The 144179-nt window shown below is 38.0% G+C and overlaps 6 protein-coding genes, 1 long non-coding RNA gene and 1 pseudogene across 19 annotated transcripts; 5 read left to right on the top strand and 3 right to left on the bottom strand.

Moving 5' to 3' along the window:
- Positions 1 to 1988: 1988 nt before the first annotated feature.
- Positions 1989 to 10547, top strand: LOC147549795 (PPR containing-like protein). 4 transcript variants are annotated; one of them, XM_086669960.1, is made up of 10 exons: positions 1989 to 2390; positions 2654 to 2833; positions 3247 to 3268; positions 4204 to 4302; positions 4944 to 5063; positions 8242 to 8385; positions 8924 to 9136; positions 9461 to 9662; positions 9999 to 10090; positions 10175 to 10547. In XM_086669960.1, the coding sequence occupies exons 2-9, from the start codon at positions 2727 to 2729 to the stop codon at positions 10067 to 10069; spliced, it is 978 nt and encodes a 325-aa protein (XP_086526086.1). In that variant the 5' UTR covers positions 1989 to 2390; positions 2654 to 2726; the 3' UTR covers positions 10070 to 10090; positions 10175 to 10547. The 4 variants fall into 4 exon arrangements, with proteins under 4 accessions (XP_086526086.1, XP_086526087.1, XP_086526085.1 ...); XM_086669961.1 differs by having other exon boundaries at positions 2052 to 2249; positions 2639 to 2833; XM_086669959.1 differs by having other exon boundaries at positions 2113 to 2249.
- An 8542-nt stretch (positions 10548 to 19089) lies between these two features.
- LOC147549794 (putative galacturonosyltransferase 7) lies at positions 19090 to 25236 on the top strand. Of its 4 annotated transcripts, none has more exons than XM_086666641.1 (10): positions 19150 to 19832; positions 19984 to 20015; positions 20102 to 20155; positions 20239 to 20298; positions 20625 to 20709; positions 20802 to 20857; positions 20969 to 21264; positions 22703 to 23057; positions 23150 to 23689; positions 24402 to 25236. In XM_086666641.1, exons 1-10 carry the CDS (start codon positions 19688 to 19690, stop codon positions 24684 to 24686), a joined length of 1908 nt encoding a protein of 635 aa, XP_086522767.1. In that variant the 5' UTR covers positions 19150 to 19687; the 3' UTR covers positions 24687 to 25236. The 4 variants fall into 4 exon arrangements, with proteins under 4 accessions (XP_086522769.1, XP_086522768.1, XP_086522767.1 ...); XM_086666640.1 differs by having other exon boundaries at positions 19199 to 19832; positions 20096 to 20155; XM_086666643.1 differs by lacking the exon at positions 20239 to 20298 and having other exon boundaries at positions 19090 to 19832.
- Positions 25237 to 26234: 998 nt separating this feature from the next.
- LOC147549793 (L-ascorbate oxidase homolog) lies at positions 26235 to 28102 on the bottom strand. The gene has a single exon (XM_086666645.1). It carries the CDS (start codon positions 28051 to 28053, stop codon positions 26392 to 26394), a length of 1662 nt encoding a protein of 553 aa, XP_086522771.1. The 5' UTR covers positions 28054 to 28102; the 3' UTR covers positions 26235 to 26391.
- A 7443-nt stretch (positions 28103 to 35545) lies between these two features.
- LOC147549792 (L-ascorbate oxidase homolog) lies at positions 35546 to 37467 on the top strand. The gene has a single exon (XM_086666644.1). The coding sequence runs from the start codon at positions 35630 to 35632 to the stop codon at positions 37289 to 37291; it is 1662 nt and encodes a 553-aa protein (XP_086522770.1). The 5' UTR covers positions 35546 to 35629; the 3' UTR covers positions 37292 to 37467.
- An 18544-nt stretch (positions 37468 to 56011) lies between these two features.
- Positions 56012 to 58173, bottom strand: LOC147549791 (L-ascorbate oxidase homolog pseudogene; annotated as a pseudogene). The gene has a single exon (XR_015237050.1). The product of XR_015237050.1 is annotated as an L-ascorbate oxidase homolog pseudogene (transcript).
- Positions 58174 to 65416: 7243 nt separating this feature from the next.
- Positions 65417 to 143877, bottom strand: LOC147549788 (serine/threonine-protein phosphatase BSL3-like). 2 transcript variants are annotated; one of them, XM_086666635.1, is made up of 21 exons: positions 142664 to 143877; positions 142092 to 142152; positions 141907 to 141985; positions 141739 to 141818; positions 141549 to 141643; positions 141347 to 141446; positions 139785 to 139854; positions 138454 to 138555; positions 138289 to 138370; positions 136855 to 137034; positions 135321 to 135594; positions 134974 to 135217; positions 134689 to 134859; positions 133871 to 134109; positions 132625 to 132709; positions 132407 to 132505; positions 132120 to 132319; positions 131941 to 132016; positions 131082 to 131217; positions 130841 to 130980; positions 129675 to 130235 (listed from the first exon to the last, which is right to left on the bottom strand). In XM_086666635.1, exons 1-21 carry the CDS (start codon positions 143079 to 143081, stop codon positions 130152 to 130154), a joined length of 3015 nt encoding a protein of 1004 aa, XP_086522761.1. In that variant the 5' UTR covers positions 143082 to 143877; the 3' UTR covers positions 129675 to 130151. The 2 variants fall into 2 exon arrangements, with proteins under 2 accessions (XP_086522762.1, XP_086522761.1); XM_086666636.1 differs by lacking the exons at positions 129675 to 130235; positions 130841 to 130980 and adding an exon at positions 65417 to 65611 and having other exon boundaries at positions 131045 to 131217; positions 142664 to 143733.
- Positions 86436 to 91111, top strand: LOC147549790 (putative methylenetetrahydrofolate reductase (NADH)). 2 transcript variants are annotated; one of them, XM_086666639.1, is made up of 12 exons: positions 86436 to 86907; positions 87025 to 87207; positions 87422 to 87482; positions 87645 to 87727; positions 87887 to 88060; positions 88323 to 88496; positions 88588 to 88688; positions 88820 to 88931; positions 89449 to 89529; positions 89636 to 89813; positions 89999 to 90333; positions 90800 to 91111. In XM_086666639.1, the coding sequence occupies exons 1-12, from the start codon at positions 86689 to 86691 to the stop codon at positions 90881 to 90883; spliced, it is 1785 nt and encodes a 594-aa protein (XP_086522765.1). In that variant the 5' UTR covers positions 86436 to 86688; the 3' UTR covers positions 90884 to 91111. The 2 variants fall into 2 exon arrangements, with proteins under 2 accessions (XP_086522765.1, XP_086522764.1); XM_086666638.1 differs by having other exon boundaries at positions 86517 to 86907; positions 89999 to 90463; positions 90529 to 91111.
- Positions 94486 to 97582, top strand: LOC147549789 (uncharacterized). 4 transcript variants are annotated; one of them, XR_015237739.1, is made up of 8 exons: positions 94486 to 94584; positions 94682 to 94739; positions 95014 to 95076; positions 95353 to 95405; positions 95963 to 96151; positions 96252 to 96319; positions 96669 to 96761; positions 97268 to 97582. It is a non-coding gene; the product is annotated as an uncharacterized LOC147549789 (long non-coding RNA). The 4 variants fall into 4 exon arrangements; XR_015237740.1 differs by lacking the exon at positions 95353 to 95405; XR_015237737.1 differs by having other exon boundaries at positions 95014 to 95405.
- Positions 143878 to 144179: the final 302 nt, after the last annotated feature.

The following is a 144179-nucleotide window of genomic DNA, read 5'->3' as shown; positions in this document are numbered from 1 at the left end:
ACAAGTCAATTTCCTCGCAGTAAATTTATAGAAGTTACGAAAGGAAGATGTACTTTACAAGTCAATTTTAGGGTTCACTTGCATCGGTGGGGGAAGTGCATCAAACTATGAGGAAATGTTGAGAGGGGCAAAATGTAATGTTTACTTCCATTTGGTTGGTTATCTCTGTTGTTAGTTGATGAGGCTGCAATACGAACGCTAAACTGTAGACCGCGGGAAGTATGAAGATCGGCATTCTGAATGCCTTCTACAACTCCATATGTCAAGATCTTGATCGATGAACACCAACAACGTGTAGAAAAAATCTACAAAGGAAAAGACAGAAATAAACCCACCAAGTCGCGCAAGACAAAAAGTCTCTTGACGGTTATATTAGATTTCGTAGAGAAGACGTGGTAAGTGTACATAAATGGTTAGTAATTCCACCATTATCGTGTAGTCGGCGAATGACACAACTCGTAGAATGGTTGGAGCTCGGGTCTACGGGAACAGTGGAGGTCAGAGGCGTGAAGTCTCGTTGTTAATGGAAGCGTCGAGCAACGAAACAACCTTGATCTTCTTGACGATTCTGAGTTACTTTGGACAACTTAGACGACTAAAGCAAAGTAAGTTCGAGAATGTGTAAAAAGAGTAGGAGATGACGTGTATAAGATCAGATAAATCGTATGTTGAAGAGTAACACGAAGAAATACAGAACATGTAGAGGCAAAGAAGTGTATGTGTGCACTTCCTTTGATAATCTTGAGAAATAGATCTACCCCTTTAGATAGTCGTAAGTAATAGTCCGTTGTGAGTGATATACGACCTTTACAAAGTGAATATACAACATGATTCTTAGGATAAGGTGACACGTACATCCGTCTGTGCGCATTATCTGTAAGGGTCCAGCTAAAAGTCCCTCCAAATTTCCATTCGCACCTAGAAGAGGAGATTGACCTTAGTAAATCTCTTTTGACCCCAAACACCTATTGGGGCCGGATATAAAGGATATGAATCGATCAATCCGAGAACCAAAGTAAGGCTTAGATCGGATTACTTCGAGTCTGAGACCAGTACGAGACTATTTTATTGGTGGTTTTGGAATCTTAGATTTCGAGAAGAGTAGGAGGGTTTGGAATCAAGGTTCATTCACTTTCGAACTCCTCGTTGTGCATCAAGGTTGGTTTGAAATCAAAGTTTGGAATCAAGGTTCCTTCGATGATGGTTTACTCTATTTCTCTCTCCAAAACAATGTTCTTTCCCTCTGTAACTCCTTGTTGTGGATCGATGATGATGGGTTCAGAACCAAAATTGTTTCCATAATGACATTATGATGATGATATGAAGGAAAGGAGAAGACACGAAGAATAATAAGAAAAGAAACTAACGACAGTCAAAGGGGGGGGGGGGGGGTCACTCTGACACCTCTCCCATTCCGTACTAGGTTAGAATATATCTGTGGCGCGAATAACAATTCAGTCGGGTGCTATTAGCCGGACCCATCTTGTAACTATTTCGAGTATACACACACATAATCTTGATAACAGGTAGATGTTGCCACGTTAAATGGTTCACTAATGAACGAGATATTCACCTTTGGATATGCGTTGACTAAGAGCATCTCCAATGCAAAACTCAAAAGAAACTCTAAAAATCTTATGTGTCGAGATTCAAATGTCAATCTTTAATTTTCTCTTTTCTATTTGTCAAGATTGAGATCCTCTATTCGAAGGACTTCTCCAATACAACACTCTAAAACTCCAAAAATTGTTTATGTGACATTTTTTTTCATTAAAATATATGAAAATGTTGAGTTGGCATTTAGAGATATCTCAAGAGGACACTCTAGAAATGGAGTGTCCTCTTGAGATATCTCCATTCCATCATCGACACATCATCTTGGAGATTTGAATTGAGTTTTGCATTGGAGAAGAAATTTAAGATAAAAACTCAAGAAGTCCTACGTAGCACTCCGAGTTTCTAAGATTGAGATTTGCATTGGAGATGCTCTAAGTTCGTGATCCTCGTCACCGTGATGATATTTCATGGGTTAAGAATCTCTCCATGAGTATAGTAGTTCATGCAGTTCCGGCCCATTAATGATTAATAAATGGGCCGTTCCATTTCAACTGTGATTCTGAATTGTTGGGCCGTGCCATTGTTTGTGCCGAGTCGCCCTGTTATGACCCAGTACTCGGCTCTATCACTGACGGTGGGAATTTAGGACGATGTTTTTAGTTCATCTCTGGTTATTCGGACTACTACTGAAGGTGTTCTCTTTGACCTTCAACTTCTTCTCCTTCCAACTTCATATCTTTTTCCTTCAGAACTGCAGTTTTTAGGGTTTCTAGTTTGTTCAAAATCTCTTGTTCGGCTTTTGTTTATTGTTTTATTATTGGCTTGTTTTATATGTAAGCTTATGTTTCCAGTTTTTTCTGCTCATATTGTGTTTGTGAAATTGTCCAAATGAAAAACTTTCTCTGTTTTGTTGATTAGCTAGTGGATATTTGGAACGTGTTCCACAATATGTTTTTTCATTGCTCCAAGTGAAAATTTTCTTGAATTGCTTGTTCTTGAATTCTATAAATAGATAAAATGTGATATTTATCAATCTAGTAAATTTAACATTATTTTACTATGGATGTGATTTTGATCACAGAAATCTTCTAACAAGTTCTGATTATTCTGCGGAATGAGTACAAGTTTCTTTAACTGTATCTGAAAAGGAAGTTAAGAACAACCAGAAAATGCATCGAGCGATGGCTTCTCTCTCTAAATCGTTGCCCCATCGGCTGGCTTCAGTCTTGGGGGCCTCTCTCGCTTCTTCGTCAACTTCTCACTCGTTCTTGCTCCAGTTTGTATTTCTCTCCTTATCACCAATTTCAACTTTGTAGTGTATTCAGACAAGCTTATTTAGTTAAGTTACTTTTGATTTTGTGATTCCCTTATCTGGTTCGATTACTCAATGCCCTTATCCTTATGTATGAACGGAAGACTGTGTCGTTTCTTAGCATTCTTCAAGTTCTTTGCTTCAAAATATTCTTCGAGTTCTTCGAATATCATAATTGATTAATTGTTAAAAAGAATAGGATATGTTCTTTAAATGGTCTGCTTCAATTGTTTTGTTTAGAATGTAGAGTCACGCTAAACATGATTATCTACATCCGTATTCGAACATTGTCGTTTGGTATACTTCTCAATAACTGTACCCTTTGACCTTTTTTGTGTTCCTGGTGTCTAATTACTTAATTTGATTGGTTTCTGCAGGAACTCAAACACAAGAATGGAGGTATTATTACATCTTCATAGTAATTTATGAACTTATTTCTGTGAACTAGTTTAAACAGCAATCAGAAACTTGTGTTTGCCATAATAATGTGAAGTCAAGTTGGGATAGACATTGGGGTGGTTTATGTTGTCATGAAAGTGGTGGGTTTACCTAATTGATTAATCTAGTTCAGAGAAGCATGAGTCTTAGCCTCTTAGGTTGAATAGCAGGGACGTGAACATATGCTATCATTGTTTGAAGCTAGTATAAAATGTCACAAACTGAGACTAACGAAACCAGTATAAACTGTCAAAAGAATTTATCTGAAAAATACTTCTATGTAACTGTAACGCGTAGAGGCATCCTTAATCCGACGCCTTACTAAATGTCAGAGTCAGACACTTGTGACTGGAAAAAGGCCAAAATGTTACGAATCATTGTGTACCAGCGGATGGATAAGTATTACATTTATAGATTAAGCTAGTGTGGTAGTTTATGGTCCTCACACATTTATGTCCAAGTACTCGGAAGATGTGCATACCAAATCAGAGTGTATAATTCTAGTTCCAGACAAGAGTATACAAGTATCTGTTATGGGAAAAAGTACGAGAAACTGGTATTCAAAAGATCATTTTGAGCAATCAATTACATAGCAAACTGAGAATAATGTACAAAAGTAATGTAGTCTTGATATATCCCACATTCTCAAAGCACAACAATTGTTCAAATATTACGATATTTGTTGGAACACTCTTAACATTTGTTTGATATTAAATTTGGCGTGTCTCATTATGTGGCTGTGATGTTAAATGACAAATGCATCTCAACCTAGTAAACTTGGGTGGAGTCAAGTTGATCAACTTCAAGTTTAGTGATTTAGCCTATTCTCGCCATGAAGTTCAAACCCTTCTCTGAAGCTTGCATGGATTTGACTGTGTGTTATTTATGCTGCTCAGGTAAGTTGGATTTTTCAATGTTGCAACAATAGTTTCAGTACAATGATGCAACCCAGGATACAAGGCCGACGCAGTCAGCAAGCTATGACACAATCAGAGGTTTCAAAAACTGGAGATTAACCTCTTTACTCTCTATAATTTATTCCTATTATATAATCAGTTTCTGAATTCCTAAATCTTCATTTCAAATATCTCTTTATAGGATTGGAGTATTGGACTGTATTCTGTTTTATTTAAATTTGTCATGCTGCAAATGAGTTGTTAGTTAGCACTCAATAACCTTTTATGCCCGTTTTAAAAAAAAATTATGCCATAGTAATAGGAGGCATCATCTCTTAGTTTACTTCAAGTTGCGGCTTATCGTAGTCCTGTACGTGTTTAATGTTATTTTAAAGCATAGAAGTTACTATTTTGTGAAACTTCATCAATAAGGCTTTGAAAATATGTGGACCGTGTTAGTACCGTATGTGGTGATATGCTTCTTGTGTGCAGCATGAACTGTTACATTTTCCTATACTTTGTACCTTAGACAAATAACAACCTGATTCCATTTGATGAATACGAATTATTTTATATAAAAACTTCAAGACAATTTTCATGTTGGCTTAAGAATTTTTTTAATTTTCATAACCTTTCTGATGTTATTATCAACTTTTTGTAAGATTTGCATATACAAGATGTTGGAAGGTTTTCCCTTAGTAGCCTGGCTACTCACAATTTTACTTAATAATCATTTTTAGGTTCAAATTAACAATCAGGCTATGTATCCACCGTCAAGGAATGATGTTGCTAATGTACGCAAGCACGATGTCGGGGAGAACGTGTCACGAAAGGATAAAGTCAAATTTCTCATGGACACAGTAAGTATTCGGTGTATTATGCTTGGTTGAATTACTTACGTAAATCACGAAGGAAAGCATGGTTCATATTGTGGTTGCAACGACATTGAGTTGTTAGTCCAGACTCCAGAGTCCAGACATACTGGCATGCGTATACCCTTCACGAATAAGGCCATATGGGTTATTATCTGTGCAAGCTATAAGTTATCAAGGTCATTGAGCTAATCCATTATTCGGAGTTTAAATTGAGTGCCTTTCACATGTCGTATTAGATCATCTGACATCCACCTTTGTTTCCCCTGGTGTGGTAGTATAGCCAATTGTATAAAGTATAAACACTTTTTACTGACTACTATAACGATCATAGTCTGGCCTCATTTCTGTGCAGAGTATGTAATAGGATATCTGAAATTACGACTAATCGACTATTGTTTTTTTGTACAAATTCTTCATAAAGTAAGTGATTAGTCGAATAAATTAAAAAAAATGTGTGCTTTAACTTGGATTCTACAGAAATTCTCCGCCGTGTGTATGAATCTGGTGGAGCAAGAATTAGGTGCCTACGCTGTTGTCTAATTCAAAATACCCAAAATCAATAAATCTTGATTTCCCATAGATCAATTATCTGTTGACAGTGAAGCAGTTTTTCCATTGAATCTGTTGTTCTGTTAGTAGCATATTTGAGAATCTGAAACAGTTGTTTCGTTGAACTTAGCAACTTCTAGGATTTGTAGAACCACTCTATTTTGACAACTTCGCTCCTTGTCCCTCAAGGATCTTAGTGAAGTTGTAATCTTTTTGATAAATTTGGGCCTTTTGAGCAATTCTTTTGTTCTGAGGCAGCATAATCATTTGCATATATGGATTTTTCTTTCTTTTTTTCTTCTTCAGTACCGCTGCTTCTGCAGACCTGCACACAACGTTAATATTGTCATAGCTCCTTTTCTTCACTTGGCAAACCTTAATCAACTTCTAGGGATTTCCCCATGTACCATCTATGTTGTAAAAGGCGACGCTTAAGCGCCAAAAGCGACGGGTTGAGAGAGGAGTCGCCTTATTTTGAGGCGAGAATAGCAGATTTCCCTTGGTGGCGCCTTCAGACGCTTAGGCGAGCGCCTTTAGGCGCCACATGGGAAGCGAGAGGCGGCCCAAGTCGATTAGGGTAGTGCCCACAGTTTTTTTTTAGGGCTTTAGCCCAAATCCTCTGCCATCTCTAACCTAATCTGTTTCTCTCTCTAACCCTCACGACCGAGACCTCCATGAACGAGACTTGAAGACGAATCTTCATCTTCTTCTCCTCCTTATTTCATCAATCATCATTAGGTAACTCGTTCGTTTCTAACCTGTTCATTTTCTCCTTCTTGTTTCTATTTCAGCAACTTTTAAACTCTTTTTTTTGCTGTTTTTTTTTTCTAATTTTCAGCAACTATTTTTTTTTTTTTGCACTTATTCTTAATCTTAACTTGTTTATTTACTCTCAAGTCTTAACTAATATTACTTACTAGTTACTATTAACTCGATTTCTTATTATTAACTTGAAAAATAAAATTACTTGTTTACCTACTTTTTTTTTTTTCGAAGCTTGTTTACCTACTTGTTTACAACAATTTTCATCAATTTCTTTTTTGTTTTTTTACTTATTCTTAACTTGTTTATTTACTCTTAACTAATTTACTTACTATTAACTTGAGTAAATAAAATTTAGTTGTTTACTTACTTGTTTACAACAATTTTCAACAACTCTTTCATACTTTTTTTTGTTATTTCTTTGTATATTGTGATGTGATTATGTGAATTATAGGGTTGCGTGTTCTTGTCAATGTCATAACTCATAAGATATGTTATCTTATTTCTGATTTATGAATTACTGAATAGTGAATTAGTGTTATGTCTTCTTCGGATTCAACGGCTCGTGTGAGACCGTCGAGTGATCCGGGTTGGGATTATGGACAACTGGTGGATGGTGACAAGAATAAAGTGCAGTGTGGATTGAGAACGAATGGAAGAATTAATAGGCAAAAACAACATCTTGCCGGCGGTTTCAAAGATGTAAGAGTTTGACCTAAAGTGCGTAAGGATGTACAAGAAACAATACAAGAGTATATGGCCGAAGGAAGGAAAAAGAGAGACGAAAAGACTCGATTGAGGATGGCTCAAATTGATAGTGTCAATATTTACAAATCACCTAATGCACCTTATGAGAATGACGAAGAGTCGGAAGATCACTATATAGATTTAGATGGTACACAAGCGAGTGGTGGAAGTGGGTCTGGGAGTGGGACACCAACTAGTAGAATGGCTCCAAAACCACCTAAGGTACATGGTCAAATGGTTAGTTATTTCAAACCAAACCTGAAAAAGTTAGTGCAAAATCCTACTGACAATTTGCATACGAGGAGAAGAAGAGACAATGTAGCTGAGTATATTGCTGGTTTCTTTTACGATAATGGGTTCGCCTTCAATGTAATCAAAAGCCTTAGTTTTGCTATGATGATTCAAGTGGTTGGACAATTTGGTCCGGGGTTAAAAATCCCTACTTACCAGGAATTGAGAGTCCCTCTTTTGGTCAAAGCAGTCAATTCCACCAAGACGTGGATAGATACATTTAGACCCCTCTGGGTTTCATATGGGTGTACTATTATGACGGATTGGTGGACAGATGAAAAAGGTAGATGTCTCATCAATTTTCTAGTGAATTGTCCAAAAGGAACTGTCTTTCTGAGATCACTTGATGGTTCTGAACATGTAAAGGATGCAAAACTCATCTTGACACAGTTGACGTCGTGTCTCAATTTTTTGTAATTTTCAACCCTTACAGTAAGGAAGCTTCTTGATAATTGTTGGCGACTTCTTCTCAATGTGATGCTTGCTAGTTTTGGCTTTCTTGGTTCCCACTTAATGTGCCAAACATTTTAGATGTTTTTCACATGCGATTTATACTGAGAAATGTACCTTTTAGCAATCTCTCATTGTTTAGGAAGTTGTGCATATGTCTCGCTCATGCTCATTGTTTGATGAGGTTAATGTAGTGATAGCAAGCAGACATATACGAATAGGTCATTTTACTTGTTATTATCTTTTCTTTTTGTGAGATATATTTCTTTTTTGTTTCATGGCTTTGAAATTTATAACTTACTATGTTTCGCTGAATATGACGTAAGGATAATTTACTGGTTTATTTTTTTTAAATAATTTGCAGCTTTATGACCTCAAGGATTCTAAAGAATCTGTTTATGCTGCACTTGATGCCTGGGTTGCATGGGAACAGAACTTTCCAACTGTCTCTCTGAAAAGAGCATTGATTACTCTTGAGAAAGACCAGCAGTGGCATAGAGTCATTCAGGCACAGTACTCTCTCTCTGACTCATACACACACAAACACACACGGTTCTCTCACTGTTGATAGGAGGTAGGAATTTTGCTAGTATACAGGGTGAGAGGGAAAAAGTTGATTGGGATGAGATGTGATTTTTTTTTTGGAAATTGACTACGATTAACGATAGTCATTACATTTGGCATTGATACATCAAAGATGTGATAAGCTCGATAATCACCCATTCAAACTCTTACAAGACCGGGCCTATAGCCCAACTAAACAATGGCTTAAAGCCCAACTAAACAATGGCCTAAAGCCCAACTACATTAGTTATACCCTAATAATCCCAATTCAAATAACCAAAGATTCCACCATCTCTGGGATTGGAACCTGGGAGCTCCAGGGCTTTCTGGAGTTTATGTCAACACCTTGGAACCACTAGGGCTACCAACTGTTGCCGATGAGATGTGACATTTGATCAAGAAAATATTTTTTTTATTCTGATACCATCTTTAACTCCCAAGTCAAACAACCTTAACATTCACCTCTTCGGATCTATATTCAGGTAATAAAATGGATGCTAAGTAAAGGGCAAGGCATGACAATGGGGACATATGGGCAGTTAATACGTGCTCTCGAAATGGACCATAGAGCAGAAGAAGCTCACAATATTTGGATGAAAAAAATAGGAAATGATCTTCATTCAGTGCCATGGCAGTTGTGTAAACTTATGATATCTATATATTACCGGAATAACATGTTGGAAAGACTCGTAAAGGTATGCCCCAATCCCACTGATTGTTTTCCATTAGCTATTTGATTATTTTAACTCGTACCTGCAAATATGCAGTAACAAAACCAAGATAAACTTTTGTTCTTTAGTGATCCCCATGAGTAAATTTTCATGGATTTTTATACTGGTTTATCTATTGGGCCCGCCAAACTCATATCTGGTGCTTGTAGTGCTCATCAATCTGGTGGACCAAACATGGAAATTATTGAACTTGTTTGATTCTTTAGTTATAGTTTTAGATTTCATTGTTTTATTTATTTATTTTGGCTGATCAATAAGCACTTCGTTTTATTTCCTTGATTTCTGAAGCTCTTCAAGGGTCTTGAAGCTTTTGACCGGAAACCCCCTGAAAAATCAATAGTGCAGAAAGTAGCAGATGCATATGAGGTTTTGGGTTTACCTGAAGAACAAAAGAGGGTGCTCGAAAAGTACAATAGTTTGTTCACTAAAACATTTAATGAACACCCCAGAAAATCTAAAAGAGCCTCAGAGAAGAAACTTAAGAAGTCAGGTAACTTTACCTCTCTTGCCTGATATATAAAGTTTACGAGCGTTCAAGCAAGACCTCCTATCGTGATGATCCGACTACTGTATCTGTGTTCGAGGTTCTACCCAACAATTCTGCCCTTTGAAAACCTAGTTGTTTTGGACATATCCGAAACGGATCTGCCGCTTTTTCTGTTGACCTTCCCATTATTATGGCGGAATGTGATGGTCAATTTAATGGTATATTTTGGACAGAGGGTCAAATAAAGCACTTATAGTACAGATTGTTGTCTGAATCCTAATTAGAATATGATTGAATAGTACAAAGGCCTTAACTTTTATATGTATTTGGCATTATTAGGTGACACAAAAACTGCCGAAAGTTCAAGTGATCATACTAGTATTGTTGTTGATGATGCGCAAGGAAGTTGACAATAAGTTTGGCGCCAAATGGTAAGCGATTCCTTCTATGTATATATTTCAAGTTTGGCGACAATAAGTTCGGAATCACTAAATCATAACTCATTTTTTTAATAGGTCTACATGCTCAAGTGGATGATGACTTTGTGCTAACACTTGTATAATACTTGACAAGAAAGGTAATATCAGATTTTCATCTCCGTGTTCCAAGGAACAGTTTCTTCGCTCAGTGATGGCCATTACTCGACGTATTAGTTGCAGGAGAAGGTACCAGCTAGCTCAAACATAAGCTTTGAGTTTATTTTCATTGTTTTTAGCTTGTGTCGTTTATGCTTATAAGATATAAATGTTAAAGTATTACTGAGAAGATCAAACTCTTTTTGTGTGTTTACTCAAAGATATATTGTTTCTTGGTCTCAAACTAAATACAAAACATGAACTGTATCGGGCATGGACGTCAGATTGGTGAAACTGTTCTTATTATGAGCAAGTGGGCTTTTTAAAACTTGATATGTTTTCGACCATCATCTCTGATATTAGGTGTAAATTAAGTTTCTCTATCCAGTAGATCAACATGACGATGACTCGCATTTCCACATCCTTGATGACAGTCCTTATCAATGGTAAATCAGTCCTACCTGCAATCCCAACCGGGGCATCCGCCAGGGTACCCTCTCTACCCATTCCTCTTTATCTTGGCACTGGAAGCCCTCACTAGGCTCCTAACCTCTTCTCAATCCAACAGTAAATTTCGAAGTTTTCCGACCCCTAACCTGGACTTCGTCATCAAACATGTCTTATTGGTAAAAATACCTCGGGGGAATCTATAGCCTGAAAAGTATTCTACATATTCTTGCAACTCTTCTGGGCAAATGGTGAATTACGCCAATTCCAATATTTTCTTCTCCACCAATGTCCATCCTATGTTTAGACCATGATCATTAAAAATCTTAAAGTCAAACAAGTTTCCCTCTGTCTTTAAATCATTCCTCGGTCAAATCTAATCTAAGCTTTCCTATTGGCAAAATAAATTTATGTAACTAGCCGGTCGCAATGTTATTATATCAGCGGCAGCAACGACCATTTCTTGATATCAAATGCAACACTCGCCATCCTTAAAGGTATACGCAAACGCATCGATTCGCGACTTCTCAAAAGTCTTTTTCGTGGGGAAAATCTAAAGGCTTATGCATCAAATCTTTGTCGTATGCCCGCCAATCTAAAAACGAAGGGGAATTAGGCATTCATAATCCATATGTAGATAACTAAGTTTTCTTGGAAAAGCTCGCTTGGCGTCTCAAAACCAAACTAGAGGCTATTTAGGCGAAACTTCTCAATGCCAAATACTTTCACATATCCAACTCCCCAAGTCCAGCTGAAGAAGCCATTAATGAAGAAGAACAGAACCGAATAGTAGAAGCAAGAAATGGAGTTGAAGAAGAAGTTGATTTGTAGAGTTGAGAAAGCCAACGAGAAACAAGGAAACCGAAGAGGACAAGGTAGGTACTTAGAGAGATGTTTAGGAGATATTAAGGGATAAAATGAACTTCTGTAATAGCTTTGAATGGAATGGAATGACAAATAGTAGAAGAGAAGGAATTAGTAGCCATTAGCATATTTGATAGTAGTAAAAGGACAAAGATAGAGATGGGTTTTGATATTTTATTAGTTAAGTTTGCTGCCACTATAAAATTTGTACCACTGGAAATTTTCCTTTAAATTTTCTAGGATGGGAAATTTTCTTATTTACTCAAAGCGTCACCTTTCTTCATTTTTCTTTCTTTTCCTTTTTCTTATTTTCAACATTAAAATTCATAGAAGTAAGAGCATCTCCAACGCAAAACTCAAAAAAAATCTCTATTCGTCCTACTTGTCGAGCTTCAATTGATATTCTCACTCCTAAGAGCATCCCCAATGGCACTGGAGATCACTCAAAAAAATATGGTCGGACACTGTTCACCCTCACCAAAATGGTGGGATGGTGGGCCAGGGGGTTTTTACTTCTTTTTCTTGATCCTTCTTTTATTTTCTTATTTAGTTTTGACCCTTTTTTTGTTTTGTTTTCTACATTTTAACCGTTTTAATGTTTCTTTTTTGTGTATTTGGTCCTGTAAAAATTTTAATTGCTTGAAAAAATATTATAAAACTGAAAATTAAACATTTTACTAAAATATTCGAAAAAAAACTACCTTACATACTTTTATTTATACCCTTAATAACACATAATCAAAATATTATGATTATCATCTCCACCGTCTTAGTTTCAATTTGTAGTTTTATTAAAATATCGTATTAGTTTTAATTTGTAGTTTAAGTCGTGTAATTTCAATTAGTTGTTATGTAATCTTATTTTATTTAAAAAATGAGTGTTAAAATGATAAAAATAACATTTAGCGTGATGAATAGTGATTTGGTGGGAGTTTTAGTGTTTTGTCTTTGGGTTCAAACATTTGAAAACACCAAAAAATTTGGTGAAGATTCCTTTTTAGTGTTTTTTTAATGCTAACCATTGGGGATGCTCTAAGTAGCAAAGATTGAGATCCTCAATTCTTGTATGTCTCCAATGCAAAACTCTTAACTTTTTTATTTTACTTATGTGGCATGGTTATTTTTGTCAAAAAATAGTTAGTTATTTCGGAAATATACAAACACTTGATTTCTATTGGTTGAAATTTAAATATCGATGAGTTTGACAATTAGAGATATCTCAAGAGGACACTCTATTTTTGGAGTGTCCTCTTGAGAGATCTCTATTCCACCATCGACACATCATCTTTGAGTTCTTAATTGAGGTGCATTGGAGATGATTTTTTTAAGAAATACTAAGAAAATCCTATGTGGCATTCCAAATTTTTAAGATTGAATTTTGCATTGGAGATGCTCTAAAGAAGCATCTCAACCATCCTTATTATTGTTTGGCTCTCCGGAATATAGGAGGAATCTTATTCCTCTGGGCCGGGATTCTGCTTAAATAGGGTAATAGCAAATCCAAGGAGATGGGTGGGTTTGTGATTCCTATTTAATGATTTGTTTTAATATTTATATAGAAAAAATTATCTTTGATAAAAGGGTTAATTCTGTTTTCACCTTCAATTTGTGACCAACTCGCCGTTTTGGCCCCCAATTGTGTCTGACAGTTCGTTTTGACCTCCAATTTTTGTCAAGTATACCAAATTCGCCCTTGTGGCATTTCTGTAAAAAAAAAAATTCAGATTCTTTTTATTTTCCATTTCTGGTTTATCTCTATCTTTATTTGCACACTCTCTCTCCCCTCCCTGAATCCTATGCATACAAAGAAATTCCCATCACCATCATCTTCACTCTCGTCAACTTCACGTTCTAAATCATCTTCCCATCATCATCATTTCTTAAAAAAGAAATTGCCAAAAAGAATTTGCAGAAAAGAAATTCAAAGAAAAAGATATTTAGAGAATAGTTGGAGTTTTGAATGATACTATCTCTCCACTGTCCTTATTTCGGTCTTCACCTTCAAGATGGGACAATTCAGGATTGTTAAATTCATCAGGTAACCTGCTTGTGATATTTAATAAACCAAAACCCTAATTAGTTCATATTAAAATACTCAATTAGTAAACAAGTAAAACCTTCAAGACGGTTTAGTAACAGATTGGATTAGTAAACAAAAGCTTCTTTCAAGATGGTTTAGTAAGATATTAGATTAGTAACAAAAAGCTCTTTCAAGATGGTTTAGTAGAAAAAAGCTTTTTCAAATCCATTTTTATCGGGCCAAACGAAGAGTAAAGATGTGAAATAAGAGTAAGGAATCTCATAGCACGAGCTATGGGTAATCTGATTGCTCGAGCTTTCGGATCTAATGATTAAGCTTGAGGAATTCGAACACAAGATCAATATTTATCAAAAGACCATCCATGATAAGAACACTGTAAACTCCCATCTTCATACATCCTTCCTAAGAAATAAAAAGGCCGCGGCTTTGGGGAATAAAGAAAATTCTCCGGAGAATAAATTCTCGAGGGAATCCATATTTTTTTGAAAATTCTCCAGGGAATAAATTTTTATGGGGAATACAGAATACATTATTTTGAAAGTTCTCCTCCATCTCATCTGTTCTCTTTGCCACTTCATCTTCTCAACACCTCATCATCTTCTCCGGCGAAAGTCGCTGGCCGGCAACCTTCAAACACAATTTTTTTTTTATTCCTCTCTCTCTAGAACAGATCTAGAGAGAGAAAGAGAAGGTTTGTTCTCACGAACATACCTTTAATGGTCTGTTCTCACGAACAAACCTTTGATGGTCTGTTCTCACGAACAGACCTTCTCTCTCTCTAGATCTGTTCTAGAGAGAGTGAGGAAAAAAAAAGTTAGAGAGAAACAGAGGAGAGAGAATTTTTTTTTTTTAAAAATTTATGTTTGAAGGTCGCCGACCGGAAAATTGGCCGGCCGGCGACTTTCGCCGGAGAAGATGATGAGGTGTCGAGAAGATGAAGTGGTAGAGAGAGGTGATGAGATGGAGGAGTCTTTTTTATAGCATCTTCTAAAATTAGAAGCCCCTTAGCAACAAAAAGAAACTTAAAAAGTCAATCTTATTTGACTAGTTTTAAGAAAAGTCTTTATTCCCGGAGAATTTTCTTTATTCCCCAAAGCCGCGGCCAATAAAAATGAAGAAATTAAAGAAATTGGATAACCCCCAAGAAGAAACATAAACCCTATATTTAAGAGATCGAAATAAGAGTGAATATAAATATTGATTTCTTCAGAACTCCACTTTTTCTTGAAATTGTTGTTCAAATTTGTTCTTCAGATATGTTTTTTAGATTTCTTCTTCACATTTGGTCTCCTTGAAAGAAGAATTGTTTTTCTTGAATCTTTTTTCACAAATTCTTTCTGGAGGTTTCTTTTTGCAAAAAATGATGATGATGGGAAGATGATTTGGAATATGAAGATGACAAGAGTAAAGATGATGATGGTGGGGATTTCTTCACACCCTTAGAGTTAAAGGAGATGAAGAAGAGAGAAAGAGTATGGAAATAAAGAAGAACAAACAGAATATAAAAAAGAATCTGAATTTTTTTTTGACAGAAATGCCACAAGGGCAATTTTGGAATACTTTACAAAAATTGGGGGCCAAAACGAACTGCGGGACACATATGAGGGCCAAAACGAACTGTCGGACACAATTGGAGGTCAAAACGACGAGTTGGTCACAAATTGGGGCCCGAAATGGAATTAACCATTGATGAAATAAGGTCATTTAGACATTGACCCCTAACTGTTTAGTGATATTATGACTACAACCCCAAAATAAAAATATGTATAGCGTTGACCCCTATTCTCGAATTTTCCGTTAAATATCAGTAGTGGTTCACGTGTCAACTGCATAGGTGACTTACGACAAAAATACCCTTCACGATATACTTAGATTTAGTTAGATATTGATCCTTAGTTATTAGATAATTTTAGAACTACACACCGAAAATGAAAATATGTCTGGGTTGATTCTCATTCTCGATTTTTCCGTTAAACATCAGTAAAGTGGGTCACATGCAAACCGCATGTATGACTTTTCTATATTATAAGTAACAAGTCTAAAACAAATTAAGGACACTACTTCGTATCTAGCGATTATATTTTTAAGACATTCTTTAATCTCTCTAAACAACCCCGACATATTGGACAACCAAATACTGGGTAAACCTTTTTTATATGTTTCTCATCGGTAGCCTATCCAATATATCTAGTCAGAAGAGTCGAACCCATCTCAAACTCCGGCTAACCTATGTTCCTTAATATTTCTAACTTATTTGGATCAAATACAAGACTGACTTCGAGTTCATGTACCAATCATTTTTTGTAGATTATGCAATTTGAAATCTTTAGATTCTTAGGTTGTCAAATTAGATTTTGGAAGGAATTTTTCATCATAAAATTATCTCTGAAACCTATAAAAATATGAAACTACGAATTAATTAATTGGTATTTGACGAAAAGACCGAGAAATGGAGTTAACGCTAAACATATTAATGTTTTGGTAGTGTATTCCTAATATCAGTGAATAGTTGGGTTTCAATGTTCGAATAACCTAAATAAACCACAAAGAGTATTTTTGTCACAAGTCATGCATGTGGTGGACACGCGAATCACTTGATTGTTATTTAAAAGAAAAATTGATAATGAAGGTAAACTTCATACATATTTTCATGTTGGGAGTATAGTCATTATATCACTCAATATTTTTTGTTTTTTGGGTGTAGTTCTAATATCAGTAACAGTTGGGGGTCAATGTCTGAATAACCTAAATATATCACGAAGAGTATTTTTGTCACAAGTGATACATGTGGTCGGCACGTGAACCACTTGACTGATATTTAAAGGAAAAAAATTAAGAAAGAACGTAAAAGTCATACATATTTTCATTTGGGGAGTGTAGTCCTGATATCGCCAAATAACTAGGGTCGTCTTTCACATAGTATCACAACTCAAAAAAATTAAAAATTAAAAACTAAAAATCGAAGATTTTAACCACCACCATAGAAATTCCCTCTCCCTCTCTCGCTTGAACGTACTCTCTCCATCTCCCTAGTTTTTTCCTTCACGTTTTTTTTGTCAATCCAATCAATCTCATAATATTTAAAAATAACTTTTTTGGCTGAGACCTTTATTTATTTTAAATACTACTTAAGTTAGTGCGTCGCGTTATTGTTTCATATACAAATTTGAATAGATAATACTGATTAAAACATACAACAAAGTTGACGTATAATTGATGTAGTTTAAGTAAAAAGATATAAAAGGACTTTTACAAACATTTACATTCTACCCCTATACGAACCAAACACCAAGTTAAGAATCTATCACGAATTGAATTCCTATTCTTGGTCAAACCTAACATCAAACTAAAGTAATTTGACTCATAGGAATCGCAGTATGGGAATGCGATTTCCTAAAATCACATTCCATTCCAGGCGCCAAACATGGCTTAAAATCCTACAAAACCTTAAAAGTAGGATAAGATTTAGTCTAATACAAATTAAGGACTTAGGAACCATTAGGATTCCATAGTCCTAAGATTTTTGGTTTCCAAATAGATAAATGAATCTTGATTCCTACCTAATTCTATTTTGGTAGAAATCCTGCATCCAAACATACCATGAAATAACACAAGAAAGAAAAGTAAAAGAAAAAAGACATTTACAAAAATGCCATAAAGGTAGAATCAGAAGGTTTGACAAAAGTTGAATACCTAAACAAATTGCACGACGCATTGGCGCCAAAACGAACGGTCAGACACAATTGAAGCTAAAAACGGCTAGTTGGTCACAAATTAGAGACTAAAACGGAACTAACCCTAACATTATAAGAATTGTTTTTAAGATATACTAAAACTCTTGTGAGTACTCAAAATTGTGGACTAATGATTTATTTAATTTCATAGGTGGTCATAAGACTGAATTAGGGAGCTAAATAATTTTTGCCACCATAGTTTCCGTATCAAATTTCTAACTCAGTTTCATTTTTAGTAAAGAAATTTGGAAGCTGGGATCATAATGAACTAGTTCAACATTTTAAGTGTTCCACTTAAAATGGCAGAAAGGGTGTTAATGATTTAAAAACCGAAATGGAAAACCTTATACTACAACTCATTTAAAGGTCACTGTTTTGGGAAAAGCAAAAAAATTTTCGAGGAAGACGGTGGAAAACAAATAAAACCCAACCCAAACAGACCTTATAAGTCGCCGGCCGGATGTTGCCGACGACTTCATCATCTTCTCTCTCCCCTTTCTCTCTCTCTCTTTTCTCTCTTCTCTCTATTTACTCTCTCTCTTCTGCCTCTCTCTATCTCTTATCTCATTTCTCTCTCTAAATTCCGACGAAGGGACCATTCCCTTCGCCGGAACCTTCGTCATCGTCTGGATCTGAAGTCCGATTTAGACGAGCTTCGCCTGGATCTGAACTTCTGATCGAGGCGAAGTTGTGTCTGGTTCTACCAGATTCGTCTGGTAGAACCAGACAACCTCGTCTGGTTTTCAGACGAGGTTCCGGCGAAGGGGCATCCCCTTCACGGGAGCATAAAAAGTTGAGAGAGAGAGGGAGGGAGAGAGGGAGAGAGAGAGAGAGAGAAAGAGAGTCGGCTGGAATAGTTGGAGGTCGCCGGAACTAATGGTGTATGTCGCCGGAATTCGGTGGTGGTCGCCGGAGTTCTAGAAGATAAAGAACAAAAAACGGTGATGTTTGGAGGAAACAAGAAAATTTTGTTTCCACCCAAAACTTATTGCCCCGGAAACCTTTCTTATTTCTCCGAAACACAGGCCTTTAAAAATACTCAATTCTTTTAGCTATTGAAAGGATGGAAATATCATGAAAGAAAATATCATACTGACTCATAATGAGCTTTAATGAAGAAACAATATTTTCACTGACATCACAACTAAAGTATAGCTAACTACATTGTTTTTTTGAAAGAGATTTAGATTTTGTTTTTCATATAAGTTAGAATAATTAGCCATATAATTTCAAAATTTTCCAATTGATGGTATGGAATGTAATCTAACAATTAACTAACTTTGAAATTCTAAACAGAAAATATATATTCTTACAAACAATAAAGAATAAAAAGATTAATACCACGTCCATCACATGATTAATTAGTGAGACTAAATGTAGATCGCCAACTAATTGTAGAATCTTCTTTCAATAAAAAAAAAACTAATTGCAGAACCTAAAATTTAATCTTTTGTTGGATTATAATTGATTTTGTTCATGCAACGAACTTCTGTCGGACTTAGAGAGTTAAATAAAGACAAACTAATTAGATTTGGCAAACTAATGACCCTTTTCTCTGGTTTGAAGTCATTGTTCCTAGAATAACGCTCTTGAGCGACCAATAATGTAAGATATTTGGTCGCACTAACTCAAATTTATTTATTTTTCGAAAAAAATAATTTAAAGACATTTACAAATGTTCCGCTTATTTTTAAGATGGATAGAATATTAAACTAATTATTATTTTCTCTATAATTTTATAATAACTAAATATTTTCGGTGAACTCATTGATAATTTAAGGTCCAAACCCTAAGTTATACAAATATAGGGGTCCTATAACTTATAAAACAACTTATATGGGACTCAAAGTCAAATCTCTCCCTCTCTCTGTCTTAATCTTTCTTTCTTTTCCTTTCTTTCTTTTTTCTCATTTTCAACATTAAAATTCATAAAATTCTAAAAATCAACACTGTTTTTCCTTTTTTAATCAAACCAGGTTTCTCTCTCCTCATTCCTTCTCACTTACTCATATCACTCTCTCTCTCTCTCTCTCTCTCTCTCTCTCTCTCTCTCTTCTCTCTCTTCTTTCTCTCTCCTCTGTCAGTCATCATCATCTCTGATTCTCTGCGTTACCGAACTTTTAGATCGAGAGCAAAATTTGATCAAAGAAAAAAAAGGAGGGAACACATCTTCTACGCGTACGCGCGTGAATGCTGATCTCAATGAAAGATATAATCAGGAGAGGCGAATGAGGAGGTAAAGGAATTACCAGTGTCGAATCTCTTTGATCTTTGAATAGATTATTAACCCTAAAAGTAGAAAGATTTCTAGAGAGAGAGAAACAAAAAAAGTAGTGAGCAAAATTAGAGAGAGAGAGAAAGAGAGAGATGAAAGGAGGAGTAAATTCTTATCCTCTTCCTTCTAAAAGAGGTTGGAAAGGTCTTGCTGTTGCTGTTTTTGGACTTGTCATTCTTTCAATGCTTGTTCCTCTTATCTTCTTGCTTGGTCTTCATAATGGCTTTCATTCAACTGGTATTTTTTACATCTCTTTCTCTATCTATAACTCTATTTTTACATACAATTTCATACTCTACAACTCTAACCCTAACTGAGATCTCTAGATCTGGCATCTCCATATTTGATTTGATATATTTTAATTGTTGTTTATAATTTGGATCTGTAGGAGATGTTACTGAAGATCGAACTTCTGCTCCAGTAAGGATCTCTTTTAGATTTGTCAGCATTGTCTTTTTGTTGGTTGACATTTTGTTAATTGTGGTTTTGTTTTGTTTGAGATTCAGAAGGGACTTAAGAATTACGAGGTCCGCCTGATTAATACCCGAAATCAATCAGAGGTATTGCTATCATTTTCGATGATTAGTATAAAATTCTTTTGTTCTTGCAGTTGATTGATTCAATATTATGGATCTATATGTAGGATGAAAAATCAGCACATATAAATAACCTCATAAGAAGATTGGGACCAATTATTCCAAAGGTTCTTTTCATTTTGATCTGATCATTCATTTCTCGTTTGTGTGATTTTGCTTTATTATTCCCTTGCCCCTTTAATTGGTCGATATTGGATTTCCTATAACTAGTAAAATGAACAATGGCATCTCGCTAAGTGAGTTTGTTGGTTACAGTTAGTTCTTAGAGTGAAAAAAGATGAAGGGTTATTTGGGCTTTGATTGGAAATAATCCTCTTCTTTGATGCCACATTGTTACTATTCGGAGTGTTTCAGAACCTTAAAGCTTAACGATTAAAGATTATTTGCATTCATATGTCGTGATTGAATATGGGTTCTTTAAATAATATACCAGGATATCACGAAGAGCTCCACCAAGGAATCAACAAACAATACCATTAGCAGGACTCCCTTTCAAGGCACTGAAAAACCCAAAACTGGTACTTTCTACTTTTTCCTTGAGTGTTTCCTTGTCTTTTTATCAATTGCCTGGAGAAACCAAGCAAAGTTCTATTTGCTATCCTTTAATCAGATCCATCTCCACAAAAGGGTGACTCGAAGGGCTTGAAACCACTTCCTGACAACATAGTAAGCCTACATTAAATTTTCTACTGAGTTTCTTTTGTAAATTTCTTATTCATATTTCTTTGATTTTTAACCAATGGACTGTTCTCCATTATCTTTTAATATTTTCAACAGAAGAAAAATGTCAACAAAGTAACTGAGTATGTGAAAGCTGCAAATGTTGATGAAACTGGAAAGTCATGTCAGTTGGAATTTGGGAGCTACTGCCTTTGGCGTAAAGAACACAAAGAAGAAATGAAGGACGCAGTGGTAAAGAAAATGAAGGACCAGCTGTTTGTGGCTAGAGCTTATTTTCCTAGCATTGCGAAACTTACATCTCAAGACAAACTGTCACGTGAATTGAAGCAAAATATTCAAGAATTTGAGCGGATTCTCAGTGAAAGCACCACAGATGCTGATCTTCCTCCACAGTAAGTTATGGCACAACTCGCATATTCCCACTGCTTTAGGTTACTGACCAAAAAAAAGAACTGCCGTCCATGCATATTTTGGAGGTGTTAATGAATAGATGCTTCTAAATATAGAGCATTTCCAATTTATTAAATCCAGGTCATATGAAACAATGATAAGATGCTTACCAGTTGAATTATGCAAAATATTAACTTCATACAGGCTCCCCAAACTGTTTATTTCAGCAACTGTACATGATTTTCTATTAAATATTTGGTTTCAAGAAGAAATAATTTAGTATAGGTGGAATTTTTTTTCCATGAACAATGTAATGTATCTCAACACCATTACTAATCTTGCGCGTTCATTAGTCTTCTACAGAGTTGAAAAAGAAATTTTGAATCATTAGGTTCTGATGTGATGCTATTCATCTCTTATTGGATTTTTATTATCTCATTAAGTCATTTCCTACTTATCTGGTAGAGATAAGAAAGGAGACTAGGAATGAATAGCCATTATATGTGTGGTTGAACTTTTAAAGGAATACAATATGGATTATGATCGGCTGATTTAGGTTGGATTAGTTCTTGCTGCTATGACTTACTTTCTGGCTTACAAGTTCAAATGATGATTGTTCTGTTTTGCTTTTTTTCTTTTCTTTTCTTTTATATCCATTATAGCTTTTATTTTGTATAAGAAGTAAGAATCGTAAAGGTATTCCTTTTTTATTGGATATACAGAATCAACTAATAACTAATGACAGTTTACATGGCAATAGCTTTTATTGCTAGTGACGTATAACATTATGTGAGCAACTTTAGTTCAACTTTGCCGTTTACAACTAGAAGCTGTACCTTTCAAGTTTGAGCTTAGATGTGGAATAGACAAACTTGTTTTACGAAGTTGTTTCCAAAGTTCTAATGCACTTTGAGCATTTTTGGATATATTTTGAGGTTGACAGATCATGGAAGTAAAGCATCTTGTGTATGTTCATCTTAAATGGGATTTTGAGCCAAGACATTATATGTAGTCCTAGTTTGATAGTCAAAGATTTAGCAACTTGAGGGTGGGATCTTATTGTGGCTATTTCTGATTTAGGAGATGAACTTGTTACAAAGCATAAACTCTAACTGCAGGTCAACTGACAAGTCTAACTGGCTGGTATACGACGTTACTTTAATCTGTTGGTCAATGTTTAAATTCAAGACCAAAAATCATGCATGCATATGACGTATAGGAAACTAGTCACGAGGAAACTAATGTACTTACATTTCGGACATTATATTGTTATATTATGTCACCCGAACTTTAGTCCGACTTGCAAACTTGTCTTTTGTGCATTTATATGGAAACTATTGTGCTTAACCTTGCTAATGTAGTAGTCAAAGTTGTAGTTTTGCTCTATCTTCATTCTTTTCTTTACTAGTCGTACAACTACTAAAACATGTCATCTCACAGCATGGGAAAGAAACTCCAAAAGATGGAGAGTGTTATAGGCAAAGCTAAATCAGTCACAGTAGATTGCAATAATGTTGACAAAAAGCTGAGACAAATTCTCGATTTAACCGAGGACGAAGCTCACTTCCACATGAAGCAGAGTGCATTCCTCTATCAACTTGCTGTCCAAACCATGCCGAAGAGTCTTCACTGCCTGTCTATGAGATTGACGGTGGAATATTTCAAATCAGAATCACTCGACATGGAGCTGCAATCTGACAAATATGTTAATCCAGCCTTGAACCACTATGTTATCTTCTCCAATAACTTACTTGCTTCATCCGTTGTTATCAACTCAACAGTTATGCACGCCAAAGTATGTTGTCTTGTATACCTGTGCTTGTTATGCTTCAAGTAATTTATTGGATTGTGAAATTTGATGATTGCATGACCAAATTTATGTTACAGGAAAGTAGGAAGCTGGTTTTTCATGTGCTAACAGACGGACAAAACTACTATGCCATGAAACTTTGGTTCTTCAAGAACTCATACAAAGATGCCACCATTCAAGTAATGAAGATTGATGATCTTAAACATGATATTGCATACCCAGTTCCTTTATCATCATCTAATGAATTCCGTGTCTCTTTTAGAAGTATTGATAAGCCACAAACAACTGAAATGAGTACCAAATACTTGTCTGTATTTGGTGATTCTCATTTTCTTCTTCCTGAATTATTTCCGTATTTGAAGAAAATTGTGGTTTTGGATGATGATATAGTTGTGAAACAAGATTTGTCTCCCTTATTGAGTCTTAACATGAAAGGGAAAGTAAATGGTGCCGCCAACTTCTGCTCGGTGAGGTTGGGTCAGCTGAAAAGTTATTTGGGTGAAGAGGATTTCAACGAAGGTTCTTGCACTTGGATGTCTGGGCTCAATGTCATTGACCTGGTGAAATGGAGAGAGAAAAACCTCACTCAAACTTACCGTAGGCTGCTTAAAGTTGTGGTAAGTAACACTCTCATCTTTCCACAGTGCTGTCTGGGATAACCTAGAAATTGATTTCATTTTTTTCCTATTTTTATTTTCGCATTTGCTGGTTGGTGAAAAGGGATTACAAGTTTCGATTTCCCACTTGGAAGATAGCTGGTAGATTTCACTATTTTATTTTGAGTTCTGGGGATCGTATGTTGACTAGCTATCCATTCCTCATGTCATCTTTATATTTTGTAACCCCATCCCTGTCGTTTCTCATGCGATATGAGCCTCTTGGAGGCTGATATTTGGGCATTGTGTGTCGACAAGTGATCCATATCCCCATCTCATCTGATTAACCATACCCCTGAAGCTGCCTCTCTCTCACAAGCAATATGAGCCCTCTTGAAGGCTGATACTTGTCAGATACTAAGTCTATACATGACCGAGATTATGAATATCATGGGATGACACTGTTCAAAGTAAAAGTAGATGACATTGCTATTAATATGGTCATCATTTTCTGTTCGGAGTTGTCATTTCTGGAAACATAGTCATCTAACTTGGGTTCCTTTTCCTCCAAAGAGATGCCTAAACTTCATCTAATTCTTTTTCCCATTTTCATGCAATTTTCTATGATCTTCATGTGTTGGCTTAGCAAGCTAATGCTTCCTAACAATGTTATGATTTTTTAATGTGCACCTTAAGCTTTTAACCTGAACTTTTCTCCATCTTGCATGAACAGAAGAGCAGAACAAAGGAGGCATCAGCAAAAGTTGAAGCATCATTACTTGCGAGTTTACTCACATTCCAGAATTTGATCTACCCTCTTGACGATTCTTGGGTTTTATCCGGACTAGGTCATGATTATGCAATTGATGCACAAGCAATTAAGAACGCCGCAGTCTTACATTACAACGGGAACATGAAACCATGGCTTGAGCTTGGCATTCCAAAATATAAATCATATTGGAAAAGGTTTCTTCTTCGAGACGATATATTCATGAGTCAGTGCAATGTAAACCCATAATGAGTAACTGCTACAAGGTGGTGAAATGCTTTCATAGAGGCCAAGCCCATAAATGTCCATTTATTCAAGAACAGAAGAACGCTTTCTTCGACCAAGAAGGATCATACCCGTGTTTATGGTGCTTAAGGTATCACATTTTACAAAATTTGAGAGCTCTAATTTCTGATATCTCAGTAAATAAAAGGACTAGAACAATTTTTTATCACCACTATGATTAGACCGGAAGGAGAAGAGTTGTTTTGAGGGTAAAAGTTGCTGTTATTAGGGCTAAATTGGCCTGTGGGGTACATTCTTACATAATAGTCCGGAAGCTCCGTTCCGTGCTTGTTAGTTTGCAGTGTAAAACAGATGGTGAGTAGAATAGGAAGGAGAGAAGTTCGATATTTTTGTATAATGGGATCATGTTGCAGGTCAGTTCCCAGGATATTTTCAATTTTCATTCATTATGTGATATAATTATTGTTCGATCAGTATCCCGAAATGGGTTACTGCTACCTAGAGCATGTATAACATTAATATTTTCTTCTCAATTTATCTCTCTTCGCCTTCATTTCGGTTCATGTTCTTTTTTCTTCCCAGTTGTAGTTATATGGTGATTTCAGGTCTTGTCTAACTTGATACTTTGAGTAATTGTGCCAGATTTTGGGAGACCCAAAACTGAACTTTGAGCTCTTATTCTGAAACTGCGCCATTTGAGTTTCTTGATCATTGATGATTTATTTTATTTTTTGTCTCTATTTTATCTTGTATATTCAGCTTGAAGCTTTGCCTCAACAAACTTCTGAAAGAAACAGGTTCTATTAGCAGTTTTTTCTTCGATAAATTTCATAAAGGGAACCTCCAAATCTTCCATTAAACATTAAAACACTAAATCAGTTTGATATTACTCTTTTCAGATCTAAACTAAAGAAAATACTACATTAGTTTTTGGTTAACTAGGTGTAAATACAGAAAAGTTTAGGCTAAAAGGTATCCCAGGACGAGAGAATCCAAATGTGTTAAAGCTCATGAAGCACGATCAAAGAGAAATTCCTTAGTACTAGCTCGAATAATTGTTCAATTTGCAGAAATAACAGATCATTTTGGAGGACCGTGCCCATTTTGTATCAAAATATACAACAGAGCTTGAGAATTCTACCGCAAAGAAGCTCACCAGTTTCAACAGTTGGTCTGAGTGTCGACACTTTGTCTGATTGTCAACACTTGGTTGCCCAAGTGGTTGATAGTGTTGACATAAACTCCAAAACCCTAGGGTCCAAGGTTCGATTCTCAGAAGTTTGTTTCAAAGTTTAATTCGGCGGTTATCGTGCTTATCACATCTTTGAGGTATCAAATGCAATTGTAATGAATTTCGTAGTCCCTTTCCCAAAAAAAAACAGTTTCTGATTATTATAAAGCATTAAGGATTTGATTGTTACAAATAAGTCTTAGTTCAGAAACCATTAAGAAATTAGAAACTCAACAATAGTCTTTGCTAGTAAAATTACATGGAAAGTATGTGAAAGTTTATGTAAATAAAAAAAGAAATGAAAGGGGTACACAAATCTCTAAACACAATAACATTATTTTTCTTTTCATACATATATTGGTTTTTTTTCCATTTGCATTGAATCTCTTCTTTATGTCTCTTTCTCTCTCAATATATCAATCTCTTTCCCTCATTGGTAGAAGAGACTGGTATAAGATTAGGGTGATTTTGAAAAACTTAGATGGTGTAAGGAGCTGGCTTAGGCAGATCCTTAACAAGGCCACAAAGTTCAACATTGTCAGGGACATTGTATTCATCTCTGAGTGATCGAGCTGGCGAGAGAACACTGATGTACATTTGCTGTCCCAAATAGTTCCTTTCCCAAAGAGTGGACCTAAGGTTCCACATTCCAGCATTGTCGAAAGTTAGCATTATAGCTGCCCAACAACCTGGGTAGACCTGAATTGAGTGCCTGCTCACAGCATCAAGCAAGTTGTAGTTCTTCCTCTTCTCTGGTGTCCATTGCCCAGCTTCAATAGCGACTGCGAAGAACGAGTACCCATCCAAATGCCATGACTGGATGGACTTTTCGTTGTTTTGGAATATGATCTCGACAAAGTCACGGAATGTAGCATTAAGAACATTGGGTGCTACGGTGATCTTTGTTTCGCTCTCTGGTGTGGGATCGTCAGAGATAAGATTGTATTTGAATACCTTGTCGGGGACTTCGTAGTATTCAGCAAGCTTCAGAGGGGTTTCTGGGTTGGTGTGAGAGACACCATTAATGGCGTAACGGAGCTTACCATCAACAGTGGAAGCAGAGTTAACGATCTTAATGGTACGGGTAATGTTGATACCGCCGTAATGGTAAGAACCTTGTGGGTTGGGCCTAGCAGCGCTGGCTGTAAGGTTCCATCGGAAGGAACGGAACTGATTGAGAGAGAATAGGATGCCTGTGGGTGCTTCAGGAAGCTCGGGAGAGGCAGGAGTTTTGCTGTTCTCGTAACGGATAAAGCCCGTAGCGGAAAGGACATCCTTGATGAATCTGGTAGAGGCCACCATGTAGTAGTCTTTTGGTTCTTGGTTAGCTGTGACTAAAACAGACAAGCATTGCCCAACATGAATGTCAAGAGACTTGTAGTCATTCTGAACAACATGAGATCCATCCATCTCAACCAACTTCATAGTGTGACCTTGGATTCTAAAGTTCAAAGAAGTCTTGATTCCAACATTACAAATCCTGTACCTGTAGGTCTTGCCAGCCTTCATGGTGAATAGAGGTTCATCCTTGTCGGCTCCCTTGCCAGACTTACCGTTCATGAGAACACCGTCGGGCCTCTTAATGGTGTTTCCGCTATCCAAAGTCTTCTTGAGATCGGTATGGCTACTAGTGTACCAATCACCAATGAGGACGGTGTAATCGTCTTCTGGGTCGGCGAAAGGGACGGGGATGAGGAGACGACTGTTGACACGAAGACCACCGAAACCACCAACAGCCCTTTGCATTCCAATGCTGGGGTAGTAAATGTAGCTACCAATCTGATCCTTAACTTGGAAATGGTAAGTGAAGTTCTTGCCAGGAAGGATAGGACAGTTGGTTCCGGGCATACCGTCTTGCCATGAATTCTTTCGGTGTTGAACACCGTTCCATGTGAAAAGGAAAGGCTCATCGAGGTTGTTGAAGACGTTAATAACGATGTTGTTGTTGGTGGTGGAATTGATGTTAGGGCCGGGGAATTGGTTGTTAATGAGAATGGCTTGTTGAGGGACCCCAAGAGGAGAGATTGTGCCATAGCTTACATTCCATGTGAAGAAGAGGTATGGGTCTTCTGCCCGGACAAGTACTACTATAGCTGATAGGCAGAAAAATAATGCAAGGAAAGTTTTTGGGGCAGCCATCTCTCTCTCTTGTTTTGCCCCTCTTTTTATTTTATTTATTTATTGTTATATAAATAAATAAATAAAAAATAATAGGAAAAAACTTTACATATATATGATAAAGTATTCTCCTTAATAAGAATCTAGTGAGATGTTCCCTTTTGCTAGTTGTGAATGTAATGGTTTCCCACCTTCTCCTCAATTTATACAAAGAGTTTGTTAGACAAGAAGTAAACCATGTCCATTCAAATTCTTGAATTTCTCATACCCATTGGTTTTCCTTTCTTTGCTCATTTTCTCTGTCTATCTTTCTCTCTCTTGTCTTTTTTTGAGGTCAACAAGATATAGCATTTTAAGAAGGGATGACTTTACATGGAGAGTCGGTTATCTGTTTTAATTGTTTTTAATTGTTTTTAGGTTGTGTTTGATATCAGGGAAATAATTCCATGGAAATAAAAAAGTTTCATGGAAAGTCTTCCACGGAATTTATTTCATGGAAATAAGAGTTCTTTCGTTTGATAGTCATTTATTATTCCGTGGAATTACGAACTCTGTTATTTGGTTGACAACTAACTTCTCTGAATATAATATTCAATGAAGAGTTTTTATTTACTCCTTATGTAGTCAAAATGAATTTTTTTTTCTTTTATGTTACCAAAATTACATTTCGTCCTTATGTTGTCTAAATTACATTTTTACCCTTATCTCACTTTGATTTATACGAGGGCAAAAATGTCATTTGACAACATAAGGGTAAGATGTCAATTTGATATTATAAAAGGGTAAAAATTTAATTTTAGCTATATAAAGTCAAAATGTCATTAACAACTTTGTAAACATGTCATTTGGTAAGAAGGGGAAAAATATCATTTGCTCAATGTATAAGTAAAAGTTTATTTTGCTAAAATTTTATGGGTAAAATGTCATTTAGAACATATATGGAGATAAATATTAAGTTTCAAGTATTCGAATATATTAAAATATTTTTATTTTGATTTTTGACTTTCCACAGAAACTAATTCTTAAGGTAGAGCAAGGAATTAAAAGTGAGTTATTTCATGGAAATAGATTTCCTAGGGAATTAAAGTTATGGAATTATACTTCGTATCAAACGGTAAAAATACCTAATTCCATGGAAATTCTTTTATTTCCATGGAAATAGAAGATATCAAACACACCCTTAGAGTGATTTTATAGGGCCCCTCATTTTTGTTAAAAGGGCTCCCCTCAGTGATAATTTAGCAAGTAAAATGGTTCATGGGGAGGCCTTATAAATTGTAATGAAATACTCAAACATATTTCGAACTTCCACGCACGTCCATACATATACCAATGAAGAACCCAATTTGAAAGAATCATTTAATCTCTAACCTTATTATGCTTCTTGTGTTCAATGTTTCACTTTATGAACATTAAAAAATATTTTCTATATAAATACGAAATCAAACTATATAAATACTAATATAGAGAGTTTCTGCTCTAATTTGGTTGTGGCAGGGCACACATAGTAGTCATCTAGGGTGCCCTTAGCTCTTTCCTATTTTTTTATATTTTTTGAGTTAAACCAGAATTTCATTCATAAGTAGGAATCGATCCAATACTTTACATGGTTTTGAGACTTTAGACTCTTTTGAGTACAACATGAATTTACTAAAGTAAATTACGACATGAAACATACAAAAGTAAAGACAACATGAAGGAAAATGAGTACAATATTGCACAAATAAAATAAAAATACCCTAAAGGTCACAAACAAAAGATGCTAAAGATCACGAATGAGAAGACCATAAAAGTCGTGGACATTTGATGTTAAGAATCCTGCCAACTCCTTCATGAACAAAGACAGGAGCAACTCTTGTTCTTGCAGATTGTCTTGCTAAAAACTCATGAGAAGGTCATCATCAGATTCATCATCGTCGTCGTAACTAGCTCTTTCCTATTATCACGGGTTATCAATATTTAATAGATTTATGGCTTGTGATTTTTTTCAAATAAGTAGAATGATTAGTATTTGTACAAATAGATTAGGAGGATAAGTACAGTTAACTACAGTATTTAGGCATAATTTTCAACAAAGAAAAAATTATATACCCAACTAGACAAAAACGAAAAGGATTAATTTCAGTTTGGTCCTCTAAAGATGACCAGTTAATCAAAATGGCTCCGTAAAGATAACCATTTTCAAGTTTGGCCTCCATATCTTTTTTTCGCCAGTCAAATGTTAAAGGTAATTTTTTTCTACCTTTTTACCCTTCTTTAAGAATTAATCACCCATCTTCTTTTTCCCTCGTTGGTCGGAGAAGGGTCACTGACGGTCGACTGACCGACCAACCTTCATCGAAATAAATTTATTTTATTTTACTTTACTCTTCTTTTTTGAACCATCACCACTGCCTCCAATCATCACCTTTTTTTTCCCTTTCTATCTCTTCTCGTCCTGTTTCTTTGTGTCTCTATTTCTGTCCCCTTTTTCTCTCTTTTATCTCCCTCTCTCTCATGTTGGTGCCTAGCTTAAGCATAAATATATAAACCGAGACGGGATTGAGTCTATTATTCCATAGTAAGTTACCAAGCGGGCGAAGTTTTTCAAATGCTATTTTTCTTATTAACTCAGTGTCTATTCCAGTTCTCTAAGATTTTTCTCCGTACTCTAGTTTTTTTGGTGAGCATCCTTCCTACTCCTCTTTGTGAAAGTTTGGGTGTTTATGTTTCTCCTGTTTACGTCCCTATCCTTCTAATAAGCCACTGAGTTGGCTCCTTGAGGTCTTCCTTGTGTATTTCTTGGTTACAGTGTCTATTACAAGGGGTTTAAGTGTCTTGATAGATCGACTAATCGTGTGTTTATCTTTTGCCATGTCATCTTCGCTTATCTATTTTCCCTTTTGAAGATGGTGATGTCTCCTCTATGTCTGATGACTTACTCATTTTTATTGATCCTCTTGAATCTTGATCTCGCCACTTTTCCTTCAGGTGCACCTTCGGCATCTGATTGACCTCCCTCCAGGGCCTCCTCTGCCATGGTTTAGTTATGGGTCTCTATGTCAATTGGTTAAGTTCGTCTAGCATCTTTGGTTTCCCCATGTCCATTAAATTTGGCTGATCTTAACGCATCGGTTTCTCTTAGTGGTCCCTTGGGTTCAGTCTCTCCCGACCCCTCGACCACTATATTTTTGTCAGGTGCATCACCTTTGCTTGATCATCCCTCGTTTCTTCTCCCACTACTTTTGTTGTTGTTTATTGTGCTCCCCTGCTAACTTCTTCACAACTGATTGGTTCTGAGGTTGGGTCATGTTCTAGCTCAGTAAGTGCGTCCTCACCAGCCTTGAATGATAACTCACCTGATTGTAGGTCTCAAGGTTTTCAATGTTTGACCGATGTCTTGGAGTGTACTGCTCAAGCGTTGTCTTCTTCCAGTGTTCTGTAAGCACCGTCTCGTTATCATTTAACTTTATGGATCCCACAATTTTTTGTACTTTTGGCTCTTCCTTTATGGAGCTCTATCAGCTATTGTGAAGTTTTCAGGAGGCTTCTTAGACACCTCATTGGCTATGGGGTATGAATGAAAAGATGATGGCTCTTTAAAACCAGGGTACATGGGCATTAGTTCTTCGTTCATCTTTTATGAATGTTTTGGGTCCCAAGCGGGCCTAGTGTACCAACTTAATTAATCAAGATGGTTAAATCGATCATTATAAGGTGAGGCTCTTCGCTCAGGGTTTCAGTCAAAAGTTTGGTCTGGATTTTAATGACGAACCTAGTCATATGGTCAAATCAATGACAATTCGTATTATTATGTCTCTAATAGTTTCTCATGGATGTGGCGTGTTTTAGTTAAATATGAAGAATGCATTTCTTCACTGTGAACTTGAAAAGGAAGTTTTTATGGCTCAACCCCCCCGGGTATGTTAACACCATGAATCTTACTCATGTATGTCGTCTTAAGAAGGTTCTTCATGGCCTTAATCAGATTCTTCGTGTATGGTATGATCGCTTTAGTACCTTTTTTTTATCAACTTTTTATAGGCTTCAGCTCCCTGTGGCATTTTTGTAAATGATCTAATATAGGAAAAAGATGAAACTGACCTTATTGCAAAGCAGTGCAAACCAGATTGCAAGGTCATTGCAAAGTAGTGCAAACCAGATTGCAAGGTCATTGCAAAGTAGTGCAAACCAGATTGCAAGGTCATTGCAAAGTAGTGCAAACCAGATTGCAACGAAAGGCAAACCAGTTTGCAAAGCTCTGCAAACCAGATTGCAAAGCAGTCCAAACCAGATTGCAAAGTAGTGTAAACCAGTTTGCAAAGCTCTGCAAACCAGATTGCAAAGTGTGTGGAAAGCTTTGCAAAATCATTGCAAGGCAAACCAGATTGCAAAGCAGTGCAGATGGGATGGCAAAGTTCTGCAAACCAGATTGCAAAGCTTTGCAAACCATATCGCAAAGCTATGCAAACCAAGTTGCAAAGTCATTGCAAAGCAGTGCAAACCAGTTTGCAAAGCTTCACAAACTCAACATAAACCCTAGCATAATAAGTAAGATTATACCTCAAATAATTAGCAGATTCTCTTTCCACATTATTGTCTATGAGTGTAATTATGAAGAAAACTATATATAAACCCTAGCAAAGTTGAACCATAAGTGAGAAATTTGTACTTTCTCTCTCTAACATTCTTTTCCAAAAACTAATGAAAACCATCAAAATCAACTCCAAACAACCAATACAGAGATTCAAACAACTAAACATAAAATAAATTGATGATTTGATAGGAAAAAATCGATTGAAAACCTTGTCCTTTGATTCAACTCGTGAAGATTCAAAGATATAGGTTTTTGGAAATTATTGGTTAAACAAAGGGCAATACCGAAATTAAAAATAAGGGTGCTTTTAAAATTGTCCTTCAAGTGCAGTGCCTAGAAAGATAAAAAGATAACATGTCTTTTTAACAAAAAAAAAGCATGAAATTGGGCTATTCGTGTTATTTAGATTAGGATTCAAGGCAAATTAATCAAACACCTTTTTTTTTTTTCATCTTATCCACCTACTCTGGTCATGTTTATTTTCTGGGAGTTGAAGTAACTAAAAATATGGGACCCCTTCATTATTTTCTGGGAGTTGAAGTAACTAAAAGTGACAGAGGATTGTTGTTAACACAGTCTAAGAATGCGTATGATATACTTGAATTTCTTGATGTGGAAGATGTCTACTGGTAGTCATCTGACTATTGAGTGCGAGTCATTTTCTGATCCTACTTTATATTATAAAAGTCGGGGCTCTCTAGTATCAGACTCTCACTCAAACCGATCTTGCTTTCTCTGCTAATATGACTTGTGAGTTTATGCATGTTCCTACTATAGATCACTTTCAGACTGTCAAACGTATTCTTCGGTATATTAAGGGTACATTTCATATGGGACTTCAATTAATAAATGGATTCATCTAATTTTGACTTATTGACATACTCCGGACTCCGGCTAAGATTGGGAAGGGTGTCCATACACCTGTCAGTCAACCACTAGTTTTTATTTTCTTAGGCTCTAACATGATTAGTTGGAGCTATGCCCCAAATTGAACCTTCGATTTCAGTCATCGTTCAATTTGAGGGAGAGTAATAGTGGTAGGACTAACTGAGAGTCCTTTACGTCGTTGAGTAGGGAAACAGTCACAAAGTTGGTTTCTCAATCTAGGTAGATTTTAGTTTCCAATCTACCTATATACTAGTTTCTTCTCTTGATGATCTCTCACTTTGTCATCTATTCTTGTTGTAATATCTTATATATTTTTTTATTGTACCTCCTCTTATCACTATAAATATAGGGGGATTTTAGAGGCCCCTTGTTTTTGTTAAAAGGACCCCTCCTCTAAAAGCCCCCTCCCCAAATTTTTCATTTTGGTTAGAAGGGGCCCTCCAGAAAAAGACACTCTCCCTTGTCTAGTTTGACCTAACGGTAAAATTAACACAGTTAGGTCAAAATTATTCAAACTAAGAAAAAGTCCCTTCACCGATCAAAAGCCCCACCCTCTTTTATCCTCCTCATAACTTTTGTTTCATCATCTTCTTCTTCTTCTTCAATTATCTTCTCTCTCTGTAAAGTCTATCACCTCTATCACTACCGTCATTTTCATCTTCACCTCTCCCTCATTCTCTCTCGGTTTTTCTCTCGTTCTCTCCCTTGTTCTCTCTTTCTTTCTCCCTATTTTCATCTTCATCTCTTCCTCTATCATCTTATTCTCTTCCCTTGGTTAAGTTTTTTTGATTTTTTGAAACTACATTGTTTAAATACTTGAATCTACTGGTTAGCAACACAAGGAAGAAGATTTGCAGACCTTGTTTGGAAGCATTTTGCCTGGAACCGGGTGAAAATCAAGAGAGGAAGAAAACCCCCAAGTGAGCTTTCCGCTCGCACCAGATCGAAAAGCTACTGGTGGAAAATACGGTGGGCTCGAGCGGTAAATGTTGCATAATTCGGCCTGAGCCGTCCGAAAATTGGGCCAGTAGCACTAGTAGCTGTTGGACCAATTTTCGGTGGGCTCGGGCCGAATTATGTAACATTTTACGCTGGGCTCATGCCGAATTATGCAACATTTTATGGTGGTCTCATGCCGTAAATATTGCATAATTCGGCCCGAGCCCACCGAAAATTGGGCCAATAGCTCTGTTTCATTATCATCTTCTTCTTCTTCTTCAGTTTATCTTCTCTGTCTCTGTAAAATCTATCACCTCTTCACTACCACCATTTTCATCTACACCTCTCCCTCATTCTCATTCGGTTTCTCTCTCGTTCTTTCTTTCTTTCTCCCTCTTTTCATCTTCATCTCTTCCTCTTTCATCTCCCTCAAACATTGGGTTTAGTTCTTTGAAAGTTTGGTTATCAACAAAGTGAAAGAAGAGGAATATTTAGGGATTTGAGTTTTGGAGAGATTTAGGGTTTGAGATATGTAGATTGCTAATGTGGGTGGTATACACCGTCAAATTAGGTTTTTAAAACCATTGTATGGGGGGCCTTTAACCAACAAGGTCAATGACTATTTACCAAGTCAATGAATTCATGGGGAGGCTTTTAACAAAAATGGGATGGCCCTATAAAACTTCCCATAAATATATATGGAAGTATATGTTTTTCCTCACTCAAAACCTAATATTCGAACTTGTTTATTTTCGAATACTCTAATAGTTCTCTTAGACGGATTTGTTGGGTACAATTTTTTTTTATAAATTAACCAGTATAAACCATTCATCTCAAGAGATAGAGATTCTTAGTCCCTCACCATGATGTCCATAACAAAAAAATTAGTTTCATTACAGCTTTTGACATGTACTTGACCACCTAAAAACTATTTGTTCACAACAAACCTGATTCAATTTTGACCTATTCCAACGTGCATTCAACAACAAAAGAGAAGAGAGAAAAGTAAGGACCATTGATGGAGGTGCTAACTTCACGCATTTGTAAGAAACTTCACAAATAACAAATTCATAAAGGTATAAATGGAGAAGGGATAGAAACATTCAAATCACAACCTGCAGAGTTATATTCATTATAACTCTAAAGGGTAGTCTCTTTTGTATCATATTTAAATAAAGTTTGGAATCGAGAGAGATGGCTACCGGGATGTCATTTCTCTCATTGTTGCTGTGTTTATCAGCAACAACAGTTCTTGTCCGTGCCGAAGACCCATATCTCTTCTTCACATGGAATGTAAGCTACGGCACCATCTCTCCTCTTGGGGTACCTCAACAAGCCATTCTCATCAACAACCAATTCCCTGGCCCCAACATCAATTCCACCACCAACAACAACATCGTTGTTAACGTCTTCAACAACCTCGATGAGCCTTTTCTTTTGACATGGAACGGTGTTCAACACCGAAAGAATTCATGGCAAGATGGTATGCCAGGAACCAACTGTCCTATCCTTCCCGGCAAGAACTTTACCTACCATTTCCAAGTGAAGGATCAAATTGGTAGCTACATTTACTACCCTAGCCTTGGAATGCAAAGGGCTGTTGGTGGTTTTGGTGGTCTTCGTGTCAATAGTCGTCTTCTCATCCCCGTCCCTTTTGCGGACCCAGAAGACGATTACACCGTCCTCATTGGTGATTGGTATACTAGTAGCCATACCGATCTCAAGAAGACTTTGGACAGCGGAAAGACCATTAAGAGGCCCGACGGTGTTCTCATGAACGGTAAGTCTGGCAAGGGAGCCGACAAGGATGAACCACTATTCACCATGAAGGCTGGCAAGACCTACAGGTACAGGATTTGTAATGTTGGAATCAAAACTTCTTTGAACTTTAGAATCCAAGGGCACACCATGAAGTTGGTTGAGATGGATGGATCTCATGTTGTTCAGAATGACTACAAGTCTCTTGACATTCATGTTGGGCAATGCTTATCTGTTCTAGTCACAGCTGACCAAGAACCAAAAGATTACTACATGGTGGCCTCTACCAGATTTATCAAGGACGTCCTTTCCGCCACGGGATTTATTCGTTACGAGAACAGCAAAACTCCTGCCTCTCCCGAGCTTCCTGAGGCACCCACAGGCATCCTATTCTCTCTCAACCAGTTCCGTTCCTTCCGATGGAACCTAACAGCCAGCGCTGCTAGGCCCAACCCACAAGGTTCTTACCATTACGGTGGTATCAACATTACCCGTACCATTAAGATCATTAACTCCGCCTCCACTGTTGATGGTAAGCTCCGTTACGCCATTAATGGTGTCTCTCACACCAACCCAGAAACCCCTCTCAAGCTTGCTGAATACTATGAAGTCCCCGAGAAGGTATTCAAATACAATCTTATCTCCGACGATCCCACACCAGAGAGCGAAACAAAGATCACCGTAGCACCCAATGTTCTTAATGCTACATTCCGTGACTTTGTCGAGATCATTTTCCAAAACAACGAAAAGTCCATCCAGTCATGGCATTTGGATGGGTACTCATTCTTCGCTGTGGCAATCGAAGCTGGGAAATGGACACCAGAGAAGAGGAAGAACTACAACTTGCTTGATGCTGTGAGCAGGCACTCAATTCAGGTCTACCCAGGTTGTTGGGCAGCTATAATGCTAACTTTCGACAATGCTGGAATGTGGAACCTTAGGTCCACTCTTTGGGAAAGGAACTACTTGGGACAGCAAATGTATTTCAGTGTTCTCTCACCAGCTCGATCACTCAGAGATGAATACAATGTTCCTGACAATGTCGAACTTTGTGGTGTTGCCAAGGACTTGCCTAAGCCACCTCCTTACACTATCTAAGTCTAATTCTTTTCTTCTTATATGATGAGATTTTGTTTGCTAAATGATGATTAGAGATGGAATAAGAGAGAAGCTTATAGACATTTAAAGGGTTGTTGGAGTGAAAGAAGAAGATGGAACATGTAATAATCCAAGTTGGGGGATCTCTTACTAAGGAAATGCTTCTTTGTGTATCACATTTTACTGATTCTTTTCTGATACATTATAATTTCACTTGTCCCAGTTTGATTTTTCTATGATAAATTTATTTTGAATGCTATTGTCTCAAATCTCATTCGGATTAATTCGAATACAATAATTTTCATATATTGAGAAAAAAACTACTTTGACGATTTAACCTATCTGTTTTATACAAAAATTGCATCATTTTAATATCTCGGGAACACACCATTTAACAATATGTTAGTGTTAGAAAGGTTGTGAGTCTTAGACACCTAATTGCAACTAAAGTCGAATATCGAATAACACGAAGATGAACATAATTGTAGATAGATTTACACTTAGAGATGAATTATTTACAACTTCTTCTCTCTAAATAAGGAGATAACAATTATGAACAACCTCTCTCTTATTTTAGGAGATATACTATCAACTCTCTCTTTACCAAAGGAAAGACAAGTATTTAGAATAAACTAAACTCTCTTTCTAATACTAACTCACTTTCTCTTCACTTGGCTTGCTTATGAGATGGAATGGATGGGATGAGAATGGGATGATTTTGAATTGAAGTTCTTCATCTCCTTTTATAGTGTTGAAGGAGAAACATGGTGATGACACCTCAACAAATGAGGTGTCCCATAAGCTCATGGTGTCCTCTTGAGAAATGGACACTTCAAAAGATAAGAGACTTGTCACCTAAGTTAGGTGTCTCACTAACCATGGGTGTCTCATGTTGTTTGACACCTCACATAGATAGTTGACACCACAAACTTGTTGATGCCACCTCAAGTTTGTTGATGCCACCTCAAGCTTCAAACAAAGTATCTTTACATTCCTAACATTCTCCCACTTAAAGTTACTTTTGTTTGTAACTTCTCCATCCATCTACTTTGCTCTTATGCTGCTCACGTTTTCTACTAGGCCGATGGAGGATCGACACCATATAAACTTGTTACTGTCTACTGGCTTAGTTAATATGTCTGCTAGGTTCTCTTTTGTATGGATTTTCTCCATACTAATGCTTCCTTTTTCCACCTTCTCACGAACAAAGTGATATTGAACTCGTATGTGTTTCGTCCTCGAGTAAAATGCTAGATTTTTTGCCAAGTGCAAAGCGCTTTGACTATCACAAAACAAAGTTACCTTCTCTTGTTTGTGTCCAAGCTCTTCCAATAACATTTGCAGCCAGATTGCCTCTTTGTTAGATTGTGTAGCTGCCACGTATTCTGCTTCCGTCGTAGAAGTAGCCACGATAGACTGCAGTTTCGAAACCCAGCTTACTGCTCCTCTAGCAAGAGTACATACCCCGTGGTGGATTTGCTTTTATCAAGATCACCTGCATAATCTGAATCAACATAGCCTCTAACAAGAAAGTCTGGCCCTCCATAACATAATGCAGCATTTGAGGTACCCTTGAGATATCTCAGGATCCTCTTCACCGTATTCCAGTGCTCTCTACCAGGATTTGCCATGTACCAACTAACCGCTCCCACTGCTTGTGTAATGTCTGGTCTTCTACATACCATAGCAAACATTAGGCTACCCACTGCTGATGCATACGGTACTCGAGACATCTCCATCTTCTCTGCTTCACTGCTAGGGCTCATATTGGAAGATAACTTGAAATTAATAGGAAGAGGGGTAGAGATTGACTTACTATCTTGCATATTGAAGCGTCGCAAGATTTTCTTCAAGTAGTTTTCTTGAGAAAGCCAAATCTTCCTATTACTTCTGTCTCGGTGAATTTGCATCCCTAGAATCTTGTTTGCTGGTCCCAAGTCCTTCATTTCAAACTCCCTAGCCATTTGAGCCTTCAAATTTTCAATACGATCTTTGTTGGGGCCTGCAACCAACATGTCATCTACATACAACATCAAAATTATGAAATCACTATCACCAAATCTCTTGTTGTAAGTACAAGGATCTGCATTAAGTCTGTTGTATCCTAGGCTCGTAATGAAGGAATCAAATCTCTTATACCAACATCTCGGCGCCTGTTTGAGACCGTATAGAGATTTGTTCAACCTGCAAACCAAGTTATCTTTTTCTTCAAAACCTTCTGGTTGGAGCATATAAATTTCTTCTTCAAGTTTTCCATGAAGAAATGCAGTTTTCACATCTAACTGCTCCAAGTACAAGTCATATGTAGCACACATCGCCAGGACTACCCGAACTGTTGTAAGTCGTACAACAGGTGAGAATATCTCGTTGAAGTCGATACCTTCTTTCTGAGCAAACCCTTTCACTACTAATCTAGCACGATACCGCTCCACTTGGTCATTGCTATCTCGTTTGATCTTGAAGACCCATTTGTTTCCGATAGCTTTCCTTCCTTATGGTAGATGAACAAGATCCCATGTATTATTTTTATGGAGAGCTTCTATTTCTTCTTGCATTGCCGTCATCCATAGAGAAGCTTCTTGACCTTTTATAGCCTCATGATAAGTTAAAGGTTCTCCATCTTCCGTTAGCAGACAGTATGCAATATTCCCTTCCATAAAATAATCTGAGTGCCAAGCTGGTTCTCTCCGCTCCCGAGTTGACTGTCGAATTAGTGGAGTTTCAGTCTCAGCTTCTTCTTGTTCTTCGTGCTCTAGTTCCGCTTCAGAAGAATTTTGATCTTCTTGTTCATTTCTAACATGAACTGTACTAGTCTCTGGTTTCTCCTTTGAAGTGCTATCATTTGTATGTACTTTGTCTTCTGTAAATACCACGTCCCTGCTGATTATTACCTTGTGGGCAGTGGGATCCCACAGGCGGTACCCCTTCACACCATCAGCATACCCTAAGAAAATACATCTTCTAGATTTCGAATCTAGCTTTGATGTTTCTTGGGTGTTGTACATTACGTACACTGGACTTCCAAACATATGTAAGCGAGAATAATCAGCTGGTTTACCTGTCCACATTTGCATTGGCGTCTTTAGATCAATGGCGGTTGATGGAGACCGATTGATCACATAGCACGCGGTCTTGACTGCTTCCGCCCAAAAAGATTTGTCCATTCCTGCAGCTCTCAACATTGCTCTTGTTCTTTCTAACAAGGTTTTGTTCATCCGCTCTGCTACTCCATTTTGTTGTGGAGTGTACGCCACTGTGAAACTGCCTTTTGATGCCTTCTTCTTGACAAAAGGTATCAAACTCAATACCATTATATTCTTCTCCATTGTCTGACCTTAGACACTTGATCTTCTTCTCAGATTCAAGCTCTATTTGCGCTTTGAAATTTTTGAAAACTGGAAATACATCTGCCTTCCTCTTGATTGGAAACACTCAACATCTCCTGGAGTAATCATCAATAAAAGATACAAAGTATCTTGCACCTCCTAGGGATATAACCTGTGATTGCCATACATCAGAGTGAACAAGTTCTAAGATAGTCTTGCTTCTAGCATTTGAACTACTGAACTTCAATCTGTGCTGCTTACTAGTAACACAATGCTCACAAAATGGTAAGGAAATATTTTTTAGCCCTGGAAGAAGGTTTTGTTCGACGAGAATCTTCATACCTTGTTCTGATATGTGACCGAGTTTTTTGTGCCAAAGATTTGTTGACTCTTCTATCGAACTTGTTGATGCAACTGAAACTTCTCCCTCTTATTGTGTTTCTCCTTGAAGCATGTACATATTAGCAGCTATCTTTTCCGCTTTCATGATCACAAGCGCACCTTTGATCACCTTCATTTTCCCATCTTCAATATGGGTTTTACACCCGAGACTATCTAATTGTCCTAAAGACAATAGATTTTTCTTCAGACCTTTAACATGTCGTACCTCATGGATAGTGCGAACGGTACCATCATACATCTTCAGTTTGATGCTCCCAATACCAACAATCTCCACAACATGATCATCTCCCATATACACAGATCCTCCAGAGGTGGGTTCATATTGATGGAACCATTCTCTCTGAGGGGTCATATGCCATGTGGCTCCTGAATCCATTAGCCAAACTTCAGCAAAATTTCTTCTGCCTTCATGAACTGTTGTTGCCTCGCTGTATAAAATTTCGCCTTCATCCGAGGTACCTGCTACACAACCCTGAGCGTTTGACAACTCAGGACTTTTTCCTTCTTTTTTCTTAAGAATCCAACACTCCCTTTTGTAATGCCCTTTCTTTCCACAATAGTGACACTTCACATTCTTCTTACTCCTTGATTTTGATCTACTCTGCTTTGGACTCCCACTTGAGCCATGTTCCATTGATCGCCCTCTCATCATCGTCAAAGCTTCAGCATGTTGTGAGCTTTCTTGTCTATCTTCTTTGTTTTTGCGTCGATTTTCTTCTTCAAGAACTGCAGCAGCAATATCATCAAAGGACATAACTTCTATATTGGTGGTAATATTGATGATGAGTTGATCATATGAATCCGGTAGACTTTGAAGTAGAATTCCCCACGTTCAACCGTGTCCATGTTATGCCCTATTGATGTAAGTTGAGAGACTAGAGTATTAAGGGTGTTGATGTGGTTTGTTACCGTTGTTGACTCCATCATTCTAAGAGTGTAGAGTCTTCTCTTCAAGAAGATTTTGTTGTGTAGTGATTTGGTCTCGTACAACTTTGTTAAAGTATCCCATATTTCTTTTGCTGGCGTCTTCTCAGCTACACTTGATAATACTCCATCGACTAGTGCTAGGTGTAGATTTGCAATATCATTGCCATCTATCTCGTTCCACTTAGCGTCATCAAGCATATCAACCCGCCTATCTTCAATTGCCGCCAGACAATTATCTTTTCTCAAAATTGCCTTCATCTTCATTTTCCATAATGAGAAATTATTCCCATTGAACTTTTCTATATCGTACTTTGCCGCCATTATTTCAGTGTCTTCTTCCACTAACCGAACGACAAGAACCTGGGCTCTGATACCACTGTTAGAAAGGTTGTGAGTCTTAGACACTCAATTGCAACTAAAGTCGAATATCGAATAACACGAAGATGAACATAATTGTAGATAGATTTACACTTAGAGATGAATTACTTACAACTTCTTCTCTCTAAATAAGGAGATAACAATTATGAACAACCTCTCTCTTATTCTAGGAGATATACTATCAACTCTCTCTTTACCAAAGGAAAGACAAGTATTTAGAATAAACTAAACTCTCTTTCTAATACTAACTCACTTTCTCTTCACTTGGCTTGCTTATGAGATGGAATGGATGGGATGAGATGGGATGATTTTGAACTGAAGTTCTTCATCTCCTTTTACAGTGTTGAAGGAGAAACATGGTGATGACACCTCAACAAATGAGGTGTCCCAGAAGCTCATGGTGTCCTCTTGAGAAATGGACACTTCAAAAGATAAGAAACTTGTCACCTAAGTTAGGTGTCTCACTAACCATGGGTGTCTCATGTTGTTTGACACCTCACATAGATAGTTGACACCACAAACTTGTTAATGCCACCTCAAGTTTGTTGATGCCACCTCAAGCTTCAAACAAAGTATCTTTACATTCCTAACAGTTAGATATGAAGGGTACTTGTAACATAGAATTGTCATGGATTGTCCTTCAAGAAAAGAATATGTGACGGGTCTAAATTCCAGATGATAGGTAAGTAAGTGCGCAAGAAAAAAAACCAAACGCATTAGAATCCTTGTATCACCCTAACCCAAAAGATCTAATCTTCTTTATGGTTCTTCTTGATTCGCCTTTGTTGCCTGGATCTCCATCCTCGAACCTCTTGAATTCTCCCACTAGAACTAGGATCTCCATCCTTTATCTTTTCAATAGACACTTGACCCTAAACTCTGTTACTAGATTTAATGATATGTAGATCTTATATACTTGAAATTAAAATTACAAATCGACACCCATTCGTGCTCAAAACAAGAAGTAAAATTACAAAGGCACTCATCCGTACTCAAAACAATTATACAAAATTTCTATGGTCATACTAGTTTTCGCATTCATAAACATCCGCGTATAACCACAATATGACATTCATAATATCAAAGTAAATATTTAACTTGGATCCGTCTCTAAGACCTAGAATCGGGGTTCGCTATGTTCCCCGAATATGTGGAGGAGTTTCTTCATGTCTATCATGTCCTTTCCAGTATCCGCCTTTATAACCTCCTTTTACGGTGCGACGTTTAACGGAACCAAAGTCGGACATTCCTTACATAAGATGAGTGGAGCACTCATGTTTTGAGGAATCTCTCCAATTTTGTCAATGAGAAGCGTTTGACGTTCATCACGAGTGATGTACTTCTCATTTGAGGCTTACCCAGTGTATAATCCTTATTACACACCGACGTAGTCGAGTGGAATATTCCTATTCCTATAGCCCTTGAAACTGCGCTTCTCATCGACCTCACGTGCTAGTCTTCCTTAGTTGTTGTTGTCCATGCAACGACCTGGACTAATATTCCAAGTTCACTTAATAGGATTTCATTCATCAGATCACGTATCTGACACACCTATTCGGAATGTTTTATTATTCGTGGACTGTCGTTTAAATACTAAACCAAATTTAGACGACTACGAAATAACTAATTTATTTCCGATAACGAGAGTTTGTAAATTTGAGTCTCTTCCGTAAAACTCCTTTTACCCACTCAATTTTACTTGTCAAGGTTTATTCAAAATTTACCTTATGCCTTAGACTTATTTATGATTCTTTTACTTTGTCTTAGGTGACAGTTTAGTTTGACTACGGATGTAGTTAGTTTAAATTTTGCTAATTATCAATTAATTTGAAGATCGCTCTCTTCAACCTTGATAATTTCTAGTAATCTTTACTAGTATTAAGGCTTTATTTCTTTTGTAGAATTTGCAATAGTTCCCGGCTAGAAACGTTCTCAACCTACTTTCCTTCCATGTCTGGAAGTTTGCTACGATGACTTGTTCAACTTTAGTACTACTTCATCCTACAGCCTTCTAGGATGCTCTTAAGTAGTGTTTCAGATTCTTCAATCCGAAATCGGATATTGACATCAGTGCTCTGGATGTCTAAATGCTAATCATGTCCTACAAGACCGACTTTATGTTTTGTACATAAATGTCTCTCTCATGCGTGCTTCCTCATCGGTGTCTTTTAGACTCCGAGTCTTGCAACGCTCTTTGTCATGAGTTTTTGGGTCGAAATTCTTATATACTTTTCCGAGTCTTAGACCTTTCGAATTTGGACTTCAAGAATCTTTGGCGTACCAAGGATTCTTAATCCTATCATCTAATCGATCTATGCTTATAGACCTTTGATGCCCAAAATGACATTTTATCCTTTTGTGTGTGGTCCTTTATTGAGTCAGTTCCTGACTGTTTTAAGAATATTTATATGTTGTTCTCAATCTCTTGTACGGATCTGGAAAGTTTGTTACTCCCACTTACCTTCTTGAAATTTCGTGATTCAAGATTTCTTCATTCCTCAGGAGCCAAACTACTTTGATTGCCTCTATGAATCGAAGATTCCAACTCTTGCGTGCTTCAATCCTTTGATGGATTCCTGAAGCATGTGTATGAACATAATTGGACTTAGAAGAATCTTATTCGTCTTGTCTAGTTTTGGGAAACATTAAGGTTTCCATCCTTCTCAATTTTCTTATCATGGAAAACTAATTTAAGTCTTCCGTTGACTAAATTATCAAGCTTCATGGCTTGATGAGATATGGATTCCATACTTTTTGGCTTCTGGCCAAAAGCTAAAGTCGGTTTCCGTCTCTGCGCAGGTTTTTTATCTCTTCAGAGAGAACTTAATCTTCTGAGTTCTTTAGATGAACTTTTGACCTTAAGGGCTTTTGAGCAACAATTTGGATTACTTTCAACTACTTGAGAGTTTTCGTGAGGAACCGCGGTTACCTGTCTTTAACAGTTTTGTTTCTCTTGGTCAAACTTTAATCGGCCTGTACAATTCGCATGATTGTTCCTCATGACTTTTCTCATGGTCGAATTAAATCGACTTGTACTTTTCTCCCACTTATTCTTGTAATAATTAGTAACTTGTTACGCTAACTACTACAAGAATACCATCATGAGCAACAAACACTTTGTTCTCTAATCGGTTGTGGAAAAACCCAAATTTCTAAAGAAATTGCGTCAGACTTTTAGCTAATTTTAGTATCTTTGTAAAACACTTTTACACAGGCTTAGCTTTAGAAGGAGTATGTTAAGTGCGAAAACAATCGTTTCTATAATATATCCCAAAATATTCGGAAGACTGGCTTAAACCCATCATTGATCGAATCATGCATAGCATCGTTCGATTACTACCACTGAATCCACCATTCCTCAGATGTGTTCCATGAAGTGAGTTTGGGAAACTCCTTTGATGGTTATCAAGTGTTTGACTCACGTTTTCACCACTCCAAATCTAATCGGGTGGCTTAAACTCTCTTGCCAAAGTGATTATTTACTTCGATTTGTACTTTGTTTGAACCTTTCAAACATTTCGACTTACACTTGATGACTTGTACGTTTCCGTACTTCATTAGGTTTGTTAGAGTACGCATTGAAGTAGCTCTCGTTAGCTTCTTGCAAGTAAGCTTATAGGTCTGCATAACCAAGTATGAGTCCTAATAGATTATTAGTCTCTATGCCTTTTTGAAAGGGTGACTTTGTCAATTGGTCCTGAAGACCTAAGCGACAATGCTGAAGTTAACGAGTTTGAATCTCTTGATTTCAGATATTATCAATGTTAACCTTCAGTTAAGCCACCACTGGTTTAAAACAAAATAATTACTCTTAAGTTCTAGATCAGTGTCTAAAAGAAGACTTCGATCCCTTTCAGCATCCTTAGCAATACAGCTTCTGCTCCCTCTTGGATCTTTACTTCTTTTATCAAGTATATAATTCCTTTGAGCTCCCACTGAGCCGCACATCTGGTTTTAAATACTCGATGAAGGATTTTTGCGATACTTGCTTAACTTTGTTAACAAAGATGCTATAACCGAAATTCATAATTCTGTTCCTTTTGTCTTCCAGATGCTAAGGGTAGTTTCCTCTTAAATGGTCTAGCCATTATTTGGAAACATTCACAGTAATGAGGAACATTCTTGACCATGTACTCGGCAATTGCTTGCCTTTTCTTTGATCAAATGTTTTTCTCACTTGACTGACCCTTTGCCTTTTTGAATCTCAAGAACTCTTTCTTAGACTCGTTGTTCCCATATGTTCTGCTTAGTTAATGTAACAATTTGAGTGACTCATCTGAGGTCTTATCTATCTTTGTTCAACCGACATTGAACTGGGTGATAGATATATTATGTTGTCTTTTCTTAGGATGACTTTCAGATTGCCTTGGAGGTCTTGTACCTCTCCGTTTATGACTTCTGCAGGAACTTCTTCCTCAGTTTGTCTTAATGGTCGTGCTAGCATCCATTACTCTTTCAAAGAGAATGTTATAGGATTGCTTGCAAATGGCTTTTGACCTTCTCTGGTATGAGTCAACATTGGGATTGGTTATTCTAGTATGCTTTCCTTATGAATCTGAGAATCATTCTCGGATTCATTCTTCCATTCGAGGAAGTTGATCATCACCTCCTTTAGGTGTGATTCAATGTTGAACTTGTTTCCTTGTGTCATAAAAGAATTGCAAAGTTTAAACTCGTTATTGTTTTTGGAAAAATTTAGTTTTCCCACATTATTAAATATAAAACCGTCCCCGGTTGAATAACGTGATTCCACGATCCCAGTTCTTCGGAGTAAAGCGGACTAGGGCCCTGCCCTCGACTCCGTTGTTCCAGGTGAGCGAATTACTTCACTGATCATACCCTTATGACTCTCGGTTGATAGATTTCATTCATGAATGACTAATCTATCCTTTTGCCTCGAGTATCCAAAACTCTTTTGCTGATCTCGTTGAGTGGAACCATTTAGACATGTAGGCCTCTGCCATAGGCCTACCCGCGTTGTCCAGAGGTAGAGATGGTACTCTGCGAAGGCCGACCACCATCACGAACAAGGACGCAACGAGTGTCTTAATCTGGGTAGGCACTTCAGTCAAAATTACTTTTGGGGACTTTTACGCTAGTCTGGCGTGTGTTATACTGAACTACTTAGCCTAACTAACATCCACGACATAAAGCGTAATAAAAAAGTAAATGCGCGCGAGAAAGTAAATCAAGCAGACATGGATCCTAGTATGGCCCCTAACCTAGAAGATCTAATCTCCTTTGGCTTCTTCTTGTTTCATCTTTGGTTCGCCTTAGATCGCCATCTTTGAACCTCCATTGATTTCTCCCACTCGCCTTTGGATCTCATCCTCGAGCTTCTTCAATAGACTCATAGACCCTAAACTCTAATTACAAGACTCTAACGATCGTATAAACTTGAAATTAAAATTAATTTCAAATTTGCACCCATACGTGCTTAAAACAAGAATAAAATAAACAATATCTATGGCCATACTAGTTTCCCACATTTACATCACAAGCATTCATATAATATACAAAAGGCTAAGAATTATATATGCATGATAATCCGGGAGATACTTTTGCCGACATCCCATGTCACATTACGTACCTTAAGTCTAAATTCAAAAAATTCGACTAATGGTGCGTTCCGGTTTTATCTTTTATGATTATTTAAAATCAATCTTGAGGAAAACTCTGTTTTGGATTTTTGAAAGCCCGGGTCAATTTCGGAAAAAATTGGTTTGATTCTTAATGATTTTCCAAATCAATTTTAAGAAAAACCCGTTTCGGGCCTTCCGATGGCCCGGAAATTTCGGTAAAATTTGGATGGAACCGAGAGAAAATTTTGACTTTCATCGAAAAACTCCTACTCGGATCAAAACCCGTAAAATCTCGGCCCGTGGACCTAGGTCAAGCTCGAAATGGCCCGAGACAATCCTTGGTCAAGGCCCAAGACCCTAAAGTCAAGGACCAACAAGGTGGTCCGGGCCAAAGAGGCCTAAGATGCATCTTGGTACGGCCTAAGCATGGTTCGGCCCTAGGCTAATAGCTTGGGTCGTGCTATGAACGGTTTGGCCTAGACCGGATGCATCTAAGCCCATACTAGATGCGTTTTGGTCTTGGCCAGGGATAGGACGTGTCCTGGCCCTAGGCCAGGACGCTGGTCTTTGGTCCAGACGCGTCTGGCCCATGGTCGAGGTGTCCTAGGCCATCTCCGTCCAAGACCGAGATGCCTAGGACAGCCCAGACGCGTCTGGAGAAGTCCCATGCGTCTCGGATCAAGTCCGAGACGCCCTCGGGTCGACCTGGGAAGCGTCCTTGAGACCCGAGACGCGACCCAGACTGCCCTGGTCGCGTCCTGGTCGAATCCTATGCGCAACCTGGTCGCGTCTGGCCGGCTGGGCCAGATTTTGGCAACTTCCTATTTTTTTTCTTTTGGCTATTCTCAATAGCTCTTATTCCCTTCTTTTAAAAACTTCCAAAAGACTCAAATTTGATTTTCAAAACTTCTAAAGTCATAAAATCACAACTTTTTGAACTTTTGAGGAAACTTCTAAAAAAATCCAATTTGTGATTCTCAACGACTTCTAAAATCACGAAAATCACAACTTTTGAAACTTTTAGAACACTTCTAAAATTCCAAACTTTTGATTATCATCTAATTAACCAAATCAGTGAAAATCAAAGCTTTTGAAAACACTTTTCAATACCGAAATCCATCAAAATCGAATCTTTTGAAAACACTTTTCAATCATCAATCTTGAAAATCAATTTGAAATTTTTAAATCACATTCAAAACATTCAAATTGAATGTCTAAAATACTTTTAGACCAGACTATCAAGCTAATCTATCATGGATTAGTCCGAAACTTAGCAAAAATTAGTTATTTGCAAGAGCCTCTGGCGCCACTGTTGGAAATTGGTGGTGTCTACTAATGTCGTTTAGTGGAATCTCAGACATCACATGTCTAACATTAGTATTCCAGGATCACATGCATAAACTAATGATTAACTAAGAGTCTAGAAGATTACCTTAATCGCTAGTTTTCCCTCGAACTTTTCCAATCGCTTTAGAAGACCAAGAGCTCCAATTGTCGCTCCTCTACTTGGGACACCGAATGGTCTACTTAATCTTCCCACCTTGAAAGCTATCTAGAATTCCAATGGTAGTTTGATAAGAAGAACACTTCTTCTTGAATGACAAGTTGATAGCTTTTGGGAATTAGCTCGCTTTCTCCTCTCTACTTGATGTTGTAGAGTAAGAAAGCTATTAGAGAAATTCTACACCTTATTCACTGCCCTAAGGGTCATTATATAGAACCCTAATAAGAATCCTACTCAAATTTGGTTTCCTAAAAGACCCTTTTGAATAAGATTAAGGAAATAGTCGAAAATAGATACTAGTTGCTATTTTCTCAATTCCTTGATGAGGGGACGTCTAAACCAGGCCAAAATTGGCATATCTAACCTTCCTTATTAGGGGAAGCGACCCTCCATATTTCAGCCCAATCCGAGCCCAAAAAGTCCCTCTTTGGCCCTAGGCCCAAAACCCCTCTTTTGGGTCATGTGTGCTATTTTTGCCTAAACTTGTTTTAGACTATGAGACATATTTATGGGGCTCTCCCATGATTATATATCTCACTCCCACTAGTCATATCATCCGATTAAATAGCCATTCTTATGTGTAACCCATTGTAGGATCCGGTCGAAGTTAGCCGCGAATTACTTCGTAATTCGACGATCGTAGTTGGTTTCTAGCTAAACTGTTTGCATTGCATCTTTGGTCGCATTGCATCTTTGGTCGAAGGACATCTCCTTCATTGTTCTCCAACAAATTTTTACTACATTGGGAGAGATATCCGTTGGCTTTGAATCTGTCGTAGTGAATAGCCATTGGGTTTGCAAAGACTTTGTGAACATATGTCTTCAATTGAGTGTTATGAGTTGTAAACCGGTACGCTAACTATCACACAACTAGTTCCTTACTTTCTTTAGTTCTGGATTGTGTTTATTTCGATCTTGAACATTCTCAGATATTCGTGTGTGTGTGTTAGAGAATTCGGCCATTACGACCTTCTCTTAGAACCGACCACAGTTCACACACATATAGGTAATTTCTTAACGGTATCCTATAATACCATATTTTAGAAGAAATTCTAAAATTTAGGAAATACTAAAAGTCGCATGTTTATCCTTTCTATCGGCAGAAAACATTAATTAATCCTAGGAATGGGTAAGGGATATTTCTCTTTCAGTGTTACTATCGAGTCAGTATATAACTTCAGTTTTACGTTGAACCTAGCCAGTTATCTAGGTTGGGTTCTCGTTATGACTTTACTCATTTTCATTAGGTAGTAGCACATCCCCTCGATGGTGCAATTGCTTTACGGTACTATGTCTCCTTCTGAGAGTAATTGTTTTACAGTATTATGTTGACGTTTTATATGACGAGACTTACCATTATACATTTTACTATGAGTCTTCGCAATTGCTGCTTGATTATCACAGTGTATACTAATTGCAGACACAAGCTTAGGCCAAATGGGAATATCTTTGAGGATGTTTCGCAGCCACTTTACCTCTTTCCATGCCTCATCCAAAGCAATGAATTCAGATTCCATTGTAGATCGAGCTATGCATGCCTGCTTTGAAGATTTCCACGATATGGCACTCCACTTTGTGTAAACACATATCCACTAGTTAACTTAGTATCATCTGTATATGAATCCAATTTGCATCGGCGTGCCCTTCTAGTACTTCAGGATATTTAGTGTAATTCAGTCCACATTCCTTTGTTTTTCTCAAATATCTTAGAGCTCTAGTGATGGCATTCCAGTGTTGATTGATGGATTGATTGTATATCTTCTCAGTTTGCTAACCAAGTAAGCTTTGTCTAGTCGAGTGCATTTTATTAGATACATTAAACTTCCGATAATTCTAGAGTACTCTACTTGTCTGACTCATTGACCTGTATTCTTCAGTAAGTGAAAGCTTGGGTATATCGGTGTACTCGCAATTGTTTGGTCAGTGTTGCAGAATTTTTCTGATATCTTCTCAACATAGTGAGACTGTGATGCACTTATTCCCATATCAATTGTAGAAATTTTTATGCCAAAAATGACTTATGCTCTGCTAAAATCTTTCATACCAAAATTTTTAGACAACATCTTCTTAATTTTGTTTATGATATATAAATTATTTCTTATAATTAACTTATCATCTACATATAGACATTGGATAACACATTTGTTTGTTATGGTCTTAGTATAGACGCATTTATCGCATTATGAATCTATTTGATATCAATATATTATCAAGTTTTATATGCCACTGTTTCGGAGCCTGCTTTAGCCCGTAAAATGATTTTACTAACTTGCAGACTTTTTTTTCTTGGCCCGGAACGAGAGACCCTTCTGGTTGACTCATGTACTCCTATATTTCTTTTTCTAATTTCCCATTCAAGATGGCACTTTTACATCCATCTGGTGTACTTCCAAATTATGTATGGATATTATTGATAGTAATAACCAATAGAAGTGATTCGAGTTACATGAGAGTAAGTGTCGAAGTAATCTAGACCTTCTCGTTGTCTGAATTCTTTTGCTACAAGTTTAGCCTTCTACTTGTCGATTGATCCATATGTTTTCATTTTCTTTTTGAAAATCCATTTGTAACCTGGAGACTTGCAACCATGTGGGAGTTCTAGTAGTTCTCAAGTATGGTTATTCATGAGGATGCAATCTCACCGTTCACAGCTTTTTTTTCCAGAAAGAAGCTTCCAAACTTATCATAGCTTCAGCAAATGATTATGGATAATTTTTCAGTAGATATCTTAAAAATCAGGATCAAAGGTTTTTGCTACCTTTGTCCGTTTACTTTTCCGAGGTTCCTCAATTTCTAACTCGGCTTTACTCATCTTAAGGGTTTATTTTTCTAACTCAGGTTCATCTCTCTTAGATGTTTCTGCCACTTCAACGTTTTCTTTTTTAACGATGAGTCACGTGAAATTGATTTGTGAGGAAACATATTTTCAAAAAGTCCAGCCTCTCTGAATTCCAAGATGGTATCTACTTGTATATCCGGAATCTAGCTCGGATTTGTGTACCAAAAATCTATTTGCACTGTTATTTATGGCACACCCTATAAAAATATAACCTACAATTTTGGGTCCTATCTTGACTCTTTTAGGAGGAGGGGCCATCATCTTGGCTAGACACCCCCACACTTTGATGTATTTAGAAGACGGTGGTCTGCCTTTCCACATCTCATATGGTATTTTTCCTGTCGCATTATGAGGTAATTTATTCAAGATGTAATTTGCTGAAAGAATATCTTCCCTCCGCAAGTTTTGGGGTAGTCCATAACTTATTAGCATAACATTCATCATCTCTTTTAACGTCTGATCTTTACGTTCGGCTATACCATTTTGTTAGAGTGAGTAAGGGGCAGTAGTCTTATGAATAATACCACTTTTGACACAAATTTCAACAAATTGTGGCTCGTATTCGCCACTTCCATCGCTTCTTATAAAGTTCAAATTTATTTATTTCCCCGTCTTTACTTCTTAACTAGTAAACATGACAATACCTAGTACTGTCATTGATGAAGGTCATGGGGTACATTTTTCCTCCTCTTGTCTGAACCATTTTTAAGTCACATAGATCAATATGTATAATTCTAATGATCCTGTTATTCGTTCAATTGAGTGGCCAGTTTCTTAGATAATTTGGACTTTATACATACATGAAATTTTGTTTTAGAGTCTACAGCAACTTCTAAAATCAAGTCCATGTGCATTAACTTCCTCAAAGAGTTATAATGAACATGACCTAACCTTTAATGGCAAACTTTACATGAGTCAACAGTATAAGCAAAATTATTCTCTTTATTAATATTCTTAGAAGTTACAGTCATAACGTTTAATATAAATAACCCCTTACCCCAAGTACAATATTCATTTTCTACATACATTTCATTCTTAGCCAATACAAACTTATCAGAAACAAAAACAAGATCAAAATTGTTCTTGCTAAGTACAGAGCCAGAACAAGATTCTTTTGAACACCGAGGGCATGCAGTACATTGTTCAAAGTTACTTCTTTTCTAGGAGTAAATTTCATAATAACCTTTCCTTTTCCCAAAGCCTTGGATGTGGTGTCATTTCCTATAAATAAAGTTATGGGTTTTTTGAGCTTAACCCCTCAAAACTAATTAGTAATTGAGTTTACCCCCTTCAATAATTAGTAATTGAGCTTACCCCCTTGAATTGTGTATTTTTAGCAAAACTACTAAGGACATGTTTGGCATGAGATGATAAAATCACAAATTACAACCAAAGTCAGTCTTTACTAATCTTATTACCGACCAAATCAAACAATAAAAGTAAGGTGGAACAACTACGAGGAGTCATATTGAATGATAATTGTTCTTGGTAGTCACATTTATTTTATGTACGCCAAACACAACCTTTGTGTTTTTGTCAAAAATAGTAAATCTAAGGGGGTAAACTCAATTACTCATTATTGAGGGGGGTAAACTCAATTACCAATTAGTGATGAGGGGGTAAGTTCAAAAAACCCTAAAGTTATTTCCTCTATTTATATTCCGGTATAGCTAGAGAAAAAGCTTTTATCGGCACAAGTGTGTCGTCTTGCTAATGCATGAACCCACCATTTCATGGGATTCCCAGCCAGATTCACTTCAGGAATCGTAGAACATGAGTTTAATTTCTGAAATTTTTCATAGATATCATCTAGTCTCGAAACCATGGCACATAGGTTAAGGGGTTCATTCTCTTCTACTATGGAGGTCTGGTTCTTTGACTGTTTCTTTCCTTTCCCCTTCTTTACTTGTTGCCCTTGCGTTTTTAGAACGACAATCATTTGCAAGATGACTTTTCTTGTCGCACGTGTAGCACTCACTTTCAAATTTTTGTTTCATAGACTTACCTGTGGATGCTTCTCGACCCAAACGTTCTACGAATGATTTGAGTGTTGAGCCACCGTCAATCATATTCAATTTAGAATCAGAAGGTTTTTCTTTCTTCTTTTCTGCATTTCCACTGTCTTCTTCAACTCTGAGTTTCAGAATTAATTCTTCAAGGGACTTGTCTTTATTCTTATGACTAATAAATTTTGAAGTTCTTCCATCCAGAGGTAATTTTGCAATCATAGTCCTGACTGGAAGGCTTCGTGTGTTACCCTACTTTCTGCTTTAAGTTCGTGTAATATGAGTTGAAATTCCTAAACTTGTAACATTACTGAGTTTATATCAGTCATTTTAAATTCAAGGAATCTTCCTACTATAATTTTTTTTACTCATGTTGTTTCGGTTTTTGTATTTATTTCCAAGAGTTTCCCATAGTTTTTTGTATCAATAACATAAATAGACATTATAAATTCCACTATCTAGGGAATTAAGGATATAGTTTTTGCACAAGAAATCTCAATGTTTCCATGTTTTTATTGCTAAAACTTGTTGGACATCACCATCTTCATTCAACACTGGTTTGCTTTCTGTTAAATATTTGACCAACCCAAGGGTAGTCAGATGAAATAGCATTTTCTATTGCTAGCTTTTAAAGCCAATCTCGAAAATCTTCTCGAGTTTTTCAGCGTAAGTGGATGGACCAACTGGCTTTATTCCAGAATCAGTAGCGCTTGCCATTTTTTCGGAAAAAAAAACATAATACAGCTTTAATAAGTATACAACTTCAATTCTAGTCTTAAGATTCTTGTGATTTTATACTGGTTTGTCGTCATGTTTTTTTACACAACGATAATTTCCTTCTGAAACTAATTAGAGATAAACAGATTGGATTTTAAAGTAAAAAATCCTTCATGTAAAACAAATTCTTTGTACTCCGTTATAAATTTAAGATACAAATTATATTACAAAAATAATAGGAATAGAGGGTAAAGAACAGGAAACAATTTAATTAGAACCGATGCGAGTGAATTCTTTCCTTAATAATTCGCATTGTTTATTGTGTCAACAATATAGGCGATTTGTCTCCCAGGATACAACAGGTTACCATTTCGGACCGGAGGTACTTGGATCTTAAAATCTTTCGAACGTCAGGAAGTATTGAAGAAATTTTGAATGCCTTAAATTCTGTCAATTCAAATTAAGTTTTTAAATCTGATTTCATGGGTTAAAAAATTATCTTCTTGGGATCGGTCAGAATGATGAGACTGGTACGATGAATCTCGGTTTTGCTCCTCTTGATCTGGGGGCGAAACCAGCAAAGAACTCGAAAACCTCTTTGTCGCTCAAGTCGTCTGAACACCCATTCGCCCAAGAACGTGCAAAGTGCAGGTGCCTCTAAAGCGCCCAATGCATCCTAAATGCCTATTCGCCCAGGCCGTGTGCGTGTGCGTGCGCGCAAGCCACGCAAAGCATTGGATTATTGTTTCATGCATGCACTAGTATGAGAGAGCAAGTTTTATAAACCCTTCACTTTCCTCTTAATTATCTGATGTGGGAAATTCAAGCCCTCGACAAGAAGAACGCAACGGTACGTTCATTGAATTGTTTCGACCTTCAAAACCTTGTCAAAAGGGTAAAAAACGCTCTTGCCGATGTATTGATTCCAACATTTATCATTATAACCGAATGGCACTTGACATAATAAACCAAAAATTATTCATAACCTTAACATTTGATTTACAGACGAATTGAACAAAACTAGAAAAACAGAGGTACATTTTTGAAACTTTAAATTTTGTAACTTAATTAATTCCAATAATAAATACAATATCATCAAGTGGGTTAATACAATGTAAGAAATAATAAATTGAATAGAAATGAATGGTAAATTAACGTCTCCTACAAAGACATTATGTATTTGCTTAGGTTTCACTGCATATGTACCTCTCCTTTTTTTACATTTCTTCCTTCTTCTCTCACCTGGTCAAGCATCACTTCTGATCACTCCTTGTATCAAATTCTACGTCATCACTTCTAATCGATTTATCATCACCCCACTCTCCCACTTTAAAGACAAGATCAAGTTGATATGAAGACCGAAGATTTGTCGAAAAACAATACTTAGATGGTGTAAGGAGGTGGTTTAGGCAAGTCCTTGACAACACCACAAAGTTCCACGTTGTCGGGAACGTTGTATTCATCTCTGAGTGATCGAGCTGGTGAGAGAACACTGAAATACATTTGCTGTCCCAAGTAGTTCCTTTCCCAAAGAGTGGACCTAAGGTTCCACATTCCAGCATTGTCGAAAGTGAGCATTATAGCTGCCCAACAACCTGGGTAGACCTGAATTGAGTGCCTGCTCACAGCATCAAGCAAGTTGTAGTTCTTCCTCTTCTCTGGTGTCCATTGCCCAGCTTCAATAGCGACTGCGAAGAACGAGTACCCATCCAAATGCCATGACTGGATGGACTTTTCATTGTTTTGAAATATGATCTCGACAAAGTCACGGAATGTAGCATTAAGAACATTGGGTGCTACGGTGATCTTTGTTTCGCTCTCTGGTGTGGGATCGTCGGAGATAAGATTGTATTTGAATACCTTGTCGGGGACTTCGTAGTATTCAGCAAGCTTGAGAGGGGTTTCTGGGTTAGTGTGAGAGACACCATTAATGGCGTAACGGAGCTTACCATCAACAGTGGCGGCAGAGTTAACGATCTTAATGGTACGGGTAATGTTGATACCGCCGTAATGGTAGGAACCTTGTGGGTTGGGCCTAGCAGCACTGGCTGTAAGGTTCCATCGGAAGGAACGGAACTGATTGAGAGAGAATAGGATGCCTGTGGGTGCCTCAGGAAGCTCGGGAGAGGCAGGAGTTTTGCTGTTCTCGTAACGAATAAATCCCGTAGCGGAAAGGACGTCCTTGATAAATCTGGTAGAGGCCACCATGTAGTAATCTTTTGGTTCTTGGTCAGCTGTGACTAGAACAGATAAGCATTGCCCAACATGAATGTCAAGAGACTTGTAGTCATTCTGAACAACATGAGATCCATCCATCTCAACCAACTTCATGGTGTGCCCTTGGATTCTAAAGTTCAAAGAAGTCTTGATTCCAACATTACAAATCCTGTACCTGTAGGTCTTGCCAGCCTTCATGGTGAATAGAGGTTCATCCTTGTCGGCTCCCTTGCCAGACTTACCGTTCATGAGAACACCGTCGGGCCTCTTAATGGTCTTTCCGCTGTCCAAAGTCTTCTTGAGATCGGTATGGCTACTAGTATACCAATCACCAATGAGGACGGTGTAATCGTCTTCTGGGTCGGCGAAAGGGACGGGGATTAGAAGACGACTATTGACACGAAGACCACCAAAACCACCAACAGCCCTTTGCATTCCAAGGCTAGGGTAGTAAATGTAGCTACCAATTTGATCCTTCACTTGGAAATGGTAGGTAAAGTTCTTGCCGGGAAGGATAGGACAGTTGGTTCCTGGCATACCATCTTGCCATGAATTCTTTCGGTGTTGAACACCGTTCCATGTGAAAAGGAAAGGCTCGTCGAGGTTGTTGAAGACATTAATAACGATGTTGTTGTTGGTGGTGGAATTGATATTAGGGCCGGGGAATTGGTTGTTGATGAGAATGGCTTGTTGAGAGACCCCAAGAGGAGAGATGGTGCCATAGCTTACATTCCATGTGAAGAAGAGATATGGGTCTTCAGCTTGAACCACAACTATTGATAATACACTCAAGAAGAAGAATACAAGAAACGTTTCTATAGATAAGGCTTTCATCTCTCCCTCTCTTTTTTTTTTTCTCTTTTCACAATCTCTGTTTTATTTTATTTTTGTTTTGAAATTCCTTCAAGTTCTTCTCAGTTTTATATCATATGAAGAGTTTGTTAGAGAATAGAGAGATAGAAAGAGCCGTCCGAACGCGTAAACAGTGGCAGCCCTTCTGTTGGGATGGGTACCAGGTTGTCTCTTTTTCTCTCTCCGTGTTTTTCTCTCTCTAAGTTTCTTTCTCTCTCTAACTACAATTGCCGTTCTAGACTAATTCAACGTGCTTGATTTGGACAAGTTTTGAATTCTATGGTGTCTTCCCGGTTCTTTCGTTTCTAGTTCTCTATCATTTTTCATTATTAAAATTGTCTATTCTATTATTGGTTGGCGTTTTATTAAGGAAGTCAAATAGGATCTTTTTTTTTTTTTTTTTTTTTTTGATGAAAGTAGGCATATGCCTATAATTTATTTATTAAATCAAAATATTGGCTTTATCCGTCGCCAATGGACTTACAATACAATTAGGGGTATTAGGAACCTCCCAAATCTGAGTTACATTCTCATTAAGAGCAAACTTAGCTAATAAGTGAGCAACTTCATTAATCTTGCGCGGACAATATTGAAATTGAACGTTTTCAAAAATTGCAATTTCGGATTGTATTGCCGATACTACATTCCTGATTCTCCACGGGGGGTCTTCATCTGATTTTGAACAAGCTTCAGTCACAACCATTGCATCACCTTCGATAACACAATTCCAACTATGTAATGATTTCGCTCGAGCAATGGCTAGTTTAGCCGCCATTGCTTCAGCTACTAAAGCGTTCGGAACTGTGATGATCTCTGTGCAGGCTGTAACAAAGTTTCCCTCATAGTCTCTACAAACTACTGCAATTGCCGCAACCCCTTCCTTAAACGCCGCATCAAAGTTGAATTTCATTGATTCTAAAGGAGGGGGAACCCACTTCACCAATTTCACATGGTCAGATATTCTCACCTCGATTTCATGATTAGGCTCTGAAAGTGTATATTCTCTTAACAGGTTCAAAGCTTGAGTGACAATTGAATTTATGCACGGAGTCGTACCCTCGAACACTTTCTTATTACGAGCTTTCCACAAAAACCAACTCGTATAAACTCTCAAGTGTATAGTAGTCTCATCCTCATCTCCCAACAACCAACTTACCAAACTAGTCTGAAAAGTTTCAACACCATCTAGCCGAATCAACAAAGGTCGACTACTCCAAACTTCTCTAGCAATTCTACACTTGCGGAACAAGTGATCAATATCTTCGTCTTCTTCATCACATAATGGACATAGCTTGGATACTACGTGATTGAATCTTAGTGCTCTCTTCTTAGTAGGTAATGCATTATGGAGGAGTCTCCATAAAAAGAACTTCACTCTTGGCATTATATTTAGTTTCTTCCAAAACTGGTTCCAAGTGATACTCGATGGCAGTTCCGTATTATGTGAAGATGAAGGATTCGCTGTCTCGATTCTTTTATAAAGAGATTTAGTGGAGAAATTACCTTTCACCGTATGAATCCAGAATAATTTATCGGTTACACATCTTCCATTTAATGGTATTTGTAATATAGCACGAGCCGAAAGTTCATCGAATATATTCTCTATTAATTCCTTCTTCCAAGAACTTGAGGCATCAATTAAGTCCCTCACCAAGAATAAATTTGGGAGATCCATGTCTTGAGGCATCAAAAAAGTCAAATAGGATCTATGTTTTTTTAGTGGGGCTTTCCGAATAAAAAAAACATTTTCGGGATATAAAAGACTTCGTCAATCAAGATTGACTTAGGAGACATTTATTTTTTGGTCCACAAATTTACTAAGTTGTCACTTTCCCCTGATCTTCATCTTTACCTCAACTCCACCACTTTCGGCCACCATTACTACCGGAAGAGCCCACATAGGGGTCCATGGGGGCCCGTGCCACCACGACCCTAATGTGACTCGTATATGTTAAATTGCACTTATCACTATATTATGTATATGTAGTTCCACATTTTAAACAAAATTTTTCTCTAGCTAAAGTGGTGAAACGCTTGGATTACATTGTGGAGGTCTTGGGATAGACCCACACACAACACCTTTTTTTCTTGAATTTCCACTACTTACACATTTTTCGTAGAATGTCTATTATTTACGTTAGTTGAAAGTATTGTTTGGTTTAAGATGACTGCTTATTGACAATATTTTATAAAGTGCATGTTTGGTCTAAAATTAGTTCTTATTAATTGAACTAATTCAATTTTGGCCTCCTCGAAGTGACCAACTTAATAAAACGACTTCGTAAAGATGATGAATTTTCTAAATAACTCCCTTAATTTTGATTTTGTCAGATTTTTCAGTGACTTCTATTTTGGACTTCAAGATTGTTTTTTTACACGTTTGTTATAGTAAACATGCTATTAGAAAGAAAAGTTTATCTTTATTTTTTTCCATTATGATCACTTGCTCTTCATCATCTCCACCATCGTTTTCTTAATCTTCACTACTATCTCTTCATCCCTTCCTTTATTTTTTATTTTAATATTTTTTTGGAATTCAGTTGGGGGAAAGATCCCCAAACCATATCGATGAGAAAATTATTACTTGTTGTACATCAAAATTACCATGAAATATCTAAACTATAAATAAAATTTTGTTTTTTAATTTTAGCCTGATCGTATACTATAGAATTCTTTCACTAACAAAAAAAAAGTTCCCCCACTCATAAAATTTTCTGGCCTCGCCACTGATTACTACCAACATTTTCATCTTTTTCCTCTACCTCTCTCTATCCCTTCTTCATCTTCTTCTTTCTACTCCTTCTATCTTCCTCTTTTACTCTTCTTTTCCCTCTCTCTTTCTCTCTAAAAGCTAATCTTCTTCAACTTAGGTTGAAGATGGTGAAGGAAGAGGTTGATGTTCTAAACTTCCTGTCACGCTATTTTTACTTTCTATCATCGCTCTGTTGCAATTAGGGATCTCATTATCGTTGATAATGACAGCAATGGCAGTTCCTTTACAATCTGATTCTCCTATTTCAACTAAACTTTGCTCAATGTTGGAGATTCAGATCCCGGAGTGTTAGAATCAGACGTTCGACAAGTCAATCTCCTTTATTCGTCTCTGTCGGTGACTCCTCCTGTAGGAAATACCTCTGTTATGCTTCCAGTCCTCTCTCTCTTATTTTTATTTCTTGCTAATGACTAATCATGTGAAAACCCTATCCCCCTTTTAATTGATTCACATTTATCAAGGTTTGTTTTTCTTTCTTTGTGTTTTGACATTAATGGGAAGTAACCTAATACTTTCAGTGCTTTCAAATTGGGAATATTTTTTCTTTTTTGTCGTATCAAATTAGGTTTTTTTGTGCCCCGATAAGTTAAAGAAGGAGGAGGAAGAGGAGATGATGATGATAATGGAAATGGTGGCAACAGTGAGACAGAGATATGCCGAGAGAGAGAGAGATAAAGCGACCTAGAAAGAGGAATAGTGAGAGATGAAGGGAGATGGAGCAGGAAAATGAGAGAGAAAGAGAAAGAAAGAGAGAGAAGGAGAAATAGTGAGAGGGAAAAATCGAGAACGAAGCTGATAGTGAGTGACAGAGGAGCAGAGGGGAGAGAGAAGAGGTGCAATGGTGGTGGTGGGAAGTTTGTCGTGGTGAAGAGGATAGACAAGATGAAGATTATGGGGCCAATGTTTGATCAAGTTAATTTTTTGACTAAAAAAGATATGGCCCCAAGAATGTACAAAAAAATATGAATTCCCTAAAAAATTTATTCTCTAGAGATTATTCTTTATGTCCCAAACCGCAGTTTTTTTTTGTTTTTTCTTTTGAAAACTACGATATCTGTTGTTGAATGAAATAAGACGACCTTTCAACAAAGAAAAGATGAGATAAGACGACTTACATTACTGTGTGGCCACTTACGTTTTTAAGTACGTGTAACCAACCTTAAGTTTGAAGTAAGTGTACATTACCTTCTCTCCAATAAAATGATAATTTTATACATTTTCATGTTCACTTAATTCGGTATAATAACAAAATAAACTATTAAATATGGTTTTTTTTATGATTGCAGTTTAAAAGCTACATATAAGGGTGGGAAGTTGTCCGAGTTGGGCCGATCAGGCTTAGATCATTCATCCGGTCGGGTTGGTCGAGTTTTGAAACTCCCAGTTCATTTGGGCTCCATTTGGGCTCTTGGACTTAATCAGCCGGATTATCTTAAAATTCTAGTGTGCAAAATTCGTCCAAGTTCGTCAAGCTTTTAGGATTTTCTCAGGTATCAGACGGTCAGATATTGGATTTTCACCAAGAGATAAAAAAATCGAAATATTTCGGTCCAAATGACCGAAAAATTTTCATGTCCATTTATCGAAATTATCACAGAAAACAAAAATTTCATTCTTTAGTTTTCACTGTTAAAGAAAATGGCACCTTGGACACCAATGTTTATATTTAAAAAATATATCACAAAACATTTAATATCTAAGAATTTATTAATCTATATCCTTTCACTAAGTTACCACCATATTTTGTCACTTTGGTTCACCACCACCATATCCAAGAAAATGACAGTTTGGGCACCAATCCATATATATATAAATATATATAATATTTAAAAATATCAAAGTATGTTTAATATATAAGAATTTACTAATCTACTTTACATATCCTTTCACTGGTTAACTTCTATATTTTGTCACTTTGGTCACTACTACCATACAATCATCATATCCACGGTCTAACACCACACCTGTATGTATGAGTATAGTGTTGGGTTTTACACCCTTATACTAATGTCAATGGCGGAAATAAGACATCTAATTTCTACATTAGTATTCCTAGGATCACATTTATAAGCCCATAATAATACTAAGCAAAACTAGAAGATGAATACCTTATTCGCTAGTTTTTCCCTCGAACCTTTCCAATTGCTTTTGAGAAGACCAAGAGCTTCAAACGTAGTTCCTCTACTTGGGACACGAGCAATCAACTTGATCTCCCACCTTGTTGTTAGCTAGCACACCAATGGTGGTTGGAAGAAGAACACCTTTCTTCTTTGACTAGATAGATAGTAAGGGGAATTAGCTCACTTTCTCCTCTTTACTTGATGTGGTAGAGTAAGAGAGCTTAGAGAGAAATTCCACACCTTATTCTCTGCCCTAAGAGTGTTTATATAGAACCCTAATGAGAATACACCTCCTCAAAGGTTTCCTAAAACACCCTTTAGAATAAGATTTAGGGAAATTGTCGAAAATATAACCTATTGATATTTTCTCAATTCCCTAAGTAGGGGGTGTCCAAACACCACGAAATTTTGCATACATATTTCTGTATATATCATAAATCTCCCCTAAAAAATTCAGCCCAATCCGAGCCCTAGAAGTGCCCGAATCGGCCTAGGCCCAAAAACTCTGTTTTTGGTCTTTTTGTACTATCTTTGCCTAATTCCTTTTTAGGCCTATGAGATATGTTTATTGGACACTCTCATGATTATATCTCACTCCCACTAGTCATATCCTTGATCAAATTGTCACTCTTATGTGTAACCCGTTGTAGGATCCGATCGAAGTTAGCCGCGAATTAATTCGTAATTTGACGATCGTAGTTGGTCTCTAGCTTAAACTCTACGACCCCTAAATAAATCGGACTTGATGATCTTCTACATCAATTGTCCTATCCGATAAATTGTTCGCATTGTCACCTTGGTCGAAGGACATCTCCTCAACTCCTTCAGACTCCCACTTGAACTTAGAATAAATGTAATGCTCAATTCCCATGTCACTTAGTATCCCATCTGATACGTCACCTCATTCAGACTTTCTTGATCTCGAGTACAACTGTCAAAACAAATGATTAACATTTAATCTATTTGAGCACGGCCATGCATTTTCAGTTGTTACTCGTCAAGTGGCCCGAGGACACTGTATCCTAACGTAGTTAGGAGGACATAATCCATTCTTACGCTCCCACTCAACTTCATGTCTATCCTGTCCTTCCCAGTATCCGTCTTTATAACCTCCTTTTACGGCGCGGCGTTTAATGGAACCAATGTCGGACATTCCTTACATAAGATGAGATGGGCATTCATGTTTTGAGGAATCTCTCCAATCTTGTCTTTTATGAGAAGTATTTTGACGCTTCATCGCTCTTGATGAACTTCTCATATTGTGGGTTATTCCAGCGTATAATTGCTATTATACACCCATGTAGTCGAATCAAATACACTATTCCTATAGCCCATGAAACTGCGTTATCCCATCGACTACCGTGCTAGTCTTCGTAAGTCATTGTTGTCCATGCAATGACCAAGACTAGGGAATTGATAATGAATTACTCCAAGTTTTTTTTTAATTGGTAAGCGTGTGCCTCGAACCCTTGACCTCTAAGTTGGAAGACTTACCTCTTACCACTTGAGCCAAGGGTTGTTGGCAATTACTCCAAGTTCACTTAGTAGGGTTTCATTTATCAGATCACGTATCTGACAAGCCTACTCGGAGTGCTTTCTTTATCTATGGACTGTCTCTTAAAATACTAAACCAAATTTTAAGGACAAAATAAAATTCCTTTTATTTTATTTATCGAATGTAAGTAATTAGGTACATAAACTCTTTTATGAATCAAAATTACATTTGTTGTCATTCACCAATGCGCTTTATACCAATGCCCCTCATGTGTGAATCATGTTCGGGCTGAGGTAACGGTTTAGTCAACGAATCTGCAACATTGTCATCCGTGTGAACCTTGCAAATGACCACATCTTTTCTCTCTATGATTTCTCTAATCAAGTGGTACTTCCTTTGGATATGTTTGGATTTTTAGTGTGCTCTTGATTCCTTGGTTTGGGCTATCGCTCCATTGTTGTCACAATAGAGAGTCACTCCCTCTTCTATGCCAGGTACGACACCAAGTTCTATTATGAACTTCTTTATCCAAACTCCTTCCTTTGCAGCTTCCGAGGCCGCTAGGTATTCTGCTTCAGTGGTAGAGTCTGCAATTGTGCTCTGCTTGGAACTTTTCCAACTCACCGTTCCCCCATTCAGACAGTAGACGTAATCGGACTGCGATTTGTAGTCGTCTCTATCCGTATGAAAGCTTGCATCCACATGGCCTACAACCTTTATGGTGTGTTTGGATGGCGGAATCATGAATCCGCGGATTCATGATTCCTTGGGATTCATGATTCCACGGATTCATGAATCCAAGTAATATCTTTTGGCTTGTTTGGCAACTAAGAATCCTATGATTTATTATTATTTGAGTATTTTTAAACGTCTTTAGAAAAAAATATGATTTTTGAAAAGAATAATGATTTTGAAAAAAAATAATGATTTTGTAGAAGGAAATATTTTTTTCTTGATTTCAAGTTTGAAATTTAGGTTCATTAATCCAAAATCATAGCAAATCCTAAGGGGTAGGGTGGGATTTTGGTCCAATACAAATTTTGGAATTAGGAATCCTTAGGATTCAAGAGTCCTAGGATTCTTGGTAGCCAAACAGACCAAGGATTCATGATTCCTACCAAATTCCACTTTTGATAGGAATCCTACTTAGGAATCCTGCAACCAAACACACCATTAGTGTATCTTCCCCGCCATATGCCAGGAAGTGATCCTTAGTCCTTCTCAGGTACTTTAGAATATTTTTTGCGGCGTTCCAGTGCGCTTCGCCTGGATTCGATTGGTAACGGTTGCACATGCTCAAGGCATATGAGACATCTGGGTGAGTGCAGATCATGGCGTACATGATTGATCCTATTGCCGAAGCATAGGGTACTTTCATCATGTGTGCTAGCTCATCAGGACTCTTAGGACACTGATCTTTGCTAAGCACCATGCCATGTGACATGGGAAGGAATCCTCTTTTGGAGTTTCTCATCTCGAACCGTTGAAGAATCTTATCTATATAAGTTTCTTGACTGAGTCCGATCATCCTCCTTGATCTGTCCCTATAGATCTTGATTCCTAATATGTATTCTGCCTCCCTTAGGTCCTTCATAGAGAAGCATTTCTGATGTCAGTCCTCAACTGATTCCAACCTCGGAATATTGTTTCCTATGATTTAATATGTCATCGACATAAAGGACCAAGAAAACTAGGTTGCTCCCACTAACCTTCTTGTAAACACAAGACTCTTCTGCATTCTTGAGAAATCCAAATTCTTTGATTTTCTCGTCGAATCGAAGATTTCAACTCCGGCTTGCTTGCTTGAGTCCATAAATGGATTTCTTACGCTTGCAAACCTTTCCAGCATTATTGGAATCTACAAAACCTTCGGGTTGTGTCATGTACACATCCTCCTCCAAGTGTCTGTTTAGGAACGCGATTTTGACATCCATTTGTCAAATCTCATAATCATAATGAGCTGCAACTGCTAGAATTATCCGAATGGATTTAAGCATTGCGACAGGTGAAAAGGTTTCATCATAGTCTATACCATGAATCTGTTTGTATCCTTTTGCCACGAGTCTAGCTTTGAAAACACTGATGTTTCCATCCTTGTCAGTTTTCACTTTGAAAACCCATTTGCATTCGATTGGTTTTGCTCCATCGGGCAAATTGATCAAGTCCCATACTTGATTTTCTGACATGGAATCCATTTTCGATCTCATGGCCTTTAGCCATTTTTCGGAGTCGGGGCTTGTCATAGCTTGGTTAGGTACTCGGCTCATTATCTTCTAATAGTAGGACATCTGTTTTCTGAGATAATTCCTGGAGCCTTTGAGACCTACGAAGGGCCCGAACAACTTTTGGAGTGTTCTCAACTATTTGAGATGTCTCCTGCGAATTTAATTCGACTTGTGCGGGAGGTTCCACGAGTTTTTCTATCTCGACCTTATTATCCTCTTCCATACTTTGTGGGTAGATGGGAGCCGTTAAACCTCTTGATATCTTTATATCCGTGTTTATTTGTTGCTCATATCGAATTTCATCGATATCTACATTTCTCCCACTTGTCTGCTTGGAAAGGAATTCCTTTTCAAGGAAGACACCATCTCGAGCAACAAACACTTTGTTCTCAGATTCGTGGTAGAAGTAGTAACCCCTTGTCTCTTTTGGATAGCCCACAAGGAGACATTTGTCTGATTTGGGTGCGAGTTTATCTCCTTGTAAACGTTTTACATAAACTTCGCATCCCAGACATTGAGAAAAGACAACTCTGGAACCTTTCCAACCCATAACTCATATGGCGTCTTTTCTACAGCTTTTGACGGAGCTCGGTTAAGTGTGAAAGCAGTCGTTTCCAAAGCATACCCCCAGAACGTGTTTGGAAGATTTGCTAAACTCATCATAGATCGAACCATGTCTAACAAGGTGCGATTTCTCCTTTCGGAAACACCATTCATCTGGGGCGTTCCCGGCGGAGTGAGTTGAGATACTATACCACAACTCTTAAGATGATCGTCAAATTCTTGACTCAAATATTCACCACCTCGATCGGATCGAATGGCTTTTATTTTCTTGCCAAGTTGATTCTCTACTTCGTTCTGAAATTGTTTGAACATGTCAAACGATTAGGACTTATGCCTCATCAAGTATATGTAACCATAACGAGTGAAGTCATCCGTGAACGTGATGAAGTAGCCATAGTTACCTCTCGCCGGAGTACTCATTGGTCCGCATACATCCGTATGTATGAGTTCCAAAGGTTCTTTGGCTCGGTCTTCTTTTCCTTTAAAAGAAGACCTCGTCATTTTACCCATTAAACACGATTCGCACGTGTCGTACGATTCTAAATCATACGAGCCTAGAAGTGCATGCTTATGGAGCTTCTTCATGCGTGTCATATTAATGTGACCCAAATGACAATGCCAAAGGTAACTTGGATTCGAATCATCAGACCGTAGCCTTTTGGTTTTTATGTTAAAAATTTTGTTCTCAATATTCGTAATATAGAGACCGTTGTATAACTTAGCACTGGTATAAAAAATTTCACCTTTATATAAAGAACAAAGCTGGTTTTTGCATACATAATGTTGTATATATCAGAAATCTCTCCTAGAAAATTCAGCCCAATCCGAGCCCTAGAAGTGCCCGAATCGGTCTAGGCCCAAAAACCCTGTTTTTGGCATTTTTGTACTATCTTTGCCTAATTCCTTTTTAGGCCTGTGAGAATGTTTATGGGACACTCCCATGATTATATCTCACTCCCACTAGTCATATCCTTGATCAAATTGTCACTCTTATGTGTAACCCGTTGTAGGATCCGATCGAAGTTAGCCGCGAATTACTTCGTAATTCGACGATCGTAGTTGGTCTCTATCTTAAACTCTACGATCCCTAAATCAATCGGACTTGATGATCTTCTACATCAATTATCCTATCCAGAAAATTGTTCGCATTGTCACCTTGGTCGAAGGGCATCTTCTTCAACTCCTTCATATAGTGTGTGTGTGTGTGTATATATACGTGTGTGTGTGTGTGTATATATATATATATATATATATATATATATATATATATATATATATATACGTGTGTGTGTTACACATACATAAATAGATGCATACAAACATAGACATAATTTATATTGGTATTATCGGGTAAATGGAGGACATTATTAAGCGGGTTATATAGGACAAATATTAGGGGTCAGGTTCGGGTCGGATGTCGAGTAACACTTCAAAATCTGAGCCTAACCCATTTATTTCACTTGGTCGATCGGGTTGAAGCCGATTTCGGGTGTCCATGGGTTCTAACAGGTTAGGGTGTCCATGACGGGTTTCAAGATCTCGGATTTTTCCCCAACCTTAGCTACATGTTATTATTTGTTCTACAAATTCTGAGTTATGATGATTATTTGTTCTGGATTTAGATGAAACTTTTGTAATTCTTTTTATCGGTTTTGATTTATGTTTGATGATGTTTTTTTGTCTGTTTTGATTTGTTTTTATAAGTATTTGATGTTTCAAATATGAGGTGATGTTTTGTAAACCAGATTTATTTTCCTACCATTTATTTGTTTGATACAAACAGTTGTTTGTTTGATACATATATTTGGGCCAATAAGACAAACATGTTACTTCAAAAGTATAAAAAAGGAAAACGTGTTTGTCCAACACAAGCAAACTGTTGTTTTTTTTTTTTTATCTATTTTGATATATATATTCGATTTTTTCTATACGTGTGTGCAATATTTTGTAAATGAGGTTTAATTTCCAACCATTTGTTTGTTCGAGACAAAGAGTTTGCTCAATACAAATAGTTGTCTGCTCAATATAAATAGTTCTTTGCTCAATACAGAATGTTGTTTGCTGCATACAAACTGCTGTTTTTTCGATACAAACAGTTGGAGCAATGGGAAAAATGTGTTATCGGAACAAGAATGAAAAAGGAAAACATGCTTGTTCAATACAAGCAAACTACTGTTTGTTTTCACAAAACTATTGTTCGATAGTTTACATTATGATAAAGACAAAGTACTACTGCTTGTTTTCACCAAACATCAGCATGTTTTAACAACAAAATGAAGCAACTATTATTTGTTTCGACCAAAATCGAAGAGTAACCGCACATATATTTGGGTACTAATGAAAATAAATAGTAGTTTGTCCGCCTGAACTAGAATTTAAAGAGACAAAATGGCATTTTTTGGAATGTTGAAGACAAAGAAGAAGGAATTTCTAGGTATGACTCATTAGTCATTTTTGAATTTCTTATTTTCTTCTTCGTAATTCCGCTCAGTAGGCTTTTTGCCATTATAAAAAAAATTGGCGTTCTGGCCATGACCAATCCATTTTTGCCTCACTTTTAAACACACGAAATCAACTGACTAACACTCTCGTTTTATAACTCAGAATTTCGGATAATGAACTATCTTGATTCCGGGAGATGTTTTCGATAAAATCGTTTTTTTTACTCATAAAATTGTAATTGCCTCATTTTGAAAAATAAATCTCTAAACTACAATCTATCAATTAATAAGTATGCACCGTCAAATGATTTAACTTAAGCACGGTGCATCAAATCTAAAAGCATAGACAGTGAAAAGAAAATTGATTTAACAAAAGAACTTAAATATTGAAGCACAGTCAGAGAATTAATCAATTCAAAATATGTTCTAAAAGATCGAATATTTGGTTTCATCATCAACCCTAGATAGAGAGTTAGTTAATCATAATATGATATTGAAATAGATATAAAGAATAAAAGAGAATGGAAGAAAACTAAACTTTTTCTCGCTGATTTTCCTTTGCGCAGCCAAACAGGGCCTTAGGGAAGTGATTTCCTTCTGTTTTTTCCCAGAAATCTGCTAAACGCACCCTCAGGGAAAACGATTTTTTCGTGTTCCCGGAAATGGATTCTCTGTGAGAAAATTATTTTCCTCAACTGGTTTTTCTCTCTCTCTACTGATTTCTCCTTATTTTTCACTCTAAACTTTCTCTTTCTCTCTCTAATACAATAATATAACTCTCTCTAACCGAACAGTAAAGAGAGGAGAAGAAGAAGATAAAAATAATGAAATTTTATAATTGATTCAATCTCTCTCTCTACAAATCAGTAGCTTTCTCTCTCTAGCTCTCTTTCAATCTGACCTTCTCTCTCTCACAAAGAGAAGGATTAAAAGAAGAAAAAGAAACAAGGACAGAAAAAACTATCAAACTCTCATCTCTCTCTCTCTCTAGCTCTCGGTTTCTTCCTCAATGGCTGAGCTCCAAACCGAGATGATGATGGTCTCTCTGTTTAAAGTCGTGGAGAGAGATGATCCCCTCATTCAGAGATAATCCCTTCAGCTCCTGTTGCCTGTCTCTTATATCGCAAAAACCGAATTCCAAAACCTCCCTTAACCGAGCTCTCTCTCAATCGAATCAATTTCGAAATCAAATCATGTGATCCATCTTTTCTTTCCTTCTCGAAGCAATCCTTCCTTTCTGAAAATCTTTAATTCTATCTCCAAAAACCTTGCCTGATCTCTTTCTATTTCTTAATTATCACTTTCTCTCACTAGATTTTTTATCACTAATAACCGAGAGCCTTCTCTCTCTTCTCTCGGTTTCCAGCTTTAAGAAAATATCACCTTCCTCCTTCATCTCTCGGTTTCTTTCTATTATAGCTATCCTTTCCTTCTCTGTTTTGGTGAAGAATTAGGGAAGAGAAAGGAAACATCTTTTTCTTTCTAATCTCGTTCTCATTCTCTCTCTACCTTATGTTTTTCCCTCTTCTTTTCAAATTCAAATAAAATAGGAAAGAGAGACAGAATCATGGGAGACAATCGCGTGATCACATGCTGGTTGTTATGTAAGGACAATTCAGTGCATTGCGAGAGAGTGAGGAACGTTACAACGCACTCTAAGGCGTCCCACGTGTCCGTCATTGTGAACTGGTCGGTGGATCTTTGCGGGCTACTTAGTTATCTTACTCCGTGTTGCATGGAGTTAATAGCTTGGACAAATACCAGAGACGTCCCTCTTCTTCACAACAGTGTACCGAAATATCATTCGTACCGTCGGATTGCTTGCCACGTGTTCACTAGATGAGTTGGTCATTAGATATTGATCTCAACTTTGACTAGCTGTAATCTCCTCATCCGAACTTCGATTGGACTCTCGTTTTCGCCATTGGGTTCGTATTCGATCCCATTTCTCACTCTAGCATCATTGTCGGCTACAACTAGCAGAATACCCTTACCACCAAAATGACCAAAATGCCCCTCTTTTTGTGTGTCTTTATCTCGTTTTCACACTAAGCCCTGTAAAGATACCTGAAACAGAAAGACAAGCAATTTATTAAAGTAAGGGCTCGAATTGGATTAACTGACCTAAATTAAGAGATTCAGATGAGGTATATTCATGACTCATCAAGTTACTTAGAAGTTGTTAATTTGAGTTGGATTAGGTTTAGAAAATTTGTTAATCGAGTTCGGATAGGTTAAGGAAACCCCAATATTTTATAAAGAGAATCTAATAGTTGATTAATTGATTCAATTTTATTAATAAGACTATAGTAGTTTCTCTACTCGTGAGTTTTTTATTTTCAAAATTTTGAATATAGTTGTAGCGTTAGTTTGTATTAGAAAAAGGTTTCTCCTGATTCAATGTCAGAAGATGAAGTCGTCAGATAAAATTAACTAACTAAAAATGTCCTAAATCGCTAAGTAACACTTATAACTGAACAAGTAAAATAAATAGTTGGTGAGATAAAAACTACTCTTTTTTCGCTAAATAAAAGATAAAAAAAGTAACCTCTTGTGGGAGAAATTTCACTTACCACAAAAAAAGTTTTTCTGTAAAAAGATATTTTACTTTAAAAACTTCTTATGTATTATTTTATTTATAGAAAGTATTGAGTATAATTCTTCAAAAAAAAAGTATTGAGTATAATTTTTTAGTGTCAAGTGAATAATAGTCACGGATTGCGACTCGGGTTTTTTAGGAGAGAGAGAGAGAGTCGGCTGACGTCAGCCAGATTCCAATTTTCTTCCCTCTCCTTTTCCCCAAATCCAACTCTAGTAACAAGAAGAAGCTCTTGAAATCTCAATCTTCAACTATCATCAACACACATGTAACCTCCTCAATCACAAGATAAACCCCTTAAGTAATCATTACAACAACAACCCACTTCACGCATAAGAATCTCCATACTAGATCAACAAATCTATGCACTTCCAACTCCTCTCCAGTACCCCGATAATCACATCACAAATCTTCATCCACTGACTATCAATTTCAATCTCTTGACCCTAGATCTAGAAATTCTTCATACAATGATGAATAATCTGAGTCCCCTCATATAATATTGTGAATATTGAAGAAGTATCTCTCCTGAATATGCCAAGGTTCGACTTCAGCAAACAAGCAAAATACATCTCATATGCAAGGAACAGGCAGCCATTAAAAAAGTATCAACAAAAGCAGGGAAGTCCTTTTCTTTAGGTTGTAGTATAGGGCTTTTGGTTCTTATATATCTACTGTTACCTGATCTTGGTCCTTGGTAGATGTTATAAGTGATAAATACTTTGATTTCAGATTTGTTCGCCATGTTAAGACTTTGAAGATTATTTTGCATCACCACCTCTTCCAATCGATTTTGTGAGGAGTAGGCCTAGATTACAGATTAGATTTCAACAGTACAGAAGAAACTAAACTCAGCCCTGATTGTGCTGACATGCAGATGTATTGTGGGTTATGATAATGTCTTGAATGGGTTTTTGCATTTTTGTGATCGTTAGATCTGTCGCTATAAGTACTTTCACATACATGTTTATTTTTCTGCATCTACTGGCTTTTAGATGTGCATCTTTAGAGGTCAAGATTAGAGCTCAACATCGGTTGGTGGTTTTCATCGCCCTCTGGTTAACCGATGATCATACCTTAGGTTCAAATGTCTCGTCTATTTTAACTGAATATTACTTCAACCTTAGACCGTCTTCTATCCTCTTCCATTTCATCACCAAGAAAGGTTTTAATGTATGGGATCAATTCATGTTTATTTGGATCCATCGCTTAACCTTATGGATCATGAGCTCATATCGTCTGTCTTATAAGAGATTTAACATTAGTATTAACATTCCTTTCGATTCAGGAAGACACTTCGATTCACATAGTTATGTCCATCTTAGTAGCCCACCTTTTGTTTCTTACGCTTCAACTCAATCTCTGGTGAATTCTTTCGTTTTTGGTTTTCGAATAGATTTAACTAATTATCCTAGGTCCTTAACATGCTCACTTCCACCCCTTTTCCCAACTCATTTGCGATCTTTTGTCGGATTAGCTGAATATTTATACTCGGGCTATGACGGCGATCCCATTTACCAGGTGTCTGATCAGATTCTACTTTGTGGAACTCGAACGAATATGGTCTCTGCATATGGAGAATACTGGCGGGATAACTCGGAACCATCATTTGGTTCCACCTTACAGACACCCTCGTTCCGTTATGAAACTTCGGATGTCTATTTAATCCATATATCTTCAATGTTACAGGAAGACAGGTACTAGTTTCATCTTTCAATCTATCGGAAGGAATCTCAAGACCAATTTTCATATCATCCTCTTAAAGAGTTGTCAGGCGTATAAGCTACAGAATGAAGGAAGCTCCACTACTCAAAGTTATTTTACGCAATTCCTCAATTCTGTATTTTTATTGCATTACTTTGTTTACTGTTATGTTTGTTGCTTAATTTGGATATTGTAATAGACCCTTACGTTAATGTATTTGCTTTCAACAAAAAAAAAAGTGAATAATAGTCTGTTTTAGTGTGACGTTAATATTAGTCTTTTATAGAAAGTAGCTTTGATCAATTATACAACTTTGTTCAGGGGTGGCCCTGGGGCAAAGCGAACAAAGCGTCACTTCGGGCCACCGACTTTTAGGGGCCACCAAAGACATTAATTTCTGTAAGAAATATACAAGAAGCCTAACTCTCTAAGAAAATTATAAGGGCCCCATTTAACAAATGTTAAGTAAAAAAGGGCCACCAAATTTGATGACTTTTAAATGAATGGTGGGCCCAACCGTTTGTTTGACATGAAAAAAAATGTTTTTTGAAATTTGAATATCTAAATACTGAAATCCCAATATCCTTTTCTTTGTTCAAGCCAAAATGTCAAACCGGACCCGAGAACACCTTCTTCTCCACTACAGGATGAGAGATCCATTGTCATCTACTCATCTCACCTAGTCACCTTCCCTTCTTAGATTCTTCAAAGTCATCGAGTTATTGCCTTATTTAGGATAAAACAAATCTTATTTTCTACTATTTATTTACTTTCTCTCTCTCCTTATTATATATAAATATATGATCTTTAGATGTTGTAGAGTTTATTAAATTCATCTAAATCTAAATTTCTATTTATTTACTCCCTCTCTTTCCTGTTATATATAATAACAAAATTGACAATATCTAGATGGTGTAGGGTTTATTAAGTTAACGAAAAACTATTGATGAAAGCCTAATCTTTAATCCTAATTACTAGAAGCTTTAGAAGAATTGGTGGAGACAAGTGATGATTCAAAAACAGTTCATAATGCCAAAAATATATCAGAACAAGACTTTGAAAATTTTGAATTCCTTATGAGCATGGTCATTTGGCATAATATATTGTTTGCGGTAAACTTTGTCAGTAAAACACTTCAAACTGAAGATATAAATATTGATGTTGCATTAGAGAAATTGAACGAACTCATTCGTTATCTTGAAGATTATAGAGAAGTGGGGTTTGAAGAAGGCATGATTGAAGCTAAAGAGATTGCCATTAAGACGGGAGTTGAAGCAATATTTCAGAAAAACGTATTATTCGAAGAAAGAAACAGTTTGACGAGAATGTGTGTGAAGATCCATCAATGTCGTCTGCAGAAGCATTTAGAGTTAAACTCCCAACATGATGGTGATTTGAGAGATTCATGTGTTTGCCTTGAAACCTTTTTCAAGCATAATGAAGCATATGACATAAACGGACTAGACTTATTTTCTGAACTGAAAGTGTTGAAGCGTCTTTTACCAAATGAAATCAAAAGACCAATTGAAGTGCTAGATTTTCTGAAAGATAAGAAAGGTTGTTACCCGAACACATGAGTTTCTTATAAAAGTATGTTGACTATACCAGTTACTGTTGCCTTTGCAGGAAGAAGTTTTTCTAAGTTAAAGTTGATTAAGTCTTATATTCGATCTACTATGTCGCAAGAAAGGTTAAACGGGTTAACTATATTATCTATTGAGAAGGATATGACTGACAGTTTTGATTATTCGACGATTATTAGTGACTTTGCATCAAAAAATTTCAGAAGAAAAAATTTTCAGTGATTGTAATCATCAAAAAAACTAATTTGTTTATAAATATGATTAAAATATTTTGCAGTACTTACGGTTTTCATGTAATACATTTTACAATTTGATAGAAAGGGCCACATTTTCAGACCTCGCTTCGGGCCACCGAAAAGTCAGACCTCGCTTCGGGCCACCGAAAAGTCAGGGCCGGCCCTGACTTTGTTGAGCATCTGTCTTTATTCATCCCTCATTCACCCTCCTCAAGAGACTGAGTAGGAAAGATTTGAGAGAAAACTTGGGAACATAAGCATTTAAACAAGGGTTGAGCAGATTAATGTTTGGGGTGGTTGCGTTTAGTAATAATGGTGCCTTTAAAATATCCTTTTCTTGGGCTTGGGCCTAAACTTGGACTTCATCCCTTTCCACTTTATTGGTTCAACTCCAAAGGGAATAGTTCAACAAAAAAAAAAAAACTCCAAAGGGAATAGATCTGGATGGGTAGGTGAGTAACTGAGTCGCCGAGGAATTGACTATACAGAAGTCGAAGTAGGTAAGTAGGACCCACTCACCAAACCTCCACTAATCACTTCTCACTTTCAACCTTTTTCTCTTTTTTCTCTTCAAACTGTATTAAACAAGTATAGGTAGGATATAATATGACTGAATTTTGAGTTGAAATTACTTCATATATCTTTACCTCGCCTAAGATCTTTCTTTTTAGCTTCATTAATAAATCTCTTCAATCTTTGATGGTAATGTGTGGGTATGTGTCTAAATCTTGTGTTTAATTTAGACAACCCTAAGGCCTGCTACCTGAGATGACCCACTTTACAGTACTAATATAAGTTTATAGATACACAATTCGCATGGCTCCAAACAGTCCTCGAATCAGTGAACAAGAATTTGAAAGCATCCTTGTCTAAATGTGAGGCTTTAGGGTGACAATTCCTGAGTGTACTTGCTCATTGTCTGATGACACAAGCTTGGTTCTCTATGGCTTCCTAAAAATGACCCGTTCATTAAATATCCCTCTAGAAACGACGAGTTTCTAATATGACTCATTGTTTATTTTTTTTATTGGAGTAGGTTTGTCGTAAAATGGTTGCCCATGTTAAGTTTGTGGTCATCCAACTCAAAACCAATTGACAATGAGTGGAGAAGACCTAGATCTTATATTCTTGGTTGCTAGATACTCATTATCCAATGCGGGACTATTCTCACAGGCGAGACCAACCATCAATTGCGACCGTTCGTAAAATTTCTTTATTTTCTTTCTCCTTCCACCACAACCACCACCGACGCCAAAGATATGTTTGAGGGGGTGCAATCCGTGCGTCATACCAGACCTCCTCAAACCACAAGATTTTTTCAAAGAGTTAAAGTTCATTTACTACCAAATCAAATCTTATAGTTTGACCGCCTAAAATGATTAAAAAGGAAAAATGTAGGGTAGTTGGTAAACATCTTATGCGACAAACATAAGGTCACATAAAGACTAATTATGAGAGAGAGAGATGCAGTTCAACAAAAAAAAGAGAGAGATATATGTAATACATAACACGTGGTTATTATTGTGAAAAGAAGGGCACTAAAAAAATTGGAAATTTAACTAACAAAAATATTTTGGATATCATTAGTAGAGGGCTATTTTGATGAATTGGTGCCGTTAGGGATGATACTTCCATTACACGTGATTTGTATGGAGTAAAATAATCCCACGAATAAGGAATGTGTACGACCAAGTTGCTCGGCGTCTCTACTACAACAGGTCACGTGATTCTCGGCTTGATGCTCTAACCCCACGTGCGGAGCCAAAACGCTACTAATTTGGCCTTGTTCCTCTTTTGTCTTCAAACGTATGTTAGAGCCCTAGAAAGATATTCATACTATCACAGAACAAAAAGGTGAACTTTCACATTTTAGTTTGCTTTTTTAATGATTAGTGACATGCTAGTTACTCTTACTACTATATTTTATCAGAAAAGCTAATTACTATAGTTTTAATGATTGACAAAAAATGTTATGAGATGAAAACAGAAAAAAAATGGAAGTACGTGTTTAGTCCTTGTATTGTAATGGATCATATGATGATTTAATGAAGTGAATTTCATTAAAAATAGGTCAACAATGGATATGAATTTTTTTTTTTTTTGAACTAGCTTTCATTAATTAAATCACAAAGTTATTACAATACTTATTAACTAACATACAAGGCACATTTTTTCATACTTTACTAGCATCCTTCTTTCGCGCCCATTTAGCTAAAGTGTCTGCACTAGAGTTGAGATTCCTCCTTGTGTACTGAAATTTCACCTCTTCAAATTCTTTCCTCCTTTCCTTGATTCTCCGAACATGTATTAGTGATTGCCAGTGTATCGAGTGTCGTTTATTTTTTAGATGTTTGATAAGATTGATGTTGTCGTTTTCGATTATTATCTTCTTGTGGTTGTTGGCTTTTCCCCATTCCAGACCGAACAAAATCGCCATTGCTTCTCCTTGTTCGCTATTTCTGGCTCTAGAAGATTTAACATTTGCTTCTATGAAATTCGATTCTGCATTATGGACAATAAAACTGATTCCTATATTGGATGTTAGATTGATAAAGGAAGCGTCTACATTCATCTTAATATAATTTTGAGGCGGAGGCTGCCATTCTTCATTTGAATTTTGAATTATTTCCTTGCTTTTTGTTTTTGATTCTTGAGAAATTTTCAATCATTTTTATGATCTTATCGAGATCGTTGATTTCATGCTGGAAACAGTGATCACACCTCACTTTCCATAAAATCCATAATATAATCGAAAAGTGGATATTATTTGCAGTGTAGCTAAGATGAGCATTTTCTTCCCACGAGAAGATCCAGTCAGAAATAGACGTTATATTTTCAGAAATGATATTTTATTTAAACCATATGTTTTTCGCCATCGCGCAATGTAATAAACCACGTTCAATAGATTCAGTATGCGTGCAATTAGGACAAAGAATATTATTGTCGATATATTTTCCTATTCTTTCTCTAACCGGTAGCGCTTTGTTTCTAACTTTCCATATGAACATTTTGATCCGAGGAACAGTAGGGATAGACCATATGAAATTCCAGTTATGATGATTATTATTGGCGTTGCTATTGTGATTGCTGAGGTGTTGATACATAGAAGCAACTGTGAATTTACCTGATTTGGTGAGCTTCCACTTGAGATGGTCTTTACCGTCGCTATTCACTGGGATAGATTTGATAAGGTTCTGGGTATTCTTGTCGAAGTTAGCTCTAAGGAGATCATTATCCCATCGATTGTTCGAGATGAGTTGAGCCACTTTGATTAAATTGGATTGATAATTGTTCTGAACTGGTCCATTGTTTTCAGGCACCCAGTTGTCAGTCCAAATGTTAATGTCATTACCCGACTGAACCTCCCAAATTGCCAGGTCTTCAATGAGGTTATAGTGTTTTCTGATCGTCTTCCAATTCCATGAGTGATGAGCTTTAACGGACCCGGGGTGTCCTATCTCGGGTAATACTTGGCTTTTAGGAGTTTAACCCATATAGCCTCTGGTTCCGTTTTGAGTCTCCACGCTAACTTAGAAAGAAGAGTTGTGTTGTCTAGCTCAGGAAGATGAAGCCCTAGACCTCCCAATTTCTTAGGAGTGCAGATATATGACCATGCTTTGGTGCATATACCTTTGGACTTACCCCACCAGAAGTTCCGTTGAACGGCTTTGATGCTTTTGCTAATTCCTTTCGGGATGGCAAAGCATTGCATCTGATATCGGGGTACGGCCGCCGCTATGGCCGAGATGACCACAGTGCGACCAGCCTGGGATAGGAACGAATGGTTCTACTTGTTGAGTTTACTCTTGATGTGCTCCAGGATGTCCTTGAAGACTTTGGTTTTTTATGCTCCGATGAAAAGTTGTGCTCCCAGGTGTTTCTCTGATGTGGAGGCATATTTCACTTTTAGGGTACGCATTATAAGCCTCTTGAATTTGGGGTGCGAATTCTTCGAATAAAAAATGTTGGTTTTAGCATAATTTATCATCTGACCCGATGTATCACTGAAGTCCTGGAGAATATTCTTAAGGTTGTGGGTGTTTTCGATTGTGTTCCTACCAAAAATAATACAATCATCAGCGAAGAGGATATGGGAGATCTCAAAGTCTGCGTGATAGGTTGGGAAGCCCAGGAATCTATCTTGACTATGATTCATCATCAACTTGCAGCTAAGGCCTTCCATAGCCAACGTGAAGAGGAACAGGGATAGCGGATCTCCTTGTCTAATTCCTCTAGTAGGGTGGAAAACTCTACCTGGTCGACCGTTAATAAGCACCGAGATAGAAGAAAATGGATATGATTTGTCAAAAAAAAAAAGATTTCAACAACAAAAAGAAGTCAATATTTCATTTTTTTTCCGTATCTCTATATCTGTCATTCTCTATAAATTTGAGTTCTTTTTTGTATGGACGGAGTAATGACCTAGAGTATCTAAAAAACTTTGGCAATCAGAAGCATGAAAGAAATGTTACGGCTATTGACAGCAGAGTATTCTAGACCGTGACATTCTTTATGAATTTGTAGTCCTTTTGTGTATAGATGGAATACCGGGAGCATCTAAGGAAGCTCTGAACACTTCAAGCATGAAAAAAAATTGTTACATCTATTAGCAGCTGGGTATTTTAGGCCATGACACAAAAAAACCAAATTCTAAAACGTTCTTTCAAATAAAGTGTAGCGAAAAATAAGATATTTTAAGAGGCGTTCTTATTGTTTCAAACATTTGAGATATTTCCAGACACAAAATTGATGGTATTTTGTTTAATAATGGTAAAAATAGTTCGTCATTAGATTGATTCGAGTATGCTTTTGGAGAAAAAATGAATTTTTAGAGAGTACTCAAGTTGATGATTTTTTTTTGTTGTATTTGAGAGAGAAATAAATACAAAGAGAAAGAGTATATGTAAAAGTGGAGAAAGGGAGAAGGATGAGTTTGAAAATGGTACATATCTGATTAGGCCGGGATGTGAAATTAGTTTAGGCTGGGATCAGGGGTGGCCCGGTCCCAAAGCAACTAAAACGCCCGTTTTGGGTCCTAACATTGTGAAAAGTGTCATGTTTTTTATTTTGTGTGTCGGTTTCGAAATAATTATTATATTCTAAACAAAATTTAATATCGTTTAAATTGTAACTCAGTGTTTAAGAGTTTAGATTATCTGCAAGATGTCAAGAGTTCAAATTCTCCCTTATGCACTATATAATATTAAAAAATATTTATTAATTTCACACTAAAAAAATATATTTCTAAAAATAATAGTAAGATCTAAAAAAACCAAATGCTTTTTTACCGTTCTTTTACGATAAATGAAATATCTATTTATAAGTACTATTTAGCAGTTTAAATTGTTAATTGGTTCTTCTTTATAAGTGTTATTTAGCAATTTAACGAGGGATAAATTTTTCTCAGAATTAGAAAAAATAGAATAATTTTTCTCTCACAAACTATTTTGTTTTACTGTTTTTTGTTCTTTATAAGTGTTATTTAGCAATTTAAGACATTGTTAATTAGTTAATTTTGTCTGATAACTTTACCCAACAAAAGTAAATTTTGTATAACATCATCTTAAAAAGCACAATTCTCTGACGAATTTATTTTTCTTATACCACATAATTGTCATAGCTGTAACGGATTTTTCATGTGATTTATAAGGAGTTTGTATGTTTTAATTAGACAATGATGATACAATCTAACCCATATTAGACGTGTCTAGTTGCAATGATGTAATGGTCCTTAAACTACTCATCTAATGTACCGATCATATGTGTATAAATCTAACAACTATTTCGTAGGTTATGCATGTACTCCAAAAGTCAGAGGTTCAAATTCGACTTGTGGTGAAGATGAAATTCATCATTTCTTGGATCCATTTTCAGGTTAAAAGCTCTAAATTTTTGATAAAAATGAATATATGTCGCTCAGACATTCTTAAAATAATTGCGAATCAGTAACGGAGAACTTTAAAATTCTTAAGGTTATTTTCTTTTTGACCCCGTAGTTTATGACCTGCTTATTTTTTGGTCATCTGTTTTTATAAAATCAAAATTGACTCCCTTTTATAAAAATCGTCAGTTAACTTTAAAAATTCATTTTTATCGGATGTCCCCGACCTCTCCAGCTGATTTTGAGATCTCCCATCTCCTGTTTGCGGATGATTGCATTATATTTGGTAGGAACACGATTGATAATATCCATAACCTCAAGAACATTTTACAGGATTTCAGTGATACTTCAGGTCAGATGATTAACTACGCGAAATCCAACATTTTTTACTCTAAGAACTCGCACCCCAAATTTAAGAGAATTATCATGCGCACGCTGAAAGTGAAATACGCTTCCACTTCAGAGAAATATCTCGGAACCCAGCTCTTCATAGGAGCTCAGAAAACTAAGGTGTTCAAGGACATTCTGGAGCAGATCACAAATAAACTGAACAAGTGGAACCATTCATATCTCTCGTAGGCGGGTCGCACTGTGGTCTTATCGGCCATAGCAGCGACTGTACCCCGATATCAGATGCAATGCTTTGCCATCCCGAAAGGAATTAGCAAACGCATCAAGGCTGTTCAGCGGACATTCTGGTGGGGTAAGTCCAAGGGTATTTGCACTAAGGCTTGGTCCTATATTTGCACTCTTAAGAAAGTTGGGGGTCTTGGGCTTCATCTCCCCGAGCTAGACAACGAAGCTTTTCTGTCTAAGCTAGCATGGAGACTCAAAACGGAGCCGGAATCGGTGTGGGTTAAACTTCTAAAGTCTAAATATTATCCGAGTCAGGTCAATCCGGGCCCAGCAAAACCTCACCATTCGTGGAATTGGAAGACCATCCGAAAGCATTATAACCGGATAGAAGATATGGCGATTTGGGAAGTTCAGACAGGAACCAACATCAGAATTTGGACTGATAACTGGATACCGGGGATTCATGGTCAGGTGCAGAATGTATACCAATCCAACCTTATTAAAGTGGCCCAACTCATCAGAAACAATCAATGGGATAATGAAATTCTTAGATCCAACTTTGACGAGAATACTTGTAATCTGATCAAAGCTATTCCTCTTAATAGCGGACGAAAGGATCAGATTAAGTGGAAGCTAACTAACTCGGGTAAATTCTCTGTTGCATCTATGTACCAATACCTCAGCAACCACCATAGCGAGATTAATAATAGTCAAAAGAACTGGAACTTCATCTGGTCTCTCCCTGCGGTTCCCAGGATAAAGATATTTATGTGGATAATTTGCAACAATGTTCTTCCAGTAAGAGAAAGAATTGGAAAATATATAAATAATAACTTTATATGCCCCAATTGCAATTCTACGGAATCTATAGAACATGCGTTATTACATTGCGAACTGGCGAAAAATATATGGTTTAATTATAATATCATCTCTGTGAATATTAAGTCTATCGCCGACTGGATCTTCTCGTGGGAAGAGAATGTTAATATCAGCTACACGGTGAATAATATTCACTTCTCGACTATATTATGGGTTCTTTGGAAAGTGAGATGTGATCACTGTTTCCAACATGAAATAAACAATCTTGACCATATCATAAAAATGATCGAGAATTATCCTAAAACTATATTTCAGGCAAGGAATAAAAGTCAAAGCATCAATGGCAAATGGCAGCCCCCGCCGGTGAATTACATTAAAATGAATGTTGATGCATCTTTTATTAGCCTATCATCCAATGCGGGTATCAGTTTCATCGCACACAATGCAGACTCGAGATTCATAGCAGCGAATGTCAAATCAACCTGGGCTAGAAACAGTGAAGAAGGAGAAACCATGGCAATTTTATTTGGTTTGGAATGGGCTAAAGCAAACAACCACAAGAAGATAATCCTCGAAAGTGACAACTCAAATATCGTCAACCATCTCAAGAATAAAAGACACTCGATACACTGGCAATCTCTCATTCATGTTAGAAGAATAAGAAAGTTAAGTAATGACTTAGAAGAGGTGAAATTTCACTACACGAATAGGAAGCTCAACTCCAGTGCTGACACCCTAGCTAAGTGGGCGCGAAAGAAGAATCTTTGTAAAGAGTGGAATACCGTTCCTTTTATGCTTGTTGAAAAATATTGTAATAACTTTTTGGTTTAAGTTAATGTAATCTAATACTTCAACAAAAAAAAAACTTTAAAAATTCATTTTTTTTGTATCTTCAATTACCCTTCCTCTAAAAATTAATTATCATTTAATTTTTCTTCTTCCCTAACCTTATTTTCTCTAGTGTATAACAACACTTTAGATATGCAAGAGCAGTCATTATAACACTCTACACAGAAAACCCCAAATTATTTTATAAATAAATACACTTTAATGGTGAAGCCAAGATCTGCTCTGCTCTACCAGCTGAGCTATCTCGAACCTTCTCGAAGCATCACCCTCATCCTACTATATTAGAGAGTTTGGGTCTATGAAATTAAACTTTGAAACAAACAGACCTAAAGCTAAACTAAACTACTGGCCTAAAGTCCAACGAATTAAATGACCTAAAGACATGTAGCTATTATAAGTGAGGAAAGTTAACTTCCAGTTATTAAAAAAAAAATTAATTAATTTTGAATTTACAAAAAGCACGAGGCCAAAAAAGAAGCTCAGTCACAAGTCAAAATGGAAATAACCCACATTTTATTATTGTCTTATCATATAGAATAAAAAAAAATTAATTAATATTTTAAATATATATTTTTCGACTTTCATAGACATCCTTATATATCTGTGGAAAATCGATGGACAATTGGTAAATATTTATTATTTAATATAGTATAATAATATATTAAAAAATAATAATACAATATAATATAATAATATAATATTACAATAATACAGTAATATAATAATAAGATAATATTATAATATTATAATAATATTATAATATAATAATAATATAATAGTAATATGATAATAATATCATTATTACTGTAATAGTGTATTATAATAATGATATAATAATTAATATTGTTATGTATTATTTATTATATATTATTAATCTAATTTAATAATTATTATTATTTTTATTATCTTCCTTACTGAAAAGTCTCCAAGTGTCCTCAAGTGTCTTCCATATTTTGAAAAACATTTTCTCTCAAAAAACTCTCAAAATTTACACTAAAATGTTTCCAAATGTCCCTAAAACTACATTTTCGTGAAATGCCTATAATTTCGTGTAAAAAAACGAATAACACGGACATTTCAAGACATTTGAAATGTCCCAAATGAACTAACAAGGACAAACTTTAAATTTTTGAGGTTTTGTTTGATATCAGGGAAATAATTCCATGGAAATAAAAGAGTTCTATGGAAAGTCTTCCACGAAATTTATTCCATGGAAACAAGAGTTATTTCGTGTGGTAGTATTTATTATTCTGCGAATTACGAACTCTGTTATTTGGTTGACAACTAACTTCTACGAACATAATATTCAATTAAGATTTTTTTTTCACTCTTTACGTAGTCAAAATGACATGCTTATTGTTATGTTACCAAAATTAGATTTTCATCCTTATGCTGTCGAAATTACACTTTTACCCTTATGTTTTCAAAATGACAACTTATGTATAAAAAAGAGACTTTACTAATATAAAATGGTAAAATTGTCATTTTAATGTAAAAGTGCGGACATGCCATTTTTACAAGATAAAAGTAATATCATTCAGAGCACATAAGGTTAAAAATGTCATTTTGATATTATCGAGGGTAAAAATATAATTTTGGCTATAAAGCCATATAAAACCAAAATGTCATCAACTTTGTGAACATGTCATTTGGTAAGAAGGACAAAAATGTCATTTGCTCAATGTATAAGTAAAAGTTTATTTTGCTAAATTTTATAGGTAAAAATGTCATTTTGAACATATATGAAGATAAATATTAGGTTTCAAGTATTCGAATATATTAAAATATCTTCATTTTGATTTTTGACTTTCCATGGAAACTAATTCCGAGGGGGAGTAAGGAATTAAAAGTGGACTATTTCAAGGGAATAGATTCCTTAGGGAATTAAAGCAATGAAATTATACTTCGTATCAAACGGTGAAAATACCTATTTCCATGAAAAATTCTTTTATTTCCATGGCTATATGGGATATCAAACACACCCGGAAAGGAATTGAATATAAATATAGGCCAGCGCTTTGGGGAAAGCTAAATAATTTCCGGGGTGTGGAATTTTGAAGAGAATATGGACAGGGAAAACATATTTTATGGAGAATATTTTTTTTACCTCTCTCGCCCACCACTCTCTCTGTCTTCTCCGATTTTCCGGACAGCGACCTGAAAAGATAAAAGAGAAAAAAAAAAATTTCACTCTCTCTTTGTTCTTCAACAGACCAGTTCCGGTGTGTTGAAGAACAGACCGGAACTCCAACGAAGGGAAACTCCTTCGCCGAAGTTTCTATAGAGAGAGAGTGAATTTTTTTTTTTTATCTTTCCAAGTCGCCGACCGAAAATTTTTCCAGCCGGCGACCTGGTCGGAGAAGACAGAGAGAGTGGCGGGGAGAGAGAGAAATAAAAATATTTCCCGTGAAATAAAATTGTCAAACAAAATTGACCAATTTTTTATTAAGTCTGCACACCCCGAAAATTATTTTGCTTTCCTTAAAGCGCTGACCTAAATATATAATGACGGTAAAAAAAATTGATTATGAACCGTTGGATGTTATCTCGTCCAAGATAATCGGCGCGATCAATAATTTGGGTAGGTTTTAGGTGAGAGAATTGACGAGTACGATTGCGATGGCGATTCTGTTCCCGATCTGAAAGGCGAGGAAAATTTGATATCGTCAAGCTTTTCATATAAATATAGAGGGATACAGAGTGATAAGAGTGGCTCTCTTTCTCTCTCTCTAAAACAACTTCAAGATCTGGTTCTGCTCTTTAAGAATTTTAGAGAGATAAAATGAAGGTGATAGAGAAGATCCAACAAGCAGCGGCTGATGATCGAGTCGTCTTCTCGTTTGAGTTCTTTCCACCGAAAACAGATGATGGAGTTGAGAATCTCTTCGAACGTATGGATCGAATGGTTGCTCATAATCCTTCCTTCTGTGACATTACTTGGGGAGCTGGTGGTTCAACCGCTGATGTTACTCTTGACATTGCTAATCGTATGCAAAATATGGTTTGATTTCTTCTCTTGATGTTTCGATCTGTCTCGATCTACTTCTTTTTCATCAATTTTGAGTTAGAAATGATGAATTTTTGTTTGAATTTGTGAATTTGGATTTGTATTTTGTAGATCTGTGTTGAAACAATGATGCATTTGACTTGTACGAATATGCCTGTGGAGAAAATTGATCACGCTCTTACTACTATTAAGTCTAATGGAATTCAGAATGTTTTGGCTTTGAGAGGTGATCCTCCTCATGGACAAGATAAGTTTGTTCAAGTTGAAGGTGGACTTGCTTGTGCTCTTGATTTGGTAATTTCTTCATTCCTCCTTGTTCTTATTCGAATTTGTTCAAGGCAAAGTACTTAAAATCTTGAAAATTCATCAGATTAGGGATTATGTTAATGGACATAATTGAAAGTTATGAAATAGTTAGAGATCAAAAGACTAATGATTGTTATAGATCTTCACGAAGTAAAAAACCCGATTATGACTGGATATCGTTGTCGGTGTTTTTGTTTTGTAGGTGAAACACATCAGAGAGAAATATGGTGATTACTTTGGCATAACTGTTGCTGGTTATCCAGGTTGGTTAAAGTGTTGCTTTTGTTTTAACCTTTTTGATAATTTCCAATTAATTAGGAAAAGTGTATTTTCATTGAACTTGTGTTTTTGATAATTGATAATGCCCATCAATTGCTTTGTGAGATTCATTCTTATAAGTTGTTTAAATGTTTTATCATTTGCAGAGGCTCATCCTGATATGATTCAAACCGACGGTTTGGCTACCCCAGAAGGGTACGAGAAAGATCTTGCTTATTTGAAGAAGAAGGTAAAATTTACTGCATAAGAGACTGGATTGTTTTCACATCTAATTCGGCAATTTATTTGTATTGGTTTCACTTCTAATTCGGCAAAAATAAAAACCCATTTGAAATCTTTTCATTTCATAAGAGACTGGATTATTCACCTTTATGTTATGTTGTTACAGGTCGATGCTGGAGCTGATGTCATTGTCACACAACTCTTCTATGACACTGATAATTTCTTGAAGTTTGTTAACGACTGTCGGCAAATTGGAATTACTTGTCCAATTGTCCCTGGGATTATGCCAATCAATAACTACAAGGGTTTCTTGCGTATGACTGGCTTCTGCAAAACTAAGGTGAGTTTGCTATGTGTATATCCTAATATAGTTCTAGAATGAGTAATTTTTAAATTTGATCTCTTGTGCTTGAATTATATTTTGTGTTTTGCTTCAAACTTGAAGCAGCCGTTAGTATCTCATCAAAATTGTACATGCTTGATTTGATTTCTTCTATGTGGTATTGTCATTGGATTTTGTTATGCATGGTACCACTGTTTGAATCTTACGTTGTATTGCTGTTAATCCCACGAATTCTCTGTGTTCTAATTTCATACTACAGATTCCAGCTGAAATCATGGCTGCTCTAGAGCCTATCAAGGACAACGAGGAAGCAGTAAAAGCCTACGGAATCCACCTCGGAACAGAAATGTGCAAGAAAATTTTAGCCCATGGAATCAAAACTTTGCATCTTTACACACTTAACATGGACAAATCAGCTTTGGCTATATTACTGGTTACTTTCTTTACCCTATTGCGGATAGACAAAATGACTTGCTTCATCTCATAGTTTACTTGTACCTTATTAAGCAATATTTTGTCGACAGAATCTTGGACTGATTGAAGAATCCAAGATCTCAAGGCCTTTGCCCTGGAGGCGCCCAACAAATGTCTTCCGTGTCAAAGAAGATGTTCGACCAATTTTCTGGTAATTTACTTTTTTAGTAAATCTGGATGTTGGTTTATATGCATTATGGGGTTGTGAAAATATTCCAAAAATATGATCAAATTATCAAACACTATAAAAGGGATCTAATTTCCTCTCGATTTTGTTGGCAGGGCTAATCGTCCAAAAAGTTACATTTCAAGAACCATAGGGTGGGATCAATACCCACATGGTCGATGGGGTGACTCTCGCAATCCTTCTTATGGAGCATTGACCGATCATCAGGTGTGTGAGTTATATGCCTACGTAAATACGGAATTGATTACTATAACTGCGATCTGGCCATAATCTGATTCAGAACTCTGATACCATCTATGTTGCTAATATTTTTGTTTCACCAAAAGCACAACGAAATAATTCCATATCTCATTGAATATTAAATATAATTGCGTACATTTCTTTTGTGAAAACTTTCCCACTGCGTCTAAATAATCTCTAATTTACTTAATGGGCTTATTCTGTCACAGTGTCACCAACTTGCTGTAAATCAGTTTGTAAGATTTATTCCTAACAAGGGATGCTCCTAAATCCCACTAGCTTATACTTCATTGCATATGTAGGAAGAGGAAAATAAATTTATTCGTAACAAGGACTTTAATTTAATACAAGATACAAATTGAATGAAACTTTAAAGCATGTGAACATATTAGTTTTCTGCACATCTTTACTTAGTAATCTTGTGGCGTCTTAAATATTTTTCATCTTGATATTGTGACTGATCCAAGTTCTACCTGTCTGCTAGTTTATGCGACCTCGTTCACGTGACAAGAAACTTCAAGAAGAATGGGGAGTCCCGCTAAAATCTGTTGAAGACATCCAGGAGGTACAAGTTCATATCTCAACTCATGCCGCACTCATCTTCAAATTGCCTTTGATTATTTATTATTTGGATTGGCTCTAACTCTCTTATACCTATTTGATTTTATTAGAAATTCTCAAAACTCTGCCTTGGAAAAGTTAAAAGCAGTCCTTGGTCAGAACTAGATGGGCTTCAAGCAGAGACAAAGATCATAAATGAACAATTGGGAAACATTAATTTGAAGGGATACCTTACCATCAATAGCCAACCTGCCGTCAATGGAGAGAAATCTGATTCAACCACTGTTGGTAAGTAATAAAAAAATTTAAGCAATTGATTTTATGTTTATTATCAGTCAAGTGGTCTATATCTAAGAAGGGATATATGACTTTGTGAACCAACTTTTCCAAAATCAAACCAGATAGTATTCAAATCGGGTAGTCAAACTTATTTATGTACAAATTCTGACGTTCTCTTTGGCAAATTTCTCTAGGTTGGGGTGGACCAGGTGGATATGTCTACCAGAAGGCATACCTTGAATTTTTCTGTTCAGAGGAAAGGTTGAAAGGTCTGATTGAGAAAAGCAAGGGCTTCCCATCTCTCACCTACATAGCAGTGAACAAAAAAGGAGAATCCTTATCAAATGTTGGTCCAGCTGACGTGAATGCCGTGACATGGGGTGTTTTCCCGGCAAAGGAGATTATCCAACCAACTGTTGTTGACCCTGCTAGCTTTGTTGTGTGGAAGGATGAGGCCTTTGAGATCTGGACCAAGGTTTGGGCACGCATGTACCCAGAAGGCGACTCGACAAAGAGTTTATTGGAATCGGTTAGTTCTCTTCCCCTTACCTTGTATTTATACATTTACATTCTTCCAAGAATCCACTTACATCATATGAGTAAAATGAACTATGGTCTGTCTTGGAAACAATACGAGGCCCTTTCCTTTAAAAGACATTGTTTCATCCTTGGGATCTCGAGAATCAAATTTAGAACATTCTAAAACTTTTTGCCCTATCAAAAGTTCATCCACAATTAGTGGCTCACTTCCAATTAAAAAACTTTCGGACTTTTGTATGAGGTTAAAAGTTTGAGAACAGTTTGCTTCTTTACGAGTATCGTTCAGTGGCATGGGCATCAAATACAACCTCTAAATGTACCCTTGAATCATCTCCACCGTCACATATAGGGTCATAAACAGAACATAATCCGACTTTCAATTTCCTGTGTACAATGGAAATATTTTTGCTTGTGAAGTTGTGATTGTAATTAGTCAAAATTCTCTATATTTGCAGGTACAAAACACTTATTTCTTGGTCAGCTTGGTTGATAACGATTATGTCAACGGAGATTTGTTTGGTGTGTTTAAGGAACTCTAAATTGGTACTATATCATATTAAGAGTATTAGTTTGGTGTTTGTGCCAGAAGTAATTTTTATTGCGGAATGATGTCACTGTAATTTGCCTTATCAGTTTCATTTTATGTTCTCCTCTTGATGTGAATTGCATCTAGAGTTGCAGTCGTTTTGTAGAAACTGATTCCTATGTATGTTTTTATTTTCTTGTATTACAATAAGATTGATCAGTACGCAAAGTGTCTTATCAAATTTAGTTTTCGGTGTTATTTCAAGTAGAACGAAACCTAATAGTTGTTCTTTAGATTTCAATTGTTTCTGTGATGTTCCACATGACCTAATCGGTTGATTGATTCATGGGCTCTTCGTTTCGGTTATTAATAACTTATACATGGTTTGATTCCTTTTGTAATTTAAAGTATTTAGATGAAAAATGAGGAACTGCGGTGCTATGTTACTAGTCCTAGTTGTTTCTCAGCTCTTCGTCGTCTTATTTTTGACCTAGCTTTAGATCTTCCAGTTCAACGTGCTTGCAATAAAAAATACTGTCATACATATCACTGTAGAACTCGTAACATCCTAGACTTTGTTCATGACAAACTAATAATTGATTTGACCATCCAGCAATACTAGTACAGTTTAATGCGTGCTTCCGCTTTCTCTTGCAGTTTATTATAACGTCCTTTCGTTCTTAGCCTCTTTCTGTTGCAGTTTAATATCACATCCTTCTTGGTGTACAAATTGATATATAAACAGGAACACAACTGAAACATAGCCTAAACGGGTTATCAAATGGTAACATCAAAACGTCCTGGTTTTGGGGTATCCCAAAACGTTACAGGAACATAGAGACTTTCACTAGAAACTGGCCAACTGAAATTTTCCAAATCTTTTTCTATTTGCTGTTAAGGCTTCCAATTGAGGGAGCTAAAAAATATCACAATGGATGGGAACAATAAAAAATTGAGTTATTTTCTTTTCGGCCTCTTACTTTGTGACCAACTTCCTTTTTAGCCTCATATTTTTCATAAATTCAAGTTTGGCCACCTTTTTTAATGTAAATGTCACAGCTACCCTTCCTATAAATATATTTTCAAAATAAAATTAATTAGAAAATATCTCTCTCCACCTCACTGCCAATGTAGTTTTCATAGTAATATTCTAAAGTAAATATGGGTAATTTAGGAATAAATGAAAATCCTTAATAAGTTGGATTTCCCAAAAGATCAAACAAAATGGGATGGAGGGAGTAGTACATTTTTAGCTATAGTTTGGGAAGAAGCCTTCAAAGTTAACACTTCGAATGTGTGCAGAGCTAGAAAAATAGTTAAACATTGGTTTTTTTTGTATGATTCTTTGCTTCACGTTTCCATTGTGGTGACAATTTAACTAAGAAAGATGAGACAGAAGTAGGTTTTATTGTCCCTAAGCATTCTTCATCTGGTAAAATTGGTAATCTTCCTACTTTCCTTCTTCTCTAATTGGCAAATTCACTTTCATGCATATTTAATATTAAGTGGTGGGTCTAGCAGAGTAGACAATTTTATGTTTGTATTGGCAAAAAATAGCATTGGGCCTTTCGTATGCGCCAACCCTCGTGTAACACGAGAGGAGTGCCTTCAGTAGCCTCTATGGTCTAGCAAGGAAGCCCACCGAAAGCCCAACACGCCTCGCAAGCCCAGAAAGTCTAAGCAGACTTGCCCAAGCCCACACTCCTGGCATGCCAAGATAAGGTCTGCAATGACGATCCACCCACACTCCAGCTAGTTGTGCGTACACGTGGCCAAGTTGTTAGAGATTGAGTCAGTCCAATCCTAGTATTCCGCCACACGTTGGATTCATGGTAGAAGACCGAGTCTTGCGCTACTTTCAAGGAGTAGTGAACCATTTCTACTGCCAACGAACAGGCTAGGGCAACGGGTATCGTAAGGCTACCCTTCCCTCTCAAGAGATCAACGGCTACGGAAGCAGTCTAGTGCGATCCTACTATTGCAGATCTAACAACCCTGCGCCCCCAAGAGCGGTTACTATCCTCTACACTTTATAAATAGGGGAAGCCTCACTCTTGGAAGGGGTTCAGACTCTCACTCGAAAACTACTTACTTATTCTTGTTGGGTTTTACACCCTTCTACTAGTGTTTATAGCGGAATTAAGACATCTAATATCTACACTAGTATTCCCAGGATCACATGCATAAACCTATGATAATCATTAATTAAAACTAGAAAGATAAATACCTTGTTCGCTAGTTTTCCCTCGAACCTTTCCAATTGCTTATGAGAAGACCAAGAGCTTCAAGTGTAGCTCCTCTACTTGGGACACGAGCAAACAAATTTGATCTCCCACCTTGTTGTATAGCTAGCACACCAATGGTGGTTGGAAGAAGAACTCCTTTCTTCTTGACTAGATAGATAGTTAATGGGAATTAGCTCACTTTCTCCTCTCTACTTGATGTGGTAGAGTAAGAAAGCTTAGAGAGAAATTCCACACCTTATTCTCTGCCCTAAGAGTGTTTATATAGAACCCTAATAAGAATCCACCTCCTTTTAGGTTTTCTAAAACACCCTTTAGAATAAGATTTAGGGAAATAGTCGAAAATAGCAACTATTGGTATTTTCTCAATTCCCTAAGGAGGAGGTGCCCAAACACCACGAAAATTGTCAGATATAATGTTTATTATATTAGCAACTAACCCTCCAAAATTCAGCCCAATCCGAGTCCTAGAAGTACCCGAACCGGTCTAGGCCCAAAAACCCTGTTTTTGGCCCTTTTGTACTATCTTTGCCTAATTCCTTTTTAGGCCTATGAGATATGTTTATGGGACACTCCCATGATTATATCTCACTCCCACTAGTCATATCCTAGATCAATTTGTCACTCTTATGTGTAACCCGTTGTAGGATCCGATCGAAGTTAGCCGCGAATTACTCCGTAATTCGACGATCGTAGTTGGTCTCTAGCTACAACTTTACGATCCCTAAATCAATCGGACTTGATGATATTCCACATCAATTGTCCTATCCGACAAATTGTTCGCATTGTCACCTTGGTCGAACGACATCTCCTTCAACTCCTTCAGACTCCCACTTGGACTTAGAACAAGTACAATGCTCGATTCCCATGTCACTTAGCATCCCATCTGATACGTCACGTCATTCAGACTTTCTTGATCTCGAGTACAACTGTCAAAACAAATGATTAACTTTTAATCCATTTGAGCACGGCCATGCATTTTCAGTTGTTGCTCATCAAGTGGCCCGAGGACACTGTACCCTAACATGGTTAGGAGGACATAATCCATTCTTGCGCTCCCACTCAACTTCATGTTTATCCTGTACTTCCCAGTATCCGCCTTTATAACCTCCTTTTACGGCGCGGCGTTCACTACAAAAAAAAGGCTCAATAGGGACACACGTTTTTACGTCTGTCCCAAATAAATTCATAATAGGGACAGTTTTATAATATTTGTCCCTAATAAAATTACAATAGGGACCAGTGATGTATTGTCGGGACAAATTCTCGGTGTAGTGGCGTGGGGATGCCAAAAAAATAGCGGCCACTTTTGGCGCAAATATTCCCACTATTTTGACCCAAATTTACCCTAATATCATCAAATTATAACCATTTTTTTTCCTTTTGCTTCTCTGATCTCGTCTTCCCTCTTTCCCTCTTTCCCAAGTTTCATCAGCCGAGTTCTTCTCCAGGATGAATCTTCACCCAACCGGTGAGTTATCTATATTTCTTCTTCTTATCATCATCTTCTTCTTCTACTACAATTACCACAAACTATTTGACGAATTCTTGATTGAGTGATATTCTAGTGAAATCGGCTGGGACAAATAGACTTGAAGAAATCAGATAAATCGGCTGCTTCTGTAGGTATTACTATGCTCAAATTTCTTCTTCATCTTCTATTTTTCTGTTCCTAACCATAGCTATTATGAAAAAAAAAGTCCATCAAAACTATTTAGGCTTTTCAAATCATAAACTTAATTTCTAATATAAGACAGACAAATTTATTTAGGGTTTTTACAGTGATTATCTAATGTGAGTTTTTTTCAGATTTAAGTAGAGATCTTTAGTTCTTAAATGATACCTTTTAGGAATTGGGTTAAGTTTGATTTCTAGTTGTCAACTATTGGCTTAATTGCAGACTTCTATTACAAATTCTGGCGGAAGAAAAGAGGAAGATTAAACAGTGAAGAAATTCAAGATGGTAACAGTTGAAGTAATGGAGGTTGTTTTATTTCTTCTGTTGGAAAAAACCATTTCATTAAACTCAACAAGTTCAAATTCTTAAGATTTGATGTTTAATCAATGAACAAATCCTCAATTGAATTCGTCTCTGTGTCTTGATTTCTTTGGTCAAAAGACTTGTTAAATCAGTCGAATTTGTCAATGGGAAGATGTGGAAAATTCGAATGATCTATATGACTTTTCATCTAGTTTAACATCCTTTGCTCAGTTCTAATATTTAGAGATTTGATTTTAGTGAAATCAGAGATATCGGCTAGGAGATCCCAGAGAAATCAGTTGCTCCTATAGGTAATACTTTGATTAATTTTTTTTTACCAAACTTATCTATTCCCGAACTTCAAATTAATCTTAAGAAGAAATTGATTGATTTCTTGGAAGTGGTTGAATTGTGTCTTGATCTTGTAGGTACTTCTTTTGATTTTTGAAATCTAGATTATGTTTTCTTTTACTGGTTTCCATTTTCTACTTGGCTTCGCTGTCATCTATTTGGATCATTACTTCGTAGATTTTCATATTTCGGTTGGGTTGTTGTCAATTGTTACGATGTCTAGTAGTTGTTTGTTGGTTAGTCTGGTTTCCTATTTTAACAATATGAGTTTGGTTCTTCCTCTTGAATTCATTATAATCCCATTTTCGTATACCAAGCACCATTATAGAATACCATTCTGGTAAGCACATTTCATTCCTGCTTTCGAAGGTAAGTATGAGCTTATGTTTGGAGTTTATGTATAGAGAATTGAGGGTGGATTGTAGTTTCAGAAAAATATAGGTTGGATCGTGTGTTTAACGCGTATCTATAACTTTGATTTTGTGTTGTCGGGTCTGACAGGAAATTCCTTTACCAGGTTCTTGGGGAAGTTATAAAAGATGGTGCTACGCCTCTTAACATCCCAGATGTTGTTGGTTACACATTGCCTAGTGAATTTGGAGAATTGATAAGAGATATCAAATCTAACACCCTAGGAATTGAGAACGTGATCATTTCGACTCACTGCCAGAATGACTTGAGGCTTTCTACTGCCAACACTCTAGCTGTGTGTTCATCAGTTTTTCTCTTAAAGTTTTAATAGTGGGATTGACGACAATAATGTGCACTTGCGACTATGGTTATCTAAATCCAGGGTGCTTATGCAGGTGCCAGGCAACTAGGGGTAACCATAAATGGGATTGGGGAAAGAGCCGGAAATGCTTCACTGGAAGAGGTATCCCTTTGTTACAATGTTCCATGAATAATTCTGATGACATTTGTGTATTAGAAAGTTAATTATAACATATTACCAGAGGAACAATTGCCTCTCTCTCTCCATATTAACAGTGCCATTAGCAAAACCTTGCTTCCCAAGCAGATTTACCTTGCAATGCCAATATAATAGAAACAGAAGCCTGAACTTCCACCGCAATACTGGGCTCCTTCCGTTTCAAATTTGTAGTTTATCTTTTAATATTTTTTGACATGCCGCATTCAAGTTTTATTGCAAGATCTGTAAGTTCCTTCTGCTATTCTCTTTTCCTTTTTTGTCTCAAGGGAGTCTACGCTTCTATATTGTCCAGGTTGTGATGGTCATACGATGCGGTGGCAAAGGACTATTTGGAGGCCCTCGTATTGGGGTCAATACCCAACATATCGTCATGGCTAGCAAGATGGTAATCTACATACTTCACTTTATAGCTTATCTTCTTTCCCTTAAGCATTTTAAGGCAGAAAACATAAACTTGTTAAGTCCCTAGGGCCTTTTGTGAGGAAAAGGATACTAGAAGAATTGCATCAGTACTTGAATGTAGTCAGAATGAGGTGTCTAGATGATTAAAGAGAATAACAGCAAATATTATTTAAAATTATTTACAGACCTCTTTCATAAACAAAAGTAGGAGTACTTTAGAATTTATACTTTTCAGTTTTCACTTGTCTTTATTTCAATTCTTTTCTTCCTAGTAAAGGGCTTAAATGCTTGATTTGGAAGACGAATACTCATTGAGATCCTAGTTTTATTACTACCGTTGCTGCAATTCTTTTGAGTTAAGATCTTTAATTAGTCTGCTATAATTTAACTTCTTAATTATTTACTCTTTATAATACTTGTATTTTGCTTCATACGTATGATTTGGACTTCAACTAATTTGAATTCTTGTTTATGAAATTTCTCTTTCAGGATATTTGCTAGTTACTACATTGTATAGGGATTGTGACAACAAAAGACATGAACTTTCCTCATTTTGACGCATTGGAGGTATTTGTAAGATGAGTAACCGAAAACAAGTTGGTCAGATGATAAGAGGGAATCAAAATTTTCTCGGAATTTGGCATCGTTGTAGACAATTTAGCATTGTCATTGATAATTCAACATTCTTCTAATAGTTTGAATATTGGGCATACATGTATTTATGTAGGTGAATTTCTTATTGATGCAATATGAATAAAATTTTATAGGAAGTTAATGAATTAACAAATTTGTTTGGTTTTTCTTTGAGTGAATTAGTAGCCATCTAAGCCTAAAAAAAAATTTTGGGATGTAATCTTTTCGAAAATAGATGAACTACCGAAAATTCTTTCCAAATTTTCAGGGACAGATGTTAACCGTCCCAAGTGCAAACGGAGTAAATTTTGTCAAACTTTTAGGGACCGTCGGTGACTGTCCCTAATAACCATTAACATAGGGGACAGACAATAATCGTCCCAAAAAGAGTATTGGGGACAAAGACCAACCGTCCCTATAACTGTCCCAAATACCATTTGGGACGCCACTTTCTGGGACGGATTCCAACTGTCCCTAAAAAATTATTGGGGACGGTTTTAACGCTTTTGGGACGATTTTTTATCGTCCCTAATGGCTATGTTTTTTGTAGTGGTTTAACGGAACCAAAGTCAGACATTCCTTACATAAGATGAGCTGAGCACTCATGTTTTGAGGAATCTCTTCAATCTTGTCTTTGTGAGAAGTTTGACGATTTCATCATTCTTTGGATGAACTTCTCACGTTGAGGGTTATTCCAGCGTATAATCCCTATTATGCACTCACGTAGTCGAATCGAATACACTATTCCTGTAGCCCATGAAACTGCGCTATCCCATCGACTCCCGTACTAGTCTTCGTGAGTCATTGTTGTCCATGCAATGACCTGGACTAGGGAGTTGATAATGAATCACTCCAAGTTCACTTAGTAGGGTTTCATTCATCAGATCACGTATCTGACAAGCCTACTCGGAGCGTTTTCTTTATCTTGTGGACTGTCTCTTAAAATACCAAACCAAATTTTAAGGACAAAATAAAATTTCTTTTATTTTATTTATCGAATGTAAGTAATTAGGCACATAAACTCTATTATGAATCCAAATTACATTTGTTGCCATTCCCCAATGCGCTTTATACCAATGTCCCTCATGTGTGAATCATGTTTGGGCTGAGGTAACGGTTTGGTTAACGGATCTGCAACGTTATCATCCGTATGAACCTTGCAAATTACCACATCTTTTCTTTCTATGATTTCTCTAATCAAGTGGTACTTCCTTTGGATATGTTTGGATTTTTGGTGCGCTCTTGGTTCCTTGGCTTGGGCTATAGCTCCGTTGTTGTCACAATAGAGAGTCACGCCCTCTTCCATGCCAGATACGACACCAAGTTCTATCAGGAACTTCTTGATCCAAACTCCTTCCTTTGCAGCTTCCGAGGCTGCTAGGTATTCTGCTTCAGTGGTAGAGTCTGCAACTGTGCTCTGCTTGGAACTTTTCCAACATACCGCTCCTTCATTCAGACAGTAGACGAACCCAGATTGTGATTTGAAGTCGTCTCTATCCGTTTGAAAGCTTGCATCCACATGGCCTACAACTTTTAGTGTATCTTCCCCGCCATATACCAGGAAATGATCCTTAGTCCTTTTCAGGTACTTTAGGATATTCTTGGCGGCGTGCCAGTGCGCTTGGCCTGGATTTGATTGGTAACGGCTACACATGCTCAAAGCATATGAGACGTCTGGGCGAGTGCAGATCATGGCGTACATGATTGATCCTATTGCCGAAGCATAGGGTACTTTCATCATGTGTGCTAGCTCATCAGGACTCTTAGGACACTGATCTTTGCTAAGCACCATACCATGTGACATGGGAAGGAATCCTCTTTTGGAGTTTGTCATCTCGAACCGTTGAAGAATCTTATCTATATAAGTTTCTTGACTAAGTCCGATCATCCTCCTTGATCTATCTCTATAGATCTTGATTCCCAATATGTATTCTTCTTCCCCTAAGTCCTTCATAGAGAAGCATTTCCGAAGCCAGTCTTTAACTGATTCCAACATCGGAATATTGTTTCCTATGATTAATATGTCATCGACATAAAGGACTAAGAAAACTAGGTCGCTCCCACTAACCTTCTTGTAAACACAAGATTCTTCTGCATTCTTGAGAAATCCAAATTCTTTGATTTTCTCGTCGAATCGAAGATTCCAACTCCGGCTTGCTTGCTTGAGTCCATAAATGGATTTCTTAAGCTTGCAAACTTTTCCAGCATTTTTGGAATCTACAAAACCTTCGGGTTGTGTCATGTACACATCCTCTTCCAAGTGTCCGTTCAGGAAGGCGGTTTTGACATCCATTTGCCAAATCTCATAATCATAATGAGCTGCAATTGCTAGAATGATCCGAATGGATTTAAGCATAGCGACAGGTGAAAAGGTTTCATCATAGTCTATGTCATGAATCTGTTTGTATCCTTTTGCCACGAGTCTAGCTTTGAAAACGCTAACGTTTCCATCCTTGTCAGTTTTTACTTTGAAAACCCATTTGCATCCGATTGGTTTTGCTCCATCGGGTAAATCGATCAAGTTCCATACTTGATTTTCTGACATGGAATCCATTTCCGATCTCATGGCTTTTAGCCATTTTTCGGAGTCGGGGCTCGTCATAGCTTGGTTGTAGGTACTCGGCTCATTATCTTCTAACAGTAGGATATCTGTTTTCTGAGATAATTCCTGGAGCCTTTGAGATCTACGAGGGGCCTGAGCAACTTTTGGAGTGTTCTCAACTAGTTGAGATGTCTCCTGCGAATTTGATTCGACTTGAGCGGGAGGTACTCTCTCGACCTCATTCTCATCTTCCATACTTTGTGTATAGATAGGAGCCGCTAAACCTCTTGATATTTCTATATCTGTGTTTATTTGTTGCTCATATCGAATTTCATCGATATCTACATTTCTCCCACTTGTCTGTTTGGAAAGGAATTCCTTTTCAAGGAAGACACCATCTCGATCAACAAACACTTTGTTCTCAGATTCGTGGTAGAAGTAGTAACCCCTTGTCTCTTTTGGATAGCCCACAAAGAGACATCTGTCTGATTTAGGTGCGAGTTTGTCTCCTTGTAAGCGTTTTACATAAACTTCGCATCCCCAGACTTTGAGAAAAGACAGCTTTGGAATCTTTCCAAACCATAACTCATATGGCGTCTTTTCTACAGCTTTTGACGGAGCTCGGTTAAGTGTGAAAGCAGCCGTTTCTAGAGCATACCCCCAGAACGTGTTTGGAAGATTTGCTAAACTCATCATAGATCGAACCATGTCTAACAAGGTGCAATTTCTTCTTTCAGAAACACCATTCATCTGGGGTGTTCCTGGCGGAGTGAGTTGAGATATTATACCACAACTCCTAAGATGATCGTCAAATTCTTGACTCAAATATTCACCACCTCGATCGGATCGAATGGCTTTTATTTTCTTGCCAAGTTGATTCTCTACTTCGTTCTGAAATTGTTTGAACATGTCAAACGATTCGGACTTATGCCTCATCAAGTATATGTAACCATAACGAGTGAAGTCATCCGTCAACGTGATGAAGTAGCCATAGTTACCTCTCGCCGGAGTACTCATTGGTCCACATACATCCGTATGTATGAGTTCCAAGGGTTCTTTGGCTCGGTCTCCTTTTCCTTTAAAAGAAAACCTCGTCATTTTACCCATTAAACATGATTCGCATGTGTCATATGATTCTAAATTATACGAACCTAGAAGTCCATGTTCATGGAGCTTCTTCATGCGTGTCATGTTAATGTGACCCAAACGACAATGCCAAAGGTAACTTGGATTTGAATCATCTGACCGTAGCCTATTGGTTTCTATGTTGAAGACTTCGTTCTCAATATTCGTAATATAGAGACCGTTGTATAGCTTAGCACTGGTATAAAACATTTCACCTTTGTATAAAGAACAACGCTGGTTTTTTATTAATAGGTGATATCCCTCTTTGTCTAATTCTGAGACAGAGATAATGTTTCTAGAAATAGAGGGTACATAATAGCAATTATGAAGTTCTAAAACTAGACCAGTTTCTAGAGGTAGACTGAAAGTTCCTACAGCTTTCGCAGCAACCGTTGCTCTATTTGCTACTCGTAGGATAAGCTCCCTTCCAGATAAATACTTGATTCCCTTAAGGCCCTGCACATCATAAATGATATGAGCACCACATCCGGTATCGAATACCCAGGATTGAGAATCAAATGTATTTGCTAAGTTAACTTCGATAACATAGATACCTTGGTCGGAATCGTGAGTTCCTTCCTTTTTCCTTTTGTTCTTCTGAATCAGTTGAAGTTCTTTCTTTGATTCAGACATTCCAATGCCTCTCCGGATTGCCTTAGAAGTTCCGTACTTCCTCAACCGTGATTTGTTTCGGGACATGTCCCTTAATCGACGGATGATTGTATGCGCATCCATTTTCCTGAATCTCTTTTGAAGATTAGGCTCCATGGTTGCCAACATAAGGCAAGTTACTGAAATTGATTTCATCCGGATACTTTTGGCCTGCTTTTGTTCCTCATTCTTTGAGTTCGCAGTTATTCTTGGAATAGGGGTATCCAGTACGCTTTCTTTGTTTGTAGATTTGAGAACACTTCTCAATCTCTTTTCCCAATCAAGGAAGTTATCCATGTTCAATTTGTCCTCATCAAGGATTGAACATAGGTTGAAAAGATTGATTTTTGCCATAGTAAAACTACATGAAACAGAAAAAGGATTTTGCTAAGTATTACATTCGATAATTTTTGCAAAAAGTCTTAAGTTTTTGCCACATTATTCAAGATAAAACGTGTCCCTAGATGAATAATGTGATTCCAAGATCCCATCTCTCAAGGATTAAGCGGACTAGGGCCCTGCCCTTAATTCCCATTGATTTAGGTGAGTGAATACTTTCACTGATCATACTATATGATTCTCGGTTGATGGATTACATGTTTAGTGTAAAATCCATCCTTTTGCCTCGAGTATCCAAGACTCTCTTGCTGATCTCGTTGAGTAGAACCATTTAGACATGTAGGCCTCTTCTATAGGCCTACCCGCAATGTCCCAAGGTAGAGGAGGTACTCTGCGAAGGCCGACCCACCTTCCTCGAACAAGGGCGCAAGGAGTGTCTTAATTTGGATAGGCACTGTACTCAAAATTACTTTTAGGGACTTTTACGCTAGTCTGGCGTTCGTTTTAGTGAACTAATTAGCCTAACTAACATCCACGACATAAAGCGTAAATAAGTAAGTAAATGCGCGCGAGAAAGTAAATCAAGCACATATGGATCCTAGTATGGCCCCTAACCTAGAAGATCTAATCTCCTTTGGTTTGCTTCTTGTTTCGCCTTTTAGTTCGTCTAGATCTCCGTCTTTGAACCTCCATTGATTTCTCCCACTCGCCTTTGGATTTCTTCCTTGAGTTTCATCAATGGACTCATAAACCCTAAACTCTAATTACAAGACTCAAACGATTCGCAGATCGTGTAAACTTGAAATTAAAATTATTACAAAACATGCACCCATCCGTGCTCAAAACAAGAATAAGAAATAAACTTTATGGCCATACTAGTTTCCGCATTCACATCACATGCAATCATATAATATATTTCAAGGCTATCAATTATATATGCATGTATATCCGGGAGATACTTTTGTCGACATCCGTATGTCATGTACGCACCTTAAGTCTACATCAAAAGATTAGACTAATGGTGTGTCTTGGTTTGATTTTAAAATTTGATTTTAAAGAGAAATTCCGTTTGGGCTTTGAATGGCCCGGGTTAATTTCGGAAATATTTGGATTGGAATTTTGGGAGAAAATTTGGATAAAACTCCCACTCGAATAGTGGTCCCTTTTCGTGGTCCGAAAAGCCTTGAAAAGACCCGGGACAAGTCCTTGACAAGTCCCGGCCCAAGCCCACAAAAGGGCTTGGACAAGGTCCGGATATGGCACGGCCCATAGGGCCGGCATGTCCGAGCCGAGGCCAATAGGCCTGATCTCGTCCTGGCCGGAGCCAGGACGCTAGTCCAAGCACCAGACGCGTCCCAGACGCATCTGGTGCTGGACCGGACCAGCACTAGGTGTCTCGGACTTAGTCCGAGACACCCAGGACCCCAGACGCATCTCCAAGACGCGTCTGGTAGTAGCTACTGGACGCGTATGGAAGACGAGTCCTGGTTAAGCTACTGGTCGCGTCTGGAAGACGCGACCTGGAGCAGCTGGACGCGTCCTCAGACGCGTCCATCAGTAATCTGGGACGCGTCTACCAGACGCGTCCTCCAGGCTACTGGTCCGGCCAGGAAGCTTCCTGGCCGGACCTATTGAGTTTCTAAAAAACTCAATAGTCTCCCCTTTTTTTTTTTTTTGTGTTGCAATTTTAAATTGCTTTTTCCAAAATTTGAAACACTTCTAAATATTTCAAATTCTTTTCAGAACAATTCTAAGTTTCCAAATTTTGTTTTTCACAAGTTTCCAAAAACTTAAAACAACTCTTTTAATCAAACCAATTTGGATCAAAATTTAGGTTTTGAAACTCTTTTCAAGAACAAATTTTGAAATCTTTTGACACAATAATCTATCTAGGAAAGCATGGAATTGGTCCAAAACTTAGATAAGATAGGCTAATTGCAAGAGGCTCTGACGCCACTGTTGGGTTTTACACCCTTCTACTAGTGTTTATAGCGGAATTAAGACATCTAATATCTACACTAGTATTCCCAGGATCACATGCATAAACCTATGATAATCATTAATTAAAACTAGAAAGATAAATACCTTGTTCGCTAGTTTTCCCTCGAACCTTTCCAATTGCTTATGAGAAGACCAAGAGCTTCAAGTGTAGCTCCTCTACTTGGGACACGAGCAAACAAATTTGATCTCCCACCTTGTTGTATAGCTAGCACACCAATGGTGGTTGGAAGAAGAACTCCTTTCTTCTTGACTAGATAGATAGTTAATGGGAATTAGCTCACTTTCTCCTCTCTACTTGATGTGGTAGAGTAAGAAAGCTTAGAGAGAAATTCCACACCTTATTCTCTGCCCTAAGAGTGTTTATATAGAACCATAATAAGAATCCACCTCCTTTTAGGTTTCCTAAAACACCCTTTAGAATAAGATTTAGGGAAATAGTCGAAAATAGCAACTATTGGTATTTTCTCAATTACCTAAGGAGGAGGTGCCCAAACACCACGAAAATTGTCAGATATAATGTTTATTATATTAGCAACTAACCCTCCAAAATTCAGCCCAATCCGAGTCCTAGAAGTACCCGAACCGGTCTAGGCCCAAAAACCCTGTTTTTGGCCCTTTTGTACTATCTTTGCCTAATTCCTTTTTAGGCCTATGAGATATGTTTATGGGACACTCCCATGATTATATCTCACTCCCACTAGTCATATCCTAGATCAATTTGTCACTCTTATGTGTAACCCGTTGTAGGATCCGATCGAAGTTAGCCGCGAATTACTCCGTAATTCGACGATCGTAGTTGGTCTCTAGCTACAATTCTACGATCCCTAAATCAATCGGACTTGATGATCTTCCACATCAATTGTCCTATCCGACAAATTGTTCGCATTGTCACCTTGGTCGAAGGACATCTCCTTCAACTCCTTCAATTCTCTACTTAGCGCTCTAGAAGCTCTACTCCGATCACTTCACTCATTCTATACTAAGCTCCGACAAATCACCTACCCCGACGACCTCTGGTCTAAGCTAGCCTAAGGCAGAGATTCCGGCTAGAAGCTTCCACGAAACCACATCGAAACTTGCTAGAGGCTTCTCGTTTATCTCATTCCTCGTTAGTCTATCCTTCTGTAAGCAAAAGACTACCCTTCCGCAAGCAGAGATCTACCCTTCTGTAAGCAGAATCGTACTCTTCCATAACCACAAGTCTACTCTGCTGATCAAGTAGTCCAGAAGCTACCACAACTCACCATTCCATAGAATCGAGCTCCGACCACTCTACGAGTCGTGCCACCCCGAAGCTACAACGACTCTACCATCATTAGTAACTCTATCTTCGGCTTATTCACTTTATTACATCGAACTAAGTTACTGACTTGACCATCGGAGGGTCCTTGGCTGACACCATCTCCGGTGCCCCCTTGGACTTCACGGTTGTGTTTCCCTTGTGCAGGTTTACAGGCTACTGGTACCCGTTTTCTACCCTGACGTTACCCCGACAGTAGCTGTTTCCTTCTCTGACGTTTGCCTACCCATCTACCCGACTACCAGAACGGGCCTTCTGCCCGTTGACCCGTCTATTTGAAGGCCCGAAGCCTAGTTGCTGGTGCCCACCTAACGATCTCTCTAACCGTGTGACTTTCTACCCGTCCACAGTTTGGCGCTCATCGTGGGGTCTCTGCAACAACTATCAAAGACGACCTTTGCAATGGCAGATGACATGGTAGCCACTCCGATCGATGTTTCAGCCCAGATAACCGCTCTCACAACCCAAGTGCAAGAGAATGCTCAAAAGTTCAGAGCTCTCGAAGAAGAGAACTCACTGATGAGGGCAGAAAACCAACTACTTCAAGAGAAGATCACCGAGCTCTCGGTACCAAGATCAACAGGGCTAAGGTTTCGAGCTCCTATTACTTCGATACAACCTTTCACTCCAGAACCAGGAAGCTCTTCCTGCCAACCAACCATGCAATCAACTACCATCAGTGGTTCTACAACACTACCTGCAACTCAAGCTGGCTCTGCAACACCCTTCATAATGCCTCTGCCTTCATTCCAGAGCTCTGCTCAGCCCCTACACTCTACTCTACCCTTACGCTCTGCTACTGCTCCTCTTTTCTCATCTTCAATATTTACTGTTCCCCCCTCACACACTGTGGCAGGTGGGGCGACCCTGAACTCACAAGCTAACATCTTAAACTTGTCTTTTACAGGTACTCCTCTAGAGCAGATCATGGCTAGGAAACTCGCAGAGATGGAGGCAATGATCACTAGGATCCCTGAAGTTCCAGCCCCGCTAAGGAAGAGTCTGCCCCAGAGCTACGCAGACTCACCTTTCGTTGATACTATTACCTTGGTAGAAATGCCTAAGAAGTTTTCGTTCCCTAACATGAGGATGTACGATGGAACATCCGATCCAGACGATCACATCGCTTCACATAAGCAAAGGATGTTCACTGCTGCAATACCAAGAGATCTCAGAGAAGCATGCATGTGCAAGAGCTTCGGTTCAAGCCTTGTTGGTCCAGCTTTGCAGTGGTACACAAATCTGCCCAACAATTCGATCGCCTCTTTTGCCCAGCTCACAGACACATTCGTAGAGCAGTTCGCCAGTAGCAAAAAACTAGAAAAACTATCTGGCGATCTCTACCGAGTCCACCAGAGAAGGGGCGAGCCACTCAGAGACTATGTGGGGAGGTTCAACCGAGAGAAGGTGTCGATTCCCTATTGCAACCAAGAGACTGTCGTTGATGCATCCAAAAAAGGCTTACTGCCAGAAGGAGAGTTGTACAAGGAGCTTACCAAATTCAATTGCACTACCATGGAGGATGCCCTGGCTCGCGCTTGGGTAGAAATTCGGTGGGAGGAAGACGAAGCCCACCGAAGCAAATATTATTCTTATGATGACAGGAACAGGGACCGTCGCTCTAGACGACCAGATCAGAGAACAGATAGCAGACCAAGGGAGCCCTACCCAACTTCCAGACGTGGCCCTCCTAGGGAGCCCTACCCAACTTCCAGACGTGGCCCTCCTAGAGAGAACAGAAGGCTACTTGATCCTCCATCAGGTCGTCCAGCAGAGAAGCCTCAAGGACCCGTTCGTACCAGGGTTCCAGAGTACAACCTAAACATTGAACCAGTCGAACTAGTAGCGGTTATGAAGGGCATGGGCAGTACTGTAAAATGGCCAGGAAAGATAAAGACTCCTAGCGAGAAGAGAGACACAACCAAATGGTGCGAGTTCCACGGAGATCACGACCACAACACTACAGATTGCATAGCCCTCAGGCTAGAAGTTGCAGAGTTGCTGAAAAGAGGCCACCTTACCGACTTATTGACAGAGAAAGGGAAGAGTACCTTGGTACAACGAGACACCCAAGTCAAGGAACCAGAGCAGTCGATTCCTACGAAGACGTGTCTAGTAATCTCAGGAGGTTCAGAAGTGAGTGGAGTTAGCCACTCTGCAACCAAGAGGAGTGCTAGAATTGCAGCCAACCCTCTGGCCCACTGTACAGAAGCTACTCCTCATGCCTACACCAACTAGACAATAAGCTTCATAGACAATGAAGCCACACGGCTCGTCAACCCTCATCATGATGCTCTTGTTATCTCTCTTAATATTGCAAATGTTCTAGTTAAGCGTATTTTGATAGATAATGGTTCATCCACTAACGTGCTTTTCTTGAATGCTTTGCAAGGTATGGGCTTAGATGAGTCTTGCATATGTCGACGCTCTACTGTTCTGGTAGGCTTTAGTGGAGAACAGAAACACACGTTGGGAGAAGTCACCCTTCCCGTCTTCGCAGGAGGAGTCAACCTTAACACTGTGTTCGTTGTTCTGGACTGCCCTTCTGCCTATAATATCATACTTGGTAGGCCATGGATCCATAGCATGAGGGCAGTACCATCTACGTTCCACCAAGTGCTCAGGTTCCCAACTCCCTGGGGTGTCCGAGAGGTCAGAGGGGAGCAGAGTACCTCAAGGAATTGCTACAAAAACGCAATAAAAGCCCTGAAGTCAGCCTTATAGCAATTACAGAAGGAGAAACTCAGTAGCACCGATCCAGACTGCCCAAGTATGGAAGAGCTAGATGAAGTCCAGATCCACCCAGACTTCCCGGATCATAAGGTGCAGATTGGTTCTAAGCTCAATCCTACCCTACGGAGCAAGCTCGTCGAGTTCCTCACAACCCACCATGATTGCTTTGCCTGGTCTCATGCTGACATGACTGGAATCGACCTCGAGGGAAGTTCTTGGGCTACATGGTGACTCACAGAGGAGTTGAGACCAACCCAGACCAGATCCAGTCTGTGATGAACATCCCTTCTCCCACATGCATCAAAGATGTGCAGAAACTATCTGGTCGAGTGGCAACACTCAGCCGTTTTATCTCATGTTCCTCTGAAAAATGCCACCATTTCTTCTCTACCTTACGGAAGGCCAAAGAATTTGCATGGACTCCAGAATGCGAAGAAGCCCTCCAGCAACTGAAGGAGTACCTGAACTCTCCACCTTTGCTATCCAAGCCTCAGGAGGGAGAAAAATTATATGTCTACCTAGCAGTCTCTGAAACAACAGTAAGTGCAGTATTAGTACGGGAAGAATAAGGTAAGCAACTACCCGTCTATTATGTTAGCAAGTCCCTACTTGATGCAAATACCCGTTATAGCCAGCTATAAAAGCTTGCACTGGCCTTTGTAATGGCTGCCAGGAAGCTAAGACCCTATTTTCAGTGCCACCCGATAGTCGTAGTTACTACATTTCCATTAAAGAATGTACTTCACAAACCAGAACTATCTGGTAGACTGACCAAGTGGGCAGTCGAATTAAGCGAGCATGATATTTCCTACCAGCCTCGTACTGCGATTAAGTCCCAAGTGTTGGCTGACTTTATAGCCGACTTTACACCTAGTACTCTAATTCAAGCCGAGAAGGAGTTATTATGTCTTGCAGAGCAGAAAAAGCTTAAATGGACCCTGTCGGTTGATGGTTCCAGTAACATGAATGAGGTCGGGCTAGGGCTAGTACTCCAATCCCCTGAGGGAGACCAAATCCAGCGTGCCGTCAGATGTGAGTTCAAAGCCACAAATAACGAAGCAGAGTACGAATCATTGATCGTCGAGCTAGCTCTCGCCAAAGAAATAGGTGTTCGAAGGCTAGAGATAAAGTCAGACCCCCAACTGATAGTCAATCAAACGCAAGGAGCATACCAGACCGGAGATGCGAGGATGACTGCTTACCTAGCCAAGGTAAAGGAGATGTTAGCCGACTTTGAAGAGGCCAACATAACACAGGTACCCAGACTGGAGAATGGGCATGCCGATGCCCTAGCTAATCTAGGCTCATCGATTCCAGCCAAGTCAGAGCAGTCAATCCCACTAGTTACCCTCCAATGGCCAGCTACATGGAAAAATCCTGCTGATGTGACACGAAAATGTCACATTTAAGGAGCCTAACATAGACTAATTAGTCCTTTTCGAGTGTTTTTTGTAATAGTTTATGTGTTTTTCTTGTTTAGGTACCATATTTGGAATAAAGAACTTAATTTGGAATAAAGAACTTAATTCGGAATAAAGGGAGGGGATTATCACTATCATTTCATGTGCCCAAAACGAGAGAAAAAGACTTTAAACAAATCAAATGAGAAGAGGCGTCAAAGACGAGTCCAACGGTGAAAACGGAAGTCGATTCCGAGTTCGGACGGGGAAGTTGTGAAAGAAAGAAGTCAAGGTTCGGTCTTAAAACAAGGATTCCATAAAGGCACTCCTTGGATTTCTAGTTGAGAAGCCCACAACCAAGCCCAAGAGCCCAAAGAAGAATGACAAGGAAATATTATATGAGCACCCTCTCTTTATGGACTCAAGTTTGAGTCAAAGTCAAATCTTGACCTAGGGTTTGAGTCAAAAAGGAGGGGGTCATCACTATTCATCTTCTTCTTCATTCAAACAATACACAAGCTTAGGCAAGAGGCAAGAGGGAGAAAGGGTGGCTAGGGTTGGTGTTCTTGGTTGCTAGAGAGAGAGCTTGAAAGAGAGGGTTTGAAGAGAAAGACAAGAGAGAGGAAGAAGGAGGATCCAGCCAAAGCTAGGGCTGGCCAGCACACTAGGCCGGCCTAGCTTTGGCCGGCCGAGCAGCAGTTCGAGCTGCAGCACCAGCAGCTGCTCGGGAGCTGCTCGGGTAGCACGGACAGCAGCAGCAACAGCACGGCACCAGCAGCAGCAGCAGCTACACGGGAGCAGCAGCTCCGGGACGCAAGGACAGCAGCTCCGACCGGACACAAGGACGCAAGGAAGCTTGCTCAGCTGCTCGGATGTGCACGGCTGCAGCTCGGGACGTACGGGAGTGCAAGGGACGGCCGCTACTTGCTCGGATCTGGCCGGACTTTCTTGGACAGCCACTTCCTTCAACTTGGCCGGATTTTTTCTATGGTTTCCGGCCACCTTCTTGGCCGGAAACCTTAGGGCTTTTACTCCCCATGTCTTGATCTAGCTTCCCATGTAGTTTGATTTGATTTTGGGTGAAAAATCTTTAGAGAGAGAAAGCTTGGTGAAGCTTTAATGGTGGATGTTCTTGAGATGGAGAAGATGATGATGGGTGCTATGGGGAAATCTGATTTTTACTCGGGGACACCCAAAGTTCACTGTTAAAGGGAAATCCAGAAAATTGCTACGGAGAGATCGACTATACTTAGAGACTCATTTTTCTCGACGAACCTAGCCTCGAGCCACATCGAAAAAGGGGGATTTCTCATCATCTTCTTTTCATTTATTACTTATTCACCATGTTAGCTAAATCAAGTGTGTCGATTATATGAGATGAAATGTGATGAATTTGTGATTATGTTTAATATGATTTGATGTTTTGATTATGAATTGATGTTCATTTGATTCGATTATCGTTTTGATCGTATTTTCATGTGTCTTATCAAGCACTTCACATAGTTAATAGACGAAACGAGATATTCGATATCGATAGTAGTCTAAGTCATAATTTCATGTGTCTTGTCATGCACTTCACATAGTTAGGCGACTAGGCGACACTTTCGTTGACTCGGGATTAACCGAATTAGGCGTTTGTTTGACTAAGTATGATCTCCGGATATACGTAGTACTTAGAAACATCTACTTTAGGAGTCAAACATCGATTATACTTCGACACATTAGATTGGATCATACGTAGTCGTAGGTTTATTATTATGGATTCCCGGACTTCGACACCTCTCTCGCCTATTTGTTGCCCGAATCGAGTCTTACCGTCTCCCGACTCTTGTTCCTCCGACTCTTCTCTCGAATCTCTCTCGCCCGTTTACTTTCTTGTTTAGTTTTACTTGTTTTATTCTCTTCTTGTTGCTTACTCAATCATAAACCTCCCACTTTTATCTTGTTCTTTCCTTTTTAGTCTAAGTTAGTGACTGACTCGTAGACCGATGGGCTAGACTCTCCCGATAACCGGACTACCAACCTATCCTTGGATCGACTCCGGTTTTACCGGTTACTACTTGATACCTCCGCTTGGGTGTGCAACCTTTTCGGGTGCATCACCTGCCCTGGAGGTAACAAGTGTATACTCCAGCAACAATTGGATGACACCAACAATAAGTTATTTGACCACTGACGAGCTACCAGAAGACAAGAATGAGGCTCGTAGACTAAGAGCAAAGGCAGCTAGGTTCACCATGCTGGAAGGTCAACTACTTAAAAGGTCCTACTCTTGACCCTATCTCAAATGTGTCACTCCAGAGGAAGCCAAATACGTGCTAGCCGAGCTTCATGAAGGAGAATGTGGCAACCACGCTGGAAACCGTAGTCTAGCCAGTCGAGTCCTCACAGCCGGCTACTACTGGCCTACCATGCGAGCAGATTCGATAAGTCACGTCAGGAATTGCGATAGTTGCCAGAGGTTTGCCAACTCCTCCCATTTACCTCTAGAAAAACTCAACTCCATACTTTCACCATGGCCATTCATGAAGTGGGGTATGGACATCATGGGAAAACTACCCACTGCTCCAGGGCAGAGAGTTTACATGCTAGCCGTGACAGACTACTTCACCAAGTGGATCGAGGCTGAGGCATTCCACCAGGTCAGAGATCGCGAGGTAAAGAATTTTACTTGGAAAAATATTATTTGCAGGTTCGGGGTACCCAAGGAGATCGTTACCGACAACGGTTCCCAGTTCATTAGTTTCGACTTTCAGGACTTCTGCAAGGGATGGGGAATCAAACTTAGCTTCTCTACCCCACGATACCCTCAATCTAACGGACAAACAGAGTCTTCTAATAAGACTATCATGAAAACTATGAAGAAGAGACTCAAAAAAGCTAAAGGGGCCTGGGCAGACGAGTTGCCAGGGGTTCTCTGGTCGTATCGAACTACTGCTAGAACCCCAACAGGCGAGACTCCTTTCTCCCTAGCCTACGGTTCTGAAGCGGTCATACCAGTAGAAGCCGGAGTACCATCAGTACGTCGTCAATGGACTATAGGTGAGTCAAATTGGGAACAACTCAACCACAACCTCGACACTGTCGACGAGCTTCGAGACATGCCAATAATAAGGAATGTAGCATACCAACAAAAGGTAGCCCGTCGTTACAACCGGAACATGTCACATTTGGAGAGCCTAACTTAGACTAATTAGTCATTTTCGAGTGTTATCAATAATATTTTATGTGTTTTTCTTGTTTAGGTACCATATTTGGAGCTAAACATGGAATCGGAATAAAGGGGGCGAATTATCACTATCATTTCATGTGCCCAAAATGAGAGAAAAAGACTTCAAGCAAATCATATGAGAAGAGGAGTCAAAGACGAGCCCAACGGTGAAAACGGAAGTCAATTCCGAGTTCGGACGTGGAAGTTGTGAAAGAAAGAAGTCGAGGTTCGGTCTTAAAACAAAGATTCTATGAAGGCACCCTCCTTTGGTTATAATTCTAGAAGGCACCCTCTTGATTTCCAAGTGAAGTCTAACAACCAAGCAAAAAGGGGAGAAAGAGGAGAGGCTAGGGTTCTTCATAACTAAGTAGAACTTGAGAGAGAGAAAAAGAGAAGAAGGAAAAGGAGGAGTGCCGGCCAAGGCTAGGCCGGCCTTGCCTTGGCCGGCACCAGCTCGGGCTGCACGGCAGCAACTCGGGCTGCACGGCAGCAGCTCGAGCTGCTCGGGAGAAGCTGCTAAGCAGCACGGACGGGACTGCTTCACGGGAGCTTCCACGGCAGCAGCGAACAGCAGCTTGCTAGGGCACGAGAGGAGCAGATCCGGCACGGGGCATGGCAAGGACGGCCGGACAGCAGCACGGGATGGCGAGTAACCTGCTCGGGATGCTTCCAAGATGGCACGGGACAGCATCTATGGGCCGGATCTAAGCTTCCTTTGGCCGGAAATCTTGATTTTGGCCGGAAACCTAACTTTCTTTGATCGGATTTTCGTGGTGTTCCGGCAACTTTCTTGATTCAAAACCTTAGGGCTTTTACTCCCCATGTCTTGGTCTATCTTCCCATGTAGTTTGATTTGATTTTGGGTGAAAAATCTTTAGAGAGAGAAAGCTTGGTGAAGCTTTAATGGTGGATGTTCTTGAGATGGAGAAGATGATGATGGGTGCTATGGGGAAATCTGATTTTTAATCGGGGACACCCAAAGTTCACTATTAAAGGGAAATCCAGGAAATTGCTACGGGGAGATCGACTATACTTAGAGACTCATTTTTCTCGACGAACCTAGCCTCGAGCCACATCGAAAAAGGGGGATTTCTCATCATCTTCTTTTCATTTATTACTTATTCACCATGTTAGCTAAATCAAGTGTGTCGATTATATGAGATGAAATGTGATGAATTTGTGATTATGTTTGATATGATTTGATGTTTTGATTATGAATTGATGTTCATTTGATTCGATTATCGTTTTGATCGTATTTTCATGTGTCTTGTCAAGCACTTCACATAGTTAATAGACGAAACGAGGTATTCGATATCGATAGTAGTCTAAGTCATAATTTCATGTGTCTTGTCATGCACTTCACATAGTTAGGCGACTAGGCGACACTCTCGTTGACTCGGGATTAACCGAATTAGGCGTTTGTTTGACTAAGTATGATCTTCGGATATACGTAGTACTTAGAAACATCTACTTTAGGAGTCGAACATCGATTATACTTCGACACATTAGATTGGATCATACGTCGTCGTAGGTTTATTATTATGGATTCCCGGACTTCGACACCTCTCTCGCCTATTTGTTGCCCGAATCGAGTCTTACCGTCTCCCGACTCTTGTTCCTCCGACTCTTCTCTCGAATCTCTCTTGCCCATTTACATTTATTGTTTAGTTAGTTTTACTCGCTTTATTCTTTTGTTACTCTTTCAACCAAAACCCCTTATTCATCTTTCTTCCTTTCTTTTTTAGTTTAAGTTAGCATTTAATATCTAGACCGAGGGATAAGACCCTTCGATATCCAAACTACCTTCCTATCCTTGGATCGACTCCGGCTTTGCCGGATTACTACTTGATACCTCCGCTTGGGTGTGCAACCTTTTCGGGTGCATCAAGTTTTTGGCGCCGCTGCCGGGGATAGGTTTAGTAGTTAGGATATTGTCTGTTGTTTTGTTCATTAGTTTAGTGTTATTTGCTTCTTAGACGTCTTTATTTTATTTTGTACTTTCTTAATTTCATTTTCCTTTAGGTATCATTATAAGAAAAGAGCCAAAAGTGACATAAAGGTGAAAGAGAAGGAAGGAATCGAGAAGCTAAGGAAAAGGCGAAAGAAAGGAGAGGAGCACTCGATAGTATCACTTTCTATCTCTTCCTTTTTACTTGTGTGTGATTGTTAGTCTATAAGTGTTTGTTCCCATATTGCGATTGTGTGTTACTATCCTTGAATATTGTGAGATCATGGCAAGTTGGTCATTTGATGAGAATGACCTTATGCGAACCCTTTCCAACACTAGTCGACCATCTACAAGTCATCAGGACTACACAAATTTACATAGGAATGTTCCGACTAGTGATAGGAATAGGCGAGTTGAGCCTGACCGACCTAGGATAACCATGGGTGAATATCGACGGATGTATGGAGTCGGTCAGACTCGTCATGAATATGGTTTTAGGGATTATGAGCATGAGGGTAATCAACCCCGTAAGAGTCTTCGAGACTATCGACAAGAATTTGAGATGACCACACCTTCATGTATGAATTTGTCATTTGATGAGGACCGTAGTTCTATTAGTATTGATCGACCACGTCGAAGTCTTCGTGACTATCGACAAGCATATATGAACGGTTCACTTAGTGATGACAATTCCCGACTCGATGATTCCACTCAAAGAGTCGAGTCTAGGTATTTACATGAAGGTAGTGAAGAAAAGACCATGGAGACCATTAGCCCGGTTTGTGCTATTTGTGCGAGCTTAGACCATTTGACCGAGTATTGTCCCATGAACCGTGTTCCGCGAGAGTCTTCGTCTAGTTATACTCATATGCCTTATTACGAGGAGATGTCTGAAGAGACTCTCCAATTAGTTTTAGAGTATCAAACTAGATTCAATCGAGAAATAAAAGAGATCACGGAATGGATTCTCAATATTGTTGATAGAATTGAGTCGGAGCCTATCATCGACGAGGAAGGGGTTTGCGCACCCCAAACTCAAGAAGAGACTATGAATGATGGTGAGGGTAATACACCTGACTCTAGTCTTAAGTTAAATGTCGAAGAAGCTCCTGATAGACCTTTTGAGATGGAATTGACCGATGACCCTTGTTGCTCACTCCCTCGACCATTGTCATCTCACCATGATCGGACTACATTAGATTGTAATGTTCAGGATGATAGCTCTATTAGCAAGTTTGGGGATCACACGTTATTGAACTTTCCAATTTTTAGCACTTGTGATTACTTGGATGAGTTATGTAGAATGGAAGGTGTTATGCCTAACTTTGAGGCTCCCGATGCCTTTAAGGACGTCGATGACATAGTAGTTAGAGACATAATGGATAGTTTATCAGACCATTTACCTAAGGAAATTACGGACCTTGACTTGGTCCCTAAGCCTATTGCCTTACCCTTAGAGTCTAGTTCGACCTTCCACATGATCTCAGACTCGGTCGTTGACCCCTTTTGGGACACTTCGGACGTCTTCCCTAGCATGTCTAGGGACTTAGTGGATGTTTTATCCACTAAGCTTGAGTTTTTCTTGCCTTCGACTGACCTCCCCCCACTTCACTTATATGTCGACCCTTTTGACGACTTCTTAGTCGTCGCCCCTAGCATTCATGCTAACTTAGTGGACCGTGCATCGACTAAGTTTGGGGATGGCCTCTTTTCGGTTTTCGTCTCACTTGCACGTTATAGCTTGTATATATTTGTGAGACGATTACCATGTGTATATAGCTTTCTTTGGGTTGATCCCCAAATCTTCCGGCTTTTACTATATGATCGTTAGCCGACTAGGTGGCCTTTGATGTTTGTGGGTAGCATCTCTGGAAACCCTCCGCGAGACATAACTCGTGCTCTTGTGTGAAAACAAGAGAATCAAAGGCTAATTGCATAGCTCAATGCAATCGAGTGATCCCGCGTGAGTGGTCATTTTATATGGTCATGTTTCTATGTGCTTTATTCTTATTATATTTGTTGATATTTTAGGAGCATTTCTTATATGTTTTACTTCTAAGGCGTGGTTTGTTCCAAGTTTGGGGATGGCGCGAGCTTGACATCAACTTGGAACCTCTTTATACATGAGCCTTGGTAGTATCATCCTTTATCTCCTTCGGTTATGGTAATATCTCTCCACTCTTCTCTTTAAATTGATGTGCCTCTTTATCTTTTGGTGAGTGTATGCTTAGAACATTGAGGACAATGTTAGTTTTAAGTTTGGGGATGCGGGATATGACCATAACCAATGCATGACCATGGGTTTCAAAGACAAAAGGGTTCAAATTAGCCAAAATTTGAAATTTTTTTGAACATTTTGAGTAGATTTGCATGTGATTATAGTGATAGTTTTAAGAATGTTGATGCATATGTGTCGAGTTGATGAGTTTTGTGATTGCTAATGGTCTTTGCATGAAAGTCGAGTCCTTGAGTGTTTGTGTTATGCTATGGGAGTAACATCTTAGTGAAGAAGAAACAACTCTAAGAGACCTAGAGTAGTCATTAGTGGAGACTTAACCCATGTGAGAGCTCAAAGCCTAAAATGTCCTTCGAGTGTACTCTTCCGCGCTAACTCCGAGTAGAATGAAGAGCTACTCAACCTCGTAACTTATAAAAGAGCTCATTTGATCTCGTGTGCTCAACTTCCTTAGCCATTAGGAGTGACATTAGGATAGCGAATTAACCTTGCCTTGTAGTCTATGAAACCCAATGAGAATGCTAACTAGAGGAAGGCGGATACTCCATCACCATCTATCATCTTATATCCCGAGAATGAAGACATGAGAAGAAAAGAACGAAGAATTTCCAAAGCAAATACGAAAAGAAAGTTGATTGCAAGAATATAGTATTGTGTGAGTTGAAATTGTTTTGTTTTGTGTGATTTTATGTTATGAGAAAAAGAAAAGAAAAAAAAAGGAATGAAGAAAAATAATAAAGAAAAAAAAGAAGTGAAAAAAAAGAAGGAAAAGAGAAAGAAAGAATGAATGAAATAAAGTTGTATATGAGTATGTTTGAGCATGTGTTAGCTCTTATGTGTTGTGATGTGAGTGTATATATGTGTTGGTGTTTGTTTTCATGAATAAGTATTCGAAGCAAGAAACAAATGTGAAGATGCTTGAGAGGTTCATCATGAAGAGGTCGACATTCTCGGGAATCCACCATCTCATCCATCTTTTGTATCCGTCAACCTTTGGAAGGCATCCTTAGAGGGTAGAATAGGTGAGAAGGGCGAGTGAGCTTCCCCACTCCATTTAGTGGCTAATTCCTTCTAGGAGATCATTCGTTCCAAAATGTTGTCCTCACCCCTTTTTATGTGTTGAGTCCATGTTTAGTGATCACACTCACACATACGAGCGAACCATTCTTGAGTGATTTCATATTTGGAGTGTATGTCCGTGAGGCCAAAGTCGAGGCGAAATGTACTAAACTAGGGATCAAGGCTTTGTGACTTCGGAACATAGATGTTGCTTATTATGGTTTAACACTTGCACTTTAGGGTAAGTTCATTAGTGAAGAGGTCTTTAGCTTTCACATGAACTTGTTTACTTGATTCATTATGTTTTGACATGCTTAAACCCTTTACTATTTGAACCATGCTTATCTATGATTTGGATTTTGAACCCTTATGCATTTGAACTCGATGTTTGTGGGTATCATCAATGGAAACCCTAACGAGACCACACTCGTCCACTAGGGGTAACCTAGGGGTTTAACGGCTTGTTGCATATGCTAAATGCAACCGGGATTCCTCCGAAAGTGAGTTAGGCTTTCATTTTAATTTGTTTGCTCGAGGACTAGCAAAGTTTAAGTTTGGGGATGTTGATGTGACACGAAAATGTCACATTTGGAGAGCCTAACTTAGACTAATTAGTCATTTTCGAGTGTTATCAATAATATTTTATGTGTTTTTCTTGTTTAGGTACCATATTTGGAGCTAAACATGGAATCGGAATAAAGGGGGCGAATTATCACTATCATTTCATGTGCCCAAAATGAGAGAAAAAGACTTCAAGCAAATCATATGAGAAGAGGAGTCAAAGACGAGCCCAACGGTGAAAACGGAAGTCAATTCCGAGTTCGGACGTGGAAGTTGTGAAAGAAAGAAGTCGAGGTTCGGTCTTAAAACAAGGATTCTATGAAGGCACCCTCCTTTGGTTATAATTCTAGAAGGCACCCTCTTGATTTCCAAGTGAAGTCTAACAACCAAGCAAAAAGGGGAGAAAGAGGAGAGGCTAGGGTTCTTCATAACTACGTAGAACTTGAGAGAGAGAAAAAGAGAAGAAGGAGAAGGAGGAGTGCCGGCCAAGGCTAGGCCGGCCTTGCCTTGGCCGGCAGCAGCTCGAGCTGCTCGGGAGAAGCTGCTAAGCAGCACGGACGGGACTGCTTCACGGGAGCTTCCACGGCAGCAGCGAACAGCAGCTTGCTAGGGCACGAGAGGAGCAGATCCGGCACGGGGCATGGCAAGGACGGCCGGACAGCAGCATATTCTCACGGGACTTCACGGGACGGCCGGACAGCAGCACGGGATGGCGAGTAACCTGCTCGGGATGCTTCCAAGATGGCACGGGACAGCATCTATGGGCCGGATCTAAGCTTCCTTTGGCCGGAAATCTTGATTTTGGCCGGAAACCTAACTTTCTTTGATCGGATTTTCGTGGTGTTCCGGCAACTTTCTTGATTCAAAACCTTAGGGCTTTTACTCCCCATGTCTTGGTCTATCTTCCCATGTAGTTTGATTTGATTTTGGGTGAAAAATCTTTAGAGAGAGAAAGCTTGGTGAAGCTTTAATGGTGGATGTTCTTGAGATGGAGAAGATGATGATGGGTGCTATGGGGAAATCTGATTTTTAATCGGGGACACCCAAAGTTCACTATTAAAGGGAAATCCAGGAAATTGCTACGGGGAGATCGACTATACTTAGAGACTCATTTTTCTCGACGAACCTAGCCTCGAGCCACATCGAAAAAGGGGGATTTCTCATCATCTTCTTTTCATTTATTACTTATTCACCATGTTAGCTAAATCAAGTGTGTCGATTATATGAGATGAAATGTGATGAATTTGTGATTATGTTTGATATGATTTGATGTTTTGATTATGAATTGATGTTCATTTGATTCGATTATCGTTTTGATCGTATTTTCATGTGTCTTGTCAAGCACTTCACATAGTTAATAGACGAAACGAGGTATTCGATATCGATAGTAGTCTAAGTCATAATTTCATGTGTCTTGTCATGCACTTCACATAGTTAGGCGACTAGGCGACACTCTCGTTGACTCGGGATTAACCGAATTAGGCGTTTGTTTGACTAAGTATGATCTCCGGATATACGTAGTACTTAGAAACATCTACTTTTGGAGTCGAACATCGATTATACTTCGACACATTAGATTGGATCATACGTAGTCGTAGGTTTATTATTATGGATTCCCGGACTTCGACGCCTCTTTCGCCTATTTGTTGCCCGAATCGAGTCTTACCGTCTCCCGACTCTTGTTCCTCCGCCTCTTCTCTCGAATCTCTTTTGCCCATTTACATTTATTGTTTAGTTAGTTTTACTCGCTTTATTCTTTTGTTACTCTTTCAACCAAAACCCCTTATTCATCTTTCTTCCTTTCTTTTTTAGTTTAAGTTAGCATTTAATATCTAGACCGAGGGATAAGACCCTTCGATATCCAAACTACCTTCCTATCCTTGGATCGACTCCGGCTTTGCCGGATTACTACTTGATACCTCCGCTTGGGTGTGCAACCTTTTCGGGTGCATCAGCAAGATATCAATAAAGCATAGTTAAGGCATGGTTAAAGCAACATACATCATTTGTCAAAGGAAAACCCAAAAATCCGAATAACAAGGGGAGTCATCCCACAAAAAGTCTAACATGCCCCATGGGCAACCAAGGATACTACAATCTTCCAAAAGTCTAAGTTTAACGCAAACCAACAACATAGTAGTCCTGACATAGCCCCATGGGTAAGCAAAAGAAAGTAAATCTAACTACCGCTCAGTAGGAGAAGCTAGCCCAATGGTAGCACAACTCAACGGGCACGACTACCCGACGCTCTAGCCCTAGCTTGAGCCTGTTCTGCCTCTTCGATCGCCCTATCCTCTGCCTCCTGTTGGTCAAGAAGTGCAATTGTGCCAGCCAGGTCTCACTCGGTAAGGTGCCTCCCTGCCACGTACTCCCGCATAAGCGTGCCCCTTGCATGTATCTGTACCCGCGCCCCGTGATCCTCAACCGCCTCATCGAACTCGTCTGTTTTCACCTTCAACTTGCCTTTGAACTCTTCAGCAAGACGCCTCTGCTCCTCGGCAAGACGAGCCTGCTCTTCGGCAAGACGAGTCTGCTCCTCAGCAAGGCGAGATTTCTCCTCGACGAGAAGATGCTCTGCGTGGTATTTCTGCTTCCACTCGGTAATTTGCTGGTCTTGAAGATCTCTAGCATGACCCATGCCAGACAAAGCCTGCGACGGAAGCACATAAAAACACAACGTTAGATAACAAATCGATACGAGGAATGCTGAACACACCTAAGTAAGAAAGAAGGAATACAAACCCGATAAGCCTGGGTCATAGACCAGTCCATGGTCCCGCCATACCCCATCTCCCTAAAGCCTGGCCTGTCCTCCTCCATGAGCAAGTGAGGGACTACCTGTGGCACGAAAGAAGGATCGTGAAGCACTGACGATGATGAAGGCACCTCGAAACGCACTACACTGCTACTGCTACTCGTCGAGGGAGCCACGGTCATAGGCAACGGTTCAGCACTTGCAACAGAAGGGGAATGAGCGGCAGAAGGCCTGAGACGGATGCGTAGAGGATGAGGAGGCGACACTGCCGTACCTGCGGCAGCTGCTCTTCTAGCACCAGCAACCTCGGGCATACGATACCTCTTCTTCGGCATAACGTCCTTTGAAGGAAAGTAAGCACATACTACTTTAAAAACACCAAAGGCAAGAAAACGGAACAACGAGATGCAAAGAGGATAAAGCGCATACCAAGGGTCACTTCGTCAACTCTCTTATGCCCAAGTATGACCTCCCAATGCCTCTCGATAGGGCTAAGAGTCAGGCAGAAGTCGAAAAGCCTAACAGCGTCCCGTGCTACAAAGTCAATTTCGTTCCCCTGCCCGCTATCTACATGAACTAACACGGTTAGACCAAGTAAGGCAGGAAACGGCAAAACTCACGCAACATCGACAAACAAACAATAAATATCACCCACTAGCAAGTCTCCACCCCGGAGGCATCCACGACATATCACGCCCACCAAACAAGCTAGGACCCTGCGCGAAGAAGTACCGGTCGTATCGTCGCCTCTCTCTGGTAGGCATGCCTGTCACCACATGGGTCCTACCATCTCGGATGCGAAACTGATACCGAACCTTGTCGAGTTTCAGGAGGTAGAATGCAGACACATCATCTCCATGCAATCCCCTACCCGGCCCAGCCAACTGGTCGAGACACAGCAGAACCCTCCAAGCATTGGGCATCAGCTGGGATGGGTGAATCTCGAACCGCCTAATGATATCATACACCAAGGTAGGGATTGGGAGCCGGAGGCCACTTTCGAAGAAATGCTCGTATAGAGAAACCCAACCTGGCATATCACTGTCTACCAATTCAGACGGCCCAGGTGCTCTAAGCTTCACATCCTTAGGTATCTTGTATTTCTTCTTGAGTTTCTTCAAACATGTGTCGGTAATAGCAGATGGAGGGTTTATCAACACCACAGGTCGCCCGGCAGGGACACGCGAGCTAACTCCATCTTGTGTCGAAGCCCCATCGTACCCACTAGAAGAGTCGTCTGCCCGTTCGTCCATCCTATGGAGCACACGTCCGAGTAAGAATAAGGTACTTCCACCAAGGATCTAGCCTAGCCCTCGCGGTGGCGGCAACAAGGTCCTACCCTAGCTAACTTGGCAACTACAAGCCCAACATGATTCTACCCTGTTGTTACACATTTTCTGCCTAGCGTGATTCTACTCTGCCACCACACATTTTCTGCCATGGATATGTTAAGTTCACTACACTAATAGAGCATGCAGAGAACATAATTTGGCTGAATCCTACGCCTACTATAAGAGTAAAGCAAGGCAAGCATATGGCTACCCCAGCCTACATAGTCATGGTAAGAAATCTCTATCCTAGCTTGCATGGCTACCACAAGCCTAGCGTGATTCTACCCCGCCGTTACACATTTTCTGGCATGCGTATGTCAAGTTCACTTTACTAACATGGCAAGCAAGAAACATGATTTGGTGGAACCCTACACTAACATAAGATCAAAATATGGAAAACATGCTACAAATTGTTGCTGAGAAGATCAAAATATAAGTTTTTCTACCAACATATGAAGAACACGAAGAACGCTGAAAAAAAATTCGAAGATTACCTCAAAATCTTCAAGTTTCTCTCTCCTACCTTTTTCTCCAAACTCCACTCCAAAAATGACTCCAACAAACCACAAGGGTCCAAGACCCCTCATCCCCTTATATATGAGTGGAAAAGTAAATTAAGCGGACCACGTCGTCCGACACATCTCATTGCTACACGGCTCGTCTACAACCTTCAAAGGCGTTATGGACGAGATGCCGCCAGGAAGAGCAGAACTTGGCGGAGTAATTTTGCGAAAACTTAAGGTCGAAAGGACAACACTGGTCGTCACGTGCTGAACCGGGTTACCGAACCAAAGATCCGGGAACAAAAACCTCAGGTAACCCTTCTCTAGTGTATATATATATATATATACTTTAAAAAACAAAAAAAAAAAAAAACAAAAAAATCGCAATAGGAGAATGCTTGGGACAGGGCAGGACGCGCCTGCCCTGCACGTCCCAGCAGGGCAGGACGCTCCTGCCCACGCGTCTAGCTCGGCGAGCCGCTCCTCTTCAGCCCGCTCGACCGGGCTATCTCCCCCCCGACTTGCCACGTCCCGAACGTGGCCGATGTTCTAGCATCCGTCTCTCTCTTTGAATTACGAGTCACCTTGACTCGCTACCCACCAGTTATGGTACCGCTCCATCTGACTCATGTCAAAACGCTCTGGCGTACCACACGGGAAAACGAAACAACGATACAAAGCCTCCGTATACGATTCTAATGGTTCCAGCTACAACTACTCCCTAAGTCAGCCACTCGCTAACTCAGGGAGTGGGGGACAAACTGTATTGGCAAAAAAATAGCATTGGGCCTTTCGTATGCGCCCACCCTCGAGTAACACGAGAGGAGTGCCTTCAGTAGCCTCTATGGTCTAGCAAGGAAGCCCACCGAAAGCCCAATACGCCTCGCAAGCCCAAGAAGTCTAAGCAGGCTTACCCAAGCCCACACTCCTGGCACGCCAAGATAAGGTCTGCCATGACGATCCATCCACACTCCAGCTAGTTGTGCGTACACGTGGCCAAGTTGTTAGAGATTGAGTCAGTCCAATCCTAGCATTCCGCTACACGTTGGAGTCATGGTAGAAGACCGAGTCTTGCGCTACTTTAAAGGAGTAGTGGACCATTTCTACTGGCAACGAACATGCTAGGGCAACGGGTATCGTAAGGCTACCCTTCCCTCTCAAGAGATCAACGGCTACGGAAGCAGTCTAGTGCGATCCTACTATTGCAGATCTAACAACCCTGCGCCCCCAAGAGCGGTTACTATCCTCTACACTTTATAAATAGGGGAAGCCTCACTCTTGGAAGGGGTTCAGACTCTCACTCGAAAACTACTTACTTATTCTCTACTTAGCACTCTAGAAGCTCTACTCCGATCACTTCACTCATTCTATACTAAGCTCCGACAAATCACCTACCCCGACGACCTCTGGTCTAAGCTAGCCTAAGGCAGAGATTCCGGCTAGAAGCTTCCACGAAACCACATCGAAACTTGCTAGAGGCTTCTCGTTTATCTCATTCCTCGTTAGTTTGTCCTTCTGTAAGCAGAAGACTACCCTTCCGCAAGCAGAGATCTACCCTTCTGTAAGCAGAATCGTACTCTTCCATAACCACAAGTCTACTCTGCTGATCAAGTAGTCCAGAAGCTACCACAACTCACCATTCCATATAATCGAGCTCCGACCACTCTACGAGTCGTGCCACCCCGAAGCTACAACGACTCTACCATCATCAGTAACTCTATCTTCGGCTTATTCACTTTATTACATCGAACTAAGTTACTGACTTGACCATCGGAGGGTCCTTGGCCGACACCATCTCCGGTGCCCCCTTGGACTTCACGGTTGTGTTTCCCTTGTGCAGGTTTACACCTACTGGTACCGATTTTCTACCATGACGTTATCCCGACAGTAGCTGTTTTCTTCTCTGACGTTTGCCTACCCATCTACCCGACTACCAGAACCCACCTTCTGCCCGTCGACCTGTCTATTTGAAGGCCCGAAGCCTAGTTGCTGGTGCCCACCTAACGATCTCTCTAACTGTGTGACTTTCTACCCGTCCACAATGTTCATAATAGATCATGAAAAATTATAGCCTTTAGATACATCTTCATCTTAACTGCTCATGTTCCCCTCATTAAGATATATTCGTATTCTATTCCTTATATCCATATTCTGTTTTTTTTTTTTTTTTTTTTTTTTTTTTTTTACGTTTGTTTTATCAGTCTATAATTAGAATAACAAAAAATAAAAACTAAATCAGGTTCAAGTATCCTAATAGACAAAAAATTTGAAGTATTTTATTAAGTAATTAGAAGAACCAAACGTTATTTTGAATCTTGATAGTAAGCAAAGAAAACTACAGTTACTGCAACACAACTATACCAATGGAGAAACAAAGTTAGGCTTGATAGATCATGTTCATTTTTTTTCCGTAAGTGGTTATGGAGGTAACTGTGAGAAAGGTTAGAAGATGATCACAAGTGAGCATATATCATAAGCCTAATAAGAAACCAATTATTACCACAACATCTTTCACTGAACTCATGGTAATTGCCAAGATCAAACAGTCGCACCTGCCACTTCTTTCTCACCTTCATTGGCTTATTCTACTTATTCTATTTCCTTGGTTAGTTTGTTCTGGATAGCTTCATGTTATGATGATGCATTGTCATGTCTCTTTGATTTGGTGAAGATAATTGGGTTAATTATATTTTGGCCCCCTAAAGATGACCAACTGACCAAAATGGCCCCCTAAAGATGACCAGCTTCTAATATGGCCCCCTTTTTCGTTTTTCCGTCTTTTGCTCCGTTAGACGTTAGTGAGCTGGCAATTTCTTGACAAATTTATCCCTGCCAGTATCTACCAATATCTTTGATGACGCACATCAAATCTTTATGTTCCCAAGGTTATCAAATGAATTCAAATCAAGTTTAATTTTCAATTTTGATACCCAAAATATCACCATAAATACCCCTTCAACTTCTTACCATAAACATATTCTGGGTAGCTTACTCCGGCAGCCAGAGTTATGATCAAAGTCATGATCATAAGAATAACATTAGAGCTATCTCATCAAGTTATCATCATCATCAAACATTGACAATAATGGCGAATTGTGTTCACGAGGAAGAATTAGTCGAAAATTATTCACCGACGTATACCGATTTGTGACTTATGGAGTTCCATTGTGGAATGGGATTTCATTATTTCTGAACAAAACATGTGATTCACAAGATCAGAGATATATAGAGACAAGAAGAAGTAGTTATAAATAAGAAGTAGAAGAAGTAGAAGAAGAAGAAGAAATAGAGAAATGAAAAATAAATTCTGAAACTTGGAACTTGGAAGAGCAAGACAGATCTGATGAAGACTGTAACGTACCAAGAGAGAGAAAGAGAGAGAGAATTGTAACTACAACTATATACTCCTCCCGTTCCTGTTTATTCATAACATTTGGAATAAACGACATAGGGACAGGGTAGTTTTTTCTGGAAGAGTTGTTCAATATCTTCTCTGATCTAATATTCATACTACTACTACTACTTATGATTATCCTTTTAAGTTTTAACGATCTTGACAGTAGACACAACCCTCTGTTTTATTGGTGACTTGTTGTTTGTTCTAAACACATTAAATGGGTAATTGAACATTTAATTAGTAAGTTCATACTACTCTATTAGTTTATTATTCATGTTAACTAATTGACAAGTTTTGCATTTCATCCCATCTATGTAACAATTTTGAACAAATCAAGAGCTGGCTTACAAAGTGAAAATGGAAGCCAAACGGTAGACTTCTTACACAATAATTTTTATATGCCTTGGATTGGAGTAACTTCGGTGAGGTGGAACGAGAATTACTAATGTTTCAACTTTTAACTGTCTGATAAGTTATAATTTCCTTATTAAAATTCATATAATACCATCATTAAGGTAATGTTAGTGATAGTCAAATTAAAATGAAAATGTAGATTATGTCGTGTATATATTGGGTTTTGGACAAAAATGATGTGGCTGTTATTTCAACCCAAACTTCAGGTATAATATGGTGAATTATAGAGACCAAATAAGATAATTGTGAAATTGAACCACAAACTGACCACAAGGAGATGCTACAGGAGGGTGTAATTGTGAAAGGTTATAACTAGAGGTGTTAGGTGTGGGGGTATCAAAATTGAAAATTAAACTTGATTTGAATTGATTTGACAACCTTGGGAACATAAAAATTTGATGTGCGTCATCAAAGATATGGGTAGATATGGGCAGGGGTAAATTTGTCAAGAAATTGCCAGCTCACTAACGTCTAACGGAGCAAAAGACGGAAAAATGAAAAAGGGGGTCATATTGGAAGCTGGTCATCTTTAGGGGGGCATTTTGGTCAGTTGGTCATCTTTAGGGGGCCAAAATGGAATTAACCCAAGATAATTTTTGTTTTCTTTCAACCCTCAAATGTTAATTTGGCATGTCTAATTCAAGGTCTTGGTACATTTATTTGAAAGAATGTAATAGATTGTATTATTCTGCTTGGATTTCATTGGCCAAATGTTTTTGTCTGTAGTGTTCGTCTCTTCAGATATACATTCAGAACTCTTTGTCTAAAACTATAAGGACAAGGAAAATCTAACCTAACATCTAAGAAATGTGTAGAATTGGAACTTTTGAAATTATTCCAAATACAAAATTATGGTTAAGCTTCTCTAATGTTTATACTTTGACTTTGTCTTGCAGGTCAAAGACATAATGCTTTGATTAATGATTATGGTGTGCGTACAAACCTGTCAAATTTGGCCATGGAATCATCCAATGTTTGTCCAAAGAACGACTAATGTCCCGTAACTTCAATATTTTTGGCCATGGAATAATATTAGCTCTGGCTGGTGTATTCTTATCAACTAATGTACCGGAAGTTCAATCCTTTTGGATAATATGGTAATTTCATATCTTTATCTACAATGTTAGGTACGAATATCTCATAATCATCTTTTGTGTTTTATTAATATTATTCAATGGATGATGATCATAAAAAAATGTTATTTCAAGTGTCCTAAAAATTACATTTTATGTTTGAAACTCTGTCCCGTAGGCACGGGCTCTACCTAGTATGTACATATGTAAGAAAAATGAAAAAACAAAAAAGAAGACATAATAATAATATGGAGAAAATAGATTAGCAAAGGTCACGAGAAACAACAAAAAGACCCAAACATGAACTTATTTGAAAGTACGGACTTATAAGGAAGAAATACAAAAGCTTGGAGGGAGTCGAATACCTACCTCTTACGCTTTCCACTCACTCTCACTCAGCAGGCTAAGGCCTAATCTTTGTACAGAAATGTTACTTCGATTTTTTTATAGCCGGTTTAACCTCATTTAATTGAAAACTCACCTTGGACCGTGGGGGCACGTGACCACACGGCCCCTACATTGTTCCCACTCACGACCCATGTAACAAGCTACACCAAGTAAGAAGTGTAGAACAATTAGCTCATAAGGACCGCCATTGTATAACCATTCATCAACGGATGCTGCTTCCCATATCGGGTAAAAATGCAAACCTATAGCTGCGGAAGTAGGAATAATAGCACCAGAGATGATATTGTTTCCATAAAGTAGAGACCCAGAAACAGGTTCACGAATACCATCAATATCTACTGGAGGAGCAGCAATGAAGGCGATAATAAATACAGAAGTTGCGGTCAATAAGGTAGGGATCATCAAAACACCGAACCATCCAAAGTGATTGTAGGAGTGAAATCTTGATATAATTCAAAAAAATAAGTGGCAAATTCAAGGCAATAAAATAAGAAAAAACTGTCAAATTTCTAAGATTAAACAAAAGGATTCGCAAATAAAAGTGCTAATGCCACGACCAGCCCATAAATTGCTAAAGCTTCCATAAAAGCCAGACTAAGCAACAAAGTACCTCGTATTTTACCCTCTGCCTCTGGTTGTCTCGCGATACCCTCTACGGCTTGTCCCGCAGCAGTACCTTGACCAACCTGCCCCTGCTCATTTTCCCTTTTAACCATTGAAAAAACTTCGTGTTCTCATTTCCCTTTTAAACAAAAAGTATTTTTGACCTTAAAAAAAGAGTATTGAGATTGCCTTTCAAAATTTTTTTGAAATTTTATTTAGAGCCTAGAAAGTTAAAACGACAAGTCGGCCTGTTATAATAACACATGTTCTACTATTAGTTGACGACATGTATTAAAATTAATATTATTTCCTGTGTATTTAACTCTTTCATTTTTTAACTGGTAGAACTCTAGTGCAACATTTCTACAGAAACAATTTTACGACGGATGGTGTTTGCATATTCCAAATGATTGCCCACACCCATTTTGGATTTTCCGAGTTTCTTTAATTGTGTTGGAAAGACGTGTGCATATTTGGGAGACCTTTTGTTGCCTAGAGATTTCATAGAGGTCTCGTATTGAACTTGATACGGTTTTGAAAATGTAATAGACTTTGGTTGAGTTTTGCTTCATGGGTGAACATTTGGTCTATTTGGGCCCATTTTTTGGATCCAAGAACCATGAAGTTGTATATGAAAAAATATAGTAGTATTTAAGCCATAATAGGAGCAGTATCATAAACCAACACTCCATTGCTTAACATAAATATATTTTTCACATTAAATAATACACTGATTAAGGCTTTATATGTCATTGTGCAAAAATGGCTAAAGAACCAAAAAAATGAAAGAAACAATAATCTAATAAAACACACACCAACTACAAATGAGAGAGAAGAAACACGCTTACTTGCTTATGGCTCAATTTACACGATGCTGAGAAGTTCTTGTTCAGTGATCAGTGACTGATCCCATCATATACACCTTTCTGGTTTTACAATCTTATAAACCCTCCTGGTTTGTCATTTCTTTCTCCTACATGCAACCGAACAAATAACTCTCCTTCCGAAGCTGCAAACTTAGATCCAAGAACAAAATTACATGTAGCAAGAAACTTATATAATACTTGAGAAGCCCAAACAGTACCCGAAAGCATAATATTGGGCTTTTTCCCTTAACCATTGAGTGAATATCAAACGTTTGAAGAGATCTTTATATCCATGCAAGAGAACCACGATCATTTGTAGTTTGAGGTCGGCCTCTGGTTGGTGTCGGTGGTCTGTTAGCATTAAGCTCCTGATTTCACAAGAAGAACGAACAAATGAATCAAGGCAAGACCGCAAGAGTGTATGATAATAGTCTCACCATGCAGAAAGGGAAGTCCCATGACCATGTAAACAATATTCAAGGCATCTCTACTCATTCCTAATTGGTCTCGAGTCGGAAACTCACAAACTCATTTTTGAAAATGTGTCTAGAATACAGGTCGATCTCAAACCTGAATCCGATAAACAATTTTTTAAGGACGGCTATCATTGCAACGGAAGCATTCTATTTCTTATTTTTTGGGTAAAAGAACGGGCGCATGATTTCAAGCATATGGAGTTCTCGAGAGATCTCTGTAATCTTGTTCTTCATACATAGTGAAACCATGTTTGTTGTGGAGTAGATCTTTACGACTGGGCATGTTTTAGGTTTAAAGAGGGCCACATGTGAAAGGTTCGTGAGTCTGTGAGAACAGTCCCACGTGGGCAAGGGAGAGGCTCATGAACAAGTGCAAAATATATTGAGTGTCTTTACTCATAGCCAATTGGCTTTAAGTTGGATGCTCACAAACTTATTAGAAAAAAGGTCAGTGAAGTTGGTTAAAAATAAAGAAGGAAAAAGAACATGCAGGATACCTGCATCCATGTATCATCCACGTGGCGCTCCGGGGATGTCTCGGGTGAGGTAATCGCTGGTGGTAAAGGATGAATGAGTTTTGGAACCACTACAAGGTCTCTTCCTAATACTAGGATAGCTCCTGCATTATTTGCAGTACCTGCAATAAGCAATTAAAAATGAGATGAACTTTACAGGCTGAATTGGAAAATAGTTTAATTCACATAGAATCATGGAAAAGAATGTGAGAAGCGATTGTACCACAATAATTGGTGGCTGAGAAAAGAGTAATCAGATGTCCCTGAGCGAAACGTTCAAAACCGTCCATTACACACTCATGTGCACGTACAATCAACTGTAGATTATTGTTGTTGCAGAACTCCATAACACGATCCGGCTACAAAGCACATACAATTATATTGAGAATTTTCAGATCCCGTGAAGGAAAAAAAAATAGGAACAGCACAGCATAACTCCATGACACATGAAAAAATATTACTTGGAACAAGATCTAAACTCTAAAGTTAACTAGAGAAATTCCATAGTACTATAAGTGGCCAAATTTTAATTTTATAAGCACAAAACGATAACAAGCATGAATAAGAATGAATGACAATAAACAATGTAAAGCCGAAAAGCAAGTAAGCGATCAGATCAAGACAAATAACTTGAAATCCATCACCTCTTTCTATGGAAGCTCTAAATTGGAGTTGTTTCAACTTCCTTTCTTTGCTTTTTAGGGGATAATATGCAAAGGTATATAACTAGAAGGAGTGAGCCAAAACAATAGAACAGCAGCACTCTATATGAAATATCTATCTTAAAGGTTCCACATACCCCAATTTTACGAGACACATTCAGTAACATTGTTGAACATCTAACATTCAGATTTATTTCTTATTTCTGCTACATTCAAGTCGGTGAACCATACCAAACAAAAAAACAGAACATACGTGTTTCCAACAATTCTAGAATTTCCTCTCAACCACTGATCATTGGTCAAATTTCTCGTGATACATGCAACTTCTATTTGGATACTGAAACATAACTATATGGATTCAATGCCTCTAATATTATTGTCAATACCAACTACAAGAGAGATAAAAAGAGTTGAACTAACCCCAAAAGTAACTAAACCAGGACCTCTAGCGTTCGGCCGTAGCCCTTCAACACTGTCATTCTCTGTAGGGTCGGACCTGAAAAATGGAATTCAAAATAAAATTATGACTCACAAACCTAATAATATGAAGTGGCAAATTTATCCGAATGAAAAAGAAGAATAAAACTGAATGAACTAACCATAATAAATCCATAAGAACAACTGAGCCTGCTTCCATTGTTATAGGACGTTGAAGGCTCTCTATTTGTTCGATATGATTGATCGACCGACCAATTCCACCATGCATGCAAATGATTTTCTTTTCAATAAGGGCCGCCAGAGGTAGCCAATTAAACAACCGGTTTATTCGATGCCAAGCCCAGATTCCATCTCGTTCGCCCTATCATCAAGAGGATAATGTTGACAAGAGCAAGAAGCTGACACGAGGAATAAAACTTATATATGCTTTTACATTTAAACGACATACCATGCGCTCAATGCACTCAATGCGGAAGCCAAATAACGCATTTATGTCAGCGGCTTCATGGTTTCCACGAATTAAATGTACATTATGTGGATACTCAACCTGAAATCCGAAAAGTAATGCAGGTTATTTTTAGCTAATCTCAATTCCGGAAAAGAAATTAAAAAGGAAACAAGAGAGTATAAGGAAAGAACTATGAGTCGGATATACACTAGTCATACCTTCAAAGACAGCAGAAGAGTAATAGTTTCCAAACTGTGTTGTCCCCGGTCAACATAATCACCCAAGAAAAGATAGTCGATATACCTATATGTCGAACATAACAAACATAATGGATAAAGCCTAAAGGAAATCTGACTCTAGCTGGAGTGATGTAGGTTTATAGCCCTCCAAGATTCTACACACATTAATATCCAATATACCAGTTTGGAAACATTGAACATCAAATACAAAAGGAAAGAGCATGAGCATCATCTCGTCAAAACTTCAGAAGCTCTAGAAAACATACATGGAAGATTGAGACGGTGCTAATTCAATTTATCTTTTTTTGAAACAATTCAATTTATCTTTCAATATGCCAGGTTTTCCAAAGCTTAGATGTAGGACAGAATACGAGAAAGGGAATTGAAGAAGAAAATAATTGTATTGTAAGGAAGATCGAGGCGGTGCTAAATAAATAAATTTTTCAATATGCCCGGTTTTCCAAAGCTAAGATGTAGGCCAGAAATTGAGAAAGGGAACTGAAGAAGAAAATAATTGTATTATAAGATAAATAACCACTAGTATCACACTGGTAAAAGCTAGAACCCTTAGGCGTCACTCAGAGGTATATTTGCATCACAAATATAGGTAGCTTTAATAGCTACTGATAAGAAAATATTGACTGTCCTCAAACAGCATGAAGACAACCCTTAAAGCATTAACCTAACCCTTGACATCCCATACTATCTTTACTTCTAGACTTTTGATCTTCTAAAGTGCTAAGGTATTAAAGACATTATAAGGTACACCAAAGACATTAAAGATGTTTGGCTGCACTTGACCACCCCAATAATATTTACAAAGCGGAACCAATTTGGTTACTCCCAAACTATTCAAGCTCCCAAATGGATCCTTAATCTAGGACATGCCAAATCAAAATTTGGGCTTTAGATCCTTCTTTTGACGTCTCAGACAAACCTTCAGTGGTTGTTGTTGCCATTCATTTTTATCCTAAGATATGCACACATGTAAAATTTTGTCTCTTAATCACCAGAGTGATGCCTATGTTTGGCCTGCTCAATGGAAATCATTAACCTGGAGATATGGAACCTCTATCTTCCTTTTTTCTTCGTCTCAAAGTGGTTTCAAATCGGAGATGAAAGTGTAAAAAAAGCAAGCATTTCATTTTAGAAAGAGAAAATAGAGGAGATCCATACTGAGAAAACATGAAAATGAGGGCATTGAAATTCAGGTGAAGGGACTTACGATATGTCTCCAGCGGTTGATGGAGATCCATACTCATCAAAGAGGCGCATGAGATCCCCAAATTGCCCATGCAAGTCACCAAATATCTTTACAGGCGCCTTGATTTGTAAAACAGTTGGTTCAATAGAAAATATCCGTTCTGCACTATCACAAAGATCTGCCATTTCATTGCAATCTAAGAAAAACTGCCGACGCACAGGAGGCTTCCATCCACGTGGCTTTAGAAGATGTGCTATCACCTGAGAAATGGTATAAAGAAAAAAAAGGATTATGAAGGCATCGGAGTTCCAGAAATAAGGAATGCATAAAAATGACAATTGACCACCGTAGGGGGATTGTCTAATTGGTGATTGGCCAAATAGAGAAATGGACTAGACACGAGACACTCCAGATCGTGAATTGAATTGCTGGTCGAGAAATGAACTGCGTCATATAATAATTTAATTGAAAGGGAATCAAGTAACAAAATACAACAAATATTGAAGCTCAACCTAAACCACGGGTAGTTCTATATTGCATAGCATGCTCATCAGATTTTCTCTTTAATTCTAGGAAGAGAACGAAGAAGAAGAGTTGGCATTTTCAAATTCACTTTCATTTTGAGAGACTTGGTACTCAAAATCGATAAAATCATCTACTGCTTCCATTTCAGAACTACATCCGGAAGCCTGTAGATAAGGAACCTCCAAGCAAAACTATTATGATACTAGATGCCTAATGAATTTTCTTCTCCAAATAGTATGATTGTCATGCAAACCTACATCTACATGAACAGTTTTTCTTTATCTTCTCATCAATCCGGGGAAATATAAGGTTACCTTCTTTGGCACACTATTAATGGACATTTGCCTATCAAATAACTTCCTAGCAGCAGTTGCACTCTCTTGAGTACCATATATAACTCTCCGTCCTTCGTTTTCAAATTGATCAATTGAGAGCTGTCTGACCATACCACCTAAAGCTCCCCCAGTCTCTGCAGCTACAACAACCTGCATCCATTGGACGACTTAGAGCAGCACACAGAACCATGGTAACTATGTCTTTTATAATGCCAAACCAACATCAGAGAAAATTGCAGATGGGTATAGAATAGTTATACTGACCGCTCGGTGATGTAGTCGAACACCAAGAGCAGGGGTGTTATTTGTCATATTAGAATCTTGCATTTTAATCAGTGTAGACATATCTTTTCCACTTGAGGTAGCCTCTGCCCCACGATCCCTCTCTGGTAGTTGTTCAGCTTCTCCATTAACTTGTCGGGCTTTGGCTGCAGCAAGTGCAGCAGTAATAGCCTCAGCTTCTGCAGCTGAGGCTTCAACCAAGTACTCAAAGCCTTTGCTTTGTCTCCTGCAGCATTATCTATTCTAAGTACATCCAGAGACTAGAGAAAACAAAGATCCTGATTCGATAATTAGCATATCCATCCACTAATGAAGGTATTATAGCTCACCTAGGTCCCTGAAGCATGGCATTTTCAGTGCTTATATCAGTGTACATATCCCCGTTTGCAGGAGGAGCCACAGGACTTCCTAGTGCAACTGACCCATCAGCAGTTGTTTCGGAAATTCCTTGCCTTGTTCTGTCATCAAGGAACCCATATCTTCCAGTTAACCTTCCAGCCTGTACATTGGATGTAGCAGGAGCTGAAGCGGCATGTGAAGCTCCAGATGTTGTTTCAGCAGAAGCCTGATCTTCAGCAACGAGTAGATCATCCAGCAAAAGCCCTATATGCACAAAAATGGAGTAAGTTTGATACTTCAATCAAATACAGGTTATAGTACCATAATGCTACGAGTCATTAAGTAGGTATGGTTGAAAGAAGCTATATGAACTTGGCTTTTCTTATGGGATTACGAGTTTTTTAATATAGTAATGGCACTACCAAAGTACCAAGAATGTGAACACTGTCCAGGACGATGCCCAGGCCCAAGACACTGTGAGTAAACACTGTCCAGGTTTTCAAAATTCTACTTTAAAGTACTACTGAAATCCTCGTGCCAGTTTCTTTTAGATGAAGTATTTTATACCTGTTTTTAGAAATTTTGAGGTTAACCCTGATTCTTATAGTTGCTATAGAATCTTGCCTTTCGCATGCCATGTAATACTTTGGGAGGGAAAAAATAGTAACAGATCAGATTGTTTTGTAGGCTAAACATCAAAAAGGCTATTCCACTGGTCACATTTTATAAACTGTGCTTCGGTGAGTAACCCTCTCTCAATACCAGTTCAATGGCTAATTCCAATTGGGACATCAGATCTACAACAAGACTAGCTTGGGCTCCAAACAGAACCATATAGTTCATAATGGAATTTTACATCAACCTCGGTGAGGAAGAAGAGAAATAACCCTGCTTAGAAAATCTAGATGTAAATATATATAACTTAACACCTTAGAAGCTTTTGCTAGAATAAGTAACTAAATTTTCTATGAATCTCAAAGCAAGTTAAAGCATAAAAAGAAAGAAAGAAAGAAAGCAAGGTACTATTAGCTCTCTTCTGGAATGAAATTAAAAAAAAAAAATAGCAAATTAAGTGCACCGCCCCAGTCCTTAGGGTCCACTTTACAGTTTTAGTCTTCCCACAACTCAAGGAAACTTGCGGAAACAGACCCAAACTTGGACTCCTAGCTATAACCTCTACGAACATGATAATTATAACATTCTAATATAGTGTATACGAAGTGATGGTAACAGACTAACAGTGACTAGTTCATTCTTTCCAAGTGAAAATTATCAAAACGTAATAGAAAGTAAGTACTTGCTTTCTTGATCTAAAAGGAGACACTGTACAAAATCATTCACCTTTTTTTTAACAATTTGAATTAATATTAAGAAAATAATATTTATATCTGTGCAGTGATGGGTTTACTATAGGGATTTAAGCAGATGCTACTCTGCTAAAGCAATACAAACAGTTATATTATAATCATTCACCTACTTGGTACTTTGAAACAATAAAGGCAGAAAGCCAATTTCATATCCTACCACCACGTAGTCCGCCATAAATGAAGATCAGGTCACCAATAGAAGCAGCAGCGTGCCTACAGCGCCTCGTCAATTCGACAGCTGCATCTCCACCAGCTGCGTCAGCACTATATCTTCCTGTCCTAGGAGTTGTCACAACAGCTTTTGTGTCACACCAAACTCCTGCTGCAGTATCCAGCACTAAACAAGAAGAAAAGAATATGAGATAACAGTAAACAACACCTGTTGTTCAGGGATTATTGATATTCTGAAGTTAAAAACCAGCTTAAAAAGTATCACACATCCATCTATCGTTCAAGGAATTAAAAATTTGAAATATGACCGAAATATTTCCATTTTCATGTCTACCAAAATTTAACAAAATTTATCTTAACAATGCCTTGTCAAGGAAATAAATTTTGAAATATTTCGGTCGAAATGACCGAAATATTTCCATTTTCATATCTTCCGAAATTTCATTCCTTGCTACCATTATTAGGTCAGCAGGCTTCTTCAGGGTGATATGATGCTAGAAAATTGAAATCTCATTTAGTTTCGTTAGTGATAAGTTTGTCTTCTTCAATCATTAAATGGACTTCAATAATTAAATGGACACTTTTTGAGCTAATACTCAACAATTCCAAGTTCTCAGTTGCACATCTTACTAAGAGGTCTGGGATGATGATTATTAGACCAAAGCACATATTCTTTATACAGAGTTACAGACCATTGCATTTCACAGATGGGTAGGATCAAAAGCAAGCAAGGTACCTCAGATATGTATATCTATTTATCCAAGTCCAATTAATTTGTGAATTGTTAATTATTACATTGTAGTCTTTGACATGTCTGACCTCACATATGCATAAGCCTATAATACATAATCTCGTTACTGGTTTTAGAGACAAGCACGTAGAACTAAAGTTCATTACTTTCCTCAGATATGTAGTCAAATGCTATGGTAATCTTTTTCTTTTTCATGTCCTAACACATTAAACGCTAGAACCAAACTACGTTTCCAGGTTTTGGAGAAAAACATAAGAGAGAATTATAATACTTTGTTTTCCTCAAAATTGCAGTCAAACACTTAAATGATTTTTCTTTTCTTGTGTTCATACTATGCTGGTTTTGGTTAATAGGCTGTTATATATGTCCTCAAAGGGGAGTCGAACTATTGCAGATGAGAATCAAGTGCATACTAAATCTATTACAATAATTAGGTTTAGTATAATACTATATATTGGCACTGTTTAAGAACTAACAGAAATATGTTAAAATACGGTACGTGGCAAAGTAGAGTGATGCAACCACCGCTAGGGGAAATAAACAAGTAAAACAAGATATGTTATTTATCTAGGCCAAAGTTAAACCATCTACTATCATATACCCTATGCTTCATAAGTATAGTAAAAAAAATCCCCCAAGAAAATGTCCCTCCGGGGAAACTGAGAGTACCTGCAACACTTGAGGAGTCTTCTACCATGCGACCACCACCTAGTGCACCTCCAGATACATGAAGTCGTGCATTAACAAAAACCTAGAGAGTGTAATAAGGGTAAGTGAAAAATAATCCGGTTGCAGATAAAAACAGATTAATGAACAAAATACAAGAAAACTCACTGCTGCGTGCTGATATCTTGGCGATGGAGATACACCAGGAGCAATTGCCCATTCCCACCGACCATCCCTGTGCTTTGCAAGACCATATGCACTTGCCATTGGCTGCACAGGAAGAAATACAATTAACAGGATAAACTGACTTTCTTCCCTAGAAAATTGTATGATAAAACCAACAAAAAGAGGTTAATTTTACACAAACTGATTAACAGATGCAGAATAAGGGCAAATATTTCAAATGGTTGGTTTAAGTAACACTACCCCAATATTATGTTCATTATGTGGACTACTTAGCTGTATATTTCTGCTGTGCTAACAAAAAGTGCAGTTTAGTTGGTAATTATATCAAGTACTCTTTAAGTCTTTATAGCAGAAACACTTGAACAGTAGAGGTTTCTTCCATGATCCAGTGCAATAGTGCATGATGGAGTAAAGATAACCTTTGCCGTTCAGCTTCACCTTCGGGTTTGTTCTAGTTCACCTAAAGAGTCCACAGCCATAGAACTAGGCCCTGATAAACCTAACTAGATTCAAAGTTATAGCTCTTGCTACACCAGAGTTACTGTGTGGTTCATAGGGGACGATTTTCATGCCGAATGCCTTCACTGAGGAAGGAGCAAATGCTCCTCCTATCCTTTGTCCTTTGCCACTGCTCTCCTAATTTCTGATCTTTTCAAACAGTCCTACTTTGGACTAGGGACCACTCTTCTTAAGGTTACCAGTTTTCCTCTGTCTTAATACCTAAGTGAAGGTCAATGAAAATTCTGGGAGGAACCCAACTATTCAACCTTGAATTTTCATGTCTTACTTATATGGTAGTCGGTAGAAAGTTGAATAATTGGGTTCTTCCCAGAATTTCCATGTCTCTCTTACTTATTAGGGTCTTCTCTCTCTATTATTTCACAGTGAAGGTCAAAGTAGTTTGATTCATTCCGCAATATGTCGACCATGTTCTGTTCTGATCTGTTTTGTACTTTACAAGGGCATCCTGGCTAAATTGACAGTTTCTCAAATTTTTGCTGCTGCGAAAGAATCGCTAACAGATTAGAAGTTATGGAAGTCAATTAATACTATTGAAGGACCTTAAGGAGAAAATTACTGTACATAATTCAAAATTTGTGTTAATATCCTCCCAGAGTAGATTTGTCACTAGAATTCTTTCCTCAAGAAATGGAGAATTTTGAATTACTGTACATAATTCAAAATTTGTGTTAATATCCTCTCTGATGTAAAAAGGATAATGTGCATACAATGCAGATTTCAGGGAACAGATCCAAACATGAATAGCTATATATGACACAAATGCCGTTTAGGCAGTTCTCATTTTAGCTCACCACACTACTTGCGTCCCTTCCTCCGCAAAGCAAAAGAAGACCATCAGATCGTGCACTTGCAGTAGCATACCTATTAAAATAGATCGAGATAAATAAACATTTCTCGCATCAGTACTTGGCATAATAAGATAAGCAGGAAGATAAGTGTATAGCAACTAGCTAAGTCTTAACTTCTTTTTTATTAAAGAAAAACTAGCTGCTAAGTTTAAAAACTAGCTCTTTTTCGTTTTAATATTAATTCAAATTTTCAAAAAAAAAAAGTGAAATAATCATCTTGTTAGTACCATTCTCCTGTCAAAAACAAATGTTCATAGTTTCGCGATATACAGTTTAGCAACTCAACCCAAATAGAGAGTAACGGTAAATATGGATTGCATGTTTCACGTGTGATCCCATTAAATTTACCTACTGTCTACTTTAACATGCTGCTCCAGGAAAATATTGTTTTTACTTCAATGTACAGTTGACACATGTTTAACATGCACACACTTACAAAGCAAATACATTGAGTTAGTAAAATAATAATTCTGAGGAATTTCTTAATACACTTCCGGGTTCTCCTGAAAATCAGTCAAACACCAGCGCATTCAGATGCCAGGTTTTTGTAATAAGCTGACGGGTTTCTACAGTGAAAATGAGAGAATTTAACAACAGAAAAAAACCACTCAGAAATGACGTAACAACACTACATAATCAAATGAATTCTAAGGCTAACCTCAGCATCTAACAATGCAATAGTAACACCTACTAGACCAAACAAATAAAATCTCAATGAGTACAATAAATAAAGAAACCAATATGGTTAATCCAAACATCTCAATACCAACTGAATGAGAAGTATTTGGGTGTTTCCTGAAGTTGAAAAAAGGCATTTAATATTGTTCGCCTATTCTCCCCTTCAAACACGTGGTAATCCTTTCTCCAATATTTCTGTTCCGTTCTGTATAATTAATTCATGAAACCCAAACTTCTGCTGAATAGCTAAAAATATTTCTGTGTATAGTCGTTTCAGAAACACCAAATTTCTTCTGAAGTAATTTACCTTAGAAGATTTGGAAGTTATTTCATTTTTCAACTACACCCAACATACAATTAATACACAAGAAAGCGCAGTTTGCCGGTTAGTCATTAATTAACTCAAATTGCAGACATCAAAAATTTGCCTAAATCCTTTTCTTAAAACAACATGCTAGCTAATATTCCACCTCACACAATGTTTTTTAAGAATATATGCTTCATGTCGTTAAACTTCTCAAAGAATATTTGGTAACACAGTCACAGAGACATTTAAGAACTTGGAACTACTAGGTGGACTTGAAACCCACGTTTTGTAGGATCACGAATCATTTCTGAGTTCATATTTTTCTAATAATGATTGTAACTGCTAGAAGATGTTGTATAACATTAAGGAACTATCAAGCGTGTCACTTTTGGTATAGATCTATGTTTAACTAAAAACGGCATAAACAATCTGAATGTAGAGATAATCTTTATCACAGCTAACAATGGAATTTAATAATTAATTTACTTTTACTGTTAAAAGATTCATATTAGGAACTTACATGCATGGCGGAGGAACTTCCCCTTCCGGTTCCAGTTTACGCCATTCATAAGGCTTGGCAGCTGTATCTAGAGCCCAAACATCGGCCAAAGGTCGCTTCCCTAATATAGAACAACATTTTCAAAAATTCAGTAAAAACCTCAAAGTACAACAAATTCTCGTTGCACATGTGGTGAAGTAAAGTTCAAAATAAGTTCCCTAACCATCATTTCCACCAATTGCAAGGAGAAATCTTTGCCCCACAAGAGCCATAACATGTCCATATCGTGGCCCTGGTCCAGGTCCTTGAACAATAACCCTATTAGAAGAGCAGGCAACATTCGAAGTATACTTCAGACAAACTAAGATGAGTATAACTCAAAGTATGTTCAAGCAGCCCTACTAAAAAGTCACCTGTGCCATCGGGGGCGCTGTTGTGTGAGGTCAAGAACGTGTAGATCCTCTGCCGATAAACCTGCAGGACCGATTCCACCCTGAGCAAAGGTAAATCATACATTTTATCAAATGACAAGATATATGCAAGAAAAATGTGTATATTAGCTATTTAGCCTTTGTTCTAACCTGAATAACCACCATGGTACCCACAGCAGTTGCCACATGGGCTGCCCTCGGTGACGGTGGTTCTCCCAAAGGAAGAAGCCTATGAAAAGCAGAAAATAGAAAGTTTCTGGAATCAATAAATCCACCACATGCGAATGGTAAAGGCAGCATTTATAACCAATAATATAAGACATTACTAAGCTTACCTAGACCATTTATTGGATAACACGTCATAACAGTGGACATCAGCAGTTGCACCCGCTAGTCCTGCAAATCAATAGTTACAATCGCTACGTCATTTGCGGAAAGACCACTTATAAGTTTCTTTTCACTTGATTCTTTCCTTTTTGTTTCACGAAAAACCGTTATCGTAAAATACGTCACTCCTCTATAGCTCCACTAAGTTAAAAATAAAACCCAATCTTGTTGAATATATTTTCATCATTAAAGAAGCTCAACAATTAGAAACTCAAAAGAGCTAGGGTTTTTCAATCTCCCTTTCCTTAATATTTTACCTAATGAGTTGCCTGAAAAGATAGAAGGAAGTCGTCTATCTCTTCCAATAAGGTTTTATAGGATTCAATCTAGTTCAATATATTTCAAACTGAGAATCTTGGATTATTTGAAAAGCCAAATCATTAGGGTTTTTCATCAAAAGAGGGGAACATAATTGGAAAAGAACAGAATAAAATGATAAAATGCTTAGCTGAGCAATCTCATAGCAGGTAAAAGAACACGAAGAAACTTCAAAATTGAAGAGATTATGTAATTCACTTACTTATACCAGCACCTCCGGCGGGAGAAGGTGGACCAGAAGCTGCAGAATTGCCTTCAAGAGCAGTAGCACCACCAAAAAGAATCAGGCGAGGTCCAATATAACCCGGTGTGCCTTCTTCTCCAACAGCTGCAACTGCAGTTAAAGTATGGCCACATCTTGACCCTGGTCCATCCTCTTTCTTCTCTATTACAGCATTAACGACGGAGTACGTCGGTGCCGGCCTTGGTCCAGCTACCGAAGAACCTTGCTGCTGTTGAGATGAAGACGACGATGTAGCTGTTAAACCACCTGAATCAGTATCGCCAAGCTGCTCGCTAGGTCTATCGATGGAAGAAATCGATGAAGAATCTGAATTAAGGTCTTGATTTTGCAACGGATCTCGATCGGTTTCTGCCGCCATTGATGAATCAACCTCCATCGATTCCCGCCGTCAATACAAAAATCAAGCTCGAAGCTCTATTTTAATACATACAAATTACAGACAATTTCTATAATACACCAAAATCATCTTCATATCGAATCACCACAGAATTCAACCTCACCTTCAAATTCTTCTTTTACTAATTCATCCGAAACAACGAACAGATCATCATCAGAAGAAAAAAAAAATACTCTAAAGGGAAAAAACCTCCTGTCTAGATCACCGATCAAAAAAGAATAATAACGATAAACTGACAATTATTGGAGAGAACAACGGATTCAATAAATGAAAAATCTTCTCTCTCTCTAGATTCCGTCGAAACATTCAAGGAATAAAACGGGGGAGAAGATCTCCTTCTTTCTCCGTTTTGGGTTTTTTTTTTCTATCTAACTTTGTAAAAATTCAAGTCTGTATTTTATATAATTTAAGTTGTTTCTCTCTCTAACTTTTCTGAAACAATGGGGGAAACGGAATTAGATAAAAAAAATTGAGTTGGAGAGATGGGAGAGAATAGATATGGAGTTTACCGGCTAAACAGGGAAATGCTGCTGTTAATAAACTGGATATTACAGGTTTCCTACTTTTATGAACTCTGCCCTAGCTTCAGAGAATAATTGATATTAATACTAATATGTATTAATTTTGCATCATTTACTGATGTACCTCTATTCTGCTTTATTGATAGGATTATTTTCATATTGCCCCCGTAATTGGAGTATATGTTTTCCCCGTTGCCCCTTGTCTTTGCAAAATGTTCAGATGACCTCCTTATTATATTTTTCATCAACTTTCCTTTATCTTTTCTCTCCTCTTCTTTATTATTCAACTTTGTCTTTACTATTACTCGTTAAAGATGTTGAAGAAAAAAATGTTGATGAAAATACAGGAGAGAGAAAAATAATATAATGGTGAGAGAGAGGAGTAATAAGGAGAGTTTTTATCTGGTTTAATTGAACGTCAATTCACGTCTGGTCCTTCGGGTCATAAATTATTTTCTAGTCTACTTGAAAATAGAGTTTGATAAGTTGTAGAAGGTTACTTTTTCTTTAAAAGCCAAATCTAAAAAAGAATTTACAGTTAGATTTTAACAGTACA

This window comes from Eschscholzia californica, unplaced genomic scaffold (genome assembly GCF_041429995.1).
Source record: "Eschscholzia californica isolate CP2 unplaced genomic scaffold, dmEscCali1.0.p SCAF_3, whole genome shotgun sequence".
Taxonomy (NCBI): Eukaryota; Viridiplantae; Streptophyta; class Magnoliopsida; order Ranunculales; family Papaveraceae; genus Eschscholzia; species Eschscholzia californica.
Note: the sequence above shows the minus strand (reverse complement) of the source record. Positions and strands in the feature narration are given on the sequence as shown.

Coding starts and splice junctions, on each gene's coding strand:
- LOC147549795 (XM_086669960.1), top strand. CDS start 2,727: ATGCATCGAGCGATGGCTTCTCTCTCTAAATCGTTGCCCCATCGGCTG. Junction 2,834..3,246: donor TCTCACTCGTTCTTGCTCCA/GTTTGTATTTCT, acceptor TGGTTTCTGCAG/GAACTCAAACACAAGAATGG. Junction 4,303..4,943: donor AAGCTATGACACAATCAGAG/GTTTCAAAAACT, acceptor AATCATTTTTAG/GTTCAAATTAACAATCAGGC.
- LOC147549792 (XM_086666644.1), top strand. CDS start 35,630: ATGGCTACCGGGATGTCATTTCTCTCATTGTTGCTGTGTTTATCAGCA.
- LOC147549793 (XM_086666645.1), bottom strand. CDS start 28,053: ATGGCTGCCCCAAAAACTTTCCTTGCATTATTTTTCTGCCTATCAGCT.
- LOC147549790 (XM_086666638.1), top strand. CDS start 86,689: ATGAAGGTGATAGAGAAGATCCAACAAGCAGCGGCTGATGATCGAGTC. Junction 87,483..87,644: donor AACTGTTGCTGGTTATCCAG/GTTGGTTAAAGT, acceptor TATCATTTGCAG/AGGCTCATCCTGATATGATT. Junction 88,497..88,587: donor CAGCTTTGGCTATATTACTG/GTTACTTTCTTT, acceptor TTTTGTCGACAG/AATCTTGGACTGATTGAAGA.
- LOC147549788 (XM_086666635.1), bottom strand. CDS start 143,081: ATGGAGGTTGATTCATCAATGGCGGCAGAAACCGATCGAGATCCGTTG. Junction 141,447..141,548: donor TGCAATTGGTGGAAATGATG/GTTAGGGAACTT, acceptor GTTCTATATTAG/GGAAGCGACCTTTGGCCGAT. Junction 132,710..133,870: donor TCAACCGCTGGAGACATATC/GTAAGTCCCTTC, acceptor TTCGACATATAG/GTATATCGACTATCTTTTCT.
- LOC147549794 (XM_086666640.1), top strand. CDS start 19,688: ATGAAAGGAGGAGTAAATTCTTATCCTCTTCCTTCTAAAAGAGGTTGG. Junction 20,156..20,238: donor ATACCCGAAATCAATCAGAG/GTATTGCTATCA, acceptor ATCTATATGTAG/GATGAAAAATCAGCACATAT. Junction 23,690..24,401: donor GTAGGCTGCTTAAAGTTGTG/GTAAGTAACACT, acceptor TTGCATGAACAG/AAGAGCAGAACAAAGGAGGC.